The 144179-nt window shown below is 40.6% G+C and overlaps 2 protein-coding genes and 1 pseudogene across 3 annotated transcripts; 2 read left to right on the forward strand and 1 right to left on the reverse strand.

Moving 5' to 3' along the window:
* Positions 1–20080: 20080 nt before the first annotated feature.
* LOC112447907 (uncharacterized) lies at positions 20081–20175 on the forward strand (annotated as a pseudogene).
* A 13309-nt stretch (positions 20176–33484) lies between these two features.
* On the reverse strand, positions 33485–82563 carry LOC132345990 (protein FAM240B-like). Of its 2 annotated transcripts, XM_059889507.1 has the most exons (3): positions 81662–82563; positions 42251–42396; positions 33485–34233 (listed from the first exon to the last, which is right to left on the reverse strand). In XM_059889507.1, exons 1-3 carry the CDS (start codon positions 81797–81799, stop codon positions 34140–34142), a joined length of 378 nt encoding a protein of 125 aa, XP_059745490.1. In that variant the 5' UTR covers positions 81800–82563; the 3' UTR covers positions 33485–34139. The 2 variants fall into 2 exon arrangements, 1 of the variants encoding a protein (XP_059745490.1); XR_009495645.1 differs by lacking the exons at positions 42251–42396; positions 81662–82563 and adding an exon at positions 39987–40164 and having other exon boundaries at positions 34145–34233.
* A 4232-nt stretch (positions 82564–86795) lies between these two features.
* Positions 86796–91202, forward strand: LOC112447830 (spermatogenesis-associated protein 31A3-like). The gene is made up of 2 exons (XM_024996267.2): positions 86796–86862; positions 87100–91202. The coding sequence occupies exon 2, from the start codon at positions 87236–87238 to the stop codon at positions 91043–91045; it is 3810 nt and encodes a 1269-aa protein (XP_024852035.2). The 5' UTR covers positions 86796–86862; positions 87100–87235; the 3' UTR covers positions 91046–91202.
* Positions 91203–144179: the final 52977 nt, after the last annotated feature.

Below are 144179 nucleotides of genomic sequence, written 5' to 3' on the forward strand. Positions count from 1 at the left end.
AAGTATATTCCTTCTATGGGCTTCCCTGATGGCTCGGTGGTAAAGAATCTGCCTGCAGTGCAGGAGTCCCAGGTTCAATCTCTGGGTTGGGAAGACCCCCTAGAGGAGGGCATGACAATCCAGCCCAGTATCCTTGCCTGGAGAATCCCATGGACAGAGAAGCCTGACAGGCTATAGTTCATAGTGTTGCACAGAGTCGGACATGACTAAAGTGACTCAGCACACCACATCATCTTGCTTCTATGCCTACTCTTTGGAGAGTTTTCTTCTTTATCATAAATGGTGTTGAATTTTGTAAAAATCTTTATCTGCATCTATTCAGATGATTATATGATTTTTATCTTTCAATTTGGTAATATGATGTGTCACATTGATTGATTTGCATATTATGAAGGATCCATGTATCTCTGGGATAAAGCTCACTTGATCATAGTGTCTGATCTCTTTAATGTGTTCTTGGATTCTGTTTGCTAGAGTTGTGTTGATGATTTTTGCATCTATGTTCATCTGTGATATTTTCCTTTAATTTTCTTTGTTGGTGGTATTTTTGTCTGGTTTCGGTATCAGGATAATGGTGGCCTCTTAGAGTAAGTTTGGGAGTTTTCCTTCCCCTACAATTATCTAGAAGAATTTTGAGCAGGATAGGTGTTTGCTCTTCTCTAACCTTTTGGTAGAATTCACCTGTGAAGCCATCTGGCCCTGGGTTTTTTGGGTAGGGTGGGGGGAGATTTTTTTTTAATCAAAGTTTCAATTTCTGTGTATGTGATTGGTCTGTCCATATTTTCTGTTTCTTCCTGGTTCAGTTTTGAATGTTATACTTTTCAAAAAATATGTGTATTTTTTCCAGGTCCATTTTATTGGCATATGAGACTACTCATAGTAGTCTCTTATGAACCTTTGTTTCTGCATTGTCTGTTGTAACTTCTCCTTTTTCATTTCTAATTTTATTGATTTGAGTCTTTTTCCTTTTTTCTTGACGAGTCTGGCTAATGGTTTGTCAATTTTATCTTCTCAAAGAAGCAGATTTTAGTTTTATTGATCTTTGCTATTGTCTCCTTCATATCTTTTTCATTTATTTCTGCTCAAATATTTATGATTTCTTTCCTTCTACTAACTTTGGGGGTTTTTTGTTCTTCTTTTTCTGATTCCTTTATGTGTAAAGTTAGATTGTTTATTTAATGTCTCTCTGGTTCTTGAGGTAGGATTGATTGCCATAAACTTCCCTCTTAACATTGCTTTTACTGCCTCCCATAGAGTTTGAGCTTTCTTGTTTTCATTGTCATTTGTTTCTAGGTACTTTTGATTTCCTTTTTGATTTCTTCAGTGATCTGATGATTATTCAATAGTATGTTGTTTAGCCTCCATGTGTTTGAGTTTTTGATAGTTTTTTTTTTTTTCTTTCTTTCTGAAGTTGATGTCTAATCTTACAGTGTTGTGGTCAGAGAAGATGCTAGAAATGATTTCATTTTTTTTTTTAAGTTTACCAAGGCTTGATTTGTGGCCCAAGATATGATCTATCCTGGAGAATGTTCCAAGTGCAATTAAGAAAAAAACGGTCTTTTGTTTTTAGATGAAATGCCCTGTAGCTATAGTACATATCAATCAGGTACAAATGGTCCAATGTATCATTTGGTCTGGATGATCTGTTCATTGGTGTGAGTGGGTTATTAAATTCCCCCACTATTATTGTGTTACAGTCAACTTCCCCTTTAATTGATGTTAGCATTGGCCTTATGCATTGAGTTGTGCCTATGTTGAGTGCATATATATTAATAATTTTTATATCTTCTTCTTGGATTGATATCTTGGTCATTGTATACTGTCTTTCCTTGTCTCTTATAACAGTCTTTAATTTAAAGTCTATTGTATCTGATATATGTATTGCTTCTCCTGCTTTCTTTTGATTTCCAGTGTATGGGATATCTTTTTCCAGCCCCTCACTTGCAATGTGTGCATACCTAGGCCTGGAATTCATCTCTTATAGATAGTATATATAGGTGTCTCATTTTTGTATCCATTCAGCCAACCTTTGACTTTGGTTGGAGCATTTAGCCCATATACATTTAAGGTAATTATTGGTACGTATGACACTGCTACCATTTAATTTATTGTTTTGGGTTTGTTTTTATAGGCCTCTTCTTTTTGTGTTTCCTGTCTAGAAAAGTTCCTTTAGCATTTGTTGAAGAACTGACTTGGTGGTGCTGAATTCTCTTAGCTTTTGCTCATCTGTAAAGCTTTTGATTTCTCCTTTGAATCTGAATGATATTCTTGCTAGAATAATAATCTTCATTGTCGTTTTTTCCCTTTCATCACTTAAATATGTCATGCTAGTCCCTTCTGGCTTGTAGAGTTTCTGTTGAAAGATCAGTTGTTAGCCTTATGGAGATCCCCTTGAATCTTATTTGTTGCTTTTCCCTTGCAGCTTTTAATGTTTGTTCTTTGTGTTTAATTTTTGTTAGTTTGATTAATATGTGTCTTGATGTGTTTCTCCTTGAGTTTATCCTATATGGGACTCTCTGGGCTTCTTGGACTTAGGTGGCTATTTTCTTTCCCATTTTAGGGAAATTTTCTATTATAATCTCCTCAAATATTTCCTCATGCTCTTTCCTTTCATCTTCTTCTTCTGGGACTCCTATGGTTTAAATGTTGTTACATTTAAAGCCATTTCATTGGTCTCTGAGACTGTCCTTATACTTTTTATTCTATTTTTTCATGGTGTTCTGTTTCAGCTATTTCCTCCATTCTAATTTCTAGCTCACTTATCCATTCTTTTGTTTCAGTTTCTCTGCTGTTGGTTCCCTCCAGTGTATTTTTTAATCTCAGTTATTTTGTTGTTCATTGTTGATTGTTTATTCTTTAATTCTTCAAGAGCCTTATAAATATTTCTTGTGTCTTCTCAATCTGTGCCTCCAGTCTGTTTATTCTTGCCTCCATTTTATTTTAAAGATTTTGGATCATCTTTACTATCATTATGCTGAATTCTTTTCAAGTAGATTGCCTATTTCCTCTTCATTTGTTTAATCTTGTGGGTTTTTATTATGTTCCTTCATTTGTTGGATGTTTCTCTGTCTTTACATTTTGTTTTAAATTACTGTGTTTGGGTATCCTTTCTGCATGCTGGATGGTCATAGTTCCTCTGAACTGTGGAGTCTGCCTCCCCTTGGTGGTATTGGACCAATGTCTTATGAAATTTTCCTGGTTGGATTGATTTTTGATTGTGTTCTTTTTGATTTAGCTAGATCGTATCTCTCTGAAGGGCAATGTCATGTCTGGTGGTGTGTTTTGGGTTGTCTGTGGCTTCAATATGGCTTTGAGTAGCCTGTCTGCTAATGTGCAGGGTTGCACTCCTGTTTTGTTGAAGGATTGTCATGGGACATCCTGCACTGAAGCTTGCTGGCTTAAGTGGGGCTTGGTCTTAGTGTTGAGTTGGAGGCCTTTGGGAGGGCTCTTGTCTATTTGTGATCTATGGGATGAGGAGTTCTGTAGTGGTCCAAAGTCCTGGAGTGCAGTCTCTCACATCTGGAGTTCAGGCTCAACCCCTTACTACAGCAGGAAGATTTCACAGGCCACATAGTACAGAAGATGAAACCAATTGACTAATGGTGAAATAATTTTCAATAATCAAGATCATTAAGGGAGTGTGAAAAAAATATAAAATAGAACTAGAGTTTTGAAAAATGCCACAAAATGTGAATAGGGGTAAGCAATGTGAATTTCACTGGAAAGGACTTGAAAAAACACTCAGTAAGAGAGAGTATAGTGGGGTGGCCCTAAAATGGTGGAGGAATAGGACAGGGATACCACTTTCTCTCCCACAAATTCATCAAAAGATCATTTGAACGCTAAGCAAATCCCACAAAACAACTTCTGAACGCTGGTGGAGGACACCAGGCACCGAGAAAGGCAGCCCATTCTCTTTGAAAGGAGGTAGGGCAGAATATAAAAGATAAAAAGAGAGACAAAAGAGTTAGGGATGGAGACCCGTCCCTAAAGGAGTTGTAAAGAAGGAGAAGTTTCCAAACACCAGGAAACCCTCTCACCAGTGGGTCTGTGGGGAGTTTCAGAATCTCAGAGGGCAACATAAACAAGAGTTAAAGAAAAAAAAAAAAGAACCCACAGATTATGTGCCTAGCCACGACTCCCAGTGGAGAGGTAGCCCAGATGCTCATATCCGCCAGCAGCGAATAGGGGCTGAATAAGGAGGCATGGGCTGTATGCATAGGGTGGAGACCAGGCCTGAATGCCCTGAGGACAATCTGAGAGTGCTAACGTGAGATAGCAACCCAAACTGTGGGATAGCCAGAGAGAAAAAAAGAGAGAGAGAGAACTTTCCCACAAAAAACTCTGAGGCACAGCCTGGCCCGCTCACAGAACAAAGGATTGAGCAAATACCAGAGGAGAGCTAGCTGGCTGTGGACCAGCCCCTTCCCCTGCTGGAGGCAGAGAGGCAGACGGGTGACAGCCAGAGCCGAAAGACAAGGGGCAATCTCGGCCCCAGAAACAGCATCCTCTACCAAACTGTGAGCAGGCTTCCAGTTACTAACGAAGTCTTCCTGGGATCCTGGATGGTTGACAACTGCCAGGAGGGTCACAGTCAGAGATCAGTTCTCCAGAGGAGATACATGGCACACCTGAGATGGCACTCTTGTGGTGCACCCAGGAAACCAAAGGGCTGGGACTGAGGAGGTGATAAGACTCACCACCCAACTGGGAGAGTGCACTTGCTAAGCACCTGGTCACCTGAGCTGCTCAGATCTGGGAAGGGCACAAAACGCAGGCCCAACCGAGTCTGTGCCTTTGTGGAGTACCCGAGAACCTGAACCTGAGCAGCTTAGACCTGGGAAGTGCATGCAACCCAGGGCCTACATTAGACAGTTCCCCTGCAGAGCAACCTGGAGCCTGAGCAGTGTAGACCAGGAAAGCACATACACCATGAGCAGGGGCAAACCCAGTGTGGCCCAGACACTATGAGCACTCCCCCCACACACCAGTGATATTTGTTTGCAGTGTTCCTCCCTCCCCACAGCACAACTGAACAAGTCAGCCTAAATAAATGACTACCTTTGCCCCCTTGGAGATTACACACTGAAGAGACTTGCAAACAGGGGATGCCAAAATAAACAAAGAAGAGGGAATAGCTCTGGAAGTGACAGGTGCAACAGATTAAAACCCAGTAGTTAGCACTGACTACATTGGAAGGGGCCTATAGACCTTGAGAAGAAGTATAAGCTGGAACAAGGAACTATCTGAAATTGAACTGACCCCACACTGACCTCAACAGTTCCAGAAAAATTCCTAGATATATTTTACTATTATCATTTTGTAATGAAAAAATTTTAAGTTCTTTATTACTCCTTTAATTTTCATTTTTATAACCTACTATTACCTTGAAAAAAGACCATATTTTTAAAGCAAATTTCATATATATTTTTTAATAATTTTTGTGATTTTTTTAATATTGTATTTTTGAGAGTCTAACCTCTACTCTAGATTTTTAATGTTTGCTTTTTTTTTTTTTAATCAATTTTGTACCTTTAAGAATCCAATCTTCAGTACCCATTTTTACTTAGGAGTGTGATTACTGGCTTGATTGCTCTCTCCCACTTTTGACTCTCCTTTTTCTCCCCCAGGTCACCTCTATCTCCTCCCTTCCCCTTCTCTTCTCTACCAAACTCTGTGAATCTTTTTGGGTGTTCTGGGCTGTGGAGAACACTTAGGGAACTAATTACTGGCTAGATCTGTCTCTCTGCTTTTGACTTCCCCTCTTCTCCCCCAGGTCACCTCTATCTCCTCCCTTCCCCTTCTCTTCTCTACCAAACTCTGTGAATCTTTTTGGGTGTTCTGGGCTGTGGAGAACACTTAGGGAACTAATTACTGGCTAGATCTGTCTCTCTGCTTTTGACTTCCCCTCTTCTCCTCCTGGTCACCTCTATCTCCTTCCTCCCTCCTCTAGATCCTCTGTGTAACTCCGTGAACCTCTCTGAGCGTTCCAGACTGTGGAGAGCACATAGGGAATTGATTACTGGCTAGATTCCTCTCTCCCCTTTTGATTCCCCCTATTCTCCTCCTGGTCACCTCTATCTCCCTCCTCCCTCTTCTCTTCTCCATGTAACTCTGTGAACCTCTCTGGGTATCCCTCACTGTGGAGAATCTTTTCACCATTAATCTAGATGTTTTATCATTGGTGCTGTATGGATGGAGAAGTCTTGAGACCACTGTAAGAATAAGACTGAAAGCCAGAGTCAGGAGGCTTAAATCCAAAACCTGAGAATTCCAGAAAACTCCTGACTCCAGGGAACATTAATCAACAAGAGCTCATCCAAAAGTCTCCATACCTACACTGAAACGAAGCTCCACCCAAGAGCCAAGAAGTTTCACAGCAAGACATACCAAGCTAATTCTCCAACAACGAGGAACATAACCCTGAGCAGTAAAATACAGGTGGACAAAACTCACACCAAACCCATAGACACCTCAAAACTCACTACTGGACACTTCATTGCACTCCAGAGAGAGGAGATCCAGCTCCACCCACCAGAACACTGATGCAAGCTTCCCTAACAAGGAAACGTTGATAAGCCACTTGTCCAACCCCACCCACAGTGAGGAACCTCCACAATAAAGAGGAACCACAAACTACCAGCATACAGAAAGGCCACCCCAAACACAGCAATCTAAACAAGGTGGAAAGGCAGAGAAATATTTAGCAGGTAAAGGAACATGATAAATTCCCACCAAACCAAACAAAGAGGAGGAGATAGGGAGTCTATCTGATAAAGAATTCAGAATAATGATAGTAAAAATGATCCAAAATCTTGAAAACAAAATGGAGTTACAGACAAATAGTCTGGAGACAAGGATTGAGAAGATGCAAGAAATGTTTAACAAGGACCTAGAAAAATAAAAAAGAGTCAATCAATAATGAATAATGTAATAACTGAAATCAAAAGCACTCTGGAGGGTACCAACAGCAGAATAGCTGAGGCAGAAAATAGGATAAGTGAGGTGGAAGATAGAATGGTGGAAATAAATGAAGTAGAGAGGGAAAAATTAAAAAAAAAATTAAAAGAAATGAGGACAGCCTCAGAGACCTCTGGGACAATGTCAAATGCCCCAACATTCAAATCGTAGGAGTCTCAGAAAAAGAAGACAAAAAGAAAGGCCATGAGAAAATACTTGAGGAGATAATAGTTGAAAACTTCCCTAAAATGGGGAAGGAAATAGCCACCCAAGTCCAAGAAACCCAGAGAGTCCCAAACAGGATAAACCCAAGGCAAAACCCCCCAAGACACATATTAATCAAATTAATTAAGATCAAACACAAAGAACAAATAATAAATGCAGTAAGGGAAAAACAACAAATAACACACAAGAGGATTCCCATAAGGATAACAGCTGACCTTTCCATAGAAACTCTTCAGGCCAGAAGGGAATGGAAGGACATACTTGAAGTGATGAAAGAGGAAAAACCTACAACCCAGATTACTATAGCCAGAAAGGATCTCATTCAAATATGAAGGAGAAATCAAAAGCTTTATAGACAAGGAAAAGCTGAGAGAATTCAGCACCACCAAACCAGCTCTCCAACAAATGCTAAAGGATCTTCTCTAGACAAGAAATACAGAAAAGGTTTATAAACTCAAACTCAAAACAACAAAGTAAATGCAACAGGATCATACTTATCAATAATTACCTTAAATGTAAATGGGTTGAATGCCCCAACCAAAAGACAAAGACTGGCTGAATGGATACAAAAACAAGATCCCTATATATGCCGTCAACAAGAGACCCACCTCAAAACAAGGGACACATACAGACTGAAAGTGAAGGGCTGGAAAAAGATATTTCACGCAAATGGAGACCGAAAGAAAGCAGGAGTAGCAATACTCATATCAGATAAAATAGACTTTGAAATAAAGGCCGTGAAAAGAGACAAAAAAGGACACTACATAATGATCAAAGGATCAATCCAAGAAGAAGATGTAACAATTATAAATATATATGCACCCAACATAGGAGCACCACAATATGTAAGGCAAACGCTAACAAGTATGAAAGGGGAAATTAACAGTAACACAATAATAGTGGGAGACTTTAACACCCCACTGACACCTAGATCAACTAAACAGAAAATTAGCAAGGAAACACAAACTTTAAATGATACACTTGACCAGTTAGACCTAATTGATATCTATAGGACATTTCACCCCAAAACAATGAATCTCACCTTTTTCTCAAGTGCACATGGAACCTTCTCCAGGATAGATTGCATCCTGGGCCATAAATCTAGCCTTGGTAAATTCAAAAAAAAAATGAAATAATTCCAAGCATCTTTTCTGATCACAATGCAGTAAGATTAGATGTCAACTGCAGGGAAAAAAAAAAAAAAAACTATTAAAAAATACAAACATATGGAGGCTAAACAACATGCTTCTAAATAACCAACAAATCACAGAAGAAATCAAAAGAGAAATCAAAATATGCACAGACATGAATGAAAATGAAAATACAACAACCCAAAATCTATGGTATTCAGTAAAAGCAGCACTAAGGATCATAGCAATACAAGCTTACCTCAAGAAACAAGAGGAAAAACAAATAAATAATCTAACTCTACACCTAAAGCAACTAGAAAAAAAAGAACCTCAGGGTAAGTAGAAGGAAAAAAAAAAACATAAAAATTAGCACAGAGATAAATGAAAAAGAAACAAAGGAGACCATAGCAAAACTCAACAAAGCTAAAAGCTGGTTTTTTGAGAAGTAGACAAACCATTAGCCTGACTCATCAGGAAAAAAAGAGAGAAGAATCAAATCAACAAAATTAGAAATGAAAATGGAGAAATCACAACAGACAACACAGAAATAAAAAGGATCATAAGAGACTACTATCAGCAACTATATGCCAATAAAATGGACATCTTGGAAGAAATGGGCAAATTCTTAGAAAAGTTTAACTTTCCAAAACTGAACCAGGAAGAAATAGAAAATCTTAACAGACCCATCACAAGCACAGAAATCGAAACTGTAATCAGAAGTCTTCCAACAAACAAAAGCCCAGGACCAGACAGCTTCACAGCTGAATTCTACCAAAAATTTAGAGAAGAGCACCTATCCTACTCAAACTCTTCCAGAAAATTGCAGAGGAAGGTAAACTTACAAACTCATTCTATGAGGCCACCATCACCCTAATACCAAAACCAGAAAAAGATGCCACAACAAAAGAAAACTATACACCAATATCACTGGTGAACATAGATGCAAAAATCCTTAACAAAATTCTAGCAATCAGAATCCAACAACATATTAAAAAGATCATACGTCATGACCAAGTGGGCTTTATCCCAGGAATGCAAGGATTCTTCAACATTCACAAATCAATCAATGTAATACACCACATTAACAAATTGAAAGATAAAAACCATATGATTATCTCAATAGATGCAGAGGAAGCCTTTGACAAAATTCAACATCCATTTATGATTAACAAAACAAAACAAAAAAGAACTCTTCAGAAAGCAGGCATAGAAGAAACATACCTCAACATAATAAAAGCTATATATGATAAACCCACAGCAAATACTATCCTCAATGGTGAAAAATTGAAAGCATTCCCCCTAAAGTCAGGAACAAGACAAGGATGCCCACTCTCACCACTACTGTTCATCATAGTTTTGGAAGTTTCAGTAGCAGCAATCAGAGAAGAAAAAGAAATAAAAGAAATCCAGATTGGCAAAGAAGAAGTAAAACTCTCACTGTTTGCAGATAACATGATCCTCTACATACTGCTACTGCTACTGCTAAGTTGCTTCAGTCGTGTCCAACTCTGTGTGACCCCATAAACGGCAGCCCACTAGGCTCCTCTGTCCCTGGGATTCTCCAGGCAAGAATACTAGAATGGGTTGCCATTTCCTTCTCCAATGCATGAAAATGAAAAGTGAAAATGAAGTCACTCAGTCGTGCCCGACTCTTAGCGACTCCATGGACTAGAGCCTACCAGGCTCCTCCATCCATGGGATTTTCCAGGCAAGAGTACTGGAGTGGGGTGCCATTGCCTTCTCCAGTCCTCTACATAGAAAACCCTAAAGGCTCCACCAGAAAATTACTAGAGCTAATCAATGAATATAATAAAGTTGAAGGATATAAAATTAACACCCAGAAATCCCTTGCATTCCTGTACACTAACAATGAGAGAACAAAAAGAGAAATTAAGGAAACAATTCCATTCACCATTGCAATGAAAAGAATAAAATATTTAGGAATAAATCTACCTAAAGAAACAAAAGACCTATATATAGAAAACTATAAAACACTGATGAAAGAAATCAAAGATGACACAAATAGATGGAGAAATATACCACGTTCATGGATTGGAAGAATCAATATAGTGAAAATGAGTATATACCCAAAGCAATCTATAGATTCAATGCAATCCCTATCAAGCTACCAATGGTATTTTTCAGAGAACTAGAGCAAATAATTTCACAATTCGTATGGAAATACAAAAAACTTTGAGTAGCCAAAGCAATTTTGAGAAAGAAGAATGGAATCAACCTGCCTGACTTCAGACTATACTACAAAGCTACAGTCATCAAGAAAGTATGGTAATGGCACAAAGACAGAAGAATAGATCAATGGAACAAAATAGAAAGCCCAGAGATAAAGCCACGCACCTATGGACACCTTATCTTTGACAAAGGAGGCAAGAATATACAATGGAGAAAAGACAATCTCTTTAATAAGTGGTGCTGGGAAAACTGGTTAACCACTTGTAAAAGAATGAAACTAGAACACTTTCTAACACAATACACAAAAATAAACTCAAAATGGATTAAAGATCTAAATGTAAGACCAGAAACTATAAAACTCCTAGAAGAAAACATAGGCAAAACACTCTCCAACATAAATCACAGCAGGATCCTCTATGACCCACCTCCCAGAGTAATGGAAATAAAAGCAAAAATAATCAAATGATACCTAATTAAACTTAAAAGCTTTTGAATAACTAATGAAACTATAAGCAAGGTGAAAAGACAGCCTTCAGAATGGGAGAAAATAATAGCAAATGAAGCAACTGACAAAGAATTAATCTCCAAAATACACAAGCAGCTCCTGCAGCTCAATTCCAGAAAAATAAATGACCCAATCAAAAAGTGGGTCAAAGAACTAAACAGACATTTCTCCAAAGAAGACATACAGATGGCTAACAAACACATGAAAAGATGCTCAACATCACTCATTATCAGAGAAATGCAAATCAAAACCACAATGAGCTATCTTCTCATGCCGGTCAGAACGGCTGTTATCAAAAAGTCTACAAGCAATAAATGCTGGAGAGAGTATAGAGAAAAGGGAACCCTCTTACACTGTTGGTGGGAATGCAAACTAGTGCAGCCACTATAGAGAACAGTATGGATTTTCCTTAAAATACTGGAAATAGAACTGCCATATGACCCAGCAATCCCACTGCTGAGCATACACACCAAGGAAATCAGAATTGAAAGAGACATGTGTACCTCAATGTTCATCGCAGCACTGTTTACAATAGCTAGGACATGGAACAACCTAAATGTCCATCAGCAGATGAATGGATAAGAAAGCTGTGGTACATATACAATGGAATATTACTCAGCTATTAAAAAGAATGTATTTGAATCAGTTCTAATGAGGTGGATGAAACCGGAGTCTAATATACAGAGTGAAGTAAGTCAGAAAGAAAAACACCAATATGGTATATTAATGCATATATATGGAATTTAGACGGAGAAGGCAATGGCACCCCACTCCAGTACTTGTGCCTGGAAAATCCCATGGACGGAAGAGCCTGGTAGGCTGCAGTCCATGGGGTCACTAAGAGTCGGACACGACTGAACAACTTCACTTTCACTATTCACTTTCATGCATTGGAGAAGGAAATGGCAACCCACTCCAGTGTTCTTGCCTGGAGAATCCCAGGGACGGGGGAGCCTGGTGGGCTGCCATCTGTGGGGTCACATAGAGTCGGACACAACTGAAGCGAATTAGCAGCAGCAGCAGCAGCAGCATGGAATTTAGAAAGATGGGAACGATGACCCTATATGTGAGATAGCAAAAGAGACACAGATATAAAGAACAGACTTTTGGACTCTGTGGGAGAAGGCAAAGGTGGGATGATTTGAAAGCATAGCATTGAAACATGTATATTACCATATGTGAAATAGATCACCAGTCCAGGTTCAATGCATGAGACAGGGTGCTCAGGGCTGGTGCACTGGGATGACCCTGAGGGATGGGATGGGGAGGGAGGTGGGAGGGGTGTTCAGGATGGCGAACACATGTACACCCATGGCTGATTCATGTCAATGTATGGCAAAAACCATTGCAATATTGTAAAGTAATTAGACTCCAATTAAAATAAATAAATAAACAAAAATAAATGTTAAGAAAAGAGAGAGTATAAAACTAATTTCCTGTGATATTTTGTAGAGACTATGTTTAAAGGAAATAATAATTAGCTTAAGAAATCACCTATTAGGGAAGGATGACAGAACACCTTACTTTTCTCTGGTGACCTCCAGAAAAGACAGAGTTCTTGCCAGTGTCTATTCTCTGATTTTCCCAGTGAGGCTAGGGGTTCTTGCCATCCTTTTATCTGTGGGAAGTGATGTACTAATCTCATGGCAGCTGAGGAGAGGTCTGAAACCTAGATTGGCAGTCATCAAAGCCATGATAGACACTTTAAAATAAATGTCTAGAGGGGTGGTAATTTTAAAAAAAGATTTCATGCAACCAGAGCCCTCAAAAAGCCTTTGAAATCCTGCCTACCAACTGTTAATATCACTGGCTTTCTCCCTTAAGAGAACTTCAGAAAATTAAGGAGGTATAAGCCACACTAAAGTACTTTTGCAGCTTTACTTTCGGAAAAATCAATCTTGCTATAAACTTTCATGTTCCATGGGATGATCCAATCAATGATTTAATAACAACAGTAATAAAAACAGAGCAATAATCTCTTCTAGAATGTTCAGAATCCAAGGAGTAATGACATTCTGGCTTTGATGACTTCTCTTCTTGTTTACACAGCAAATGAGACTAGTATTAACAGCCTTTGGAAATATGCCCTTTCATATTTGACACTGATGTCATCTGGCTCAAATATTAAAAATAAAAAACTTTAAGAAAAGTGAGTCTGTCTTCCCTAGAGGCTGTCATTTATTCTTTAAACATTGAGATTCCCTTCATTGTCCTGCTGGATCTTTATGTCATAGTTACCCTGGCATATATCCAACCCAACTAGTTGCCCTTTTATCAGCCCTTTGGATGGATCCACATTTGCCTCACTTAGAAATGGGATCACCAGGCCTCTCTGTGCCCTGATGTCATTCCCCTCTGGTGCATTTGAATGTCCTTTGCTAAATGGGACTTTGGTAAATGGAGACCAGAGACATGCTTCACCTGCTCACCACTGCCTGTGTATCTGGTCTCAAAAGCATCCTTGCAGAACACCATATACTGTAAAAATCAACCTAACATCTAAAATGTGTACATTCTTCAGTGCCTTATATATGCGTTTTGTTTCTCCATCTGAAAAACAAATATGTTCTCAATATCTATTACATAAGGAGGTATTAGTAAATTGAGATTTGTTTGCTAATGACTTGAATGTCCAAGGCAGGGCCTTGCATATGGCAGTGGGAAACAGATGTGCTGATATGAATGAAATGATGATGCTGATCGATTTTCATCATTATTATTAGTCTTATGGTGGGTAACGTTTAGGATACTTGCCAAATTATAGAACTGTTTCCTTATCAGCTTTGTCCCAGTTTTATACCTTGTCACCTGAAACAGAATTCCTTTTTTTTAAAGACATGTCAAAATTTATTTGACAAGTGTTATATCAATAGATGTTTTGGAGCAGAATTTCTAAAATGTGAAAAAGGTACATACATGAAGGTGGATGAAGAAACAATTTGTTCAACCAAATGGCTAAACGCACTGTGATCAAGGCTCGGGATCTAAAAATAGTCATTTTTAGAGCAGTCGCTTCAATTTACATCAAAGTAACATCTAAAGTTACATTAAGCCCTTGGCAGCATTGCCATCTCTTTTGAGGGCCTGCCCTACAACCCTCACCCTTCCCCACCCCCAAGCTATTAGATGCCAATATCTGACCGTGGACTGGCAAGAAGTTTGGTGGCTGTGGGGCTGGGTATTGCAGCTCTTGGATTTGCAAGTTGTTATGTATTTCAGATCTGGAAACCTCTAGGACAAGTAATCACAGAAACTGCAAAGAAGATATCAACTCCTAGCTTTTCATCCTACTATAAAGGAGGATTTGAACAGAAAATGAGTAGGTGAGAAGTAAGTCTTATTTTGGGTTGCAAGCCTATCTGCCAGCAAGGCCAAGATTAGAGCAGTTCACAGGAGAAGCATGATTTTGAATCACCCAGATAAAGGTGGATCTCCTTACTTAGCAACCAAAATTAATGAAGCAAAGACTTACTAGAAGCAACCACCAAACACTGATTGATGCTCAAGGACCACTCTGAAGGAGAAAAAGGGGGACTTCATAAAAAATGTCTTTTAAGTTAATCTAAACCATGGCCTTCATAATTTTCATATATATATATATCTGACCACAATCATTTCTTCTACTACTAAAATATATAATAATAAAAGATGAACAATCTTTCTTTGATGAACAATCAAAAAAATTACATTAAGCATGACACACCTGTTGCAGGAATTAAGAGAACATACAAAAAATGGCAATCGATTGTCAACATGATGTAATGAAGTTTGCATGCCCTAAGTCTTGGATCAGGTCTTGGGTGCAAATGTTCTAGCCTGGGAGATCTTTGGCAAGTCACTAAATCTCAGTGCCCTCATCTGCTAACCTCGTAGGGCTGCTATGAAGAATAAATGTGACAATGAATTTGGAGACCCTTTGAGTCTGAGTGAACTCCGGGAGTTGGTGATGGACAGGGAGGCCTGGCGTGCTGCGATTATGGGGTCGCAGAGTCAGACACGACTGAGCGACTGATCTGATCTGATCTGTCAGTGCTATTCCAACATTCTTATTTTAAACTTTATTGCTTTTAGAGCTATATGTGCTGGGTGCTGAGACATTTAAAAATTCTTCACCACATATGGTGGGCTTCAGAGAGCCCTGATTCATGTGATGCTAGTTTGTAAATGGCAGCCACACCCAGCTTTGGGGTTGTGTGGTAGTCTGTGACAAGAACTGTCTTCCCCATGAGCTGTAGCTGCTGCTGCTGCTTTTCCTCTTCTTCCTTCCATTTCTCCCCAGAATTCCACCACCATCCCCCACCAGTAGCTGTGACAGTAACTTTGAGCACAAGGTAGATTAAATACACTTTTCTAGTTGGCTTATATAGTTAAGCGCCAAACATAATTAAGCTTCCATGTCAGAAAATCTTGCAATTTACAAAGGACTGACAAATACATTTTTGAAGACTGGTATATTTGGAAATTGAGGACTGCTCTGGCAATTTATTTTTTTTTTTTATGTGTAGACCTGGCATTATTTTTCTCTAAATTAAATAAGGGACATTTGCAGGTAAAGGCAATACTCTAGCTAATGTTTTACTTTTAGGATCAAGTAGTAAAGTCATGAGCTCTGATTTTTCTTTAAATGTCTATAGCCAAAACTTAACCAAATTAGGAATGGAGCTTCCTTAATCTGATCAAAATTATCTATAAACCACTTACAGGTAAATATGGTGAAATATTGGGCTTTCCAGGTGGCTCAGATGGTAAAGTATCTACCTGCAATGCAAGAGACCTGGGTTTGATCCCTGGAGAAGGGAATAGCTACCCATTCCAGTATTCTTGCCTGGAGAATCCCAGGGACAGAAGAGCCTGGTGGGCTACAGCCCATGGGATCACAGAGTCAGACATGACTGAGTGACTAACACTTTACTTTACCTATGGTGATATACTGAACATATTCTCCTAAGTTGAGAACAAGACAAGGATGTCCACCCACATCACATCTATTCAACTGGAGGTCCCAAATAGTAGGGAAAATCAAAAGTAAAGGCAAGCTACAAAGATGAGACACAAAGAGCTAGAGATGTCTTTGTTTGTACATGGTGATTGTGCACATAGAAAATTCAGTGTAATTCACATAATGAAACTTTCTAAGATGATGAAAATATTATATGTTATACACAACAAAAATCTATATTTTGATCTAGGTGGTGATTACCTAGGTATATACTCATGTAAAACTACTCAGCTGTACACTTAAGATTTATGAATTTTACTTTACATAAATTGTACCTCAAAATAAACTATAAAGCTTTAAAATAATTTGCATCTCTATATAACCATTGATGATTTTAAAACATGCCTGCAAATTATAACATCTATCCCTTCAAAATGTACAGCTTGATTCCCATCCCCTTGAATGCTGGCTGGACATAGTGACTTATTTCTAATGAATAGAAGTGATGTTATGTGACTGTTGAGACTGGGCCATAAATAGGATATAACCTCCACCTCTCTCATCACATTTGCTCTGTGGGAAGCCAGCCATCAATCATGTCATGGAGATATTCAATCAGCTTTGTGGAGAAGCCCATATGGTAGAGAACTAGGTACCAACTAGGTAGAGGCTAGGTACCAACAACCAGTACCTACTGCCAGCCACATGAATTGGCCAATATGCATGTTGGTTTTCCAGCTCATCAAGCTTATCAGATCCTGACAGCCCTCGCCTACTACAACCCTGTGAGAGACGGAGTGCCAAAACCACCCTAAGTTCTTTTACCTCAAATAAACTGTAAGAGATAATAGATATTTATTACCTAGTCAGTAAGTTTTGGAGTAATTACACAGCAATAGATAATATATGTGTTCAGGGCCAGTGATTATGTTTCAGTAGGATACTTCATGATTGTAAATGATTGAAATCTTTGAGATTCTTTATATCTTATATTCTAATATCTTATATTCTCTATATCTTATATTCTAAACCGTAAAACCAGTTTTAAGTGCTATATATAAGGTATTACTTAACATAAATATGACTTTTCATACTGTTGATGGGGTTCTTGAGGCAAGGATACTGGAGTGGTTTGCCATTCCATTCTCCAGCAGATCACATTTTGTCTTTTAGTAGAAAGTTGAGACCACTGAAGTAAGAGATGAAGGAACCCTGGAAATATTTCTTTTTTAAACAAAGGAGCTTTGGAATACCTAAGATGGAGATAGATAATAAAAGTTTGTGGAATGTGTGCATACATTGCTGAGTGAGTAAAGCTGAATTATTTACATTCTGCTCCAGTTAGACTTCATTTATTTATTTTTGGCTGTGCTGGCTCTTCATTGCTGTGTGTGGGCTTCCTGTAGTTGCAGCAAGCAGGGTCTACACTTAGCTTTCTCCCGTTGTGGAACACGGACTCCAGGGTGTGGGCTACAGTAGTTGTAGCACATGTGTTCCGTAGTTGTGGCTCCTGGGCTCGAGAGCACAGGCTCGGTAGTTGTGGCACACAGGCTTGGTTGCCATAAGGCGTGTGAGATCTTCCTCAATCAGGGATTGAACCTGCGTCTCCTGCATTGGCAGGTGGATTCTTTATACCACTAAGCACCAGAGAAGACCTCCAGTTAGATTTTTGACAGTTGATACTAAAAAAATGAGCTGTGGCCAAGGGGAGAGGAGGTAAGGGCCATAGGGAGCTGTGGGGAACATGTGGCAGAGGTGACAAAAGGCAGATTTATAGATATGAAAAAAGGAAAACCTAACTGGGAGATGGGAAATGCCAGACTGAGGGACATTTTTGGTCACTGGAAACTTTGGCTCAGTGGGGCCAAGTATGAACATGAGTGGTGGTGGCGAGGGGACAAGTGTCCGAAGGTTTTGGTCCATGACCTCATGACAGGCGCCTCTCTCCCTTTCAACACCTCCTCAGCCAAAAGCCAACAGGGTTATCTAAGCACCTGATCCTGCAGTGGGAGAATTATGCGTTTTGTTCTCACTTTGATCCAAGAGATTAGTGTGTTTTTCACCATGTTCTCTATGAAGAGGGTGGGAACAGGCAAGATTTAGAGGAAAACCAACAGACCCAGCCTATCCGAGGCTGTGCTTGGAGGCAGATGGCATTAAGTGAAACTTTGCCGAATGCCAGGACAGGAAACAGCTTCAAGCCTGTACACAGTGGAACCAGAGCCTGGGGATAACTCATGGACCCAGAATTTTTAGGGTTTTGTGTGTTAACAAGCAGTCTTGATCATCATGTGATACCTCTAGACTTTTGATCAGCCAGTGAATCAAACGCACTTATTGAATAACCACAAAATGTGCAATTACAGTGGTAAGTTAAGTGTTTGAGCACATTGTTGTTCAGTCACTAAGTCATTACTGACTCTTTGCTACCCCATGGACTGTAGCATGTCAGGCTTCTCTGTCCGTCACTATCTCTCAGAGTTTGCCCAAACTCATGTCCACTGAGTCAGTGATGCCATCCAATCATCCCATCCTCTGTCACTCCTTTCTCCTCTTGCCCTCAATCTTTCTGAGCATCACGGTCTTTTCCAATGAACTGGCTTCTCATTAAAGGGCCTTATAAGTACAGGCTGCATTTGTTTCTACTTTCTATGAATTCACCTATGGTGCAAAGTGGCCAGAGGAATTTATTTATACCATTTCTAGGATGCTGTTGGCATTGACCTTGCCTTTGAAAAAATGTGGTAGTTATTGACATATTGAGCAAAGTAGAGTTAATAAAGCAAGGGTTTAGGCATCAAAACTACACGCTAAATCTGACGTGGATACTGGCTGAGGGATGTTGGACTAGTTGCTTGACCTCTGAATGTTTTCCCCTCATCTTTAAACTGAGGATGCTGTTGTTGATGTTGCTCCCTAAGAGCTCCTGATGTTATGAACAACCCATAAAGTATGAAAGGTCATGTGCATGTCAGCTGTTCTTTCTATAATTCAGGGCTGTCATCCTTGGTCTCATGAAATCTTAAATCTATCCCAGTCTGGCCCATTGCAGGGCTTCTTGAAGTCAGGAATGACAAGTTCTCCATGAACTTGATGGGTGCAGACGTACCTCAGGTTCTAGGGAGAGCCATCTCCAGACCCCACTATGAGCCCCACTGAGTGGTGGGGACTTCTCTGCAGATGTGGTGGGGCAGCATCATGATGGGTATCTTTCAAGCTTTGGCAAAAAAAGCTATAGTTTACATTAGTTTTTGTAAATTACAAACTCCTTCAGAAGTCTGAGTGTAGATTCAATAAGTGTGAAACCTTGATGAATAGAATCAAAGGAAAACCTACTGTTAAAAGAATATCGTATAATATTGCTTATATGTGGACTCTTAAAAGAAATAGTGTAAATGAACTTATTTACAATATACACACTATTATATATAAAATAGATAACTAATAAGCACCTTCAATATAGCACAGGGAACTCTACTCAATACTCTATAATGACTTATATGGGAAAAAAATCTAAAAGAGTGGATATATGTATATGTATAACTGATTCACTGTGCTGTACAACAGAAATGAACACAGCATTGTAAGCCAACTCTACTCCAATAAAAATTTAAAAAAATAAAGATCTCATAGAAAATGGATACAATTATAAATATTCAATTAAATACAAATATTCAATTAATATAAAAAATAAAAACTATCAGGTATTTTCCTCTTTTATGAGAGATAAAGTCTGAATTAATAAGTCTTCTCTTTGAGAAAAGGGGAAAAAACACCCTTTATCAATGATTTTAGTTTTTCAAAAGTCAAGTTCTTTCTCTGGAATGGAGTTCAAGGCAGTGTTTTCTATAATGTCAAAGATGGTCTTCACTGAAGGTAGAATTGCATTTCTTTGTTTATTCATTTAACTAGGATACACTGAGCTTCCACTGTGTACCTAGCATTCGTTTAGACAATGAGAACTGCCTTCAAGGAGTTCATAGTTTAGTGAGAGAGAGCAGATGTCAATGGAACAAGCATAAAACTCACACTGGGTGTTGGGCAGTCAAGGGGATGTATGACTTGTGATGGCCTTGGTCTTGGAATGCTTCCCTGAATAAACGCAGGATGAATCAAACTTTACAGTCAAAAGGGAGAAAGTGCTCACTTCGGAAATCGGAACAATACAATTAGCATGGCCTCTGTTCAAGGATGATATACAAATTTGTGAAGTGTTCTATATGTTTGCATAACAATGTGAAACTCTTTAATGCTAATAAAGTATATACTTAAATTGGTTAAAATGGTAAATTTTGTGTTAGGTATATTTTGCCACAGTATAAAAAGGGGTATGGTGTTGGGATGGTTCCATTGCAGACAGAGAGAACAGCAGGTACCAATGTCTTGTGGGAAGAGAGAGCATGGATGAGAGGAAAGCCAGCAGGGCTGATATTGTAGGCAGACGCTTTACCGTCTGAGCCACAAGATTCCCCTTTCCATCCTAGTCCATGGCAACTTTTTAAAACATATTTCTGTTGCTGTCCTGTTGAAGGCTCAACAACAATCTCCCACTGATCTCAGGACAAATATCAATATCCAGATTTTCTATGGCCTTTTCTCTGCCTGTGACCTCAGCCTCATCTCAGGCCATAAAACATCCTCCAAATCTTGACAAACCAGCCCTGCTGGCTTTCCTCTCATCCATGCTCTGTCTTCCCACAGACATTGGTACCTGCTGTTCTCTCTGTCTGCAATGGAACCATCCCAACACCATACTCACTTTTTATACTGTGGCAAAATATACCTAACACAAAATTTACCGTTTTAACCAATTTAAGTATGTACTTTATTAGCATTAAACACTTTCACATTGTTATGCAAACATAGAGGATGGAAAGTGGGCAGAGTGGCAGTGGATGTGGTTGGTCAGCTGGGAAGTGTCCGGGTTCTTCAGAAGAGAGATGGAAGTCGCTTGAACTAGGGTGTTGAGGCTGAGGTGGAGAGAAGTGGATATTAATAAATCTGAGAAAAGTCAGAGGGCCAATGACTGAACTTGTTGAAAGGTTGCTATGTGGGATGAGGGGAGAAACCAATCAAGAAAGATCTCCATGCTTCTGGATGGATGGTGGTGCCAGTGCTTAAGTCAGGAACCTCAGATAGAAGGAGTTTGGAGGGGTGATCATACTTCTTGTTTTGGACTTGTTGAGTTTCTGAGTCTCAGGAAGTTTGCAGCCACCAGTGCAGGGGATTCTACACGTGGGGCATTGGTGCAGGGTCAGCCTAGGCTCACACTGATTTCTCGGAGGGTTTCTAGTGATACGATCTGGTTCACAGCATGACTTGTTCTCTGAGGCACATTTGTCATGGGACATGTGAGAACCCATGACCACTCCCAAGACAGAAAACAGGTATAACACCCAGTCCGCTCCACTTGGCAGCTGACAAAAATAACTTTTTCTTCTTCTGAAAGGCTGCTCTGTGAGAGAATCTTGACTAAACCATACATGGTATGGGTGGTAGATAAAATAGGATTAGGTGAATATAACTAGGAAAGCATTCATGTCTTCAACTCTAGTCTTTTAGACCCATGGATTACCAGTCTTTAGAGTGCTTCTGAAGCATCAAGCATAAAAGGCAGATGCTATGTGCTAATTCACTGAAGCTAAATGCCATGTTCAGTCACAGTCCTTGAGTCTCTGAACAGCTGCCTTTTCATTTACTGATTTTGGAAAATCAAAAACATACACATTTGAGATCCACCCAAGGCAGAAGTAGCATCATATTTTTGAGCTTCTCTCCTCACTGCTTTAAACTTCTCTGTAATGCCTGCCACCATCCCAGTCCCATCTGAGGTAACACCATTCTTTATTCATGCCCCACCAGTGAAAGACATGTAAAGGCTTCAAGTGAACAATAAAATGTCAAGAAAACATCATTTTAAAAGGTTCTGGCTTGTATAGCAGGTGATGGAATTCCAGTTGAGCTATTTCAAATCCTGAAAGATGATGCTGTGAAAGTGCTGCACTCAATATGCCAGCAAATTTGGAAAACTCAGCAGTGGCCACAGGACTGGAAAAGGTCAGTTTTCATTCCAATCCCAAAGACAGGCAATGCCAAACAATGCTCAAACTACTGCACAATTGCACTTATCTCACACGCTAGTAAAGTAATGCTCAAAATTCTCCAAGCCAGGCTTCAGCAATACATGAACCGTGAACTTCCAGATGTTCAAGCTGGTTTTAGAAAAGGCAGAGGAACCAGAGATCAAATTACCAACATCTACTGGATCATTGAAAAAGCAAGAGAGTTCCAGAAAAACATCTATTTCTGCTTTATTGACTATGCCAAAGCCTTTGACTGTGTGGATCACAATAAACTGTGGAAAATTCTGAAAGAGATGGGAATATCAGACCACCTGACCTGCCTCTTGAGAAACCTATATGCAGGACAGGAAGCAACAGTTAGAACTGGACATGGAACAACAGACTGGTTCCAAATAGGAAAAGGAGTACGTCAAGGCTGTATATTGTCACCCTGTTTATTTAACTTATATGCAGAGTACATCATGAAAAATGCTGGGCTGGAAGAAGCACAAGCTGGAATCAAGATGGCTGGGAGAAATATCAATAACCTCAGATATGCAGATAACACCACCCTTATGGCAAAAGTGAAGAGGAACTAAAAAGCCTCTTGATGAAAGTGAAAGAGGAGAGTGAAAAAGTTGGCTTAAAGCTCAACATTCAGAAAACGAAGATCATGGCATCCGGTCCCATCACTTCATGGGAAATAGATGGGGAAACAGTGGAAACAGTGTCAGACTTTATTTTTTTGTGCTCCAAAATCACTGCAGGTGGTGATTGCAGCCATGAAATTAAAAGACGCTTACTCATTGGAGGGAAAGTTATGACCAACCTAGATAGTGTATTCAAAAGCAGAGACATTACTTTGCCAACAAAGGTCCATCTAGTCAAGGCTATGGTTTTTCCAGTAGTCATATATGGATGTGAGAGTTGGACAGTGAAGAAAGCTGAGCGCTAAAGAATTGATGCTTTTGAACTGTGGCGTTGGAGAAGACTCTTGAGAGTCCCTTGGACTGCAAGGTGATCCAACCACCCCATTCTAAAGGAGATCAGTCCTGGATGTTCTTTGGAAGGAATGATGCTAAAGCTGAAACTCCAATACTTTGGCCACCTCATGCGAAGAGTTGACTCATTGGAAAAGACTCTGATGCTGGGAGGGATTGGGGGCAGGAGGAGAAGGGGACGACAGAGGATGAGATGGCTGGATGGCATCACTGACTCAATGGACGTGAATTTGAGTGAACTCTGGGAGTTGGTAATGGACAGGGAGGCCTGGCATGCTACAATTCATGGGGTCGCAAAGAGTTGGACACAACTGAGCGATGAATTGAACTGAACTTAGCTTGTATAAAGGCCAAATTCTAGGGTAAGTTCAAAAATTTATGGCCCTGGAATTGGCTAGTCATAGTCAACTTAAAAGTGGTTACAAGTATGAGGTAAACCTGTAGGTTTGATGGTAAATATATATTGAGGGAAACCTGTTAATCTTCAAAGGTCAACCTAGATGACCTTTGAAGTATCCTCAAGAAAATACAGTACAAATGTGAATGAGGCTACATGTAAACAAATATTACAAGTATATCTAAGGAAAGCATTCCATCATGAAAATAGAAGGGTAATAGTATACCTTGAGTGAAAGAAAAAGAGTCAAAAAATGAGAATGTAGGGCAGTTTGTCACTGTTCTGATTCCTTAGTCACCAAGCACCATTCTCTTGTTAATTTAGCCCTGAATGTTAGCTTTGGTCTGCAAGTGGAAGAAGGCACCAAAAAGTTGGTACAATGATTCGAATCACTTAATAAAAACATTCAAATTGCATATTTAAAATATTCTAGTTGCAAAATACTGTATTGTTATTCAAATTCATATCACTTATTTGATAACTTAGGTTGGTGCTAGTCTGTTTCATAGCCTCCAAACTGCTTTGGTCCCCCTCAGGAACACACAATCTGTGGGGTAGTCGGATGCTTTCGACTTGCCAGTAAACAGTGTGTGTGTGGTGGGGGGTGGGAGGGGCGGGAGTATGCACAGTCATGTTGGACTCTTTGTGACCCCATGGACTGTAACCCACCAGGCCCATCGGTCTGTGGGATTTCCCACACAACAATACTTGAGTGGGTTGCCATTCCCTGCTCAAAAGGACCAGGGATCAAACCCATGTCTCCTGTATCTCCTGTACTGGTGGGTGGATTCTTTACCACTGAGCCATATGGAAAGCCCCTGCCAGTAAACAGCATTTTGGTTTAAACAGAACATTTTGGATTTGATCATATGGTCTATTTAAAGTTCCATTGCATATCAGGACTGGTTTAAATAGTCTCTTATCTATGGCTTTTAAACAAAAGCTCAGTCTTTGGGATGTCACCATCCTGTTTTTCCCCTTGTTGTCCCAGAGTACGAAGCTCGTTCCTTATAATAAAGAGTTTGCCTGATCTTTGTCCCTGGGAAGGAGACTAAATCCTAGGAATTTCCTGAGTAATAAGAATATCTTTGTTGTTCATGAGCCTCTGGGATCATACCAGAGTTTCTTCTAACAAGATAACTCAGAATAGAGATTGGTCACCAGAAAGATGAACCATGTAATTAGAGGACTGAGGTTTTGAGCCAGTATGATCTCCTGGGAGGAGAGAGAAGCTGGAGATTAGGTTCAGTCACATGGCCAGTGACTCCACCAATCATGGCTACACAATAAAATCCCAATAAAATCTCTGGACATTGAAGCTTGGTTAAGCTTCCTGGCTGGGGAACAACACAGTAAAGTCTGAGGAAGGTGATGCACCCTGATTCCATGGGGAAGGACATGGAAACTTTGTGTTCATAACCGTTTCAGATGTCACCCTACGTATCTTTTCTTTTGTTTCATCTGATTTGAATTCTTTTTAATAAGATTGTATTTATAAGGATAGTGCTTTCTTAAGTTCTGTGAGTCATTCAAGTGAATTGTTGAAACTAAGCGGAGTTATGGGGGCCTCCTGGAGTTGTAACCATTTGGTCAAAAGAATAAGTGGCCTGGGAATCCCTGAACTTGCAGCTGGCATCTCAAAGGGGGATGGTCTTGTTGGGGACCTGTGAAGTCTGATGCTAACTCTAGGAGTTTGCATCAGAATTGAATTGCATTGCCAAGCACAAAGGTTGTACTCATGGCAGCAGAAGAGATATATCTGCTCTGTCCTGGTGTCCTTGGGATTCCTGCTGGGGCACATCCCCCAGGTAACTTTGCAGACCTGTGATTAGCTTCCATATCTGCCAACACCAAAATCTATACACTTAACCTCTTGAATCTACTAACAACTTTGTATTTGAGTCTTGGTCACAGTCTTAGCAAGCAACACTTGAAAGCTAGACTTGTAGATTTCTGTTCCCTCTGTTATTCACTCTCCCAACCACTATTCCATCCAAGAGAGTTGCCCATTAATAGTTGACTGCTAATTATTAAATATTTATTTTAAAATACTGTGAATTTAATAACAGGAAGAATCTTGGAAGAAAAGTATCATCAGGTCACACTTGGTAAAAAGTTCAGTTCAGTTCAGTTGCTCAGTCATGTCCAACTCCACGACCCCATGAACTGCAGCAACCAGGCCTCCCTGTCCACCACCAACTCCCAGAGTTTACCCAAACTCATGTCCATTGAGTCAGTGATACCATCCTACCATCTCATCCTCTGTCGTCCCCTTCTCCTCCTGCCTTCAATCTTTCCCAGTATCAGGGTCTTTTCCAATGAGTCAGCTCTTCGCATCAGGTGGCCAAAGTATTGGAGTTTCAGCTTCAACAGCAGTCCTTCCAATGAACACCCAGGACTGATCTCCTTTAGGATGGACTGGTTGGATCTCCTTGCAGTCCAAGGGACTCTCAAGAGTCTTCTCCAACACCACAGTTCAAAAGCATCAATTCTGCGCTCAGCTTTCTTTAAAAAGTTAGCCCCAGTTAAACACTCTTATTTTTTTAACCAAGTTTTAACACCCAAATTTTATTATTTGGCGTTGTCCTCCCACTCATAAGACCTGACAGGGAAAAGATAAAACATGATAATTCAAGTGGTGTCTTCTGGGACTCCTTCATGTCCACTTATCATCACAGGGTCCCCGCCCTGTGCTGTATTTGGGGGCACTTGGTTTACTGCGTGTGCTTTAGTTGGCAGGTAGGCAAAACAAGAATGATGCCAGATTTGTGTTGTTTCACCCTATGTTCAATATGTGTCAGACTAGGACAGCAGAAAATAGAGAACTAGAAAAAGAATACCTAGTAAATACCAACCAAGGAAAACTGGGGTAGCAATATTAATATTAGAATAAGCCTAAAGTCTGTGATTTATTTGTTGCACATTTCCAACCCACTGAGCAGCCACATTATTCAATCTTCTGTACTCATTTGGAGGATGAATTCTTGCATTCTATTTTTCGACTAGTCTTATAAGAAAACTTAAGGTTCTTCTTGGTTGTGATCTGGACATGTTCTTAGTGCAAGGTCGACAAGAAAAGTTCAACTTTGACCTGACCTCGAGGCATCATCATTGATTCTGAGGTCTTACACCAAGACTAATTCCTCTGAGACCTGGCTCTGTTTTCAGTTATGTTTATGACCAAATCTTCAGAGTCAGACTTGTGTTTTAAACTAACTTCTGGAAGGAGGAGGGGCACTTGTTGGTTGACCAGGAAACAGAGATAGATCAACATGAAGTTTCATCCACTGATAGTGCAGGGATCCAGGCAGTGCTGTGGGGCTTCACTCAGCTGGACCCTCCTGGAGACACCAGGTGCTGGTAAGGAAATGGATACTGCAGAAAAGTGCTAAGTATTTGGTCTTAAAAAGTTCAGCCTACTCTGCCTCCCTCTCTTATTTAAGCTAAAGAAAGAGGTGAAAAAGAGTAATTACAGAGGGACAAATAGTCAAGGGAACAAGGAAGGAAGGGAAAAAATCAGTGTTTAAAATGCTGATCTTTGGAGGACTTTTGATCAGTATCCAGGATTGGGCTTTCCCTGCTCTCACAGCTCACTCACCTTCCTGTGCTGTGGGAGCTTCTGAGGAAAAGCTCTGTGAGGGAACATTCCTCAGTATACTGTGAGCTTTTATCTTAACCATGGGTATAAGCTACTATTTTAATTTTTAATACAGTTGACATTTGAATAATGTTGGGGATATGGTCCAGACTCCCTGCGGTTGAAAGTCCACATATAACTTTACAGTTGGCCCTCTGTGGTTATGTGGTTATGCACGTAGGGATTCAACCAACTGCAGGTCATGTAGTGCTACAATACACATTTATTGAAAAAAATCTGAGTATAAGTGGGTCTGTACAGTTCAAACCTGTGTTGTTCAAGAATCAGCTGTACACTGAAATAAATGTACCCCTGCCAACACCTATTTAGAGCTCTGTAGTGACCGGGACTTTTCATAGACACGGATCAGATCAGAACAATAGAGATCTCCTGTCCTGGTTTTAAACTGGGGAAGGGTCCCAAACCTCCACTGTCCCAACATCATAGACACTGTTCTAACATATCTGTGTACCATCTGTCTTGTTATTTGTTTAATATTAAAAAAAAAAATGTGTTCACTTTCTTTTACTTAAATAAATATATATAAACGTTTATAAATCTCACCCAGTTTTTTTTTTTTTTACCAATATATACAAATACTTATGGGCTTCCCATGTGGCTCAGTGGTTAAAAAAAAAATCTAAAGATGCAGGAGATGTACCAGCACCATTTATTTTTTAAAAAAGAAAAAAACTATCCTTCCTCTCAGGTGGCTCAGTGGTAAAGAACCCTCCTGCCAATGCAGGAAGTGTGGGTTTGAACCCTGGGTTGGGAAGATCTCCTTGAGTAGGAAATGACAACTGACTTCAGCATTCTTGACTAGAAAATTCCATGGACAGAGGAACCTGGCAGGTTACAGTCCATGGGATCACAAAGAGCCAGACGTGACTGAATGACTGAACTGAGTGACTGAGCAGGTACACATGCACATAAATACTTATACACATCTATTAAGCATTTTTAAACTCCTTTTACCATCATTTGTCTATCACATAGCAGGAGATACTGGTTGTGAGAAAAGACTCATTACCAGTTGAGTGGTACCACCTCCCTGAGGACGGATGGACTTTTAAGGAGCCAGCCTGTATTTATTGCACTGGAGTGACACCCTGGGCATCGAGGAAGTATCTGAAGACAAGAGAATGTTCCATGTGGGAGGAACTATAACATATTTTAGTATCAATCCCAAATAAACAATGTTTAAAATATTGGCCTCATTCGTAATGTACCCTCTCCTGTCACACCAATGTACCCTGTTCTGTCATGGTCTTCCTTTGGGGAAGGCTTTGCTTCTCACCTGCACTTCAACTGTGCCTCAGTGCTCATGGTGTTTTGTGGGGAGGTGGCCCAGTGTTACAAACAATCCTTTGATTTATCGGAAGGTCACTGGGCTCATCTTATCTGAATGTGTAGGACAGTAAATCTTTTTAAGCAGTGTCCACTCCCCACTCCATTCCCATCCACCGTGTCTCCAGTAGCAAAGCCTATAAGTTCCATGTTGTCTACTGGCTGGACATGTATTTCAGCTAGTCTGCCCCAAAAAAGTCAGTCTGAGGGCTTCAGCACTGATCTGGATGTTGACAGCTCTTCACAATTTTACCACTTAATTGCTTTGTGAAAAGAGAGAACTTCTGCTTTCATTTCTTCTGTCACTGATACTGGATTGTTTGTCCAAAGACAAAAAGACCTTTTATAGCTACTTATCAATCATAAATTGAGCTGTGGTTTAAATTCAGTAAAGCCTTTTGAGTGGTGTTCATCTCTAATCTGGTGCAATTCAAGATTTTACCATTTTCAGTTTATGTTTCCACATAACACATCACATGACACAGGGTAATAAAAGGAAATGTGCTAATTAATTTTGAAATAAAAAGCTGTATGTTTAAAGGTGTTTAAGTCAAAGCCTAAGGGAAATTAGTCATGTTTTGGTCTCTATAGTTCATCACTTAAGACCACATTCTTATTTGTACTTTCACTCACCTTGAATGAAATGAAGATCTCATAAAGGGTACATTTTCCAAATTAAATTATTTGGATAAACATAGTTTTAATAAAGACAATCCCTAGCATCTGTAGAGTGCATTTTCCACACCATTGCCAGGATTGTTTTATCAGTCACTAAGACAAGTTCTTAGCAAGTTACTGCCCTGCTCAAAAACCTTTGATGAGTCTCCATTGCCATTGGAGACTCATCAACTTTGGAGACTCATCAGATCCTTAGCCAGCGTTTTAAGGGCCTCCTCATTTAACCCCAATGCATCTCTCCAGCTAAAATATCAGCTCATTCCTCAGGAATGCTGTTCCCCATCCTTGAAGGCCTGATCTTGACCTCTCTATGAGACCTCCATGCCTCTTTCAAGCTGGATCCTTATGCCTTTCCTATGGCCTTACCATGCTGACTCAGTTTCCATCCCTCTTTCCTGAAATAAAATTGACAAATTATATATATTTAAGATATACAACATAATGATTTGATACATATATATTTTGTGAAATGATTACCACAGCCAAGCTAATTAACATTTCCATCATCTCACTTAGTTACCTTATTTTGTATGTGTATGTATGCTGCTAACACTTAAAATCTACTCTTTTAGCAAATTTCAGATACACAATACACTGTTATTAACCACAGTGGTTGCCAGGGGCTGGAGCCTGGAAGAAATGGAAAGATGGTACAACGTTTCAGTTGTTCAGGATGACTAAGTTTTAGAGATCTAGTGTACACCTTGGTGACTGATTCAGTTTTGTTTGTCTTTCTCCATTCAATCCTGTCCCCTCAGGAGAAGCCATTCCCAAGTCTGGCTAAGCATCAGAATCTCCTGGGTAGCTCAAATGAAAATGCAATAATTCCTGAGCGCCATACTAGACCAACAGAATTAGAATCTCTGGGGGTGGAGTCCAGGGATCCATAAACTTTAATAAAAGTTTTCTAGATGATTCTGACTGAGGCAGAAGGTAGATGCACCCCCCAGTGTGAGCAATTGGAGTTCATTCCCTGTGGACAGGAACTCCAAAATATCAATAGCAGGACAAATCTAGAGAGGAGGCTGGGCCTGCCAAGATAAGAGATAAGAGTCCACGTATTTCTCATTCTCAAAGTCAGGGGGATCTTCTGACTAGAAAACTCCTTGGAAGTAAAAAGGGGAGCGATGCCAAGCTACCCGTAGTCCTCTTCCCTGGAATCCGTCCTGGCTGAGGATGTGAGTGCACACATAGGAGGATCCTGAGATATATCAAATGCAGACTCAGAACCAGTCTGCAGAATGACCAGCCAAAGGAAACCTGGAAGAAATGACTCGTATAAATGACAGACTATCACAAGGGCATGACTCTCTCTTTGAGTTTACCTATGTGTCTATCTACATGTACTGAACTCTTTTTTCCTCTTCCTGATGAGGAACAGAGTACATCATGAGAAATGCTGGGCTGGAAAAGCACAAGCTGGAATCAAGATTGCTGGGAGAAATATTAATAATCTCAGATATGCAGATGACACCACCCTTATGGCAGAAAGTGAAGAAGAACTAAAGAGCCTCTTGATGAAAGTGAAAGAGGAGAGTGAAAAGTTGGCTTAAAGCTCAACATTCAGAAAATGAAGATCATGGCATCTGGTTCCATCACTTCATGGGAAATAGATGGGGAAACAGTGGAAACAGTGTCAGACTTTATTTTTTTGGGCTCCAAAATCACTGCAGATGGTGATTGCAGCTATGAAATTAAAAGGCGCTTACTCCTTGGAAGGAAAGTTATGACCAACCTAGATAGCGTATTCAAAAGCAGAGACATTACTTTGCCAACAAAGGTCCGTCTAGTCAAGGCTATGGTTTTTCCAGTAGTCATGTATGGAGGTGAGAGTTGGACTATAAAGAAAGTTGAGTGCCAAAGAATTGATGTTTTTGAACTGTGGTGTTGGAGAAGACTCTTGAGAGTCCCTTGGACTGCAAGGAGATCCAACCAGTCCATCCTAAAGGAGATCAGTCCTGGGTGTTCATTGGTAGGACTGGTGTTGAAGCTGAAACTAACGTTGAAGCTGAAACTTTGGCCACCTGATGTGAAGAACTGACTCGTTTGAAAAGACCCTGATACTGGGAAAGATTGAGGGCAGAAGGAGAAGTGGATGAGAGAAGGATGAGATGCTTGGATGGTATCATGGACTCAATGGACATGGGTTTGGGTGAACTCTGGGAGTTGGTGATGGACAAGGAGGCCTGGCGTGCTGCAGTTCATAGGGTTGCAGAGTCGGACACGATTGAGCGACTGAACTGAACTGAACTGATGAGGAAATTAAACCAATAAACAAATGGAAAGAAATCCTCAACCACTAATGGTCAAAGAAGCAACATGATGTCACTCAACACTTCTCAGATTAGAAAAAAATTAAAAACAGCTATGATACATATTACTGGCAGCAATTTAGAAGGAGGGTACTCTTATAGACTGCTGGTTCACAGGGGAGTTTCACCAGCCTTTTTGGGATATATTCTAGTAACATTTTTAAAGTAGAAACTGCAGTAATGTTTGCTTTAATTTCCTATTCCTCAAAATCAACTTACTTTCCAGTTCAAAACCACTAGAATAAAGGAACTGTATTTACTGCTGCATTGTTCAAATGGCAAAAACCTGGATGTAGCATGACTGTTCCATCTCTAAAGCAACTGTTGACTTTATTATGGTGCATCTGCACCATAATATGATCCCATTAAAAAATGTATTTAATATTAAATATGTATTAAAATATATTTTGATATATCAGGAACAGTTGAGTAAGGAAATCAAGATGCAGAAAAATCTGATATCATCTTATTTTGTAAATTGTTACCACACAAATATATTCACACAAAGTCCTGTAGATGTAGAGTGTGTGTGAGTGTGTGTTTGTTGTGTATGTGAGTGTGTGTGTTTGTACATGGCTATGTGAATACAGGAAAAACTACAGGAAGCCTCATATTGGGTAATTAATATGGGAAAAGTGGTACAAGTGTTGCTGATGGTAGAGAGTGTAGAAAAAAGGGAGGGAGCAAGCCAAGACAGTAAAAACAAGATTAATAAAAATTAATAAAAACAGTAATAAAATCATATCAGCATGTATATTTATGCACTTCTATAAAATTATATACACATATATATGTATACACAAAATTTGAAAAAATTAAAAATACAAATCTAATCTGTTCATTTCACTACCTGTCAAGGGCTTCCTAATTCCCTGTGGATCAATACGGAATCTTTAGCTTGGGCTCCAGGGATCCCTGCTCACATCTCCACCCTCCTGTGAAATAGTTGCCCTCTTCATTCTGTGTCACAGACACTTATTTCCGGGTCCATCACTTCCCAGGACCCTCTCCTCTACCCTGCAGTCTTGCTGCTCCTCTTTAGTTCTTCTTTCATGCTGTTTCTTTTCTTCTGCATGACTCTTACTCATTTTTATAGGGCTCAGCTTAAACATCAGTGTCTCAAGGGGCTTTCTCTGACCCTCCGATGTGGTTAGGTATTCTGATGTTTATTCCCATGGTTCTCTGTCCTTACTAAATTTCCATTTTATTATTAGCCTCTTTCCCCAAACTTTGCTCAGTTTTTCCCAGCTATAATTTACTACTTATTAGTTGTATCTGGGCTTTCCTGATAGCTTGGTTGGTAAAGAATCTGCCTGCAATGTGGGAGATTCTGGGTTGGGAAGATCCACTGGAGAAGGGATAGGCTACCCATGCCAGTATTCTTGGGCTTCCCTTGTGGCTCAGCTGGTAAAGAATCTGCCTGCAATGCGGGAGACCTGGGTTCGATCCCTGGGTTGGAAAGATCCCCTTGAGAAGAGAAAGGCAACCCACTCTAGTATTCTGGCCTAGAGAATTCCATGGACTGTATAGTCCATGGGGCTGCAAAGAGTCAGACACAACTGAGCAACTTTCACTTCACTTAGTTGTATCTGAATTGGATAAGAGCCTATAGCAAAGATTTGAGCATTGTACTCTGTATCTCATAACTGAGGGATTGTGGAGTCACCTCTCTAGCCCTCTTGCCACCCCGTGACCCCCTCAGCCATAAGGATCTCTTTTAGTTTTACAGTGGAAGAAGTTTATGCCACCACATAGCATCTATGAGCATCTATGAGTGCTGTGATACTCTCCCCAATACTGTGTGTGTCATTCTCTGGGTCCCTCTGGCCATTTGGGCTCTTTGGCTGGCTGGGGCTTCTCACTCTGCTCCTGTCCACAGTGAGGCATCCCTGGGTAGAGGAGTGGAGGAGCCCTAGTTCCTGTGACTGACAGAATCCCTCCTGATCTGTGACCATGATCATGTCTGGGCCCAAGAGGAGGCTTCAGTGAAAGTGACTTTAAATTCCAAAATGTGTCTAAAGGCAGCTGGAGCTGACACTTGCTAGAGCGTCAGAGAACTAACCATGACAGGCACGAGGGAGTTAACACAGGGCACACACCATTAGGACACAACAACCAAGTTTATTAACATTCTCTTGCTTTCACTGCATGCTTTTAATTAAAAGTTTATAAAAATTTGTATGAGGAGAAAATAATTTAGTTCAGTTCATTTTCAAACCATAATGTTAAAAATTATTCTTTTTATAAGAATGATTTCTTTCTTTCTTTAGCTTTCTTTCTGTTAGCAGTAGCATTTCTGTCTTCATTTTAAAAAAGGCGATGGGGACAGGAAATAAGATCAAATGACTCTGTTTTTCCAGAATACTTAGGGAAGCCAGGTTTCCAAACAGTAATTGCCCCTGGTAAGCCTGAATAAAATATTCAGATTTCAAAATGAGAAGAAAATGTGGAAATAAATTACATTACGTGGATCTTTGAAACTTGGAAGTGCTAATTCCAAGAGATTTTTATATTAGATACCCCAAGCTTCGTATCCCATTGGCGGTCATCCTGTCCTCTGTGACAGAGAGGATTGAGATGGATAAAGAGTCCCATTAGCACTAGGGGAGGTTTCACATGTAAATCCCTTCACAAATGGGAGAGCAAATAAAGAGCGTCCTGCTTAGTAAGTCAACATAACTTGGGTGTTAGTTTTTTCTCCTAGAAAAGTGCCCTTGGTGGTTTGTCATCTTTGAAGGGGATGAGGCAGGAAGCACTCAGCCCACAGTGCTTGCCTGCTTCTCCTTCCCATCAGGATTGTCCAACATCCTCAGCCTTTTCTCCAGTCTCTGCTTCCATTCTTCTCTGAGCCTGAGGAGAAGAAACAATATTCGTGGTCATTGCATTTGTTTCCGCATCTGCTGGTCCGGTGAAGTTTATTTTCTTCTGAAGAATATTCTTAAGAGAAACAAATGGCTTTTACAAATTAATGAAGAAAATAATTAATAAGAGTAATGAACAGTCTATGAATGTGTAATTTTCTCCAAAATTCACTCCTTCTGAAATCCATATGCGGATTCAGTGTAATATCAATCAAAATCCCAGCAGGACTTTTCTGTAGCTGTCAACAAGCTGATTCTAAATTTTATATGGAAAGGCAAAAGAAGTTGATAAGCAAAACAATTTTAAAGTAGAAGAAAGTTGGAGGATATAGACTATGTGACTTTGGGACTTAATATAAAGCTACCATCATCAAGACAGTGTAGCATCAGTGAAGGAACAAACAGATCACAGAACAGAATAGAGTATAGATATAAATACACACACACACAGACAACTGATTTTTGATCAGGGACAAAGACAACTCAATGGAGGAAGGATGTGTGAGTGCTCAGTCGCTCAGTCGTGTCCACCTCTTTGTGACTCCATGGACTGTGGCCCACCAGGCTCCTCTGTCCATGGGATTTTCCCAGCAAGAATACTGGAGTGGGTTGTCATTTCCTCCTCCAAGGGATCTTCCCAACCCAGGGATCCAACTCACACCTCCTGCATTGGCAGGCAAGTTCTTTACCACTGAGCCACCTGGCACGAAGGATAGCTTTAAAAAAAAAATGGCACTGGAACATTATACATCCATATTAAAAAAAAAACATGGCCCTTGACCCACACTCCACATCTTATGCAAAATTAACTAAAAATGGATCATAGACTTGAAGGTAAGTAAGACTAAGGCTTCAACAAAAAAGCCAAAAAATAATATCTTCATGATCTTGGGATCAGGAAAAAATTCTTATATACAACACAAAAAAGCATGATTCATAAAAGAAGAGAAAATTTGGGACTTTATCAAAATTAAAACATTTACTCTGTGAAAGATACTGTGAAGAGAATAAAAGACAAGCCATTAACAATATTTGCATGTAACATGTCTGATAAGAGACTTGTTTCTAGAAAGTATAATATTTCAAACTCAATAATAAGAAAATAATATAATGGATAAAATATTTGAACAGCCATTTTTCTAAAGAAGTTATATGAGTGGCAAATAAACTCACAAGACATGCTCAACATAATTAGGATGAGTGGCAAATAAACAGATAAAAGATGCTCAATTAAATTCAGTTTGAAACAGTGAGATGCCATTTTCACCTGTTAGATTAAAAGTGATTAAGAGTTTGACAACACACAGTATGAGTAACAGTAAAATTTGGCATTCCCACACTTGAGTGGAAGTTTAAACTAAAACAACCTCTTTGCAAGACAAGAGGGCGATAGTTATCAATATTTTAAACATTCATCCTTGACATAACATCTTCATTTCTATGAACTTATCCCATAATATTATCCGTGTATGAAAAATGTATGTATAAGTATTCTTATTGCAACACTGATTGCAAAGTCCCCATATGAAAAACAACCTTAACGTCCTTCAAGGTGATTGGTTAAATTGTCACATCATTACAGTAGAAAACATTAAAGAACTGAAAATGTTAATATAGAAAAACTTCCAAGAGTAAGTTAAAAAAGGAAGTTGCAGAAGAGTGAAGATTGTATAGGTCCCATTTTGTATAGAAATATAGCACACATATTTATTTGCTTATTAAAACTAAAGTTTTGGGGAGACATATATGAGAAATTGTTGATGGCTATTTTCTCTGGAGAGCATGTCAAGGAGCCTAACTGAGGACACTGGTTTTCCAAGGTATATACTTGGTTAGTTTCTTAAGTTGGATAAATGCTTTTATTCATTTATGAGGGCAGCCATAAAAAAAATAATACAGACTGGTTGGCTTAAACAACAGACATTTATTGTCTCATAGTTTTAGAGGATGGGAGCTTGAGATGGAGGTGCCAGCAGGTTTGATTTCTCCCAAGGCCTCTTTCCTTTGTGTGCAGGTGGCCTCCTTAATCCATCCTTTTCTCTGTGTTTTTACCTTCTTGGTGTCCCTTTGTGTATCAAACCTCCTCTTCTAATCAGGACAACAGTTAGATTGGACTGAGACCTATCATAAAAGGTCTCATTTTAACTCTCATCTTTTCTAAAGGCACTATCTCCAAATACAGTCATGTTCTGAGGTAGGACTGGGGGTTAGGACTTCCACATACAAATTTTCAGGGTGGGAGGCACAACTCATAACAATGCTAAAGCAGCGCATGATTATTATGGATAAATTAGAATATATAATAAAGAATACAGAAAACTTGGATTCAGCTTTACTTTTCAGTCTTATAAGTAACCCTAAAATGAATACGATAATATGTAATACTCTTTCTATATACTAGTCTACTTTCATTGAAGAGATTCCCAGCGGTGAATAACGAGAGGGTGTAATTTTTTTTAATTTATTTTTATTTTCGACTGCACTGGGTCTTCATTGCTGCACTCAGGCTTTCTCTAGCTGTGTCTAGGAGGGGCTACTCTCTAGTCCCAGTGCATGGGCTTCTCACTGCAGTGGTCTCTCTTGTTGCAGAGCATGGACTCTAAGGTGTGCAGGCTTCCATAGTTGTAGGCTGTGGGCTCAGTAGTTGTGGCATATGGGCTTTAGTTGCCCTTAGGCATGTGAAATCTTCCCAGGCCAGGGATCGAACCCATGGTCCCCTGCATCGGCAGGGAGATTCTTAACCATTGGACCACCAGGGAAGTCTGAGGGTATAAATATTGTGAAAGCTCTAGGCATCTATTACCAAACTGTCTCCAGGAAACTTCTTACTTAAAAGTCTGCTCAATTATGGGCTCAAGAGAGAATGCAAAGAATTTGAAATGTTGGCCTGTTGTTTGGTGGTAGTTGTTGCTTAAGCACATTAGCAACCAAGGATGGAAAGTTGAAATATTGAGAGAATTGAATACTGTAAAGACATTGGTTATCATTCTCATTCTGCTTCAGCTTTAAATAGAATGAATGACACAAAGATATAATTTTCCAGTTTGAAAGGGGAGATAAAACTTGTAACTGATGCTTTTCCATTAGTGGGCACGTACTTTACACATGGACTTCCCTGGTAACTCAGTTGGTAAAGAATCCACCTGCAATGCAGGAGACCCCAGTTCGATTTCTGGATCAGGAAGATCCCCTGGAGAGGGTTGCCATTTGCTTATCAAAGGGATCTCCCCAACCCAGGGATTGAAACTGTGTCTCCGGCATCTTCTGCATTGGCAAGCAGATTCTTTACCACTGTGCCACCTGCGAAGCCCCAGTATCATGCAGGTTCATCATTAATTGAAGGGGCTTTAACTTTTCCTTTGTGTGGCGAGCGTGAAAATGTGTTGCTCAGAGATCCAGCTGGCCAACTGCCTGTTTTTGGCAAACTTTTATCAGAATATAGCCCTGCCCATTTGTTGACATACTGTCTGTGACTACTTTCACACAGTGGTAGAATAGGATAGTTGCAACACAAGAGCATATAACCCACAAAGCTGAAAATATTAAGCATTTATTGTTTGTCTGATTTCATCAAATCATAGCTGAATTGCAATCACAGGTGGACTATCGACACAAAGGTTAGCAAAAGCCAATAGAAAGATGCTATGAGAATCCATTGGCTATATGAAATGTGTAATAAAAAGCATTGTACATTTTCTTATGATTTGTAAAGATTTGTGTTACACATCTTTATATCAGTAAAATTTATAATAAACTTATGTACATATATGTGTATATATATCAGTTCAGTTCAGTTCAGTTCAGTCGCTCAGTCATGTCCAACTCTTTGTGACCCCATAACTGCAGCACGCCAGGCTTCCCTGTCCATTACCAACTCCTGAAGCTTACTCAAACTCATGTCCATTGAGTCAGTGATGCCATCGAACCATCTCATCCTCTGTTGTCCCCTTCTCCTCCTGCCTTCAATCATTCCCAGCATCAGGGTCTTTTCAAATGAGTCAGTTCTTCCCATCGGGTGGCCAAAGTATTGGAGTTTCAGCTTCAGCATCAGTTCTTCCAATGAATATTCAGGACTGATTTCCTTTAGGATGGACTGATTGGATCTCCTTGTTGTCCAAGGGACTCTCAAGAATCTTCTCCAACACCACGATTCAAAAGCATCAATTCTTCAGTGCTCACCTTTCTTCATAGTCTAACTCTCATATCCATACATGACTACTGGAAAAACCAAAGCTTTGACTAGATGGACCTTTGTTGGCAAAGTGATGTCTCTGCTTTTTAATATGCTGTCTAGGTTGGTCGTAACTTTTCTTCCAAGGAGCAAGTGTCTTTTAATTTCATGTCTGCAGTCACCATCTGCAGTGATTTTGGAGCCCCAAAAAATAAAGTCTGTCACTGTTTCCATTGTTTCCCCATCTATTTGCCATGAAGTGATGGGACCAGATGCCATGATCTTAGTTTTCTGAATGTTGAGTGTATATATATATATATATACTCCACAGAGAAGTAGTTGTTAAATATTTACCAGCACACCATAACTTGCTTCCCATTTTTCTTTCACAGGAGCTTCCCCCAATAAATCTCATACTCATCTAACTTCATCTTGCCCTCTGCTTCTTGGAGGACCCAAATGAACACATTTGGAATGATTAATTTATTATAGGAACAGAATTTAGGAATCTGGGGTTTATGACACTTTTATTCACTTTTTTATAATAGCTATATCACTGTATATTACCAGATGGATGATAGATGCCACTATCCACCTAAATCCCCATTAAATCCTGTTTTATGAGTATTTATACTGTTAACTGCCCCTTTCTGGTCACTATCTTTCATTACTGTGCTGCTTCTCTATCTTTGTGCTCTCAGTAATTTGGTGAATGGAAGTGTGTATATGGACCTTTTAGTCTGTAGTAAGAAAGGTCAATATGAAAAAGATAATACTTAAAAATTGGTATACAGAGTCAGATACAGTAGAAGAGTAGTAAAACAGACATTAAAGCTTGAAGAGAACTTTTTTTCCCTTAAGCCTAGAAATAGTGACCTCCCTTTTCAAATGGAGACCAAATAATACTTACTATTTATTGTTCTAGATTCATCTGATTTGTGGAGGAGTTGTAATTAATATCTGGGAATACAAATTCTGCTTGATTAGTATGGGTTTTGACTAGAAAGCAGGATTTGGTGAGGGGGGTGGTGAATCTTAAACCAGAATCCTAAGAATCAGAGATCAGTTGGGCACATAATTAGTGTTTTTCTATCACGTGCTTGCTAGGCCCAAATAAATGTGTCAGTTTGGGTCCTCCAAGAAGCATAATTGAAGGAATTACCTATGGAAAATAAAGCAGGGGCTGGGGGGTGGGGTGGGGAAGGAAGAAATGATTGGATAGGAAGAACAGAACACAGCAGAGTTGACATAACTGATAAGCAGGAATCAAAACTGAGGAAGGTGAATGGTCTTGGGGTGAGGACTAATAAACCCCTCTTGTCACACAAGTCAACCAGATTCAATGTATATTGACATTGTGAGTTCAGCTAAATTCTGAAGAAGAATTTTGAAGGTCATACTTATTGCATTAAAACATTATTTTTTTCATATAAGTATTATACAGTTACTCAAATATAGTTTCAGCCTGGTTATTTAGACTTAGATGTTCATGTAAGTTATCATCTAAATTGAGATTCTTTGGAAAATAAAAGGGAACATAATACATGATGCTAACAAAATGATATACATACACCTGGACTGTCCCAGCACACTAGGAGATTTGTTCATTATTCCCATAGTACGCTTGACTTCTCTCAGATTGTTCTCTCAACAGTTATTTCAAACCCGTTTTCTACTTCTCCAGGGGACTGACACCCGCTGTGTTGCTTCTTTCTAGCCAGACTCAGAGAGAGTAAGAGAATTTCTAGTTCTGAGACCACCCACTTTTTGCCTTGTGATCTCATCGCCAGGACCTCTTCAACTCACATGTGTTGCCAGGGTAATTGGATTTCTGCAGCTCTGGCTGCATTCCTCCCCATCAGTGAACCATAGGCGTGTGCTAATAAGCATGTCCATGGTAAAATGCCTGTTTCCACTCTACCCAGATTTGGTACAAGGTCTTGCTGGTTAGCTCAGCTGGGGAACAGAAGGCATTATTGGCTCTAGCATGGGTGAAAATTTGTGAGATTTTTTTTTTTTTTTAGATGTTTGTCTTCTACCGTTCATTTAGAACATTTCTTGATTGCACAGTGGCTTGAATTTGCCACTTTTTAAAATGGAGGGTAAAAATTTTTTTATAGTGTTAGTGTTATGTGTTTGTTTGTCACCTACATATGTGCATTTTGGAAAGTCATAACCCAGGGGGCTGAAATAGGAACCCAAGTGTTTATGCTATTCATTGGTCTGGTCAAGTGTACGCTGGAAAATAATTATTCTAGGACAAAGTTTCAAAATGTATGGTTACATTAGCAATATATAAACAAATATTCTGACATTTTGTTTTGATTTCTCTGGGTACTGGGAGCTGAAGAAGGGTTTTAAGAAGTTAATGTTGGTACAACACAATACATGTGAATTATATGTGTTTTTAGTTCAGTATACTCAGAAACATGGAGGCACATGCCTCGTTCTCCCTCAGAACACAGATGCCATCACACTTGTGAATAAGCATCTTAGCAAACAGACAGCTTGGCTGGGCTATTCCCATTTCAGTAATGGAGAACCCAGACAGTCCCTGAAAAGTTGAGCTGATTCGTCTGCTCCAAGGTACTACACACATGAGGGCAAGTGCTGGCCATTTTAGTCAGAGCAATGTTGACACATGTGACACGTCTTCTCACATAAATAAATGTTCCCCTCTCAGCAGACTCTTTTAGCTAGAACAAGTTCAACTGCCAGTGAAGGGAAGATCACATTATCCTCCCCATCCTTAATATGTAGATCTTAATATGTAGGATCTCAGAGGTGGGATCTTTCATACTTTTACACATCTGTTGATCTAACTCTGAAATTCAGTGTAACCTTGTGTTCTGGGGATTGCAACAGAGGCAGGGTGAGGAACAGATTTTTTTCAGTTCATTAAGATATAAATAACAGAAACTCAATTTTGTTTATACCAAAAAAAGCTTGTTCATATCTATATCATTTATTCTCAATCAGGGGCAACTCTGTCCTCCAGGGGACATTTGGCAGTGTTGGGAGATAATTTTGGTTGTCACCTGGGGGATGGGAATCCTACCAGCATCTAATGTTTTGAGGGATACTGCTACACTTCTTACAAAGCACAGGACAGCCACTCCACTAACAAAGAATTATAAGGCCCTAAATGTCAGTAGTGCTAAAAAGTTGAGAAATCCTGATATAGATGGTGGCATGAGTAGAAGAATAAATCATGTCTGTAATTTTTTATATTTTATGATATTTTGACATCTTAGAAAGCTTAATGGCCACAGAAAGGCTGCCTTTCCCAAGGCTAGCCCTTTCTTTTGCATGCCAACCAATCCTGAGTCTGTGGCCCCTACCACCTCCTTATCTCTCTATCATACATAAAGTCATTTTTCTTCTGCCCTATACCATCCCAGGGCCAGGACAAGCTCCAGACAACTAGAGACCACCCATAAATCCCAAAACCCCTGGGCATTATTCAAACTAGCCAATCCTAAGCTGTTTACTCTGCCTTGACTTGTCTTTTCCTTGGAAATGCCAATAAACGCTCTGGCTTAGACTTTCCCCTTGCTTTCATCTTCTGTCTCCTGGCCAAAACCTGGTGCTTCCCCTGTGGCACTGCATGGCATGCAGCGATACTCTCACTGAAAGCTGTGAATATAATAAAAACCTTCCTTCTAAGCCTTGTTCTCCTTTTGATTTCTGGCTGCACTGACCTAACAATATCGCTTCCAACATTTGCATAATTAGCACAGTGGGTAATGAAAATAATTCAGCTTCTCCATCTTCACATCTGGTATATTTCTGGGGAAATCTCCCTTGAAAAACAGTGAAGAAACAATTCACATACTTTCTCAGGGCACTCCTTCCTTGACGATCTTCCTCCAGTTCCCGGTAACAGGTCTGTTTGCTAATTTCCTTCTCCCAGAAGCTTTTGAGCTCATGACAGGTTTCACAGCAGAAGACTTCTCGACGAATGTATTGATTGTTCATCCTCTAAAAATAAAAAGAAAAACAAATCCAAGTACTTCAAATAAAGCCACTCTAATTTTGGAATGATGAAAGATGTTTGAATCCATACACTGCTATTTACAGATTTTGTGACCCCATGTACTATAGCCCTCCAGTCTCCTCTGCCCATGGAATTATCCAGGCAAGAATACTGGACTGGGTAGCCATTCCCTTCTCCAGGGGATCTTCCCAACCCAGGGATAGAACTCAGGTCTCCTGCACGGCAGGCAGATTCTTTACCATCTGGTCCACCAGCAAAGCCCTGGTTGCCTAAATATGTGGGGTTTTTTTAATTCCCCTTAAATCAGTTTTAGTATCTTACTAATTTTGTCATTAAATAAAGTAAAAAATTTGATACTAGTTCATCTTATATTTGTGAGAGTCATGATTTTAACTTAAAAAATTATCCTTTAACAGTTATTTCCCAACTCTCTGTGTGTGTGTATGTGTGTGTAGATTGAGATGGTATGTGCAAAGCTCTAGATGCAATGCATGGCAAATAGCAGGCACCCAACAAATGTTATGCTCTTTCCATCCTTCCTCACAGAAGAAAAATAACATCTACCATTTACAGATATCAAAGGAACACTTCATGCAAAGATGGTCACAATAAAGCACAGAATGGTAAGGACCTAACAGAAGCAGGAGAGATTAAGAAGAGTTGGCACGAAAACACAGAACTATACCAAAAAGGTTCTTAATGACCCAGATAATCACCATAGTGTAATCACTCACCTAGAGCCAGACATTGTGGGATGTGAAATCAAGTGGGCTTTAGGAAGCATTACCATGAACAAAGCTAGTAAAAGTGATGGAATTCCAGCTGAGCTATTTCAAATCCTAAAAGATGATGCTGTTAAAGTGCTGCACTCAACATGCCACAAATTTGGAAAACTCAGCAGTGGCCACCAGACTGGAAAAAGTCAGTTTTCATTCCAATCCCAAAGAAGGACAATACTAAATAATGTTCAAATTACCACAAAATTGTACTCATTTCACATACAATAGCAAGGTAGTGTTCAAAATTCTCCAAGCTAGATTTCAATAGTATACAAACTGAGAACTTTCAGTTCAAGCTGTATTTAGAAAAGACAAGGGAACCCAGAGATCAAATTGCCAACATCTGTTGGATCATAGAAAAAGCAAGAGAATTTCAGGAAAACACCTACTTCCGCTTCATTAACTATGCTAAAGCCTTTGACTGTGTGGATCACAACGAACTGTGAAAAATTCTTAAAGAGATCAGAATACCAGACCACCTTATCTGCCTCCTGTGAAACCTGTATGCAAGTCAAGAAGCAAAAGTTAGAATCAGACATGGAACAACAGATTGGTTCAAAATTGGGAAAGGAGTACGTCAAGGCATATATTGTCACCCTGCGTATTTAACATATATGCAGAGCACATCATGTGAAATGCTGGGCTGGATGAAGCACAAGCTGAAATCAAGATTGCTGGGAGAAATATTAATAACCACAGATATGCAGATGATACCACCCTTATGGCAGAAATTGAAGAGGAACTAAAGAGCCTCTTGATGAAGGTGAAAGAGGAGAGTGAAAAAGCTGGTTTAAAGCTCAACATTAAAAAAACTAAGATCATGGCATCCGGTCCCATCACTTCATGGCAAAGAGATGGAAAAACAATGGAAACAGTGACCGACTTTATTTTCTTGGGTTCTAAAATCACTGCTCATGGTGACTGCAACCATGAAATTAAAAGACGTATGCTCCTTGGAAGAAAACCTATGACCAACCTAAACAGCACAGACATTAATTAAAAATATTAAAAAGCAGATATTAAAGATATTAAAAAGCAGAGACATTACTTTGCCAACAAAGGTCCATATAGTCAAAGCTATGGGTTTTTCAGTAATCATGTATGAGAGTACAACCATGAAGAAGGCTGAGTGCCAAAGAATTGATGCTTTTGAACTGTGGTGTTGGAGAAGACTCTTGAGAGTCCCTTGGACTGCAAGATCAAACCAGTCAGTCCTAAAGGAAATCAACACTGAATATTCATTGGAAGGACTAATGCTGAAGCTGAAGCTTCAATACTTTGGCCAACTGATGCGAAGAGCCAACTCATTTAGAAAAGACCCTGATACTGGGAAAGATTGAAGGCGGGAGGAGAAGGGGACAACAGAGGATGAGATGGTGAATGGCATCACTGACTCAATGGACATGAGTTTGAGCAAGATCTGGGAGATGGTGAAAGACAGGGAATCCTGGCATGCTGCAGTCCATGGGGTCGCAAAAAGTTGGACAGGACTGAGCGACTGAACAACTACCATTTATTGAGCATATCGTATATAATAGGCATTTCTTAAACATTGTCTTATTTGATCCTCACAACAGTTCAGCAGAGGGATGTATAAAAGTCTTAAACTCTCTAAGTTTTTCCTTCTGAACCATGAGTTCAGAATCAATTCTGAACTCATGGTTCAGATGGAGAAGCTGAGAGACAGAATTTGCCTATAGCCTCATAACTGAACATAACTGAAAGAGCAGAAATTTAGATCTTGGTCTGTCCATCTTAAAAGTGTATACCCTCTATTTCTATTAATCCTCATCACAAGAAATGTTGACTATTTTGGATCTGAGCATATCCAGAGCAAGTTCATGTAGCATATGTGTGTGTGTCCCATGAAAGTATACATGTTTAATACTAAAAAACATTTACTTTTTACCTAAACATTGCTCATTTTTCATCTTAGTGGGTTTTGGGGGCAAGTAGATGCAAAGACTGTAAAACAAATCCTTTTCTACTTACTGGTGAGTGCCTACTCAGAAAAGCTGTGTCTCCAGCTGGAGATTAGAAAGGACCTTGACCTTCACTCCCTCACTACAGAGTGCCAGTGATCCCATGCAAGCTGAATTGCCTAGGTGGGCAGCCCAGAGGATTGAGAGTGAGAGAGAAGTTTAGAAAAAGTTTCAGGGAATAAGTAATCCATTTATTATATAGCATTTATCAGTTCAGTTCAGTTCAGTTGAGTTCAGTTGCTCAGTCGTGTCCGATTGTTTGTGACCCCATGAATCGCAGCACACCAGGCTCCCTGTCCATCACCAACTCCCGGAGTTCACTCAGACTCATGTCCATCGAGTCAGTGATGCCATCCAGCCATCTCATCCTGTCGTCCCCTTCTCCTCCTGCCCCCAAATCCTCCCAGCATCAGAGTATTTTCCAATGAGTCAACTCTTCGCATGAGGTGGCCAAAGTACTGGAGTTTCAGCTTTAGCATCATTCCTTCCAAAGAACTCCCAGGGCTGATCTCCTTCAGAATGGACTGGTTGGATCTCCTTGCAGTCCAAGGGACTCTCAAGAGTCTTCTCCAACACCACAGTTCAAAAGCATCAATTCTTCGGCGCTCAGCCTTCTTCACAGTCCAACTCTTACATCCATACATGACCACAGGAAAAACCATAGCCTTGACTAGATGGACCTTTGTTGACAAAGTAATGTCTCTGCTTTTGAATATGCTATCTAGGTTGGACATAACTTTCCTTCCAAGGAGTAAGTGTCTTTTAATTTCATGGCTGCAGTCACCATCTGCAGTGATTTTGGAGCCCCCAGAAAAATAAAGTCTGACACTGTTTCCAACTGTTTCCCCATCTATTTCCCATGAAGTGATGGGACTGGATGCCATGATCTTCGTTTTCTGAATGTTGAGCTTTAAGCCAACTTTTTCACTCTCCACTTTCACTTTCATCAAGAGGCTTTTTAGTTCCTCTTCACTTTCTGCCATAAGGGTGGTGTCAACAGCATATCTGAGGTTATTGATATTTCTCCCGGCAATCTTGATTCCAGCTTGTGCTTCTTCCAGTCCAGCGTTTCTCATGATGTACTCTGCATAGAAGTTAAATAAGCAGGGTGACAATATACAGCCTTGACGTACTCCTTTTCCTATTTGGAACCAGTCTGTTGTTCCATGTCCAGTTCTAACTGTTGCTTCCTGACCTGCATACAGATTTCTCAAGAGGCAGGTCAGGTGGTCTTGTATTCCCATCTCTTTCAGAATTTCCCACAGTTTATTGTGATCCACACAGTCAAAGGCTTTGGCATAGTCAATAAAGCAGAAATAGATGTTTTCCTGGAACTCTCTTGCTTTTTCCATGATCCAGTGGATGTTGACAATTTGATCTCTGGTTCCTCTGCCTTTTCTAAAACCAGCTTGAACATCAGGAAGTTCACGGTTCACATATTGCTGAAGCCTGGCTTGGAGAATTTTGAGCATTACTTTACTAGCATGTCAGATGAGTGCAATAATATAGAATAATTATAATTTTATAATATAGACTTATATAATTATAATATTTAATATTATAGAATATGCAATTTATTAATAAAACATAATATTTAAATACAGAATAATTAAGAATATTTTATTTATATTTATAATAATAGACTGACACCTGTCCCAGTCAGAGGCTCCCCTGGTGACTCAGAGGGTAAAGAATCTGCCTGCAATGCAGCAGACCTGGGTTTGATCCCTGGGTCAGGAAGATCCCCTGGAGAAGAGAATGGCAACCCACTCCAGTATTCTTGCCTGGAGAATCCCATGGACAGAAGAGCTTGGCAGGCTTCAGTCCATGGGGTCACACAGAGTCAGACACGACTGAGTGACTAACACTCTCACTGTACCAGAGAGGTGGCAAGACCTTCCCACTTAGAGGGATGTATAAATGTCTTAAAGTAGAAAGAAGCTTGATTTTTCTGGAACTGAAGGCAGCTTTAAGTATTCCATAAAGTTTTTTTCCAAATCCACTCCTATTTTTTCTCCTAGACCCATCTTCTAGTCATCTGGTCATGTCTGTAGTCACAAATGACTCAGACAAAACTGTGCCAGGAGCATGAGGGAAGGTACTATACCCTAGAGTCTCTCCAGATTCTCTCTGACCCTGAGTCTTAAGAGTAGAGCAAGGCCCATCCTGCAGCCTGATGGGAGCATGTTCTGTTTTATAAGGGTGTATTTCCCATTTGTTTTCTGTCCTTGGCTATAGGATTTAATGCACATATTTCTGATAAATTCCTGGTCATTTGACATTAAAAGAGTTGTTAATAAAAGTATATATCAGATTTTAACAAGTATATATCATATCAAATTTTCATTCATAGAATTAGAGTATAGAATGTGTGCAATTAGGTTTCCTATGAATTTAGTTCATACTATCTAAGGCCTCTCACTTTCTTGATGTGATTTCTGCCTCTATAAACACAGATAAGAAAATACCACTTGCTTTTACCTGGGAGGAAAGTGTTAATGCAGACTTGCAACTAAAGTTGACAAAAAGTAATGCAAGATTTATCCACACATTCTTTTATTACAAAATGTCCCCCAAAATTTCAAGTTTATATTAGGTATCTGGTATTCACAAAAAGGATAGTTTGTTCACTAACTTCTTTTCTTGATATTTAGAATATTTTTTTCTAAAGAGATTTTTATTTTTTAAAAAGAGGCCTATGCAGGAACATAGACTGCTCACATCATCATGTCATTTCACATTCATTCCATTCAGAAAAAAAGGCGCAGTTTGGTGCAAAAAAGGTGCAATTTGAAGATTTATTTCAAAAAACATTTCAGTTGTGTAATTAAGAGTTAGGTTAAGAGAAACAGCTGAAAGCAGGGTGATAGCTACACATCCAAGGAATAAATTAAGTCAGGGTGAGCCTTTGGGAATTCAAGCAGCAGGCTCTGAAGACTCTGATGCATGCTAGCACTGCTTCCTGTTCCCTTTGTTTCAGAAAGCACTTCTGAGGCTGTGACATTTGGGAGGACTTGAAAAAGGGTCAAACTCAGATATTCTCAGGGGTCAAGCCAGGCTCCCTTTACTCCTAGGGGAGTGAAGCCACTAGACTTGAGCAACAGGAAGCAGGAAAGACACGGCCATTTGCAGAGCACATGCTCTGCTTCAAGACATCACATTCAAGATGGAGGTGAACACTGTGCTTGCTGAAGAAATGAGGGTTTTCAACTGCGTGCTGTCTGACGGCTCCCTAGTTGTTTCTCTTAAGGGATGTATTCTCTATCTAAGACTTTAGCTTTACATCTCTCTTCCTTTTCTCAAAACCCCCTCCACAGCCTCTCTCTGCAGGGCATCCTGTACTATTTCATTTTGTCTCCCTTCTTCCTGCCAGTCTCTCTGAGCAGCCACTTTCCTGCCTCCAAATCTGAATGTGCAAACACCATCCTCATTGGCCAGAGTGGCTCTTGCTGTCATCCCAGCAGCAACGGGGTTGAAACTTCCCACCAACCCTCACCTCACTTACTAGATAACATACAGGTACAGTGGCCTACCAAACACAAATTTGGTTCTGGCCCCATTCACCACACCTAGAGGATGGCCAAGGAGCTAAAAGGAGGACAGAGAGCTGTTGTTACTGCTGTAACTTTGGGCAATAACTCCTTCGGCTGCTCTGAGCCAGTTTCATTATCCACAAACTAGAGATTAGTTGTGGTAATGTAGAGGAAATCACCTAATACACTGCCATTCATTCCCCAAACATTCATCTACCAACACAACACGTGCCTGCCCTCAGGGAGCTCACAGTCTATTGTCTCATCCCTGGTAAAAGATCAAAAAATGTTAATGAATTTGAACCATCACCTAAATAAGCTCTTATCATCTTCACTTTAGGGATTCCCAGGCGGCTCTGTGGTAAAGAATCCTCCTGCCAATGCAGGAGACACAAGTTCAATCCCTGAGTCAGGAAGAACCCCTGGAGTCGGAAATGGCAACCCACTCCAGTATTCTTGCCTGGGGGAAACGCCATGGACAGAGGAGTTCTGGCAGCCTCAGTCCATGGGGTTGCAAAGAGTTGTACACGGCTGAGTGACTGAGCACCTTTTACTTTATAAATGGTATTAAATGTTTTACTCTTTCTTGGCTCGGATTATTTAAGGTTTATTTATCTCTGTTGATGAGCTGTCAGAACTGGAAAGCCTCATACTTAAGGGATAAGATGCTTCCGTGTTTGTTCAAGGCCCAGAGCTGGACAATGTACAGAGAACACTTAAGCAAAAGTTCTTGGTTATGTTTCACCTTCACATCATGTAGGATACTATATTTGGGGATCCCTGTGGTCAGATTTTGTAATCCCATTCACTAAATAATGTCCAATATGTTTAAGAAGTGATTGTCTTACTAAAGCTGACAGTTGCTACGCTGCCAAAGTTTGGACTCAATCCTCCCGTATTACTTCATAATCTGCTTGTTTTGCTAGAAACTGCTGGAAAATGTGAACTTCAGCATTTAGGATCATGATAGCATGTAAGAATATACATTCAAGGAAATATATTTTATTTTAGATGAACTATGCCACTTGTACTCCTTTATTTTTACTTGTTTTACATCTATTGCATCATATACTGTGCTATAAGCAGCATGGTAGTAGCTCTTTTCATTTTTAGCCTCAAGAAACAGAATTAACGGTAACTCTAGGAAAACATTTTTTAGGAAAATATCAAAATGAGTCAGGGGACATAAAATTAAAGGTGTCCAGCTTTCCCTAGGAGTGCTAATGGGAAACCTAAGCACTGATAGTTACTTTCTCTACATCCTCACATGTCTCATCAACTACATCTGTAGTGCTGCCCCTGTAGGGGCTCCAATGAGACTGAAAAAGCATTACTTTCCTAAGTTGTTCTTTGAGTGGAGTCAGGAAGAAGGGAAAACCACTGTAGTCTACTATGGGACAGATCAGTGTTGCTTATATAGTTACAGGGATAAAAAATGCTAAGCAATGTCCAGACACATAAACTCATCAGGTAGCTGAAAACTCCTGAGTCATTTTGAAAGATCTTTGAGATTAAGATCTTATCTTTTACTGAGAAAATTTTCAAACTCAGTTGTTTCCATTATGTTCTTGTGAAATTGATTTTTTTTTAATAAACCCAAGTTTAGGTCTTTACCCTCATCCCTTTTATATTTCAACTTGCTACTTTCATCCTGTGGTGTACGCAGATTAGAGAGGAATAGACCCTTTAGATGAATCTATGTGTGTGCTCTTAAAGTCTTTTAAAATTCCCAGTATTAGGGTTTCCCTGGTGGCTCAGTGGTAAAGAATCTGCCTGCTAATGCAGGAGACGTGGGTTTGATCCCTGGGTTGGGAAGACTCACCGGATAAGAAAATGGCAACTCATTTCAATATTCTTGCCTGGGAAATTCCAAGGACAGAGCCTGGCAGGGTACAGTTTATGGAGTCACAAAACACTCAGATAGAACCTAGTAATAAAACAACAACAATCCTGAGATTCTCTAAGGATATAAGACAATTACTTTTTCTTGACACCTAGAGGACTTCCCTGGTGGCTCAGACGGTTAAGCGTCTGTCTACAATGTGGGAGACCTGGGTTTGATCCCTGGGTCGGAAAGATCCCCTGGAGAAGGAAATGGCAATCCACTCCAGTACTATTGCCTGGAAAATCCCATGGACAGAGGAGAATATAAGACAATTACTTTTTCTTGACACCTAGATAGCTATGTTTCCCCCCACCCCCAATGGCTCGAAAATCAGGAGCAGCAAATATAAATAGCTATCATGGCCATGTTGTGCTGTGCTCAGCCATATCTGACGCTGTGACCCCATGGACTGCAGCCCCCCTGGGCTCCTCTGTCTATAAGAGGGGTTGCTATTTCCTCCTCCAGGGAATCTTCCTGATCCAGGGATTGAACTCTCATCTCCTGTATTGCAGGCAGATTCTTTACCCACTGAGCTAACTGGAAATGTTCACATAAGAGTTATTTTTTTTATAAGAAACTCTTAGGAATAAGTGATTCCCAACCTTTAAAAATATATATCAGGTTTACTGTATTGATCTTTTCATTTTCCAAGTGTTGATAAAAACATGGATAAAGAGAAATAATTCTCCTCTTTAACATAAACAATAGAATAAAATGCATTGGTATTGGAAATTAAAAAGCAAGAGAGTTCCAGAAAAACATCTACTTTTGTTTTATTGACTATGCCAAAGCCTCTGACTGTGTGAATCATAATAAACTGTGGAAAATTCTGAAAGAGATGGGAATACCAGACCACCTGACCTGCCTCTTGAGAAATCTGTGTGCAGGTCAGGAAGCAACAGTTGGAACTGGACGTGAAACAACAGACTGGTTCCAAATAGAGAAAGGAGTACACCAAGGCTTTATATTGTCACCCTGCTTATTTGACTTATATGCAGAGTACATCATGGGTGAAGCACAAGCTGGAATCAAGATTGCCAGGAGAAATATAAATAACCTCAGATATGCAGATGACACCACCCTTATGGTAGAAAGTGGAGAAGAACTAAAGAGCCTCTTGAAAGTGAAAGAGGAGAGTGAAAAAGTTGGCTTAAAACTCAACATTCCGAAAGCTAAGATCATGGCATGTGGTCCCATCACTTCATGGCAAATAGATGGGGAAACAGTGGAAACAGTGGCTGACTTTATTTTTCTGGGCTCCAAAATCACTGCAGGTGGTGACTTCAGCCATGAAATTAAAAGACACTTGCTCCTTGGGAAAAAAGTTATGACCAACCTAGATAGCGTATTAAAAAGTAGAGACATTACTTTGCCAACAAAGGTCCGTCTAGTCAAGGCTATGGTTTTTCCAGTAGTCATGTATGGATGTGAGAGTTGGACTACAAAGAAAGCTGAGCACTGAAGAATTGATGCTTTTGAACTGTGGTGTTGGAGAAGACCCTTGAGAGTCCCTTGGACTGCAAGGAGATCCAACCAGTCCATCCTAAAGGAGATCAGTCCTGAATATTCATTGAAAGGACTGATGCTGAAGCTGAATTCCAATACTTTGGCCACCTGATGCAAAGAGCTGACTCATTTGAAAAGACCCTGATGTTGGGAAAGATTGAAGGTGGGAGGAGAAGGGGACGACAGAGGATGAGATGGTTGGATGGCATCACTGACTCGATGGAGTTGGTGATGGACAGAGAGGCCTAGTGTGCTGCAGTCCATGGGGTCGCAAAGAGTCAAACACAACTGAGCAGCTGAGCTGAACTGATGATATTTGGGTCTTAAGAATAGGCATAGGTGAAATAAAAGGCTGCCTGGGACGGTACAAGTGAATTCTGAGATAGCTAACGATTTTAAGTAAGAGAAGACTAATAAGAAAATAACACTTGTATTGAATGTGCTCATAAAAAGTCGGTCCTCTTGTTTCCTCCTGGACTTATCTGAATTAATTGGAATGACAGTAAGTCATGCAGGAGGAATACCAATAATTATTAGGCAAGTAGTTCATTAAATACAGAAGTGGCCTTGAGTCCATATAACCCTGGGAAATTTCTACAACCGTTCTAAAACTTAAAGTTCTCATACCAAAAAAGATTGTTCTGAGAATTAAATGAGATTAGATCTAAAATACTTAACATAATAACTGGCTCATGGGAAAACATACTCATCATTTTCACCTATATTCAGATTATCCATCTGCATCAAGTACAGTACCAAATGTTGTCTCATTTAACCCCCAAAATATTGTGGTAGGTTTTATTATTTCTGTATTTGTGGATAAGAAAGTAAGTCTAAGAAGTTTAGTGACTTACCCCCAGCCACAGAGTTAACAATGGGGAAAGTCATGAATCTACCCCTGACCTGTGGATTTCATGGTCCCTGGTCTGTTCATTCATCAGATTTTGACATCACACAGAAGTAGCAGCAGGTGATGAATCATGCGTTGCAGTTGCTAATGAGATCTGGAAAATTATCTCATTTAATTATATAAATAGCCCTAGGAAGTAGATCTTATTTCCTGTTATCAGGCAAAAAAACAGGTTCAGAAGGTTTAAGTTTTTGTTCAAATCACAGAACCAGTAAACACTGGTGCTGAGCATTGAACCTATGCTGTCTGATCCAAAAGTCCTCTCATCACCTCCCACAATTTGAACCACTTTCCTCACTCATTTAGGGAAAAGTTCACCTACCATAGAAAAAATAAAGACTACTTAGTTTCTGTCATCAGAGAATATAATTATTCTCTGCAAGGGCATTGGTTGGACTCACCTAGGTCCAACCTATGCTCTCAATCCTGAGAATTCCTGTGTCTCTGTGGGCTTAGACTGGGAGGCTTGGTAACTAGATCAAAACTATTCTTGTAACATTTCACAATCTTGACTTTTTTTTTCCAAATAAGATGTTAAAAAACTAAAAATTACTGTTCTCTTTCTTTCAAGAGAAAAATTGCCACTGGGGTCTCAAAGAGTCGGACACGACTGAGCGACTTTCACTTACTCACCTTGCTTCTCTCACATTTACCACACTGCCTTGCCAACTTCGTATGCAGAGCACTGACCTCTGGCAAATAAACCTTGGACACATGTTACCTATTAAAATCCCTGCTATTGAGCATTTTGTAATGCCAAAAAGTAAGAAAAGTCTTTTAAAAAGTGAAGGGAATTGCAGAAAGATGGGAGACCAACTTGAAAGAGCTCCCAATATCCAAAACTGGGAACAATTTGAGCAACAAAATAAATAACATGATATTAGTTATAACCCAAAGGATGAACCTCATATAAATTAGTGAAATAAACAAATGGGATATAAGGGAAAATCATCCCTTTTAGAAGAATTCCAATGAATAAATGTAGAAGGAATGAGGGGAATTGAAATATCACCGTAAGAATACCACATAGCTGCCTCAGGTGGAATCCTTTGATGAATGATAAAATTAGTGGAGGAAACTCTAAGAAGAAACAGGGTATTTGTATAGCCTCAAAAAACCTCTCCAAAAATTTAGTAATTATTGTGGTAATTTTAACTTATGACCATAAATTGTTGATTACTCACTCCCAACCCGAGATTGAAGCTGAATTCCACTACTCTTGAGTTTCGGATGACTTGGTGACTGAGGAGAAAATAGTAAATTTACAGTAGAGAAATAAATAGCACCCTTAACCATATGAACAAGGTTCACATCCCTAGTAATAAGCAGTGTTGATATCACTTGTCCTCTTATATAAAGACAGAGGGGCACATCATCTCTGTGGTATACTTTCCTTAACTCCAGAAAGTTCTGCCTGTCTAGTTACAAGAAAACTGCAGACAAATCAAATTCAGGAACACTCTACAAAATACCTGAGCACTTCCCATTAAAAATGTTAAGGTCACAAAAGACAAGAAAAGACTGAAAAACTGTCACAGACTGGAGGAAACTAAGGATATGTATTTACACACACACACATATATACATATATCTCATCTAAATTACATGAATACAATGTAGTGTTTTGGATTGGATCCTGAAACAGGAAAAAAAACATTAGTGGAAAAATTGGAGGAATCAAAACAAAATCTGCAGTTAATTTTATTGTACCAATTTTTATTATATAGTTTTGGTAACTGTACCTGATTATGTAAGATGTTAATATTAGAGAAAACTGGGTGACAGATTCACAACTTTGTCTAAATCTAAAATGGTTTCAAAATAAAAATCTAAAAAGGGCTTTATATTAAGCAGATGAACTTTCCTGACACTATTGACAGTTGTGAATTATGGGTCATTCTCTCTCAGAGGAGCATTTTCAATGAGTTTAGAATTAACCCCTTCAAGAGCACAGCCTAACCTGTCATGGAAAGAACCCTGAACTACGAATTAGGACATCTCTACATTCCACTTGGGCAAGTTACTTGAACCAAGTCTGTTTTTTCATCTGTAAAATGGAACAATATATACTTTTGCAAGATTAGTAAGTTTACCATTGAAAAAACTGCTGTGATAAGCATTCAGCACCCGACTACAGTGGTGCTTGATAAAATCCTGGGTTGTCTATTTATATTTGTAATACTGATTGTGAATGAGGGAAAAGACCCTGATGCTGGGGAAACTGAAGGCAAAAGGAGAAGAGGGCAGCAGAGGAAGAGATGGTTAGATAGCATCACTGACTCAACAGACATGAATTTGAGCAAATTCTGGGAGATAGTGGAGGACAGAGGAGCCTGGCGTGCTGCAGTCCATGGGGGCTGCAAAGAGTTGAATGTAACTTAGTGACTAAACAACAACAACAGCAAATGCTGATTGCCTACAAATCAAGGGCTACAGACTCAGAAGCCTGCAGGTCCCAGTTTGTTTAGACAGCTCTGTAACAAATTCTAGAATACATGGCCCATTTAAAGGAGATACTGTCACTTAGCTCTAACTGACTTTTGCCAGCAGTGCCTGGTCCCAGTGCTGCCAAAAGCTTTTCAAGTGAAGCTGAAAACTCTAAGTTTTAAAAATATGTAATCTCCTTATTTTAAAATGTTGATAGTCAATTTAAGACATTTTAAGCATTGTGTAAATATCTGAACATGTCTGTTGGCCAGATTTGGCTCTTCAGTCACCAGTTTTTGAGTTCTACATGGTCTAATGGGAAAAACCATGGAGTTCTCCATGGGCTATGTAGCTATGCCTTAGTGTTTGAGTCACTTAGCTGTATCTGACTCTTTGCAACCCCATGGACTATAGACCCCAGGCATCTCTGTCCACGGAATTCTCAAGGCAAGAATACTAGAGTGGGTTGCCGTTCCCTTCTCTAGGGAGAAATGTACACTCAGCACATGTAGAGTTAAAATTAAAAACTGCAAAGCGAAAGCAAACAATTTGGCCTCCTGCACCTTTGTGATCATTGATAACCACAGTAGGTTTACATTGGCCACATCTAGACTGCTGTTCCATTGATGTCTAGTCATCTAATTGGGGTTGAAAGGGAACTGGGGAGCTATAAAGCCCATCGTGCCCATCACAGAGAAACCCTGGGTCTGCATTTGCCCAACTCCACTGAAGCACAGAGAACCTCTTATGCCTGGCTGAGTTGGGACCAAGAGCCAGGTCCCACCTCCATTCCCTTGTCCCATTAACTGTACTCTAAACGCTGTAGGCCAAGTACCTTGCTTAATACAGCACGCTTCACTCAGTGCATCATAAACTTACCTGTCCAATGGGCAGAATGCCTGTGATTTCCTCATGATGATATCACTCATCTGGTAAGCCAAAATTCTCCAATGAATTTTGAGTTAAAAGTGATAGCTCCTCTAGCAAATTTTATATTCTTTGAAAAAGCTTTAAAGGTAAGTTGTAAGATAGCTAAAATATAAAATCTGACTAAAATATTGTTCTCCCCCATCGTCGCCAACCCCACCCCAGCAAATTCTAGCCCATTGGCTATTTGACTGTCAGTAATCAATGTTACTTTGTTCTGAACAGAATATGAACTGTGCATCTTCTTTAAAAGAGTGGGCATTAGAGTCTGATCTCAACCAGAGTCTGAGTTCTCAATGTAGTTGTGTCCAGAAACATTTTTTTCCTTTTAGAAAATGGAATATCTGGAACAAACCTCCTTAATCATCTTTATGGCTCTGTTGAGGGAGAATAAAAATCATGATGGTTGTTAACTCACATTTTTGCACCATAGATGATGGTTTCTAAATAAACTGGATCATTGTGATTAATAAAACATAATTCATTCGAAAATCAAGAGATGTAAGAGAGGCAGCTGTGTCTAAACAGAAAAAGTCAGGAAGATTGGAGTGTGAGGAGAAAACAATGAGCAGGGATGACGAGGAGAATAAACACATTTGGCACACTTAGTGGTGATATTGATGGAGATAACACACTTGAAACCAAAATATGGAGACTTAAGGAAACATTTGCTCTCCTTTTTCTCTCTGAGTATTGTAGGTCTGTTTAAATTTTTTTCCCTTTCTTCTGACCATCCATATATTTGGGGATACATATGAAAAGTATGGCATGCCATAATTTATTCAGTATTTCTTGTCAGAAAATCCCCCAAATACTTAGATCAACAAGTTTCGAAATTTTGCAGTATTAGCAAAGATGCTCCTTGAAGAATATGAAAATATGGTAGTACACAGCAAACCATTTCAAAAGGCACTAAAAGGATATAATACTGAAAGTCTTCTCTTTCCTTGCTGCTGCCAGATATACTTTTCAAAGATATCCACTGTGAATGATGTCTAATGTATATTTCCATTTTTATGAAACCACATGTGTGCATGTTTTTTCACAGGTAGAACTGTACTAAATACACTGTCCTCCATTTTTCATTTTTCACTCTAAAAATTATTTCCTTTCCAGCCTGTACTGTTTTTATAGTCAGCATTTTTAATGGATTTGCTATAATTTATTTAAGCATGCTTATATGGATGGACTGGAGAAGGCAATGGCAACCCACTCCAGTACTCTTAGTGACTTAGCAGCAGCAGCAGCAGCAGCAGCATATGGATGGACATTAAGTTAATTCCTATTTGGATCTATTACAAAAAAATTGTAGAATGAATTATTCATTTTGTTCACAAGTTTATATATGGAGCATAAACTCCTAGAAGTATAATTACAGGTCAAAGGCTATGAATTATTAAATGCAGAAAGTATAATTCCATATTGTTCTGCAGTTATGTGAGTGTTGGAATGTTTATATACTTAGAAAAAGCCAGTATGTATTTCAAATCAATTGTGTTCAAACATAAAAAGAGCTCATCATTTAAACAAACATAAATTTCAACAAGTTTAATTGCATTCTTGTGCTAATCAGAAAGATACATATTTTGAGATAATTTTAAAAAATGTTCAGAGTTCTCACAGTAGGTAGATAATCTAAATGGCCAATTATTGCTTTCTATTTTTCCTATTTTCTTTTGATGATATGCGGTCTCTAGTTATCCCAACTGTATTATGATTAACATATTCATTTCTTAAATACATATTTAAATGCTTTTTATTTGTGAGTTTCATTCACTTTGCTTACAGAATCTCCTTTTAGATTTTGGCAAGGACATTTTACTTCAGTCACCTCATCTGTGAATTGAGCTATTTGGTTTAGACATTCACCAAGCTTCCCCTCTAGCTCTAATAGTCAGGGAAATCCATTAGTATTAAGTTCAAGGGAATAATCTGTACTTTCAGCATCATATGAGCTTTGTATTTCAGTTTATATCTTCCAAATGAGGATATCTGTTTGCTTTGCACATATGTGAAGGGAAAATATCAATGATTAGACAAAAAGGCACTATAGCAAAAGGGGACTATTCTTTGCCAAATAAGCAGTTCTGTTCCTCTTCCTCTCCACAGCAAAGTACTTTTTACTAAAGTTTATATCTATTAAAATAATTAGTTTTATTTGCAGCAACTCAATACCAATTTGGGAAAGTCACAGTTCCTTTGGAAACTGGTAAATTTGCTAAATAACTTATACTGAAAGAGTACTGGAACTTCCTTTAAATAAACATCAGTTTAATCAAATAACATTTATTGAACTTTGATTTTGTTTGAGGCTCAAGCACTTATGTCATCTAATGAGAGGCAAGGCAGTGGTGAATTATATAAACTAAAACAAAAAAAACTTCTACAGTTTAATTACCCAAGTTCCAGGTAATTTAGTCAAGTGAAAAAGCCAACTAAAGATTAATTCTCCTGACCTTCAGCTTTCTGAGAAGCCTCTGTGCTTCTGGCACTCACAATCAATGTTTCATTGGGACTAAGTTATCCATTAATCAACATGAGATGTATTCTGTATTTTATTTAATCTTAAGAAAGCCTTGCTCAGTCAGATAAAAAGCTAATTTTTGCTTTCTCACACTCTTTAACTTGAAATTCATGCATAACTGACACGTAGAAATCAGAGACAGAAAAACTCTGTTGGCCTAATTCTGTTTCCAAACTGGTACAGAAGAGGGTGAAAAAAATGAGTCCAAGAGGCCAAAAAAGAACACATGTATAAGAATTGGGACTCAACTCCCAGCTCCAGAGGGAAGCTGTTCCCACACCTGACAACACAGAGCTGAACACACTGTACCTTAAAGATGAATTTGCAGGTGAACTGATATCCTGCTGAGTTACAACAGAGGGCAAGTCTCCCAGTCCCACTCCTGGATCCTTAGCTCTGATTTGTGAAGGCCTCAGGTGCTGCCCTGAAATCTCATTGTTACAGCCCTTTATATATGAGGAGTTATACAGAAATCCCTCAGTTTTTCAAGGTCATCAGAACCAAATTAGTAGCAGAATCAGACAGTATCTTTCCAGGGACATTGTAGCCTTCCCTAGTGGTGAGAGATGGCTCTAAACAAATTCCATCTCTTGCTACCCCACCCACCCCAGGGCAGGGGAGCTTCTGTTTTGGCAGATCCCACAAGTGCCATGACTTGGCCTGAACCAAATGAGATGATTTAGAACATGAACCGGATTATTCATGTGCCCTGTTTCTCTGAGACTTGTAAAAAGCCATCCTCTGCCACTCAACGTGCAAAGGGGACTGGAATGGTGGGACAAGTCACTACTGGGTGTAACATTACAGGAAGACTTAGAGAGGCATCTTGCTCTTTGGAGCCATTAATCCTTGAATGGAATCTGGTGATGACATATCACGGTCTGCTCAGTTCTCTACCAGTTGAAACAGGAACTGACCCTTGCTGAGTGTCTTCCAAAAAAACGCATCCAAGTGAGATGACTTCTCATTTTAGAGTGGCTCTTATCCCATTTTGGAAGCGCACACTTTGTCCTTAGGGAAAAACATTCAGAATACTCACTCATCTGATAACAAAAATAGCTCTGGTTTTCAGCAAATCCTTCTACTATGCTATTAATTGCATGCCCATTCATTCAGTGGGTTATAATTGTTCAAACTTACATTACACGTGACAACCTTATCTAACATTGATGTTAAAATTTTATCTTATTAAAGTGTAATATTTAATATTGAGTCTATGAAAGTACTTTCAGTTCAGATGCTTATTCGTGTCTGACTCTTTCGGACCCCATGAACTGCAGCACGCCAGGCTTCCCTGTCCATCACCAACTTCCAGAGCTTGTTCAAACTCATATCCATCAAGTCAGTAATGCCCTCCAATGGTCTCATCCTCTGTCGTTCCCTTCTCCTCCTGCCTTCAATCTTTCCCAGCATCAGGATCTTTTCCAGTGAGTCAGTTCTTCACATTAGGTGGCCAAAGTACTGGAGCTTCAGCTTCAGCATCAGTTCTCCCAATGAATATTCAGGACTGATTTCCAGGATTGACTGGCTTGATCTCCTTGCTGTCCAAGGACTCTCAAGAGTCTTCTCTAACACCACAGTTCAAAAATATCAATGAAAATACTTTAATAAGTCCATTTACTTTCAACTAAATGCCTACTTTAATAGTGGAACCAAATTTTACAGGAGAAAAATTTTTTCATAGGGAAAGAGAGGAATTAATTCTGAAACCATATTGTAGGTTACCACCCATACAAAAACAACAATTTAAAGTAAGAAAAACTCAGCAAAAATGTTTCCAATGAGCACATTGAAACCTCAGGAAAAAATACAGTGAAGCTGAATAACTAGCAGATGACAGATTACTTGATGACAGTTTCTTTCTCTCCCTCTTGATGAAATAAAATTCATATTTTATGGCAAGATATGAAAGTTTTATACATAAGATTTTTCTTTGACCGTTTGGGCTTCCTCCCTCCCCTTTAGTGCCTGTTGTGCATTTGTATTAACCAGACCTCCTTAGGAGATAACGTTCCTTCTTAAGCTCATCCAGGGTCACAACTACTTAGGAGGTAATCTTTTGTCTTCATCTCGTAAGGGGCTATGATGACCCATGACCTACCACTTGCTTTTTACATGTAGATCTGGAACAGTTTACGTGTAAACTGTTAACAGTGCATCATTTGACATATAAGTCTTTATCTCAAACTTATTTAACTGTGCTTTGACCTCTAATGGGTAGGATCAGTCCTCAGAGCTTTCTGAAAGATTGTCCCCTGGGTTGTAATCTTCAGGGCGGTTTGAATAAAATTTTCCTCTTTTTTCTTAGGCCTTTTGATTTTTTTTTTTTCCAAAATTCATAATGTAGCCAGTAGGATATCAGAGATACCCACCAGAGGGCACCTAGGGTTTCCCCAAACTAGTGCTTAGAGCAAAGCAGGGGCCCATTGAGCCCCACTGACTTCTCAGTACTCCTCAGGAGTTCTTGTGAGTTATCCTGGTATCCAACTTTCATTGTTTCAGCAGTGATCCTGAAAGTTTTATTCAAGCTGTTTTTACTTAAGAAAGACTTGGAATCTTTTTTTTTTTTTTTTAAACTTTACAATATTGTATTGATTTTGCCAAATATCGAAATGAATCCACCACAAGTATACATGTGTTCCCCATCCTGAACCCTCCTCCCTCCCCATACCATCCCCCTGGGTCGTCCCAGTGCACCAGCCCCCAGCATTCAGCACCGTGCATGGAACCTGGACTGGTGACTCGTTTCATATATGATATTATACGTATTTCAATGCCATTCTCCCAAATCATCCCACTCTCTCCCTCTCCCACAGAGTCCAAAAGACTGTTCTATACATCAGTGACTCTTTTGCTGTCTCATATACAGGGTTATCTTTACCATCTTTCTAAATTCCATATATATGTGTTAGTATACTGTATTGGTGTTTTTCTTTCTGGCTTACTTCACTCTGTATAATAGGCTCCAGTTTCATCGACCTCATTAGCACTGATTCAAATGTATTCTTTTTAATGGCTGAGTAATACTCCATTGTGTATATGTACCACTGCTTTCTTATCCATTCATCTGCTGATGGACATCTAGGTTGCTTCCATATCATCCATAAACAGTGCTGCGATGAACATTGGGGTACACGTGTCTCTTTCAATTCTGGTTTCCTCAGTGGGTATGCCCAGCAGTGGGATTGCTGGGTCATAAGGCAGTTCTATTTCCAGTTTTTTAAGTATTCTCCACACTGTTCTCCATAGTGGCTGTACTAGTTTGCATTACCACCAACAGTGTAAGAGGGCTCCCTTTTCTCCACACCTTCTCCAGCATTTATTGCTTGTAGACTTTTGGATTGCAGCCATTCTGACTGGCATGAAATGGTACCTCATAGTGGTTTTGATTTGCATTTCTCTGATAATGAGTGATGTTGAGCATCTTTTCATGTGTTTGTTAGCCATCTGTATGTCTTCTTTGGAGAAATGTCTATTTAGTTCTTTGGCCCATTTTTTGATTGGGTCATTTATTTTTCTGGAGTTGAGCTGTAGGAGTTGCCTGTATATTTCTGAGATTAGTTGTTTGTCAGTTGCTTCATTTGCTATTATTATCTCCCATTCTGAAGACTGTCTTTTCACCTTGCTTATAGTTTCCTTTGTTGTGCAGAAGCTTTTAAGTTTAATTAGGTCCCATTTGTTTATTTTTGCTTTTATTTCCAATATTCTGGGAGGTGGGTCATAGAGGATCCTGCTGTGATGTATGTCGGAGAGTGTTTGCCTATGTTTCCCTCTAGGAGTTTTATAGTTTCTGGTCTTACGTTTAGATCTTTAATCCATTTTGAGTTTGTTTTTGTGTATGGTGTTAGAAAGTGTTCTAGTTTCATTCTTTTACAAGTGGTTGACCAGATTTCCCAGCACCACTTGTTAAAGAGATTGTCTTTAATCCATTGTATATTCTTGCCTCCTTTGTCAAAGATAAGGTGTCCATATGTGCGTGGATTTATCTCCGGGCTTTCTATTTTATTCCATTGATCTATATATCTGTCTTTGTGCCAGTACCATACTGTCTTGATGACTGTGGCTTTGTAGTAGAGCCTGAAGTTAGGTAGGTTGATTCCTCCAGTTCCATTCTTCTTTCTCAAGATCGCTTTGGCTATTCGAGGTTTTTTGTATTTCCATACAAATTGTGAAATTATTTGTTCTAGCTCTGTGAAGAATACCATTGGTAGCTTGATAGGGATTGCATTGAATCTATAAATTGCTTTGGGTAGTATACTCATTTTCACTATATTGATTCTTCCAATCCATGAACATGGTATATTTCTCCATCTATTAGTGTCCTCTTTGATTTCTTTCACCAGTGTTTTATAGTTTTCTATATATAGGTCTTTAGTTTCCTAAGGTAGATATATTCCTAAGTATTTTATTCTTTCCGTTGCAATGGTGAATGGAATTGTTTCCTTAATTTCTCTTTCAGTTTTCTCATTATTAGTGTATAGGAATGCAAGGGATTTCTGTGTGTTGATTTTATATCCTTCAACTTTACTATAGTCATTGATTAGTTCTAGTAATTTTCTGGTGGAGTCTTTAGGGTTTTCTATGTAGAGGATCATGTCATCTTCAAACAGTGAGAGTTTTACTTCTTCTTTTCCAATTTGGATTCCTTTTATTTCTTTTTCTGCTCTGATTTCTGTGGCCAAAACTTCCAAAACTATATTGAATAGTAATGGTGAAAGTGGGCACCCTTGTCTTGTTCCTGACTTTAGAGGAAATGCTTTCAATTTTTCACCATTGAGGATACTGTTTACTGTGGGTTTGTCATATATAGCTTTTATTATGTTGAAGTATGTTCCTTCTATTCCTGCTTTCTGGAGAGTTTTTATCATAAACGGATGTTGAATTTTGTCAAAGGTTTTCTCTGCATCTACTGAGATAATCATATGGTTTTTATTTTTCAATTTGTTAATGTGGTGTATTACATTGATTGATTTGTGGATATTGAAGAATCCTTGCATCCCTAGGATAAAGCCCACTTAGTCATGGTGTATGATCTTTTTAATGTGTTGTTGGATTCTGATTGCTAGACTTTTATTAAGGATTTTTGCATCTATGTTCATCAGTGATATTGGCCTGTAGTTTTCTTTTTTTGTGGCATCTTTGTCAGGTTTTGGTATTAGGGTGATGGTGGCCTCATAGAATGAGTTTGTAAGTTTACCTTCCTCTGCAATTTTCTGGAAGAATTTGAGCAGGATAGGTGTTAGCTCTTCTCTAAATTTTTGGTAGAATTCAGCTGTGAAGCCATCTGGACCTGGGCTTTTGTTTGCTGGAAGATTTTTTATTACAGTTTCAATTTCCGTGCTTGTGATGGGTCTGTTAAGATTTTCTATTTCTTCCTGGTCGAGTTTTGGAAAGTTGTACTTTTCTAAGAATTTGTCCATTTCTTCCACATTGTCCATTTTATTGGCATATAATTGTTGATAGTAGTCTCTTATGATCCTTTGTATTTCTGTGTTGTCTGTTTTGATCTCCCCATTTTCATTTCTAATTTTATTGATTTGATTTTTCTTCCTTTGTTTCTTGATGAGTCGGGCTAATGGTTTGTCAATTTTATTTATCCTTTCAAAGAACCAGCTTTTGGCTTTGTTGATTTTTGGTATGGTCACTTTTATTTCTTTTGCATTTATTTCTTCCCTAATTTTTAAGATTTTTCCTTCTACTAACCCTGGGGTTCTTCATTTCTTCCTTTTCTAGTTGCTTTAGATGTAGAGTTAGGTTATTTATTTGACTTTTTTCTTGTTTCTTGAGGTATGCCTGTATTGCTATGAACTTTCCCCTTAGGACTGCTTTTAAAGTGTCCCACAGGTTTTGGGTTGTTGTGTTTTCATTTTCATTAGTTTCTATGCAAATTTTGATTTCTTTTTTGATTTCTTCTGTGATTTATTGATTATTCTGCAGCGTGTTGTTCAGCCTCCATATGTTGGAATTTTTAATAGTTTTTCTCCTGTAATTGAGATCTAATCTTACTGCATTGTGGTCAGAAAAGATGCTTGGAATGATTTCAATTTTTTTGAATTTACCAAGGCTAGATTTATGGTCCAGGATGTGATCTATCCTGGAGAAGGTTCCATGTGCGCTTGAGAAAAAGGTGAAATTCATTGTTTTGGGATGAAATGTCCTATAGATATCAATTAGGTCTAACTGGTCTATTGTATCGTTCAAAGTTTGTGTTTCCTTCTTAATTTTCTGTTTAGTTGATCTATCCATAGGTAGGACTTGGAATCTTAAGGGACATTTCCTAGACAGGGTCTTAGGAGGATGTGAGCAGAAGGCTGAGGAAAACAGGTGGGTGGGTTTTTGTTAAATTTGGCTTTGAAAAAAACCCAACAGCTTGAAACCTAAATGTTCATTGATGAGTGAATGGATAAAGAAGAAGTGTTTTATATATATATATATATATATATATATATATATATATGAAACTAAAGAGCCTCTTGATGAAAGTGAAGAGGACAGGGAAAAGTTGGCTTAAAGCTCAACATTCAGAAAACAAAGATCATGGCATCTGGTCCCATCACTTCATGGGAAATAGATGGGGAAACAGTGGAAACAGTGGCTGACTTTATTTTGGGGGCTCCAAAATCACTGCAGATGGTGACTGTAGCCATGAAATTAAAAGATGCATCACTACAAACAAAGCTAGTGGAGGTGATGGAATCCCAGTTGAACTATTTCAAATCCTGAAAGATGATGCTGTGAAAGTGTGGGACTCAATATGTCAGCAAATTTAGAAAACTCAGCAGTGGCCACAGGACTGGAAAAGGTCAGTTTTCATTCCAATCCCAAAGAAAGGCAATGCCAAAGAATGCTCAAAGTACCGCACAATTGCACTCATCTCACATGCTAGTGATGCTTAAAATTCTCCAAGCCAGGCTTCAGCAATACGTGAACTGTGAACTTCCTGATGTTTAAGCTGGTTTTAGAAAAGGCAGAGGAACCAGAGATCAAATTGCCATCTGGTGGATCATCGAAAGCAAGAGAGTTCCAGAAAAACATCTATTTCTGCTTTATTGACTATGCCTTTGACTGTGTGGATCACAATAAACTGTGGAAAATTCTGAAAGAGATGGGAATACCAGATCACCTCACCTGCCTCTTGAGAAGTTTGTATGCAGGTCAGGAAGCAACAGTTAGAACTGGACATGGAAGAACAGCCTGGTTTCATGTAGCAAAAGGAGTACGTCAAGGCTGTATATTGTCACCCTGATTATTTAACTTATATGCATCATGAGAAACGCTGGGCTGGAAGAAGCACAAGCTGGAAACAAGACTGCCAGAAGAAATATCAATAACCTCAGATGTGCAGAGGACACCACCTTTATGGCAGAAAGTGAAAAAGAACTAAAAAGCCTCTTGATGAAAGTGAAAGAGGAGAGTGAAAAGGTTAGCTTAAAGCTCAACATTCAGAAAACTAAGATCAAGGCATCTGGTCCCATCACTTCATGGGAAATAGATGGGGAAACAGTGGAAACAGTGGCTGATTTTATTTTGGGGGGGGGGGCCTCCAAAATCACTGCAGATGGTGATTGCAGTCATGAAATTAAAAGATGTTTACTCCTTGGAAGGAAAGTTATGACCAACCTAGACAGCATATTAAAAAACAGAGACATTACTTTGCCAACAAAGGTCCATCTAATCAAGGCTATGGTTTTTCCAGTAGTCATGTATGGATGTGAGAGTTGGACTATAAAGAAAGCTGAGCACAGAATAATTGATGTTTTTGAACTGTGGTGTTGGAGAAGACTCTTGAGAGTCCCTTGAACTGCAAGGAGATCCAACCAGTTCATCCTAAAAGAGACCAGTCCTGAATATTCACTGGAAGGACTGATGTTGAAGCTGAAACTCCAATACTTTGGCCACCTGATTCGAAGAGCTGACTCATTTGAAAGGACCTTGATGCTGGGAAAGATTGGGGGCAGGAGGAGAAGTGGACGACAGAGGATGAGATGGTTGGATGGCATCACTGACTCAATGGATGTGGGTTTGAGTGGACTCTTGAAGTTGTTGAAGGACAGGGAGGCCTGCAATGCTGTGGTTCTTGGGGTCACAAAACGTCAAACATGACTGAGCAACTGAACTGAGTGCAACACTTTTACAGCATCGTCTTTTAGGATTTGAAACAGCTCAACTGGAATTCCATCACCTCCACTAGCTTTGTTCATAGTGATGCTTCCTAAGGCCCACCTGACTTTACATTCCAGGATGTCTGGCTCTAGGTGAGTGATCACACCATCATGATTATCTGGATCATGAAGATCTTTTTTTGTATAGGTTTTCTGTGTATTCTTGCCACCTCTTCTTAATTTCTTCTGCTTCTGTTGGTCCACACCATTTCTGTCCTTTATTGTGCCCATCTTTGCATGAAATGTTCCCTTGGTATCTCTAATTTTCTTGAAGAGATCTCTAGTCTTTCCCATTCTGTTGTTTTCCTCTATTTCTTTGCACTGATCGCTGAGGAAGGCTTTCTTATCTCTCCTTGCTATTCTTTGGAACTCTGCATTCAGACACTTGTATCTTTCCTTTCTCCTTTTGTTTTCACTTCCCTTTTTTCCACAGCTATTTGTAAGGCCTCTTCAGACAGCCGTTTTGCTTTTTTGCATTTCTTTTCCATGGGGATGGTCTTGATTCCTGTCTCCTGTACAATGTCATGAACCTCCATCCATCGTTCATCAAGCACTCTGTCTATCAGATCTAATCCCTTGAATCTATTTCTCACTTCCACTGTATAATCATAAGGGATACGATTTAGGTCATACCTGAGTGGTCTAGTAGTTTTCCCTACTTTCTTCAATTTCAGTATGAATTTGGCAATAACGTGTTCATGATCTGAGCCACACTCAGCTCCCAGTCTTGTTTTTGCTGACTGTATAGAGCTTCTCCATCTTTGGCTGCAAAGAATATAATCAATCTGATTTTGGTGTTGGCTATCTGGTGATGTCCATGTGTAGTCTTCTCTTGTGTTGTTGGAAGAGGGTGTTTGCTATAACCAGTGTGTTCTCTGGGCAAAACTCTATTAACCTTTGCCTTCTTCTTTCTGTACTCCAAGACCAAATTTGCCTGTTACTCCAGGTGTTTCTTGACTTCCTACTTTTGCATTCCAGTCCCCTATAATGAAAAGGACAGCTTTTTTGAATGTTAGTTCTAGAAGGTCTTATAGGTCTTCATAGAACCATTCAACTTCAGCTTCTTTAGCATTACTAGTCGGGGCATAGACTTAGATTACCGTGATATTGAATGGTTTGCCTCGGAAATGAACAGAGATCATTTTGTCTTTTTTGAGATTGCATCCAATTACTGCATTTCGGAATCTTTTGTTGACTATGATGGCTACTCCATTTCTTCTAAGGGATTCTTCCCACAGTACTAGATACAATGGTGTCTTCAGAAGCAATCAAAAGCCCATCAATCATTTTACCACTCCCAAAACCTCCTCTATTTATCTTAAGAGGCTGTTAAGTGTTAAAAATTTTTTTCTGGCCCTAAGAGAACTAAGACTTCCCCGGAGGGACTTGCCTTTTTCCTCCTATGCATTTGATATGCAAACATTCTAACTCGTCTCCTCCAGAAGACGAGTTTCTTCTCCAGAAACTCTTATGTTTAAAATACAAATTTCAAAAAGGTAAAACAAAGAAGGAGAGATAATTAGGAACTTGACTTGTCAAGGACAGAAAGCGATCTTAAGTGTCTTCTCCACAAGTATTAGTAAAAAGGATGTAGCCATCTGGACAGGTAACCTTGATTTGTTTCATCTGCCAGAAATCCAATTTGAATTCATCCTCTTTAGTAATTGATGAACCCATCAGTTTATATTATTGTAACCAATTCATGGATGTAATTTTGTGATGGTAACTATCGGGTGTCTGTTTGTGTTTTTATATACGTGTATTGTAGATGTATGGTATTCTCAAAGTTAATTTGTAAAAGAGCTCTATTTAATTGGTTTATAGGAAATTAAGCATTTATATAAATACTCAGAAATATAAAAGAAACTGGTCAGCATGAGTTTTTGAGTTCACATAATCTGGGAAATATTTAGTACTGTGTTAAAATCTGGTATTAAAGATATTGTTTTGTTGGCTTAATTATTAAGACATGTCTTTAGAGTTATCAACATTGTCAACTACAAATTGGCACTTGCCATCTACCTTTACAGGGATTAAACTATGTGATGTTGCAACTGGTGATTTTCAACACTCCCTGAAAGGAGTTCAAGGTAGAGAGCAGAAGTGAGGCACTCTGTCCTTGGGAAAAATCTGTCAGGACAGGACTTCAGATATTTAGGTATATTCAGGATCTGATTTTATGAGCCCAATTCTTGTATTTCCTCATGTCTAGAAATGCACTGAAATCCTTCATGGTGATAATTGTTTCTCATGACTAGCAGAAATCTGGAAAAATATGTGCTTGATTGCATGTATTTCCCCATCACCAGAATCACATATACACTGACCTTCCCCTTGGCCTCTTTAGAGCAGTTTCTCAGAGCTATTTGAGGCATTGTCTCCCAGGCTGCAGTCCTTATTTTGCCCCAAATGAAACTGACCTGACAGCTCTCACGTTGTACATTTTTTCTAAGTCAACATTAAATATAATACTTTTATCATACCTAGGTTTATTAGAAATCAAATAAGATATTATTCCTGTTAAAAATTTTGTCAGCAAGAAAAATAACTTGGTATGATGAAATTTTTAAGTAAAAGAAGAAAGGTAAATGAGATAAAATGTGTTAGATAACTCTTCAGGAATGATTACATTTTGGGAGTAACCTTTTAAAAATAGTCTCTCCAGATTTTGGTAAGTTGAGTTTTGTTGAAGTAAAATGATGGGACTCCATTAAAAATCCAGGTCATTTCCAAATAAGATATTGGAACACTAATTGCTAAACACTGACTTCCTTTTACAGAGAAACTAAAGATCTTTATGAATATTAATAAATATGTTTGGTGCCACATTAAGAAAATTTCTATTTAAAGAGCATATATTTTCTAGAAACTGTAAGTAGTATTTACGTTTGCTAAATCTATTTAATGCTAGACAGTTGATAATTGAAAAGTAAAAGACATTGAAGCAGTAAAAGACAGTTCATACTTGCTTACTTAGCTTTTTAAAGAAACCAGGTTTTAAGATGAAGAATTAAAATATATGTTAAAAAAAACTACTAAAATAGTATGGGAAACATTTCAGTATGTAAGGAAAATAGGAGGTGTGTTTTTAGTAATAGAAGATGTGAGAAATGGAAATGAGCTCTATTTAATTGGCTTATATGAAATTAAGGGAAAAGAAACCCTGAAGGAAAAATTTTGCGCATAATAAATATTGGTTAATATTATATTGACTGATTAAGTAAATTTTTATATTAAAGGTAAAGTGATACAAAATCTGACTCTGGTTTTCTGTTAAAAGGATAAATATTTCTTAAAATACTGATCTGCTTTTGATAGCAGATTGCAAAGTTTCTCTGCCTTTAACTGGCAATCTATTATGACTTTCTGTATTTTCTTTCAAGATCTTTTATTGTCACTTTCGTTAAGTGAATAAGCATTGTTCCATAGTAACCTATTTGACCAAGTGTTTTGAAACCTTTTGACATTTTTTTTCCAAGAAGTTTTTCTGTTTGTTTTAAAATATTTATGTATTTATCTGTCTTCTCTGAGTCTTACTTGCAGCTCTCGGGATCTTTGATTTTCATTGCAGCACACAGGGCATTTAGTTGCTATGTGTGAACTCTTAGTTGTGGCATGTGGGATCTAGTTCCCTGACCAGGGATCAAACCCAGGTCCCCTACATTGGGAGCATGGAGTCTTAGCCACTGGACCACCAGGGAATTTCCAAACCTTTTGATATTTTTGACAAACTTCCCAATACCAAATTCTAGTAATGTTTTGACCTCTAACCTTGGGATGTTTAACTCTTTTTCTCAGAGAGAGAAATATTAAGCTAATTAGGCTTATTTGGTATGTTAAATTACATGGGAAACATTGTCAAATGAGTAGTGATAAACAGGTTACATTTTATGGGTAAATGTTACTAATATAGATTTCTAGAAATAATGCGGAAATCAAAAAAATCTGGTATGTCCTGGTAGAATCTTGCTGTTGTTGATATTCAGTTGCTAAGCCGTGTCCAGCTCTTTGCAACCCCATGGACTAGAGCACACCAGGTTTCCCTGTTCTTCACTATCTCCTGGAGTTTTCTTAAGCTCATGTCCACTGAGTCAGTGATGTTATCTAACAATCTTATCCTCTGGCCGCCCCCTTCTCCTCTTGCCCTCAATCTTTCTGGACCTCAGGGTTTTCCCAGGAGTCAGCTTTTCCCATCAGGTGGCCAAAGTATTGGAGCTTCAGCTTCAGCATCAGTCCTTCCAATGAATATTCAGAACTGATTTCCTTTAGGACTGACTGGTTTGATCTTCTTGCTGTACAAGGGACTCTTCTCCAGCATCACATCAAAAGCATCAATTCTTGGGCACTCAGCCTTCTTTATGGTCCAACTCTCACATCCACTTGACTAACATAGCTTTGACTATACAGAACTATACAGACTATACAAAATGATGTCTCTGTTTTTTTAATATGCTGTCTAGATTGGTCATAACTTTTCTTCCAAGGAGCAAGTGTCTTTTCATTTCATGGCTGCTGTCACCATCTGCAGTGATTTTGGAGCCCCAAAAAATAAAGTCTGTCACTGTTTCCGTTGTTTCCCCATCTATTTGCCATAAAGTGATGGGACCAGATGCCATGATCTTAAGTTTTCTGAATGTTGAGTTTTAAGTCTGCTTTTCCACTCTCCTCTTTCACCCTCCTCAAGAGGCTCTTCAGTTCCTCTTTGCTTTCTGCCATTAGAGTCGTTTCTCTGCATATCTGAGGTTGTTAATATTTCTCCCAGAAATCTTGATTCCAGCAATCTTGATTCCACCTATACTTCAGCCAGTCTGGCATTTCACATGATGCACACTTCATGTAAGTTAAATAAGCAGGCTGACAATATAAAGCCTTTACATACTCCTTTTCCAATTTTGAATCAATCCATTGTTCCATGTCTAGTTCTAACTGTTACTTTTCGACCTGCATACAGGTTTCTCAGGAGGTAGGTAAGGTGGTCAGGTATTCCCATTTCTTTAAGAATTTTCCACAGTTTGTTGTGATCCACACAATCAAATGCTTTAACATAGTCAATGAAGCAGAAGTAGATGTTTTCTTGGAATTCCCTTTCTTTTTCTATGCTCCAAAAATGTTGGCAATTTGGTCTCTTGTTTCCTCTGCCTTTTCTAAATACAGCTTGTACAACTGGAACTTCTTGGTTTACGCACTGCTGAAGCCTAGCATGAAGGATTTTGAGCATTATCTTGCTAGCATGTGAAATGAGCACAACTGAACAGTAGTTTGACCATTCCTTGGCATTTCCCTTGTTTGGGATTGAAATGAAAACTGGCCTTTTCCAGTGCTGGGGCCACTGCTGAGTTTTCCAAATTTGCTGGCATATTGAGTACAATACTTTCACAGCATCATCTTTTAGGATTTAAATAGCTCAGCTGGAATTCCATCATCTCCACTAGCTTTGTTGTTAGCAATGGGCTATTGTTAGCAATGCCCATTTGACTTCACACTCCAGGATGTCTAGCTCCAGGTGAGTGACCACACCATCAAGGTTATCTGGATCATTAAGACCTTTTTTGTATAGTTCTTCTGTGTATTCCTGCCACCTCTTCTTAATCTCTCTGCTTCTGTTGGGTCCATACCATTCCTGTCCTTTATTGTGCCCATTTTTGCATGAACTATTCCCTTGATAGCTCCAATTTTCTCGAAGAGATCTTTAGTCTTTCCCATTCTATTGTTTTCCTCTATCCCTTTGCATTGTTCACTTAAGACCTTTTTATCTCTCCTTGCTATTCTTTGGAACTCTGCATTCAGATGGGTATATCTTTCCCTTACTCCTCTGCCTTTTGCGTCTCTTCTTTTCGCAGCTATTTGTAAGGCTTCCTCAGACAACCATTTTGCTGTGCTGCATTTCTTTTTCTTGGGGATGGTTTTTGGTCACCACCTCCTGTACAATGTTACAAACCTCTGTCCACAGTTCTTCAGGCACTCTATCAAATTTAATCATTTGAATCTGTGTCAGTTCCACTGTATAATTATAAGGGATTTTATTTTGGTCATACTCGAATGACCTAGTGGTTTTCTCTACTTTCTTCAATTTAAGTCTGAATTTTGCAATAAGGAGCTGATGATCTGAGCCACAGTCAGCTCCTGGTCTTGGTTTTGCTGACTGTGTATAACTTCTTCATCTTCAGCTGTAAAGAATACAATCAATCAGTATTGACCATCTGGTTCAGTATTGACCATCTGATGATGTCCATGTTTAGAGTTGCTCTTGTGTTTGCTATAACCAGTGTGTTCTCTTGGCAAAACTCTGTTAGCCTTTGTGCTGCTTCATTTTGCACTTCAATGTACAAAATGAAGCTTATTTTGTACATTGTACAATGTAGCTCAGCTCAGGTCATTCAGAGACCCGATCACTTCTGATGCGCTATCTGTGTAAGCACAAGTAATGGCTGTGCCAGCATTGTACGGATGCTTTTTCCTCAGCTTCAGCAGCTCTTCGTCTGGTGTGGAGCTGTGTTGTTAAGGGAGTGGGACTAGCATAGTTGTTTTCCTCAGGCTGGGGTGTGTGCCAGAGTGGTCAGGGGAAACTGGCCAGTAACCAGTACAGTTCTAGTCACCTCTCTCTGTCCTGTTTTGGGAGTAAACAAGCAGCCACCTGCTTCCCTCAGCTGAGTCCAGGCTTCCCACATCCCTTCTATTAGTTGCTCCAACCAACCAAGCAGACTGGTTTTCCTGATGTTGGATCCCAGAACGGGGGCACCCAAAATGTGACTTGAACCACTCACTCCCCAGTGAGGATCTCTGCCCACGTTATCTTCCTCCTCTCCCTCCTACCAAGGGCACAGGTCCCAACCTTATCACTTCTAGTCCCTTCCTGCCCAATTGCATGTGATCTTTCTCACTGAATTGGTTATAAAGAAATCTTTCTGCTAGTCTTCAGTTACTATTAAGTGAGAACAGTTCCATAAGTATATATATTGTGATGTGTTCATGAGGGAAGCAGAGTTCCATGTCCTCCTACTCCATCATCTTTATCTCCTCCTCTTTCTTCATTTTTTTCTTTCTATCCCTAACACTTAATATCCAATTGTCCTATCTTCAGGTTGGCTAATTCTTTAAACTTCTGCCTGCTTAAATCTGCTCGGAGAAGGCAATGGCACCCCACTCCTGTACTCTTGCCTGGAAAATCCCATGGACAGAGGAGCCTGGTGGGCTGCAGTCCATGGGGTCGCTAAGAGTTGGACACGACTGAGTGACTTCACTTTCACTTTTCACTTGTATGCATTGGAGAAGGAAATGGCAACCCACTCCAGTGTTCTTGCCTGGAGAGTCCCAGGGATGGGGGAGCCTGGTGGGCTGCCATCTATGGGGTCGCACAGAGTCGGACACGACTGAAGTGACTTAGCAGCAGTAGCAGCTTAAATCTGCTAGTACATTCCTCCTGGGAATTTTTCAATTCATTTCTTGTACTTTTCAGCCCCAGAATTTGTTTGGTTCTTTTTAAAAAATAATTTGTATTTTTTGTTGGTATTCTCATTTCCATATAATTTTCTTGATTTCTGTTAATTCTTTTTCCTTATTGTCCTTTAGTCTTTCAAATACATGTAAAGCAATGGTTTTAAAATATTTCTTCTGCAAATCTGATGTTTGAGCTTCCTCAGAGATGATTTCTGTCAATTATTCTGTTCCTTTGAAGGGTCATGTTTTTCTGTTAATTTGGATGCCTGTGATTCTTTTGTTGAAAGCTGGGCTTTGCAGCAACTATGGAAATCGAATTCACCCATTCCCCAAAGTTTTTTTTTTTATTTTTGAAGGCTGTAATAGTCGGTTTTGTTTTGAGAATTTTCAAAAGTATTTTTTAAAGGCTGTTACTTTTTGTTTCTTATTACCGAAGTCTCTCTTACATTAGCTCATGTTCAGCTGAAGTCTGGACAGATGTACTTGAATGGCAGGGCCCCTCTGAATTTCATGTATTAGCTCTGTTCTGGAGCAATCCTTCAACACTTAGCTCTGAGCCTAGGCTAGCTTTCAGCCCAAAGTGAAAGCCTGAAGTCTTCTCAGGTTTTTTCTGAGCATGTATCTTGCCTGGGCTTGTGCATAGTTTCAAAATTCTCCAGTATAAACCACTGATTTTGAATGTCCTAATTTCCCAAACTGTCTCACCCTAATTCCTCCTTCCTCCTATGGTCTTTGGTATGTTTTCATCTGGAACCTCTTGCTCAAGTCACTATGGGTCTGTATAAGCAGTGCCTATCATTTTTGTACCTGAGTTCTCAGTTAAGCAAAAAAGAGATGAGCATCTTGTATCAGCCACTGAGATATCCCCTAGATAGGTTAGAATAGATGTACACAATAATATGCAACAAATTTAGCTTCCTGTGGTTGACAGGGAATAACTGGGAACTGTGATGCTACCGTGTAGACACAGGAACTGCCACTGTGTCAGAGGGCATTGGCACAAGGGCGAGTAAAAATGCCACATAGTTTTCCTTACATTTTGAAGATGATTTTTCTTAATTGGGCATTTTCTTTGTTATTATAAATCTTTCACTGTTTTCCAGAGCTCTGACAAAGTTGTTTCAGTTTCTGCTTTAAAAAACAAAAAGTTTCTATGAGACAATGAGAGCTTAGAGCTTTTGAGTCTGCCATTTTGCTGCCATCCCCTTTGAAAACAAAGTTTTAAACAAAACAGTATATTGCATGAGGAATCAGGGCAAGAAGGTAGGAAGTGTGGAATCTGAATTTTATTCATGAAAGAGTGGCTTGATAAATTATTTTAGGTGTTGAGAAAAAAACAGAGTAAAATGAAATTCTTAGTTTAAAATGGGAGAAATGAAGTTTTATTTAAAAGGGATTGAAATAAAAAGATTTGCTTTCAATTTTGACATTATAGTTTTCTTTCAGCCTTCTCACAAGTGTTATTAGGTCATTAAATTATTGAAATTGGTCAAATGCCCTTCTCCAAGAAGAGAGATGAATGAGACCCTCATCATCACTAGAGAAGCTGCTGACAACACTCTCTTGTTAGCATTAATCTCATAGTAATCAAAATTAAATAAGTTGCCCTGATAGAGACAGGCCAGTTACATATGCTGTAAATGGTAGGTAGACATAAACTTGAGGTTGACATACACTTTGGAAGAATAAAACCCAATTTATGTAAAGAGGAGTTCATGAAGAAATTCTTTAAGTAACATTCAGTTTGATAAGCACTCCCAACCCATGGATCAAACCTGGGTCTCCTGCATTATTTACCATCTGGGCCATCAGGGAAACCAAGATTTGTTGTGATGCTTAGAAAGATAATGTATTTGTTACTTTTGAAAATTTAAACAGATGGGCTAACCCAGGTCTAAAGCAGTGATTTTTAATGCTGACTGAACTTTGGAATCATCTGAGGAAACTCAAAATTATGGCTGACCAGAGTGATCAGAGGCTTTCCTGATGGCTGAATTGGTAAAGAATCTGCCTGCAATACAGGAGACCTGGGTTCAATTCCTGAGTTGGGAAGATCCCTTGGAAGAGGGCATGGCAACCTATTCCAGTATTTTTGCCAAAGAATTCCATGGACAGAGGAGCGTAGTGGACTGCAATTCATGGGGTCTCAAAGAGTCAGAGATGACTGAGCAACTAACATTTTCAGAGTGAACCACAGACTAAGTCAGAATCTCTGGAGATTTTTTCAAACATATTTATTGAGGTATAGTTTACATAACATAAAGTTAACCTATTTAAAGTCTACAGCATAATGATTTTTAGAAGTAAATTTATAAAGATGTATAATTATGGTGGCTCAGATGGTAAAGTGTCTACCCACAATGTGGGAGATCCGGGTTCGATCCCTGGGTTGGGAAGATCCCCTGGAGAAGGAAATGGCAACCCACTTCAGTACTCTTGCCTAGAAAATTCCACGGATGGAGGAGCCTGGTGGGCTACAGTCGATGGTGTTGCAAAGAGTCAGCTATGACTGAGCGACTTCACTTTCACTTTCATAATTATTAGCATGATCCAATTTCAGAACATTTCCATCATTTCAAATAGATTTATCTTGCTGGTTTGCTGTTAATCACCACCTTTTTTTGGACCTTTCATAAAAATGGAATCATACAATATGTGGTATTTTACATCTTAGTTCTCTCTTCTTACGTTATACATACATTCATGTATGTTGTTCACCTTTTCACATTAGATTGCTTAGCATATATATTGCAGTTGCTTTAAATTCCTGGTCTGATAATTCCAACATCTCTGCTACATATGAGCCTGATTCTGATTCTTCTTCTGTCTCTTGACATTGTGTGTTTTCTTTTAGTATGTGTATAATTTTTTTTTTTTTTTTTCCGAAAATGAAACAGGCTGTTAGAGTGAGGTTTCAGTTATCTGGCTAGGAGTTAGGCTGAGTTTAGTGTTTGCTGTAGCTGTAGGTGTCAGGAGCTAAAATTTTCCTCTGGTGTCCTTGTTTTTGTCCTTCTTACTACCTTTAGGTTTTCCTAGAGACTTCTGATGGAGAAGGCGATGGCACCCCACTCAAGTACTCTTGCCTGGAAAATCCCATGGATGGAAGAGCCTGGTGGGCTGCACTCCATGGGGTCGCGAAGAGTCAGACACGACTGAGTAACTTCACTTTTACTTTTCACTTTCCTGCATTGGAGAAGGAAATGGCAACCCACTCCAGTGTTCTTGCCTGGAGAATCCCAGGGATGGGGGAGCCTGGTGGGCTGACGTCTGTGGGCTCGCACAGAGTCAGACACGACTGAAACAACTTAGCAGCAGCAGCAGCAGAGACTTCTGAAATGAGGTTTGAGACATGCAGTTTTTTCGGTTTGGACCTCTTGTTACTTAACAGGAGCCTTATTGATGTGGAAGTAAATTATGAGGGTGAAGGGGGAAGTAGTCTATAGGCTTATGCTCAAGTCTCAGTCTTTTAGTGATCCTGTGACCATGGGCTGTGACCTTCACAAGTGCTTCTCAGTTTTTTCTTTAGGTGGCAAAGGTATACTAGAGAGCCTGAAGTTGGATATTTTCCTTCTCCCACGTTGAAGGCTAGTTGGAGCTGGAGTTGGGTACTTTTCTTACCCTGTTCAATTAAGCCCAGTCAGTTAAGGTTTTGCAGAGTAGTTTCTCTTGATAAAGCATCTTATTGAAAATACAATGTTTTGCATGCATTACAAAATTACTCCTTTCCCCCCTCTTCTTCCCAGAAGCATAAGGAGACTTTTCTCAGATATTCACTGTGAGAGCCCGGTTGGCCTCTTAGAAGTAAAACACAGAAGTTGTGGGGCCTCCATTAAGACTGGTTTGCCCTGGCTTTTTTTTTTTTTTTTTTTTGCCCTGGCATTTTTAACCTACCAAATTTGTCCACAGTGAGCCTCCAACAACTTGTCAATTACATTTTAATTTTTTGGTACAGTATAGTCAAAGCTATAGTTTTCCAGAAGTCATGTACAGGTGTGAGAGTTGGACCATAAAGAAGCCTAAGCAACCAAAGAATTGATGCTTTTAAACTGTAGTGCTGGAGAAGACTCTTGGGAGTCCCTTGGACATCAAGGAGATCAAATCAGTGAATCCTAATGGAAATCAATCCTGGATATTCATTGGGAGGACTGATACTGAAGCTAAAAGTCCAATACTTTGGCCACCTGATGCAATGAGCTGACTCATTGGAAAAGACCCTGATGAGGGCAGGAGGAGAAGAGGGTAACAGAGGATGAGATGGTTGGATGGCGTCATTGACTCAATGGACATGAGTTTGCGCAAACTCCGGGAGATAGTGAAGAACAGGGAAGCCTGGCATGCTGCAGTCCATGGGCTCCCAAAGTCAGACACGCCTGAGCAACTAAACATGATATGAAACCATTTCAATATTAAAAGTTCCAAAATTTCAAACAAAGTAAGTACCCTTGACCTGTAAAATGAAAGTTTCCAAAGAAGGAAGAAAATAAGCAATAAGGAAAATATAAAATATAAAGCATAAAATAAGATGACAGAAATAGATCACATTAGAACAATAATTAAATAAATCAAAATTAAAATTGTCATATGATTTTTAAATCTCAAAAGAAATAAAATAATATTGAAAATAAATAATAGAGAAAACTTAGTAAATGTGAATGCAAATTTAGACCTAAGTCTAAATTCTGATAGAAGGTTGAATTCATGATAAGAATATTATAAAGAAGGAAAAGACTGTTGACTATAGGAGCAACAATTGAAGTATACATTCATTGCAATATAGCTAAATAAACCCACAGGCCCATGTTCCCACTAAAGCTATATGAAAACATTATAACCCACAAATAGAGAAATACACATTATTTAAAACCTCCATGGAGCATTAAGACAAATCTACCATGTGAATCCCTCATTGGATCCTGTGTTACTAAGGGTTAGAGAATTGCAACATAAGGGAATTTTGTGTAAGACTCAAAGCTCCTTCTCTATATAGTTCGGGCTAGACTTAAAGCTTCAGGAGGATGCGGTGAGGGGAATGGTAAAGCACATTCAGAAAACAGAGTATGTACGTAACATTCTAGGCCTGTCTGAAGAGGCTGCTTAAAAACAGACTCAGCCCCAAGGGTTTGACCCCTAGTCTTACACTTCACCCTACTACCGTTCAAGGTCAGTACCTTAGCTCACCCTACCTCATTCCTGGCTTCTGGGTATGGCACAAGTGCACATGTCTGAATGTTCATGATCCCTAAAAATTTAAATGGTGAAATCCTAACTCCTAAAGCTGGGAGGTGAGGACATAGGAATGTGCTTATGAGCTTTCATGAATGGGATTAGTGCCTTATAAAAGAGCTTCCTCCCATCATGTAATAATACAGAGAGAAGACTCTGGCTTTGAACCAGGAAGAGAGGTCTCACTAAGGTGACCGTGCTGGGTGGGAATTTGACCCTGGATTTCCTAGCCTCCAGAACTGTGATAAATAAATTTCTATTGTTTTTAATCACCCCAGTCTAAGATATATTGTTATAGCAGCCCTAACAGATTAAAACAACGTGTTCCAAAACTTATGTAGAGAGTAGGGACTGTCTTATTGTTACCGACTAAGAAGTTGTGCACAAGGAAATGGCAACCCACCCTAGTAGTCTTGCTGGGAAACCCCATTGACAGAGGAGCCTGTTTTGCTACACAGTCCATGGGGTTGCAAAGAATTGGACATGATTACTAAACAGCACTAAACAGCAGCAGCAAGAAGTTGAGTAGAGACAACATGTGAAAGGTTTTAAAACAAAAATTATGGGTTATTAGATTTGAAAGTACTGGATTGATTAAGGAAAGATGAGTGTATGTGTATATAAGTGTGTTTGTAGTATATCCCAAAGCTCTCTGTGCAGTGTAAAGCTTTACTAACTCCGGAATTATAAATGCTTCAAACTTACAAAAATATCATCTTAAGGTTTAACTGTTACCAGATGGCAAGCATGTGTGTGCCCATTTTAAGCAATATTGAAACGTCAGAGTTTGGAGCAGAGAAAGGTTTGTAGCAGGGCCATGCAAAGACACAGGTGGCTCATGCCCAAGAAAAACCCTTGAAGCCTTTTAGAAAACCTTTTTAAAGGCAAGGTGAGGGAGGGGGACGGTTAGATGTTGCAAACTACTGTGTTGGATCCTTTGTTCTAGCAGCTGTCCAGGTAGGTCAAGTCACAGTCATGTCATATTCCTGTAAACCTCCAACAAAGCAAATGTTATTTTCTGTTCTGCAACTTTTTATCTCCATATGAATGAGCTTTTAAAAGTCAATGCCATGAGAATAGGCTATCCTGTATGTTTCAGGCTATAGACAACATTCTTCTACACAAAGCACAAAGCCAGCATGACTAAACACAGTTTACATCCGTTTACAAAAGATGCAGAGCCATTCTGCAGTTCAGGGAATGGGTGACGTCAGCCTGGAGTCACAGGAATGGGCAGAGTCAGCATGAATAAACAAAAGCAACGAAGCACAAAGATTAAAGTAAAAAGGAACAGATCTAATGTGGAGTCAGATATGTTCTTCCTTATTACATAACTACTTATACTCTTTCATGTTTATGAATTTTAAAAAATAAATTAATTTTACATTTGCATGTGGGTCTGATAGAAAATGGGATAAAACATATACTAGTCAAAATTCACAAAACTAAACAAGTCTCTAGGTTTACATAAGACACAAACATGTGGGGAAGTTGGAGTTGAGGATAAAAGAATTTCTGAGTGCAAAAATTGCGGGCAAATAGCCAAACTTTCAGGGTCAACTTCAGATTTTTAAGAGTTCTAAAACTGGTAGGCCTTGGCTCCGGATCTCTAACAGATGAAGGAACCCAGTAATATCTGTATTCCACATGGAATGAATAGAAAATTGGCTAAGGTCTCTCTGAGTGGATGAGACTAGTGGGAAGGAGGGATCTAGAAGCCTCAGGAGGGGGCAGGGATCTGTGCTTCTCGTTGAGAGGGAGCCATGAGTGAGCCTACTCCTCTTCCTGCCCCTCCCCCACCCTTAGGACCTCCCCCTTTGTGACAAGGCCGTAGCTCTGTGATGCAGGTCTGAGGTTCCGACCTCAAGTGAACTCCCAGTACTCTGTTGCCTAAAGGCAACAGTGCAATTCAGAAAATGGAGAGTTTCTTTTCTTTGAAAAGCATTATTGCTACCTTGCTGAGATCCAGCTCAACTTCCTGGTTGACTGATATCATTCTTGCGTTCTTCTGTGGACTGGGGCTCTTCCTTCTGTTACTCCCATGCTTGCAGAGTAATCCATACTTACCACCATCTAGAAAACATAGAAACATCAGGAAGGTAAGAAACCTTTGCCTCAATCCCAAAAGAGATTATCTCTTTTTTTCTTATTCTTATATCCACTTTTTATTTATTTATTTTTCAAGTCAAAGAAACTTTTTTTTTCTCGTTTCATATATGATATTATACGTGTTTCAATGCCATTCTCCCAAATCATCCCACCCTCTCCCTCTCCCACAGAGTCCAAAACACTGTTCTATACATCAGTGTCCCTTTTACTGTCTCGTATACAGAGTTATTGTTACCATCTTTCTAAATTCCATATATATGCGTTCAGTTCAGTTCAGTTGCTCAGTCGTGTCTGACTCTTTGCAACCCCATGAATAGCAGCATGCCAGGCCTCCCTGTCCATCACCAACTCCCGGGGTTCACCCAGACTCACACCCATCGAGTCAGTGATGCCATCCAGCCATCTCATCCTCTGTCGTCCCCTTCTCCTCCTGCCCCCAATCCCTCCCAGCATCAGAGTCTTTTCCAGTGAGTCAGCTCTTCGCACGAGGTGGCCAAAGTCCTGGAGTTTCAGCTTTAGCATCATTCCTTCCAAAGAAATCCCAGGGCTGATCTCCTTCAGAATGGACTGCTTGGATCTCCTTGTAGTCCAAGGGACTCTCAAGAGTCTTCTCCAACACCACAGTTCAAAAGCATCAATTCTTCAGCGCTCAGCGTTCTTCACAGTCCAACTCTCACATCCATACATGACCCCAGGAAAAACCATAGCCTTGACTAGATGAACCTTTGTTGGCAAGGTAATGTCTCTGCTTTTGAATATGCTATCTAGGTTGGACATAACTTTCCTTCCAAGGAGTAAGCGTCTTTTAATTTCATGGCTGCAGTCACCATCTGCAGTGATTTTGGAGCCCAAAATAATAAAGTCTGACACTGTTTCCACTGTTTCCCCATCTATTTCCCATGAAGTGATGGGACCGGATGCCATGATCTTCGTTTTCTGAATGTTGAGCTTTAAGCCAACTTTTTCACTCTCCACTTTCACTTTCATCAAGAGGCTTTTTAGTTCCTCTTCACTTTCTGCCATAAGGGTGGTGTCATCTGCATATCTGAGGTTATTGATATTTCTCCCGGCAATCTTGATTCCAGCTTGTGCTTCTTCCAGTCCAGCGTTTCTCATGATGTACTCTGCATAGAAGTTAAATAAGCAGGGTGACAATATACAGCCTTGACATACTCCTTTTCCTATTTGGAACCAGTCTGTTGTTCCATGTCCAGTTCTAACTGTTGCTTCCTGACCTGCATACAGATTTTTTAGGAGGCAGGTCAGGTGGTCTGGTATTCCCATCTCTTCAGAATTTCCCACAGTTTATTGTGATCCACACAGTCAAAGGCTTTGGTATAGTCAATAAAGCAGAAATAGATGTTTTTCTGGAACTCTCTTGCTTTTTCCATGACCCAGTGGATGTTGACAATTTGATCTCTGGTTCCTCTGCCTTTTCTAAAACCAGCTTGAACATCAGGAAGTTCACGGTTCACATATTGCTGAAGCCTGGCTTGGAGAATTTTAAGCATCAATTTACTAGCGTGTGAGATGAGTGCAGTTGTGTGGTAGTTTGAGCATTCTTTGGCATTGCCTTTCTTTGGGATTGGAATGAAAACTGACCTTTTCCAGTCCTGTGGCCACTGCTGAGTTTTCCAAATTTTCTGACATATTGAGTGCAGCACTTTCACAGCATCATCTTTCAGGATTTGAAAGAGCTCAACTGGAATTCCATTACCTCCACTAGCTTTGTTCGTAATGATGCTTTCTAAGGCCCCCTTGACTTCACATTCCAGGATGTCTGGCTCTAGGTCAGTGATCACACCATCATGATTATCTGGGTCGTGAAGATCTTTTTTGTACAGTTCTTTTGTGTATTCTTGCTACCTCTTCTTAATATCTTCTGCTTCTGTTAGGTCCGTACCATTTCTGTCCTTTATCGAGCCCATCTTTGCATAAAATATTCCCTTGGTATCTCTAATTATCTTGAAGAGATCTCTAGTCTTTCCCATTCTGTTGTTTTCCTCTATTTCTTTGCATTGATCGCTGAAGAAGGCTTTCTTATCTCTTCTTGCTATTCGTTGGAACTCTGCATTCAGATGCTTATATCTTTACTTTCCTCCTTTGCTTTTCGCTTCTCTTCTTTTCACAGCTATTTGTAAGGCCTCCCCAGACAGCCATTTTGCTTTTTTGCATTTCTTTTCCATGGGGATGGTCTTGATCCCTGTCTCCTGTACAGTGTCACGAACCTCATTCCATAGTTCATCAGGCACTCTATCTATCAGATCTAGGCCTTTAAATCTATTTCTCACTTCCACTGTATAATCATAAGGGATTTGATTTAGGTCATACCTGAATGGTCTAGTGGTTTTCCCTACTTTCTTCAATTTCAATCTGAATTTGGCAATAAGGAGTTCATGATCTGAGCCACAGTCAGCTCCTGGTCTTGTATATGCGTTAGTATACTGTATTGGTGTTTTTCTTTCTGGCTTACTTCACTCTGTATAATAGGCTCCAGTTTCATCCACCTCATTAGCACTGATTCAAATGTATTCTTTTTAATGGCTGAGTAATACTCCATTGTGTATATATACCACTGCTTTCTTATCCATTTATCTGCTGATGGACATCTAGGTTGCTTCCATGTCCTGGCTATTATAAACAGTGCTGCGATGAACACTGGGGTACACGTGTCTCTTTCAATTCTGGTTTCCTCAGTGGGTATGCCCAGCAGTGGGATTGCTGGGTCATAAGGCAGTTCTATTTCCAGTTTTTTAAGGATTCTCCACACTGTTCTCCATAGTGGCTGTACTAGTTTGCATTACCACCAACAGTGTAAGAGGGCTCCCTTTTCTCCACACCCTCTCCAGCATTTATTGCTTGTAGACTTTTGGATTGCAGCCATTCTGACTGGCATGAAATGGTACCTCATAGTGGTTTTGATTTGCATTTCTCTGATAATGAGTGATGTTGAGCATCTTTTCATGTGTTTGTTAGCCATCTGTATGTCTTCTTTGGAGAAATGTCTATTTAGTTCTTTGGCCCATTTTTTGATTGGGTCATTTATTTTTCTGGAATTGAGCTGTAGGAGTTGCTTGAATATTTTTGAGATTAGTTGTTTGTCAGTTGCTTCATTTGCTATTATTTTCTCCCATTCTGAACGCTGTCTTTTCACCTTGCTTATAGTTTCCTTTGTTGTGCAGAAGCTTTTAAGTTTAATTAGGTCCCATTTGTTTATTTTTGCTTTTATTTCCAATATTCTGGGAGGTGGGTCACAGAGGATCCTGCTGTGATGTATGTCGGAGAGTGTTTTGCCTATGTTCTCCTCTAGGAGTATTATAGTTTCTGGTCTTATGTTTAGATCTTTAATCCATTTTGAGTTTGTTTTTGTGTATGGTGTTAGAAAGTGTTCTAGTTTCATTCTTTTACAAGTGGTTGACCAGTTTTCCCAGCACCACTTGTTAAAGAGATTGTCTTTAATCCATTGTATATTCTTGCCTCCTTTGTCAAAGATAAGGTGTCCATATGTGCGTGGATTTATCTCTGGGCTTTCTATTTTGTTCCATTGATCATGGAACATGATAATGTTCCATGAAAACATAGAAACATCAGGAAGGTAAGAAACCTTTGCCTCAATCCCAACAGAGATTGTCTCTTTTTTTCTTATTCTTATATCCACTTTTTAAAATCACTCAGAGAGATTACTGAGATGGGAACTCTCAGGAAAGCTAGAACATCATCCTTCTATGGACAAGCCAGGTCAGATAATGATTAGAGTGGGCATAAGGATTTATAGCCCAAGATCTCAGGCCAGGAGTCCAGGTATGGTGGAGAGCTCTAGGCAAGTCCCAATGCAGTGACTAATGGCCAAGGACTGAATTACTAAGAGTTTAGTCTCTGTAGGAAGACTGACCCCTGAGCACTGGTTCACTAGCCACCTTCCCATAGCAGGTGTTGAGTGAGACTTTCCCTTGTGTTGGGACTGATCCTTATAAGTGCAATGTTGAGTCCATGAGAGCCTCAGAGCAGAGGCTAGAGTGGAGATATGGCCTTGGGAAGCAGAATCCTATCTGACCAAGCTCACATGGGAAATTAGTTTCACACAACTGAGAATGTGTGTGTTTCTTGATCCGAGGAACAATGACAGAAGAAATCTATGGTGAATATCACTTACAAAATCCGTCTTTGCACTCTTCAAAGAAAAAACTGAAAATATTGTTATCCATTTTAAAAATAAGTAAACAAGGAAAAAAACCACAGAGGCCCATTAGTTAAATATAGAAAATCATACTGTTCATGAACACTAAGCATCTGTAGCTCACCTGGAGAGAGGAGACGGTTGGGTGATAGTCTCTCTATTTTTTCTTATCTCTCAGCATCAAGTGGAGGTGAAGGGGAGGAGCCAGAGTAGGAAGAAACGTGGATCTTTGAAAGGTAAGCCTTTGCCATTCAGTCCTGCATGCCCTGAGAGTTAGCTTCCATCTCTTCTGTCCCTGAGGGCCCAGCTCCGTGGTCTCTGAGGATGCCAGTGGCAACGCCTATTCTTCAGGAAACAGAGCATTAGGGAGGCTCCTGGGAAGGAAATCAGAGTCCAGATACTTTCCAGAAATGTGTGCTTAGAATGAAGCCATGAAGAACCTGGAAATGGGGTATGTGGATTGTGGTGGAACAATTGTGCCTGTGTTGGGAGGTGGGACCTCCAAGTCTAACTGTGGACAAGTTGTTAAACTTTGCTCAGATTCTTCTGTGAGATGATGCTGACCTTTCTCCTACAGGGCAGTTGTAAGGGCCATAGGGAGTAATGAATGTGGAAGTACTTTGCAAAAGACAAACCCTTGTCAAGTGAGCCTTGCCGTCACTGTCAGGGACATATGCCTTGGACACTGATGCTTGGGCTCTAGAGCTTAATCCCCCAAAGATTTTCTTTAAAGAGCCTTGCACTTAGCCTCCTGAAGCACTCTTAGGCCTCTGCCTTCACCACCATGACACAATCTCCTGATTTCCAGCTTGCAGAGATTGCCTGGAAGAACTGGAGGAGACTCACCACTTGGTTTCACTTCTTCAAAGGTAATGAATCTTCCCCCTTCCCTCCTGGGTCCTCCTTCCTCCTGGAGCCAATAATGTGACCCCAGCCCTGGGAAGGGTGGCAAAAGCCCTAGGGTGAGGGACAGCAGGAGCATTATGAAGTCAGTGTAGGGGCAGAGGAGGGATCCTGGGCTGCAAGTGTCCACCCTTGCCTGGCCTGCCCAGCCCTCCTGGGCCCATCTGCTCCTGGTTGCAGCTTCTGTCTCCTGCCTCCTGCAGCCACCTGGGGAGGCTCCCTGACAAGAGCAGCTTTCATCAGATCTCCTGTCAAGACCTCCTTGATGAGGTATGCAAAGCAGTGCCTGCTGGAGCCCACCCGCCATGCGGGGAACCTGTGGAAGACACCGCTCCTGCCATGCCCCTCTTGGCTCCTCTGACCAAGCATCATCTGCCTCTGGCCTCCATCATTTCACCAGGCCCGACGACTTCCTCAGTTTCTGTCCATTCACACACATCCCTGAGTACCTCTCAGCCTTTTATTTCCCCAGACATCCTTTCATCCCCGCAAGTTGCTCTTTCCTCACCCCCACCATATCCGCCTGATTCAGAGGCCTGTCCTCTGACAGCCTCCTCTGCCCCACCACTGCTAGACTCCATTTTGACTCTTACTCAGCGTGACTCCTCGATGGCACTACCACTGGGACCTGCCCCACAGAGCTTGTTTCCACATCCTCCTTGGTCAGCTTCTCTTATCCCAGCTATCTCAGGCCTTGGTCACTCACATTGTCCCGTTTCAGCCCTGTCCTGGTGGCAGGCAGCTGCAAAAGCCTTATATCTCTCAACCTCATCAGAGTACAAGTCCCAGAAAAAGCACCTTTCCCACAACCCAGAAGGGGCCTCATTCTGGATAGGCCCCACAGACAGACAAGTAGAGGCTAGTAGCCCTTCTTTGCTCAGCTCTCATGAACAGAAGCTCCTAGATATACAAGTGACAAAGAGAGTTGAGATCAAGATTTGGAAGGAAAAAGAAAAAGATGAATCACATCTAAAACAAATGAGCCAAGACTGTCACCTGAATTCTTTGAGGAATATGTTGGAATCTCTGCATGCTGAACAGGACACCACAACCCCCCAGCCTTTCTGGAGCACAAAAGACAAACCAGGGCAGCTGCCTGGTCCTCAGCAGTTCTCATATCCCAAGGTCCTGGGGAACAAGCTACAGCAGAAATATAACCAGCTTTTCTGGGGTCTCCCTTCTCTGCACAGTGAATCTTTGGTGGCTACTGTTTCAATCCCTGAGACCTCTTCTGTACCACAGTCTCCTTTCTTATTCAACAAAATTTCTCATGCCTGCCCAGTTCAAATGCAAGCTAAAATACCTCCACTGCTTTCCCAGTTCCAGCCCTTGTCCCACCTAGAATTCCAGTCTCGACCCTTTATTCCAACAATACCTCAATTCCAGCCCCCACCTCTGGCTCGGATCCAAACCCAAGCACATCTAAAACCCTCTCTCCCAATCCTACCATCTTCTTCTTCAGCCCAGATTAGGGCCTCTGGACTGTCTTGCCCTACATCCCAGAATAAGCCACAGTCTCTTACCCCAACTGAGATTCAACATTCAGAATGGTCTTTGTTGCAGAAGCAACTAGAAAATAGGAGGACTTTATCTTCTGTAGTCAAACAATCTGAGGAAGTCTTTAATGTCTTCCCTTCCAACCTTCCTGAAGACAGCTGGGTGGTCTCCATTCTTCCTGAGAATTTTCCAATCAGTCCAGAGCTCAGGAAGCAGCTGGAAATACATCTCCAAAATTGGCTCATCCAACATCGGTGGGAGCTGCCCCAAAGGATCCAAGAGTCTTTAGAGATAAGGCAGCTTCAGGAAGAATTACCAGGCACATGCCAGACAAAGGGCAACGATAGACCCTCACAACCATCTTCATTTACAGGTGAAAGCAGCAAGGTTGCACAGAAGGTGAGGTTCCAGCTAAGCCAGGGTGTGGGCAAGGGCCTAGGGCATATTCTGGGGAAGGTTCCAAAAGATCTGTCTAGGAACTCAGAAAGCTCTGTAGTGAAGTTTCAGGAGGTGAACTCTGAGGAGTCAGAAAATGACCTAAGGCTCTTGAGGAGTGACTCAGAAATTGATTTACTAAGGAGCTTAGATAAGAATCTAGACAACATTCTGAAAGGCCATTTGGGCAGGAAGTTGGGGCAGAACAGCAAGGGTTTTGTTCCTGTGAATGTACATCAGTCTAGCCTTGATGTCAAGCATCCTTCTTCTAAGTCTGATACTCACGCGGAAACCAGCAGTCTAGGCATCTTGAAGGGTTGGGAACCCTGTGTGAACACCTGTTATAGGGTTTCCTTCCTTGATCCAGACACTCAAGAGGAACTGGAAGCACATATTACAAGGTTTTGGGTAAAGCATAGGTGGGGCCTACCTCTCAAGGTCCTCAAGCCCATAAATCTCTTTAAATTGAAAAAGCCTCAACCCTCCCCCATGCAGTTTGTCTCCTCCCCCTCAGCCACCTATGTATCTGAGTCCCACTCAACAGTAAAATTTGCTGAGTTCCTCGGAAAACCTCCTCAGGCCCGTTCAGGAGAGAAGGTGAAAAAAGAAGAATCAGTTCCCACCCTGATAAGGCCTCTCCTTACCCCCTCACCTGTGTATAAGGAAAATCAGAGGGTGCTGGCCAGTAGCCCATGTGATGACTACCATGAACCCTCAGAGGCTTCTCTGACTGCACTGGAGGACAGGTCACCTTCTCAGCCCTTCAAACTCAGCATTGTGGGAAGAACCTGGAAGACCGAGACTGTGAAATGGACCAAGAGGGACAGCCTGAAGTCACATCCAGGCTCTACAATGGCCAGGAACGAGCCAAGAGAAGAGAGTGGTGGTCAGGCCGTGCAAGACCCCTGCCAAAGGGTAAAAATGATGGAGGCGAACTTAGGACCCCAATCTTTGAGAAGTAAAGAGGCCAGGGAAGCAGCAGAGGCCAAGGAGTCTCCTGCTTTTCATCAACAGTCTAGAGTTACATTGGAAACCAAAGTGTTAACAAAACCCCAAACCACAAGTGTACACAGGAGGAATTTAGAGGCCCCAGGGGCCAGTAAACATTCCCCACTCACTAGAATGTCTGTTTTCCAACATCCAGGTGAGCCATGCCTTAACACGGACGTTGCTAGTAAGTTTAAATCCAAAGTAAAGGCACGGTCAAACATCCAGTTTCAACACTGTCCCAAACACACATGCCTTGCTGTAAACAACTTGACTTCTCCAGTGCCTCCTTGCCATCCCCAGAGATTACCCACCAGAGACAGATTAGCTTCCCAGACACTGTGTGTCTTTAAGGCAGCCCAAAGGAGAAGCCTAGGGCAGCAGGAGCCCAAAACTTCAAAACTTCAGGATTCATGGAAGAGCCAGAGCAAGATGAGAGCTCCTACTTATAAAAGAGAGGACTGTAGGAGGCATAAACCAGGAGAGCATAAGGAAAGCTTCAAAGAATTAGGGACCTCTCAAGCTGGAAGTATGAGACGCCCTGCCCAGGTCTGGGAAATAGTAGAGTCTGTTCGAAACAAATGTCTCCAAGTCATGCCAGAGAAGAAACGCGGTTCTCAAGAAAGCCTCTTCAAAAAAAAGATAAGGCTACTTTTAAAGTGGATTTTCCCCAGTAGAAAAGTTAAAAGTGGCGATGCCCTGCAAAAATGCAAGCCCATATCGGCCACTGCCCAAAGCGAAGGACCAGTCGAAAGTAGATCAATCATGAACAGTGAGAACGCTGAGGCTCAGGCACTTATGACAGCTGTTGGACAGATCCTAGAAGAAAAAATGGCAATTCACCATGGACTTCATGCCACAAAGGTAAAAGAACCCAAACAGGAACTCCAAGCCCTGGTGTGTAGGGGTTTCTGCTACCATAGGCTTCCCTCCTACCCACAGCAAGGGAAAAATATGGGTCATACAGCCTGTAGTCATCAAGCCACCTCCAAGGGCCAGAGTTGTTCTATCAGAGAAAGGGAAGTCAGACATCAACAGAGCTCAAAAAGTGTAAGATTCGATGATGAGCAGCTGAGCCCAAGGTGCCTCCCAACCTCATCCCCCAAGAAGACTCTGACTCTGGTCTGTCCCTGTCAGTATGGACCAAGGATTCCAGGTGCCCCCGTCCACCATCAACACTGTCCAAGGCACTGTCATCTTTGGGGAGGTGTCTTGCCTGCTCAACCATAAAGTACTTCTCTAGTCTTTCCTTTAAAGGAAAAACATGTCTCCAAGAAAAAATTCAGTCCATGTAAAGAAAGTTTTTCTCAGCATATCCAAGATATTTAATGTTCCCCAATACATATGTTTGGTTTTTTTTTCTAATAAGAGTATATAGTGTAATGGATGCTGTCTGTGCTGTGCATTTTGTTTTCTAGATGGCAGGGGCATGGAGGGAGGAATATAGAGAAAGTTTTTCTCAACATATCCAAGATATTTAATGTTCCCCGATACATACGTTTTTTTCTCATAAGAGTATTAGTGTAACGACTGCTGTCTATGCTGTACACTTTGTTTTCTAGAAGGGAGAGGCGTGGAGGGGCATAGAGGGAGGAAGGAGAGTAGCATTGTAAGCTTGCTCCTTGTCTTGAGTCTCTTCATTGCCCCTTATAATACTGTTATTACACAAACAAAAACTATGAGGTGGGAAAAAGCTATGAAGCCCACACAAAGGATTTGGTTCAACCGGTCTTTCTCCTGCTTCTACTCTACTTTGAACTTTATTCAGCTATAGTGGATAGGTTTACAGAGGCAAGATAGAGCTAGACATTCCAACTGAGGCTCCAGGAAATGTCAGAAGCAAGTGGATGGAAGTTTGGAGGGAATTAGGGTACTGGGCTCTGAGTTTAGAAGAAGGAGAAATCTGCCCCTGGATCTCTTGTTAGGCAATATACAATACCTACCCTTGAGAGCTCCTTCTCTCTATGATGAAGGCTGGGATTGACATATGCCCTATTAACCCCTTTGAGTTTAGCATTAATAGAGTGTACAGCATTACTCTCCACCTCCTCTGCTTTTCCTACACTTTAGAACAGACCAAGGATCTGCTCTGTGTGTGTTAGTGGGGGAGGATTAGGGAGGCTGCTGAAGGCTGTGTTGACCCCTGTCCCATATAAATGAATAGCTATGTTCATGGTCACCTATCTTCCCCTCTATGTTAACCCCAGAGAAGAAGTTTTAGATGAATAGAACAGGGCTGTGACTATGTGTACTGACTATCTGATAGTCATACACTGTGAATCTAGTGTAAGATGCAGATGAAGATAAAAAGTTTTATCCAGGGAAGAAGGCAAAGTGGTATCAGGTGCCCATAACTGTGCAGTGAATCTCCTGACATACAGCCATCTAAAGGCCTAGAAGGGAGGAAAAGTTGAGTCCAGCAGCTCATCATGGCCCCACCCCAGGGTTTCTACCCTATTCCAACTCTAAGATCACAGACCTACAGAAAACACCTTAAGGTAAAAACAGAAGGTCAAACTTGTAGAAGTAAAGCAAATCAAGGAAGGTTAACACTATTCAAAAGCAGAGACATTACTTTGCCAACAAAGGTTCGTCTAGTCAAGGCTATGGTTTTTCCTGTGGTCATGTATGGATGTGAGAGTTGGACTGGGAAGAAGGCTGAGCACCGAAGAATTGATGCTTTTGAACTGTGGTGTTGGAGAAGACTCTTGGGAGTCCCTTGGACTGCAAGGAGATCCAAGCAGTCCATTCTGAAGGAGATCAGCCCTGGGATTTCTTTGGAAGGAATGATGCTAAAGCTGAAACTCCAGTACTTTGGCCACCTCATGTGAAGAGTTGACTCATTGGAAAAGACTCTGATGCTGGGAGGGATTGGGAGCAGGAGGAGAAGGGGACGATAGAGGATGAGATGGCTGGATGGCATCGCTGACTCGATGGACATGAGTCTCAGTGAACTCCGGGAGTTGGTGATGGACAGGGAGGCCTGGCGTGCTGCGATTCATGGGGTCACAAAGAGTCGGACACGACTGAGCGACTGATCTGATCTGATCTGATAACAAGCTTATACATCACTTCTTGAGTTCTCAAAAGGAAGATTTGACAAGAAGTGCTGTACTTAGTCACTCAGTCACGTCCGACTCTTTGTGACCCCATGGATTGTAGCACGCCAGGCTCCTCTGTCCATGCGGATTCTCCAGGCAAGACTACTGGTGTGGGTTGCCATGCCCGCCTCCTGGGGATCTTCCCAACCCAGGATTGAACCCAGGTCTCCCACATTGCAGGCTAATTCTTTACTGTCTGAGCCACCAGGGGAGTGACCTGTCCAAAATGGGGGGTGGGGTGCAGTCCAGGAGTGTTCCACTGCTCTGCTTCTAGCACAGCATTTCTTGTCGCCTGGCCCCCATTCATATGGGAAAGCAGGGAAATGAGGAAGAATTTCTCTAGAGTGATTAGGAGCATTCTGCCATGTGCAGGGTACACAGTGGACCCAGCTCCCGGGGGTGTATTTCCCATTGTGGAGAGTTTTGCTCCAGCATATGCCCCTAATCCAGATGGCAACAGAAATGGACCCCATCCCCCATACCTGTCAGACTTCTCAACATGTGGAACTGAGACCTGAGGTGGTAAGGTAGAGTAGACACAGGACTGCTCACAACCCTGCCTTCTCCCTGGAGCCAGTTCCTGCCTCTGGGGTCTAATTTCCAAAGCAGTCTGGAGGATGGGCAGAGCAATGAGAATGGAGCCAGGACTTGTGGGAGGAGTCGGGACTCGGCTGGAACCTGAGCCTGGCTGTTAGTGGATCCTCTCCAGGGCATCCTGAAGTGAGCTCTGGGAATGTGGGGAACCTGAACACAGACCCCTATGGCTCCTGCTGGGAGGAGACAGGTGATGCTGATAGAACAGCAAGAAAACAGAAAGAAGCAAGTCCCTTTGCCCTTCTTTCACGGCTCAGTCTTCTATAAGGTACAGTAAGATCAGAAATGGAGAGAAACAGAGACAATACACAGACTTTACAGAGACACCTCTCAAGAGAAACTTCTTGCACAGATATCTTCCACAGAGAGTCCATATAGAAGCCTCACTCAGGGACCTCACGTTGCCTCATAGGCCCTCAGACAGAAACCTAGCACAGGTTTAACAGACTTCCCAGAGATACTTTCCAAAGGGACCTCATACAGAGACTTCACCCAGAGACCTCATGTGGCCTCACCAGAGACTTCACATGGAAACCTCACAGAGAGTTCATTTAGAGACAATGCAGGAGATCTCTTGTGCCCTAAAGAGACTTCTTACTGAAACCTTATACAGATAACCCACAGAGACTTGACACAAAGGCCTCACAGAGACCTCACATCTTTTCTTTAGGATCCATTAACAAATCTTCCTCAGTGAATATGAAACCACTAGCAAATTGGCAGCATAAAAAGAATATTATCTGTTGTGCTCCCTTGAGATCCACCATTACTCTAAGTGGGGAAATGCTTGGGAAGTTTTGTTCTTTTGTAATGTCATTGTCTCTGAACCAAAGAATTATACATTCCACATGTAGATTTGCAAAGTTAATTCTTAGGTATGCATTAGCTTGAGAACCACAAATTCTACTGGGACGACCCAGAAGGATGGTATGGGGAGGGAGGAGGGAGGAGGGTTCAGGATGGGGAACACATGAGAAATAAAGGAATAAAAAAAGGAATAAAAAAAAAAAAATATTTTTTAATTTTTATTAGAAAAAAGAAGAAAATGTTTATTTCTTAAAAACACACAAGTACTTGATTTACTTATTTTTTAAAAATATTGGAGTTCAGTTAATTTACAATGCTGTGTTAATTTCAGATGTACAGCAAAGTGAATTAGTTATACATATGTCCACTTTTTTTTAAAGAATCTTTTTGCATATAGGCCATTACAGAGTATTGAGTAGAGTTCCTTATGCTCTACAGTAAGTTCTTATTATCTATTTTATATATAGTAGTATGTATACTTCAACCTCAATATCCCAGTTTATCCCTCCCCTGCCCCTTATCCCCTAGTAACCATAAGTTTGTTTTCTACATCTGTGATTTGACTTCTGTTTTGTAAATAAGTTCATTTTTACCCTTTTTTGAAGGAGAATCACAAGTTTTAAGCACAACACTTTCAGTCTCCAATGAGAGAAAATATTTGTCCAGTTTTAATTATCATCCAGTCATACAGTATCTTTCACATTTTTTACTTTATTGGAGGTAAAACCTGAATTTGAGATGGCTTACTTATTTCCTTCGGAAACATAAGAAAAACCTGCAACAAATGGACTTTAGGGATGAAATACATCAATAAAGAAGCATCAGGACTCACATTCACTTCCCAGAGGACTTTGTAACTAGCACATTATTTTGCACGTAACAGCTTGCAATATGTTTGTGGAGTCTTGTATCCTTCATTTTTTAACAGGCCAGTAATCATGTGAGGATTTTTCACAAGTCAAATTCTTGGCTATTAATATTCTATTATATTTTATCTGGCAAAATTATGTTCCTTAACATTAGTTTATTTCTTAAAATGTAGTAATGCCCTAAAATGGTATTAGACAATCCTAACACTCTGCTAACAAACCTACAAGGATGGTCTATTAAGGAATCATTCTTAAGTAATTCTATAAAATGCACATTTTAGAAAATATCAGTTGGGATCTATTTTATATTTATTATAGGGTTAAAAACATATTGCTTTAAAATTTTTTGAAGTATTATAAAATATATCACAGCCTATGCTTGAGATTATACATGTGGCCTAATAAAATTACTGAGGGAGGAATATCTTAATATCTGAATTGAAGGTAGTGTACATTTAATCGGCATTTTGTTTATAACAATAAATAGTGAAAAACTTTCCTTTGTTATCCCACACTTTCCAAAAGGATACACTTATAATGGACTATTTATTTCTTATTGCTAATAAGCAACCTATTGTTCATGCCTTGGTAAAATCTATTGGGTTGGCCAAAAGGTTCATTCTGTTTTTTCTGTAAGATGGCTCTAGTAGTGCTTACTTGTCTTTGACTTCATTTGAAACAATTTTGTTAGATTGTTTTATGACAGCTGTCATATCAAAGTGCATTTAACAAAAATACCATCAAAATGGGTGAATTTTTATGTAGCCATTTTAATACTGAAGATGGAAAGAAAAAAGCAACATTTTTGGTACCCTAAAACGAACACACACTCTAAAATCTCCATAAAAAAAAAGAAAAAGAAGAAGCTGCCTTACCTGATGGCAGAAAGGGTGACTGAAGGATCAGCAGCAGAAAGAGCAGCAGCAGAATGCAACAAATCAGGCTTTGCAACAAAGGTCTGAGATTTCCAGTGTGTGACTTCCAGACCTGTAATGAAGGTATCACCTGGGAACTTATTGAAAGAGGGACTCTTCGATTTCTCCATCTTTGGGAGGTGCTTTTTGCCCAGATCCCAAAGTGGGAGCTACTTCTCGGAGGCAGCCCTGAGATAGCACTGTGGTGTTGAGACCATCTGGACAGTACACAGGACTGAACACAGTCTAAAAAAAAAAAGCAACATTTTTGGAATATTATGCTTTATTATTTCAAGAAAGGTAAAAATGCAACTGAAATGTAAAAAGACTTCTGCAATGTATAGAGAGTGAAAAAGCTGACAAAACTCAACATTCATAAAATGAAGACCATAGCATCTGGTCCCATCACTTCATGGCAAATAGATAGGGGGAAATGTGGAAACAGTGATAGATTTCATTTTCTTGGGCTCCCAAAGTGGACAATGACAATAGCCACAAAAAAGACACTTGCTCCTTGGAAGAAAAGCTATGACAAACCTAGACAGTGTACTAAAAATCAGAGACGACATTTTGCTGACAAAGATCCACTTAGTCAAAGCTATGATTTTTCCAGTAGTCATGTACAGATGTGAGAGTTGGACCATAAAGAAGGCTGAGGTTGAAGAATTGATGCTTTTGAACTCTGTCGCTGGAGAAGATTTTTGAGAGTCCCTTGGACAGCAAGATCAAACCAGTCAATCCTAAAGGAAATCAACTCTGAATATTCATTGGAAGGACTGATGCTGAAGTTGATGCTCCAATACTGGCCACCTGATTCAAAGAGCTGATGTTGGAAAATACCCTAACGCAGGAAAAAATTGAAGGCAGAAGGAGAAGGGAGTTGAGGTAGTTGGGTGGCATCACCAACTCAGTGGACATGAGTTTGAGCAAACTCCAAGAGATAGTGAAAGGATAGGAAAATCTGGCATGCTGCAGACCATGGGGTCGCAGAGTCGGATACAACTTAGCAAATGAACAAGTGTATGGAGAAAGTGCTGTGACTGATTTAATGTGATCTGCGAAGTTTTGTGCTGGAATATTCTCACCAGTGGATGCTTCACTGTCAGGTAGACCAGTTGAAGTTGATAGCAGTCAAATCAAGACATTAATAGAGAGCAATGTTAATATCATGTGAGAGATAGCCAACATATTCAAAATACCCCCATTGGTGTTGGAAATTATTTGCACCAGCTTGATTATGTTAGTTGCTTTGATATTAAGAGTTCCACATATGTGGAAAAAGCAAAAAAAAAAAACCTTCTTGGCCATATTTCTGCTTGTTCTAATTAAAATGTTTCAATTAGACCAACTGAAGGCAGCACTTGACAAAAAGTGCCTGGAATTAGGTCAACAGAAAATGCATAATCCTCCATCAGGATAATGCAAGACCAAATGTTTCTTTGATGACCAGGCAAAAACTATTACAACTTGGGAAGTTCTGATTCATCAGTCATATTTATCAGATTTTGCATCTTCAGTTGTCTATTTATTTCAGTCTTTACAAAATTCTGTTAATGGAAAAAATTTCAATTCCTTGGAAGACTATAAACACCTGGAAGAGTTCTTTGCTCAAAAAGATAAACAGTTTTGGGAAGATGGAATTATGAAGTTGCCTGAAAAATGGCAGAAGATAGTGGAACAAAACAGTGAATATGTTGTTCAATAAAGTTCTTGGTGAAGATGAAAAATATGTCTTTTACTTTCACTTAAAAATTGAAGGAAATCTTTGTTCAACCCAATAGTCTCTCAGAATATCCACTGATATTACAGCACCACAATTCTTTCTCTAAGAGAAGCAGGGTTGACACAGGACTCTTTTTTATTTCAATAAGAAATTTAGTTTGTCTATTTTCCTAATTAGAAATATATAATTATTAATTTTCCTACTTTACTCCCTTATGATCTCATTGAATCAGAAAACAATGGACTATGATCATATGTCATCTAATTACCCTATCAGATAAGTTTTTTTAATAGTACAGCTTATACAGGTAAGTTTATTGAGAATAAAATGGAATCAATTAGGAAAAAGTTCACACAGGAAAATATCCTTCAAGTTGACTATTTTAACACAGTTATAACTAATGATTATTCTTTAATCATTTGAGTTAAAGCTGCTCAGCATGGCCAAGAAAGCCTGGAAACATGAAAAATATCCATAAAAGCAGTTTACGGCTATAATATGCTGGATTTGTTGTTCTTCATTATTCATAATTCATTCAATTGTGCAAAATTACAATGAACAATGTACATTAAAGTAAAATTCTCATCAATCATGTCCATCAGTCATACATTGTGTCAGATGATTTGTGTGTCTAATTTTCATGGGAAAACTTGTACATTTACCCCAGAAATCAAGGGGGGAGTCAATCTATTAAAAAGATATTAATATTCCCAGCCTCTGTGGCCATCTGTATTTTATTTTTAATAAGATTCATCTAGTGCAAATATTATAAATATTTTTACCATTTTATATGCCCAGACAAAATGGATACAAAAATTAGGTAAAAGAGAAAATAACAAAAATAGATCCTCTTTGTTTTAAAAAATTTCACATCAAAACATTTTGCTGAAAATGGAGTGATTTTTAGTCTACAGTTAAAAGACATTCTATAATTATATTAAAAGAATATATTACAAATTTGGATTTTTACAAATAGATTTTTCTTTAAAACCAGTCTCTCACTGATTTTAATAAACCAGGCACTCTAGAACAAAATGTGGAGATATGGCAATTATGAGGTGACTTCTTAATACACCAAGGGATAAAGACTTTTTCCAAAGTAGTCTGTCTGCAGTGTTAACCCTTAAGAGCTGCTGCCCTGATAGGTTTCAATATTATTCACTGTTTCATACACTTTTATTTTATAACTAACTCCCACAGGAGGACATGTTCCCAGATACATACAGCCACACTTTGTCATGTGATGGAAATGATTGATGGGAATTTTGCTTTAATGTATATTGTTCATTGTAATTTTGCACAGTTTAATGAATTGTGAATTAATAATGAAGAACACATTCAGCATATTATAGCAGTAACACATCATGGACACAGTAGGGAACATCCAGATCCTGATGATCCAGGAGCTTCTTTGAGGTCAGAATCATAATCATTCCCAAAACAAGGTCAGTCCTTTAAAATTGTGCCTCTAGACATGCAGATGGTTACATTTCCCAAACAGAGGTAAGTTGTCTTCCCTACTCAGGTTTGCAGGGACACTACTCACTGTGGAAACCAGAGGAACCCATTCCACCACCCCTCTCCCCCAACCAGGGACCCACAATCTGTACTCTCCAGGCACGTTGTACTACAGATATCTAAGTGGTGCTGATGAAACTTCCAGAAAGTTGCAAAGTAGTGCATGCCAGGCAGAGTAGATGAGAATTCAGAAAATGCTAACATCTTTTGTAGAAATAGAGATGACATACCATTATGGCTCTAAGCATTTTTGCACATTTGCTGGCTGCCTGGATCTGGGAAAATGCACCCAATTTTAAAGTTTCTCAGCCTCATTCTCTGCAGTGAAATCTACAGCTCTTCCTTCTTTTTCTGAGTCTGGAAGCTGGAATTCAGACAATCTTTTCTCTATGATTTCACAGTCTCTACCATCTGTTTCCAATGACCACTTCAACTCAGATATCTCTCAGTTCAGGGATCACTCTTAAACTTCAAGACCTTAAAAAGGGTCTCTGCCTTTTCTATTCCCACCACAATTTTATGCTACTAACGTTTTACAATGTCAGTTAACCTATTTTGTAGAATGTGGCCCCTGGACTCCACCTACTAAATGTTATTTAGGCAAGTCATTTGTTACCTAGCTATACAAATTTTATAAAATCATTTTATAAAATTGTATTTCATAAAATATTATTTTATACAAATGGTAAATCTAGGTATTTAGGCTAAAATTATTGCTTTTAAAAATGTTGCTTCTTATCCAAAATATTTGCCAATTTTCTTTTCTTTTTGCATATAGTGGAAAATATATTAAGAATTCAACTGTGAAGATATCGCTATTTTACTGATTTTTTTCACTTTGTGTACTTGTATAACAAACCTTTATTATTGTACAGGAGATAAGAAAGTTTGTTTCTTGGAAAATATCAGCCTTAAAAACTTACTAGGTTAAAGCTTAGCATGTTAGATATGAGGGCAAACATCATTTTTTACATTTTTTTTTGAGATGGCAAAAAAAAAAGGCCTTAAGAACTTAGCAACAGAAGCAAATTGAAAATTGAAATCCAAATCATTGAAATGAAATTTGTTGGAACAGTTTCTGTGTGGAGAGGCTGACTTCTAGGCACTGTAGAGAAATGAGGAGGACACAATTGAGACTAGCCAGCATCTTGCAGGGCTTCACTCAGAGATGTATTAATGCAAAGAATTGACTAGATTTCACAGAGAGACCAGGCGGAGGGTGCAGAGATCACTAAATCACATTCAAGTACCTGTTTATTTGGGTGGTAAATTCCTTGATATGGTGGATCAGATGCTGTTGAGGGGGACAGTGGTGCAGGGGAGGTATTGGGGAGATTTTCTGAGCGATTTTGCAATTGCAAATTCATCAAATCGAGATGTTAAAAAAGTTTTGCTCCTAGTAGGGAGTGTCCAATATGATATTTGGGGACAAAAATGTGTATTTGGAAGAACTTTCCAGAAAAAAAGCAATAATGGGAGGGAAAAATTCATCTGGGCCTGGCTAGTAATATTCTTCCTTCACAATTTTGTTGTGGGTTCCTGAGGCCTGGTGTCACTGCTTGGAGACCTGGTCCCTAGAACTGCCCCCCACTTTGTTATACTCAGGACAACCTGGGAACCAGTAAGTTGCTTGTCTGAAAGCAGACAAGGTTCTCCCTTCTACACCTATCCTCTTGCTCTCTAGATGGACACATATCATTTACAGCTGAGAGATATGTGTTAACCAGTTTTGTTTCATAGGACACAATTCATATACTCTGAGTAATGTTTATCTCTGTCTTTTAAAAACTCAGGGTAAGAATCAGTGCTAAAATTATTCTACTGGAGTAATAAAATACATGATTTTCTTTCCCAAATAGTGATTATATTAGTTTGCTAGGGCTGCTTTAACAAGGTGGCTTAAACAACAGTGGGTGGTAAATTCCTTGATATTGTGGACCCAGCAATGCCAAAGAATGTTCCAACTACCACACAATTGCACTCATTTCACATGCTAGCAAAGTAAGGCTCAAAATTCTCCAAGACAGTCTTCAACAGTATGTGAACTGAGAACTTCCAGATGTTCAAGCTGGATTTAGAAGAGGCAGAAGAACCAGAGATCAAATTGCCAACATCTGTGAGATCACAGAAATAGCAAGAGAATTCCAGAAAAACATCTACTTCTGCTTCATTTGGGATTCCCTGGTGACTCAGATGGTAAAGCATTTGCCCCCAGTGTGGGAGACCCGGGTTTGATCCCTGAGTTGGGAAGATCCCCTGGAAAAGGAAACGGCAACCCACTCCAGGACTGTTGCCTAGAAAATTCCATGGATGGAGGAGCCTGGTGGGCTACAGTCCATAGGGTCTCAAAGAGTCAGACACAACTGAGCGACTTCACTTTCACTTTCTGCTTCATTGATTACACTAAAGCCTTTGACTGTGTGGATCACAACAAACTATGGAAAATTCTTCAAGAGATGGCAATACCAGACCACCTTACCTGCCTCCTGTGAAACCTGTATGCAGGTCAAGAAGCAACAGTTAGAACAGAACATGGAACCATGGATTGGTTGCAAATTGGGAAAGGAGTACATCAAGATTATATATTGTCACCCTGCTTATTTAACTTCTCTGCAGAATACATCATGTGAAATGCCAGGTTGGATGAAGCACAAGCTGAAATCAAGTTTGCTGGGAGAAATATCAATGACCTCAATGCAGATGACACCACCCTCATGGCAGAAAGCAAAGAGGAACTTAAGAGCCTCTTGATGAAGGTGAAAGAAGAGTGTGAAAAAGCTGGCTTAGAACTCAACATTCAAAAAGCTAATATCATAGCATCTGGTCCCATCACTTTGCAGCAAAGAGATGGGAAAACAATGGAAACAGTGACAGATTTTCTTTTGGGGGGCTCCAAAATCACTGCAGATGGTGACTGCAGCCATGAAATTAAAAGATGATTCCTCCTTGGAAGAAAAGCTATGACAAACCTAGACAGCATATTAAAAAGCAGAGACATTACAACAAAGATCCATCTAGTTAAAGCTACGGTTTTTCCAGTAGTCATGTATGGATGTGACAGTTGGACCATAAAGAAGGCTGAGTGCCAAAGAATTGATGCTTTTGAATTATGGTGTTAGAGAAGACTCTTGAGAGTCACTTGGACTGCAAGGAGATCAAACCAGTCAATCCTAAAGGAAAACAATCATGAATATTCATTAAAAGGACTGATGCTGAAACTGAAGCTCCAATACTTTAGCCACTTGATAGGAAGAGCTGACTCACTGGAAAAGACCCTGATGCTGGGAAAGATTGAAGGCAGGAGTAGAAGGGGATGACAGAGGACAAGACGACTGGATGGCATCACTGACTCAATGGACATGAGTTTGAGGAGGCTCTGGAAGATGGTGAAGGATAGGGAAGTCTGGCGTGCTGTAGTCCAGGGGGTCCCAAAGAATTTGACATGACTGAGTGACTAAGCAACAACAATCTTCCCAGAAGGAAAAAGGGCCTGACTTCCTTGTCTCTACCCAATTCTGGGGATCCCAGAGCCTTTTATATAAAAGTAGGTAAAAGAGGGAACAAAAAGAGAAAGGCTTCTAAACTTCCCCTTAAAAACCAAAGCTTGTACATTTAAAGAAACTGACAAAAATGACTTTCAGTTTCATGTGAACTGGGAAATATTCAATATTAAGTTGATACTAATATTGTTTAAGTTTGTTGATCTAATTAATATAGGCATGCCATTAAGAGTCAAAGTTCATTTACATGACACTGAATTTACTAATAAATATGATTTCTAACTTCATGACCTTAGAAAATATACTAGCTTGAATCTTTGTTTTTCAGGAAAACCTTTCCTCTTATGCTGTGACCTACAACAAGGTGTTAAAATGTTCCCCTGTAAACAGAGATAAAACATCTTTGTTTTCTCTGTACCTGATTCTGCTAGAGTTTAGCTTCTTCAACTGGCTCCCATAGACTTCATGATTTACTGCAACTGGATTACAACTATTTATACTAATCATTGCTTAATTTCTCCTTTGTTTCCCAATTTTTTGTGCATTTGTCTCCCTGTTATGCTGTGACTTTGTCAGTGTTATCAGCTTCATTACTTATATCTTGTCTATAAGATTGTCTCTTACTGTACCCAGGGTGTAACCAGTCCTCCCAGCAACAATAATGATGGAAATAGATGGGGAAACAGTGGAAACAGTGTCAGACTTTATTTTGGGGGGCTCCAAAATCACTGCAGATGGTGACTGCAGCCATGAAATTAAAAGATGCTTACTCCTTGGAAGGAAAGTTATGACCAACCTAGATAGCATATTCAAAAGCAGAGACATTACTTTGCCAAGAAAGGTTCATCTAGTCAAGGCTATGGTTTTTCCAGTGGTCATGTATGGATGTGAGAGATGGATGTGAAGAAGGCTGAGGGCCAAAGAATTGATGCTTTTGAACTGTGGTGTTGGAGAAGACTCTTGAGAGTCCCTTGGACTGCAAGGAGATCCAACCAGTCCATTCTGAAGGAGATCAGCCCTGGGATCTCTTTGGAAGGAATGATGCTAAAGCTGAAACTCCAGTACTTTGGCCACCTCATGCGAAGAGTTGACTCATTGGAAAAGACTCTGATGCTGGGAGGGATTGGGGGCAGGAGGAGAAGGGGACGACAGAGGATGAGATGGCTGGATGGCATCATTGACTCGATGGATGTGAGTCTGAGTGAGCTCCGTCACTCAGTTGGTGTTGGACAGGATTGATGATGGTGATGGACAGGGAGGCCTGGCGTGCTGCGATTCATGGGGTCGCAAAGAGTCGGACACGACTGAGCGACTGAACTGAACTGAAGGTGACTTAAAGCAGTTGATCAGAAATGCAGTTCCATATAAGATCAATGATTATAATGGTATAATTCTAGATAGGGGAAGAAACAACAAAAGGCAATATTTTTCTGGACCACAAGAGACTAGTAACTACAGGTAGTCCAGAAAATTCTGAATACTGTTTTATGGCCTAGGCCAGTAAACAGCACATTGAGTGACCTGTTAAAGAAATCTCCACAAGACCTGGGAATGACCATTTCTAGCACTGAGGAAAAAAATGGTCATGTAATGCCCCTAAACCATGGTTATATTCATGAAAAGTGCCGGGGACCAGCCCCAGCTGATCCAGGGTATTCGAAGGAGAGACGGCGTAGGCGAAGATCAGGAAACAACTGCTTAATTAAACGTTAATTAAGGATATAAAGAGTAGTAGAATGAGGATAGCTCAGTGAGGAAATTCAGTGGAGAAAAGAGGCTGAATAATTCAGCCAGAAGGTAAGAGAAAGAATGACATGGTGAGACCAAGTTTCGGTGAACAAGGCCCGCACTTTATTTTCCAAAGTAGTTTTTATACCTTAAGTTATGCATAGAGGATAATGGGGGAAGGGGTAGAGTCTTGCAGCAAGCCAGGCTTTCTTCCTGCAAACTTATCATATGCAAAAGCTTAGGTGATTTGCATCATCTTCTGGCCCGGAGGCCTGTTAACATTTTAAGACCTTTTCTTCAGAAAACTTATTTTTCTCTAAAGGTGATTGGTCAGGAGCCACCCTCCAAAAGCATTAGATAAAGTGCATTCCTACAGCGCAAAGGTGTGGTGGGCTATAACAAGAAAAAGAATTAACTCAAGGGTCCCAGGTTACAAACATTAAAGCTACTACTTACACCAATTATATTAATCAATACACTGCCAGGGACACAGCAGGTAAGGGATATGGAAACTTAGCAGCAAACATTGGCCCAACAAGTGAAAATCCCTCCACCAATACAATTTCTAATCAATCTTTTAACTACTCAAAAGAATCTGTGTTTAGACAGTTTAGAACATCTCCTGCCTCTCACAGTTGGGAGGCTCTGAACAATCACATGTGGCCGGAAAAACCTATTCAGGCAGGCTAGAGGATTTCCAAAGGAGTTTGTAGGTTAAACACTGTCACACCCAGGAATTATTAACTGGAACTGTAAGCTAATTCTTTTTTCAGAGAGGTAGTGGGGGACAGCCCCCCGTAAAGTCAGAGGTGTAGGTGAAAGCAGAAAGTAGGCAGACTCTGGTTTTGGGGGTAGATGCTCGAGAATTTCCAGGGGGACTCCTGAAGCTCGATCCCGCCTTTGCGTATGCCGAGCCTCCTTCCTCATGACCTTTGTCATGGGCGGAGTTCCTCACGCTGGCTCCCGGCAGTGATAGAATTCCAGTTGAGCTATTCCAGATCCTGAAAGATGATGCTGTGAAAAGTGCTGCACTCAATATGCAATATGCACTCAATATGCAATATGCCGGCTCCCGGCAGAAAAGAAAAGCTATGACCAACCTAGAAAGCATATTAAAAAGCAGACATTACTTTGCCAAAAAAGGTCCATCTAGTAAGCTATGGTTTTTCCAGTAGTCATGTATGGATGTGAAAGTTGGACTATAAAGAAAGCTGAGCGCCAAAGAATTGATGCTTTTGAACTGTGGTGGTGAAGACTCTTGAGTGTCTCTTGGACTGCAGGGAGATCCAACCAGTCCATCCTAAAGGAAATCAGTCCTGAATATTCATTGGAAGGACTGATGCTGAAGCTGAAAATTCAATACTTTGGCCATCTGATGCAAAGAACTGACTCATTTGAAAAGACCCTGATGCTGGGAAAGATTGAAGGCAGGAGGAGAAGGGGATGACAGAGAATGAGATGGTTGGATGGCATCACCAACTCAATGGACATGAGTCTGAGTAAACTCCAGGAGTTGGTGATGAACACCAACTGAGCAACTGAACTGAACTGATAAAGCAAAAGTCAAATTAAATTTTTTTGACAGAAAAATTAGTTTAGGAAGCTTCATTGTGGCCTTCCCCTCAATGGGCCTTACAGATAATAATAAGAACAACTAAGAATATCAACAAAAAACTTGGGGGGGAAAGTCTGGCTATTATTTCAATGAGGTCAAATAAAATTTTTTAAGGAGTTACTTAAAATGAATAAAAAATTGTTTGGATGGTTATTTAGAATGGGATAAATAAAATCCCCTACAGTATGGGATGGGCTTCCCTGGTGGCTCAGCTGGTAAAGAATCAGCTTGCATTGCGGGAGACCTGGGTTGGGAAGATCCCCTGGAGAAGGGAATGGCTACCCACTCCAGTATTCTGGCCTGGAAAATCCCATAGACTGTATAGTCCATGGGGTTGCAAGAGTTGGACACAACCGAGTGACTTTCACTTCACTTTACTTCACTTCACACACTACTGGCAAAGGTCAGTTCTCATTCCAATCCCAAAGAAAGTGATAGTCACTCAGTCGTGTCCAGCTCTTTTTAAGCTATGGACTGTAGCCTGCCAGACTACTCTGTCCATAGAATTATCCAGGCAAGATACTAGAGTACATTGCCATTTCCTTCTCCAGGGGATCTTCCCCACCCGGGGATTGAACCCAGGTGTCCTGCATTTCAGGCAGAGTCTTTACCATCTTAGCTACCAGGGAAGCCCAATTCCAAAAAGCCCAATCCCAATGCCAAAGAATGTTCAAACTACCACACTATTGCACTCATTTCACATATAATAGCAAGGTACTACTCAAAATCCTTAGAGCTAGGCTTCAACAGTACATGAACCCAGAACTTCCAGATGGACAAGCTGGATTTAGAAAAGACAGAGGAACCAGAGCTCAAACTGCCAACATCTGCTGGATCATAGAAAAAGCAAGGGTAGTCTAGAAAAACATCTACTTCTGCTTCATTGACTACACTAAAACCTTCGACTGTGGATCACAACAAACTGTGGAAAATTCTTCAAGAGATGGGAATACCAGACCACCTTACCTGCTCCTGCAAAACATTTATTCAGGTCAAGAAGTAACAGTTAGAACTGGACATGAAAAAACATACTGGTTCCAAATTGGGAAAGGAGTACATCAAGGCATATATTGTCATCCTGCATATTCAACTTATTTGCAGAGTACAGCATGCAAAATGCTGGGCTAGATAAAGCTCAAGCTGGAATCGAGATTGCTGGGAGAAATATCAATAACCTCAGATATGCAGATAATACCACCCTAATGGCACAAATCAAAGAGGAATTAAAGAGCCTCTTGAAGAAAGTGAGAGAGTGAAAAAGCTGGTTTAAAACTCAACATTCAAAAAATTAAGATCATGGCATTGGGTCCCATCACTTCATTGCAAATAGATGGAGAAACAGTGACAGACTTTATTTTCTTGGGCTCCAAAATCACAGCAGACGGTGACTTGAGCCATGAAATTAAAAGACACTTGCTCCTTGGAAGAAAAGCTATGACAAATCTAGACAGCATATTAAAAAGTAGACACAGCACTTTGCTGACAAAGATCTGTTTAGTCAAAACTATGGTTTTTCCAGTAGTCATATATGTATGTGAGAGTTGAACCATAAAGAAGGCCGAGCACTGAAAAACTGATGCTTTTGAACTGTGGTATTGGAGAAGACTCAAGAGTCCCTTAGACTGTAAGGAGATCAAGCCAGTCAATCCTAAAGGAAATCAACCCTGAACACTCATTGGAAGGACTGATGCTAAAGCTGAAGCTCCAGTACTTTGGCCACCTGATGCCAGGACCCAACTTTAGGTAGGAGATAGAGTGGCTCTGAGTGAGTGAGTGAGTAAAGTAGCTCAGTCGTGTCCGACTCTTTGCGACCCCATGGACTCTAGCCTACCAAGTTCCTCCGTCCATGGGATTCTCCAGGCAAGAATACTGGAGTGGGTTGCCATTTCCTTCTCCAGGTTGGACATTTGCAATCATCCAGCCTCCTCTTTGCATTTCCTGAAGCAAGAGATAGGTGGGGTCCAGTTGAAGAATTTATAAGCAGCCTCCTGTGTGTTCTCCAAGATGGAAGTAACAGCAGAATCAGGGTAAATAACCTGTCTTTGTCTCTTGTAAACATCTCAAGGAAATAATCATGGCAAGGACAAAGAGAGGCAAAACCCTGTCTGAGTAAAAGATTACAGGATCTCTGCTTCCCCCTTTTTAGGATAAGGGAGACACTACACAAGTACAGAAAGGCTCCTTGGAGTCAAGGATAATGCCAGGTCATAATGAGTCTTGCTACTCCCAGAAGCCTTCACTTCAAGATCCACCTTGGCTAAGGTGTGTGTGCACACCCTAGGGGAAGGTCCTGAGACAAATTAACTAGGGGCTGGAGGGAGACAAAGCAAGATGATTGGCCTGAGGGAAGACAAAGACCCGGAAACTGCCCCCTAATAAAGGATTTAAACTTCCCAAAGGTGAGACTCTCTCTGAGCTCATCCTTGCAGCTCTCTGCATGTAATTTTCTTTACTCTCTACCTTCTGCCTCCTTGCCTGAATTCCTTCTTGACTGGACAGACAAGACTAGGGACCTTAACCCTAACTGCTGCCTTCTATGGTCCAGTGGTTAGGACTCCCAGTCTGGGAAACAAGGACCTTGCTTCCAGCTACTTACTGCTCACTGCTGCTTACTTGCATCACACATCCTGAACCAGATTCACTGGAAAAGACCTGGATGCTGGGAAAGATTGAGGGTAGGAGGAGAAGGGGGTGACAAAGGATGAGATGGTTGGATGGCATCACCCACACAATAGATATGAGTTTGAGCAAACTCTGGGAGATAGTGAAGGACAGGGAAGCCTGGCATGCTGTAATCCATGAGATCACAAGGAGTCACTCAGGACTGAGCCACTGAACAACAAAGTAAATGAACCATGAGGGACCCCTACTGGCCTCTAACATTAAAAGCTAAACAAGTCTATTCTATTTACCCCAGTTTTAAGTTATCTATTTAAGGGGCTACTAAACTTTACACTGAGGTATCTGACCAATAATTTGGGGACAGTTAGGCCCAAGGAGACTGACTTCTGGGCTTTACCTGACTCTGGAGATAGGAGAGCCTTTTATATAAAAGTTAGTAAAATAGGAAACCAAAAAAAAAAAAAAAAAAAGGCCTTCTAAACTCTTAAGATCAAAGCTTGTTGATCGGATGCTTATGAAAACTAAAGTTGAAGGTATAGAGTTGGTGGAATTTAGATAAATGTATACAAATTGCTATATTTAAATGAACTTTATATAAGGTGGTTACAGCTCTTATTTAATTATATTGTGGGAAAGACAAGGCATATAGATTGCCACTAAGGAAATATCAACTAAACATGCTGAGGATACCAACAGTTACCTGAGTTATACAGAATAAGTAAACTGGGAATTAACGTGCAAAGGTTAATTTTTTTTAAAAAAGTAGTGCTTTTGCTTGGGTTTAATTTATAAACTTAGAAATGTCTTTGCTAAATGCCTTATACAAACCTTTGAAGACATGATAAAATTATAAAACATAGAACTTTGTAAATTAAAATTCAGTTTTATTAAAAATCTTGCCACTGATTTTGGTAACTTTAGGTGACAGAACTGTTCTTTGAAAAACTAAACAATTGCCTTTGTCTTGCAAGTATGTAAACCAGAATATGAATACAAGCCTCTAGGAGCTGAGGCTAAGCCTAATTAAGCAGGCAAGTCTCTGAGCTTCCCTCTTACCCTCTAGAAAATGTGATAAATTGTGTCTGTGTCATAGATAAGAAATTTGAAAGGGAGAACTACACAGAGAACACACTGTGATGTCTGAAGAGAGTAGACGTTCACTAGTGATACTCCAGCTCAGTGCTTCAGGTCACAGGCAGGCTCCTACGGGCCAGCAGGTGACACCTGGAACGAGCTCTGATTCTCAGCAGGGCGGGTACAGGGGTCATTGGTGCCTAGAAGATACACAGTCAGGCAGATGCCATGGCTCAAGGAGCCCCAAGAAATGGCCGGCACCCGACTCCTGTGTGTAGCTACATCCCTCTTTCTGTTCCCGTGGCCTGAAGGTCTCTGCTGGCAAGAAGCAGGGCATCTGCAGCAACCCCCCTCCTATAAGAGGCACACCTCAGAATTGGGGAATCAACAACTTCACCTTGTCATCTGGGACCCACTAGGAAGATCGGGGTAGGGGGAAGGAGATGAGGGGTTAGCGAGGACCTGGTCTGGGCTCTGGGAATTCTGGGGGAGGGGAGGGGAAAGAGAGGGAAGGGAGGACCCGGTCTGGGCTCTGGGAATTCTGGGGGAGGGGGAGGGGAAGGAGGGGGAAGGGAGGACCCAGTCTGGGCTCTGGGAATTCTGTGCCGAGTGGTCTCAGCAGTGGAGAAGAGGGAGGAGCATGCAGTGGACCGAGAAGCTTCCAGTTCCCCTCCCATTCCTGGAGCTGGGCCCCCACGCCCCCACCCACCCACCAGGATGCTTCCTTTGCTCAAGTTCATTCCCACCCCCTCAGGGAAGATCCTAACCCTGATGGATCCATTGAGCTGTTACCCCCACCCCTGAACGCTGCCGCTCCCTCTCAGCAGGACGCTGACTCACAGTGTGTTTAGAACTGCAGAAACGAGGTGACCTCCCAGTGTCCACTCCCATCCACACTAGAAGGATGTGAACACCTTTCTGGGGACGAGGAGTGCCCGCTCCTGCCCAAGGCCACCTGGGCTACTTTGTAATCTCTGCTGCCACAACCCGAAGATCCGCCTCCCCGACTTCCAAACCCTCCCCAGGGTGCCTGCAGGCAGGCCCACCCCTGCTCCTGGGACCCTTCCCTCGAATTCTGCCCAGGGTCTATGTTTACAGAACTCCACCTGAGATGCCCACAGTTCCACTTTCCAGCCCCCTGCCTGCAGCCCCACCTCCCACCTGGCTGTGGTCACACAGCTGTGACCCAGGGAACAGAAGTGTGTCTGCTTCAGGGCCCAGCCCAGAATCCCTCAATCCCATGGGGTTTCCTGGGTGCTGAGCATGCCTGTTCCTGGATGGCTTCAGGACAGGGGCTCTGTCACCAAAATTACTGAGCCAGGATTACAGGCTTAGAACTTCCAGCTCTACCCACCTCCCAGGGGGAGGACAGAGGCTGGAGACTGAGTTCATGATGGATACTGACTGTGCCTACATGATGAAGCCTCCATCAAAACTCACAAACTATTGGGTTCAGAGAGCTTCCAGGAGCATGGGCACAGTCGCAGTTCCACACAGCAGAAACTCCTGTCCCCCAGACACTCCCAGACCTCGCCCTCTGTGCCTCATCATCTGACTGTTAGTGTGTATCCTTTAACTTCATCCTTTCCTGTATTAGGTAACAAATCAGTAAACATAAGTAGTGTTCCCTGAGTTCTGTGAGCAAATTACTGAACCCAGGGAAGGGAGCCCAGGTAGGTCAAAAGTGGGAGAGGCTTGGAGTGGTGTGTGGAACTGGGTGCCTGTTGGACCCAGTCTTTAATTGCAGTGACCCTCTCTTCATCCTGCATGTAATCCTCCAAAAATGACCCTGGTCTTTATTTCAAAGGAGATGGTTGCTCATGAGAATAAGATGGAGAATTCTGACAACACCAAGTGCTGGCAAGGCTGGGAGGGGGCAGTGACTGGAATTCTTGTGTTGATTTTTAGGGTGCAGATAGAACATTTTATCAGGAACACCATCTGCAGTCTCATAAATTAAGCGTGTAAATACCATCTGATCCAGCAATACCACTAGATATTTATCCCAACTACATAATCCATGAGACTTGTACAAGGAGTGTTCCTGGCTGCTGCTGCTAATTCGCTTCAGTCGTGTCCGACTCTGTGCGACCCCACAGACAGCAGCCCACTAGGCTCCCCCATCCTTGGGATTCTCCAGGCAAGAACACTGGAGTGGGTTGCCATTTATGAGACTTGTACAAGGAGTGTTCTTGGCAGCTTTATTCAAAACAGCACCTGTGAAAAAACAACCCAACAGTAGGTGACTAGATAAATCCTGTTACATCTCATGAGATGGAATGCTACTCAGATTAAAAAAAAAAAAAAATGTTGATAAATCTGAAAGAAATCGGACACCTAGACTGTCTATTTCCATCTGTGTGAAGTTCTTGAACAGGCAAAAATAACCTAAACAAAGCCTAGGACAAGATGCAAGGCCTGGGAGGCGCCCTGAGATCATTTGGCTGGCGGAGGTATTGGCCGGTATTGACGGCAACACAAGTATATGTGTTTTTCTAAACTCATCACACTGTACATTTAAAATGGGCCCATTCGTTTGATAGTATGTAAATTGTCCCTCAAGGGAGTTCTTTTTTTTTTTTCAAACGAGTTGGATATCAAGGTAAAGAAGAGGCAGAATTCGAAGTGAGTTTTAACGTGCTCAAGAAACACTATGAATGTTAAGTCCATCATCCCTGTGGGTTCATTCAGTCCCAAGGCCCTCCTTCTATCTACTTTAATTAAACCTACTTCCTATTTCATCTCCACTGAAACTAGCCTCCAGTCCACTTCCCCAGTCTGCTCCCTTCTCCTTCCATGAAGCCTCGGTTTCTAGAACGTGGTCCAGTCCTTCTCCCTAAACCCACACTAATGGATTCTCTCCCCTATACAAGGTTCATCACTATCCTCCTCCTTGCCTAGTCGCACCTGTGCACAAGAACCGCTGCTGCTGCTGCTAAGTCGCTTTAGTCGTGTCCGACTCCGTGCGACCCCAGAGACGGCAGCCCACCAGGCTCCCCGTCCCTGGGATTCTCCAGGCAAGAACACTGGGGTGGGTCGCCATTTCCTTCTCCAAGGCATGAAAGTGAAAAGTGAAAAGTGAAAGTGAAGTCGCTCAGTCGTGTCCGACTCTTCGCGACCCCAAGGACTGCATGCAGCCTACCAGGCTCCTCCGTCCATGGGATTTTCCAGGAAAGAGTACTGGAGTGGGTTGCCATTGCCTTCTCCGACAAGAACCGCTAGGTACCTATTTATAGTCAAGATTCCGGCCCTCCCCCAGCTGCCTATGCTCCCCTGGTTCACCCCCATGTTTCCTTCACTCCGCGTCCTCGCGTCCATACCCTCCACGCCCTGCGTCCCCACGTCCACGCAGCCCGGGTCAGTCGTCCACCGCTTCTTTCCCGTCAGTCCTTGGACTTTGCTGAGGCGTTTTTAAAGATTGTCGTACTCTCTTGTCCTCTCTCTGTGAGTAACCGCTCTCCGTGCTTCACCTCTGTTTTGCGTGGAACAGAACCAACTGGGTGACGAATTTGGTGATGAATTTGGAAGCGGTCCGGTAAGGAGAGAGTACAGGGGACATTGGCCTGAGGACTTGGCCCCTCATGGAGACCGAGAGGCCCAGCCTGAGCCTCGGGTCCATCTGCTCCAGAGCCGCCCCCCAGGTCCCCACAGGACACCCTGACCTCCTGTGCTCAGTTTGGTTTTGTGGCAGAAAAGAGGTATGAGGGTTCAGGTAGAAAGACGTCTTCTGGATGTGTAGCCTCGTTAAGAGACCCTCCTGTGCTGGGCCGTCGGATGGTCCTGACTGGACGGAGCTGGAGGCTGGCTGGAGGGGTCTGGAGACAATTAGGGAAAGTCCGGCAGCTGAGGGGCTTCCTGGGTGGCTCAGTGGTAAAGAACCCGTCTGCCAATGCAGGAGAGTCAAGAGAGGCAAGTTAGATCCCTGGGTCCGGAAGCTCCCCTGGAGAAGGAAATGGCAACCCACTGCAGTATACGCTGGAGAATCCCGTAGACAGAGGAACCTGGCGGGCTACAGTCAATGGGGTTGTTAAGAGCGGAACAAGACTGAGCGCGCGCACGGCACCAGCTGGGGCTGGAGACCCGGGCTCTGGCGTTCACGTCGGTCTATATGACTATCTTAACTGTTGAGAACTGGCTGCTGGGTTATTGGTGATAAAAGAATGGCCCCAGATCTTGGTTCTGTTCAAGAAACAGTTATCCAAAATGGTAATAAACTGCAAATGCCACTCAATTCTGAAAGAGTTAAAGCTTAGGCAGGCAGTCCAAGGCGCTTTAAGGAGGAGGTGAACATTCTCGCTCATGCTTTCCTTAAGCCTTGTGCAACAATGTCTCTTGCGGGAGAACCGGCCTTTCTTTATGAGCTAATGATCACACAGCACAATCTCTTACTCATGGAAATGCTTTTCTTAGGCTCTGTATTAATAATTATAATAGTAACAAATCTTGCCTGGGAACCCGTTTCTCAAGACTTGTACCCATGATTATGTATCATCATTATATCTCGCCCAGAGACATTGCTCAGAACCAGTTCTTCCTGGCTAATGTTGTGCCAAAGTTATCTCAGGATGTATACCTTGGGAAAGGGTCTGGTGGAACTCTTACAACCCTGAGGTATTCTTTTTATCTGTTTGCAGCAGCCAGTTGAGAAGTATATAATGCCCTGCTTAACTAGTGAGGGTGGGTGCTCTCCTGCTCCCTTTTGATGTCTATGTCAGAAACTTTTTCTATTACTTTCACTTTAAATAAAAATCTGAACAAAGCTCTGAGTGACTGAAATGCATCTTTGGTCCCAGAGTTAAATCTTCTCCTTCGGAGACCACAAATCCAGCAGTACTGAACACCTTAAGCTATCAACTCTGAGAAAATTATACAAATTAAGAAAATACACTTCAATCTGCATGAGGTTGTGTAGAGTACAGAAGTGTGTGGATGAAGCAGCTGATGTGAAGAACTTCTTTCATTAATCTTTGTATTTGTGGATAATTGTTGAAATTGGACAGTTGAAATAATACAGAGATTCTGTATGCCCTTTACCCAATTTTCCTCATAATAAAACGGTAGTTAAATATAGTAAAATATATATTTAAATATATGTAAAACTGTAGTTAAACATAGTAACTAGCATATTGACCCTGATACAGTCACATACTAAGTCGCTTCAGTCATGTCTGACCCTGCGACCCTATGGACTGCAGCCCTCCAGGCTTCTCTGTCCATGGGATTCTCCAGGTAAGGATATTGAAATGGGTTGCCTTGCACTTCTCCAGCCCATCTTCCCAACACAGGGATCGAACCTGTGTCTCCTATGTCTCCTGCATTGGCACCATGCAGTCACATACAGAACATTTCAGTGCCCACAAAGACCTTGTTCCTTGCCTGCCTTTTAACAGCTATACCTGCTTTCCTCCTGTCCCTCCTGCTACCTCATTCATCCTTATCTCCATTTCTGTAATTTCCTCACTTCACAGATGCTGTTTAAATGCAAACCACAGGGTATGTAACCTTTGGCTTCTTTCACTTGGAATAATTCTTTGGCAATTTATACAGATTGAGGACTTCAATGATCTTTTCATTTTCATTGCCAAGTACTGTATCATTGTATGGATGCATTACAGTTTATTATCTGATGAATGACATCTGCATTGTTTCCTGTTTTGTGTTATAGTAAGTAAAACTTCTGTAAGAAAAACAAGATCTGGCTTTTGGGGACTAAGCTTCTTGGTGACTACAGAAAGGACCCTTACATTTCATTGCTGTGACCCCTGGAAGCAAAGCCGCTTCAGAACGGGAGATGCTAATTGCAAGGTTCCACCTTGTGATTCCCTTTACGCTGTGGTCTCCAAAGTTGGGTGACCTTGACTTATGAATCCATGCACAAGGAAGAGGTGGTTTTCTTTCTGCCTGTTCTCCTATACCTCCACCCTGACACACACCCACCGACACCCACCCACCCACCTACCCACCCACCTACTCCATAGCCACAACATCCTGTAGACTCCAGAGGAAAACAGCCTGGAAATGGATTCTTAAGTTACAATACAACTTTTCAAGATTTACGTTGTAACTGGGAAGGTGAAATGCTTTTTTACAGTCTCCTATGTTACATCAGAATAAACCTATGCCAAGAAGATATAAAGTGCCACAGGGAAGGCAAGAAACCTGTTTTGCTTGTTCCTAATGAAAAGGAGGATGACTTGCTGTCAATCAAACCTACCTGGGCACCTGATTGGGCCAGAAAGCTAGCCAAACTCCAGTGGGGCAACTTGTTAAAGCAAGTTCCCCTTGGGGATGCGAATGTGAGGTGGGTGGAATGGATCTGGGTCCACTCTTCTTCTGAAACTTTGAATTTATTTGAAAGAATAATATGCCAACTTACACAAATGACCCCAAGGGGATAGAAAATATTTTTTCTATCTTTTGTTTTCCCTCTTGCAATCTGCAGCCTGACCTGTGCAGATGTTCAAAGTGTATTAAACACGCTTCTCACTTCAGAAGAATGTAGAATAGTGCAGGATAAAGCTCAGAAGGAGGCAGATGGGCTTCATACAGAAACCCTAGCGACCCAGCTCGGGCTGCAGCAAGTGTAGCTGTATGAACAGCAGATCCTGGTTGGGACGTGAGTGCTGGGGACAGGAAGAAAAAGGAGCATTGAGATTGCATTCTTGTAGAACTGTGAAGAGGGGGCCAAAGCAAAGAAGCCTTAATAAAGTACAGAAGGTAAAACAGAAACTGAATGAGGAGCCTTCAGAATTTCTAGGCAGGATCTGTAAAGCCTACTGGCAGCACAGATACAGACCATGAGGACCCAGAAACTTTAAAATGGTCCCTACGATTCTCATTAGTCAGAACAACTCTGACAAACAGAAGAAGCTGCGAAAGATGGGAGGGGCTTTAAGGATGCCAGTGTCTCAACTTGTTGGAATGGCCTTAAGTTTGTAATGACCCTTGCAGGAACCAGTTTCAGGAGAAAAGGAAACAATGGAGAATGAAACAGGCCTGAATGAAACAGGCTGGCAGCTGCCTGAACCCAGGGAACCAAATTGATGCCCACATGAGGAACTCGGCAAAAGGTAGGAGGCCTCAAACCTCCACTCGAATGGGGCACCTGATAGTGTGACCACACTAATGTGCATCCTGCAGCAGGAGGAAGCCTGGAACAGTGTCCCAGGCTGAGACTCCTAAGGAAGGTAAGCAGGTGGCACATCCAGTGCCCCAGGTGACTGACAATGAGAGTGACCAAGGGTGATGCTGCCAAGTCATCACTGCCTCCCATATGGAGCCCTGGAGGGACTTGACTTTATAGAGGGAAATCACTACAATGTTGGGAGTCCAGGAACTTGATTTTAAGTATCTGGCTTTCTAAACTTTCTTTGGAGACTGTTAGTAGCAAGGGGTGCTAGAGAAACCTAGAGAGAAGCTTTTCTCCAGCAGGGGAAGAGCCCTTGATGGCTTTCTGTCTATGCCTGACAGTCTCACTCCCACTCTGGGGTGAGATTGACTGAACTGAGTGCCAGGGTAGCCTCCGCACATGGAGGCTGGGTGGACCTTAAAGCACCACCAGAGCAGATCTGCAAGTTGCAGGCTCTACTGTGGCGGTTCTGAGAGAGAAACCCCAGAGAGCAAGACTGGGGGACGGGTGGATGGGGGTGCTATGAAGAGGGGAAACGGCCACTGCAATATGAGTCAGGCTCTGCAGGGAGCAGGCATCCAGACTTTATGCAGTGTCCATAAAAAGGAGGAAGCAAAGCTTGGGGTGGACTCCTAACAGCCTTCCTCCAGTATGACCAGTATGATCCTGCTGGTCACTTTGTGATTGGCTACTCCACAGCTGAGTTTTAAAGAGCACTCAATAGGTTGTAGGAATCCATTGCTCTCCCTGACCCATACACTGCTCATGACTTTGTCCAGGGACTGTTTGGACCATTTTGCACTTGAAGGAGGCCTTTTCTGCACACCCTTGAGTTTTGAGTCCCAAGTCCGCTTTTGAGTGGGAAGATGGAGATAAAGGAGTGAGACTACAGTACTGTTGGACAGCGCTTCCTTGGGGACTTACAAGTTCACAATACTTGGAGAAGTCCTGCCCAGACTTGGAGGACCTTGAACTAAACAGAGGAGGCCCTGCTCCAGAATGCAGACGATATTCTGATCACCAGTGAAACAGAGGACACCTGAGACCAGCATATGTATTTGACTTCAAACTTCTTGGCTGAATGAGGCTGTAAGGTGTCCAGGAAGAAGGCAGATTCTCAGTCCTCTGTTAAATATTTGGGGTTTTCAACTCAAGGACGAGAGCTGCCCACTGATGAGAGTGAGGAAGCTCTAACCAGGATTGCAGTTGCCACCAGGAGACACCGTGGGGGTCCTGGGAGTGACCAGGTTCTGCCATATCTGGACCCCCAATTTTAGACTCACAGCAAAACCTTTCCAGTGACGCTTTTGAAGGAGGAGACAGGGTTCCACTAGGCTGGAATCTTGGAAGATGAACATCCAGAAGACTAGCTCCATCCCTACTGGTCAGGCCCTCGGGAGAACTGCAATGGGCAATGGAAACCATGCTGAAGAAGGAGAACCTCGACCAAGGTTGTCCACACCTGGCTGGCTCCAGCTGCAACCCCGACACTGGCTGCTCCCAGGGACAGAGCAACCCTGACACATCTCAAGTTGCTTTTCAGAAGCTGCAAGGAAAAAAAAGCCTGCAAGAAAGAAACCAAGGTGAGTGGGTTTCCTGCAGTGGTAGCTTTATTCAAGTCAGGCCCTTTGGAAGGCAACGTAATGACTTGCTAGGTTATGGGGAGAATGTGTTCTTTTGGGGGTCCTTTGTTTCTAACCTCCCAGGCTTGGAAGGACTTTCATGCTTTGGTAGAAATAGGTAATGATGAGGACTTCTGCTACTTTGGTAGAAGAGGGTAATCTCTCTGATGATGGTTCTGTCTTCTAAAACCTGTTTCTGTACCAGATCATGCTGAGCCCTCTGTAGCGCTGGTCAACTTTCTGACCACAACTAACTTCACTGACTTCAGATGTACACTGACAACATCCTCTATAACAGATAGTCTCCGCATGCCAGGAAAAAAACTACTGAAAGAGCATAACCTTGAATCTGAACTCATATGTTCATAAAGGAAATATAGAAAACTTTTTCACATGTGGAAATATGCACCCATATTTCAAACAGAAAATATAAAACTTTTATTTTCTTATATGGAAATATATACCCAAATTTTCATACACGGAAACATAGAAAATTTGATTTTCATATATGGAAATATTCACCCATAGTTCATATAGGAAATATAGAAAATTCAATTTTATTGTATGGAAATATGAACCAATGTTTTCACATATGACATATAGAAAATTTGATTTTCGTATATGGATATATGCACCCATGTGTTCTTATATATAGAAAATCCTATTTTCATATATGGAAATATCCACCCATATTTCATACATGAAATATAGAAAAGACTTTCAGACACATAATCCCAAAGGTTATCAAAATGAAGTAAGTCAGAAACACAAAGACAAATACCATATGATATCACTTATATGTGGAAATTAAAATATGATATTATCTGTGAAGGAGAAACAGATTCACAGATATAGAGAACTAATAGGGAAAGTAGAAGTGGGAGAGGCAAGATAGGGGTAGGGGATTAAGAGATACAAACCACTATGAATAACAGTAAATAAGGTACAAGGATATAGTGTACAGCAGAGGGAAATACACCCATTGTTTGGTAACAACTTTCAATGGAGTAGGGTTCCTAAAAACATTGAATCAGTAGGTTGTACACTCAAGGCAAATACAGTAATGTAAATTAACTGTACTTCATTTTTAAAAAAATAGTTAATGGCTAGCTACAAACAGAACAATCAACAGGAAAAAATAAGCAAAATAAAAATAGGAAAATTTTAAAAATAGAAGATTTAATAAAAAACTAATTATTACATGATTTTTTAAAATCACATAAAGTAAATTTACTCTTTTTATTTTTGTTTCACAAAGAACGAATTAGTCAAATCAAGCAATTACTCTAACTACAGGATACATATAGGTTTTTAACTTGCTTTTGTCTACGTTCTCTGAGAAAACGTTTTACTTAATGTTATTTTTGATGCTTACATTTTGATTTCAGTTCAGAATGCCCTAATGAAGAAGTCATTTAGAAATCTTCTTGTTTCAAATGAAGACTCTTATGCCTGTTAAGATGTAAGACAGTATTCTTGGGTTAGAAGAGTTATCTTAAGTAAAAAGCCATAATGATTTTCATTATGGTTCCTGGACTGGTTTGTGCAACTCTATTAAATCAGAGCCTCTGGTCCTGCAGTCTGACAATGTGAGTTATTAAGCTGTTGACTAAAAAATGTAGTCACAACCTAAAAGCAGAGAGTTATTTTATTTGGTGGGAAAGTTTAGGACTCCGAGCCCAGGAGACAGCATCTTGGTATCTCTGAGAAAACTGCTCCAAGGAGGCAGGGGGAAGTCAGGCTATATACAAGTTTGTAACACAGGGAACAGGCAGTCTGAACATCAAAGATCAGGTATCAAGTTAAGGAATTTACCTTTCTGTGTGTGAGAAGACGCAAGCCTCTGGGCTCACTGAATTCATCCCTTCCATATGCACCTCAGCTGTATGGGGACGGTCCATCTCCTCGTTCACCTTGCTTCCTGCACTCCCCCAGCTCCTCAGCAATCTCCGTGGGGGGAGGTGGCAGCACCCCCTGGATTGCAGTTTGGGGAGCTCTTATTCACATTTGGAGGCCAGAAATCACTGATGGCTGTGACATTTTTTGTTTATGAATATGGCAGGAGATATTCTCATTTCACACCCCAAAGCTGTCCAGGTGATTCTGAAGCGCATTGAAGTTTGAGAGCCATTGCGCTTACAAGTCCATGTGAAACTCACAGTTTCCCAATACTGAGTTGTAAGAATTAGTGTCATTATAAGTTATAGCAAAATATTGGTTCTTCTCTTTAAAGAACAATAGCAAAGAAGTTCACTCTACAAATGTATATGTCCCTATTTTCATATAAGAAATAAAGGAAATTTGACATTCATGTATGGAAATATGCCCCCATATTTCCATACATGAAATATAAAAAATTCTTTCATGTATGAAATGTGTCCCCATATTTTAATACATAAAATATAGGGATTCTGCTTTCATAAATGAAATATATCCCCATATTTTCATACATGAAAGAAAAGTCCACATATGAAATACTCACCTATATTATCATACATGAAATATAGAAAATTCTATTTTCATATATGAAATATGTACCTGACTTGGGCCTCTGTTCTATCCCTGGAGCCTGGGCAGTTGTGGTTTTCATGGCTGGACTGTGGTGGGGTTGAAATGACCAGACAGGGTGCCCTTAATTAAGTGACCTATTAAACCTCTACTGTCTGCTTTGACCTGGCTGGGACCAGTTCCTAGTGCACCCACAGGATGATGTCCTGATCCTCTGGCTTTGAGGACCTTGGAAAAGTCACCTAGCCTCCAGGTCTTCTGGTGCTGGGGTTCCCAGCTCAAGCCTTCTTACTGAGAGTGCAGCCTCCTAGGCACTTTAGCACCCTCAGCTGGATGCTGTGATCCTGGTTGGGGTTATTCTGGGGCTTGGGGTGTGAAGCTTTACGGGGAAGAAGTAGTGAGACACAAGCTGGTAAGTGTTTGCTCAGGCACATTCCACTTTAATTCACAATCCCAGAAGCCCACTTTCCCTAAAGCTCTGGTTGCCCCAGGAAGCAGAGCTGGGCATGAAAATGTGTTGCCACCTTATGGACATTTTCTGTAACTACAACTTGACCACCAGGGCTTACTGGCACTTCTAATTCATAAGACCTGCTGCTGCTGCTGCTGCTGCTAAGTCGAGTCAGTCAGTCGTGTCTGACTCTGCGACCCCATAGACGGCAGCCCACCAGGCTCCCCCGTCCCTGGGATTCTCCAGGCAAGAACACTGGAGTGAGTTGCCATTTCCTTCTCCAATGCATGAAAGTGAAAAGTGAAAGTGAAGTCGCTCAGTCGTGTCCGACTCTTAGCGATCCCATGGACTGTAGCCTTCCAGGCTCCTCTGTCCATGGGATTTTCCAGGCAAGAGTACCAAAGTGGGGTGCCATTGCCTTCTCCGTCATAAGACCTGAGGTTCTGTTAATGACAGCTCCCCTCAGGAAAGGGCATTGCAGAAACAAATTCCAAACACAACCAACATTCAAGTCAGTTTCAATTATATTTCAACATATATATTTTAAATCTGTAGCTGTAATAGATAATCCAAAAGGATGACCTCCTTCCTTTCTTCCTTCCTTCTATGTATACACAGAAATCTGTATCTCTAATAGATGCTCAAGAACTTGATGTCCAGGTTGTGGAACTTTGCTCAATCTTCTGCAATAACCTCTATGGCAAAAGAATCCAAAAAAGAGTAGATATGCTGTATGCATATGTCATAACTGAATCAGTCGATTGTACCCTGACAGCACGCACAAAACTGCAAATCAACTAAACTCCAACATAGCGTGAGATTAAAGAAAAGGAAAAAAAGCAGTGCCTAGTTTATTCCCTTCAAGCTCCCTGATTAGGCTGCTATCCCATCCCTGGAGCTTGAACCGGCGTGTGCCTCATGTCTGGACTGGGGTGAGGTTGAGTCAACCAAAATTTTAAAAGAGGCAGATAACCCTGTGATTTCAGCCCCAGTACATACAATAGCCAAGACAGGGAACCTGGTTAATTGTACAAGCACAGATGAATGTATGCAGACAATAGGGTGCATATACACAATGCAATATTTCTCAACCATAAAGAAGTAGGAAATAATGCCAAGCAGAGCCACGGGAAAGAAACTAGAGACGATCATTCTGAGAAAAGTAAGGGAAACAGAGAGAGACAAGTGTCATATCACTTCTAGGTGTCAGCTAAAAATGGATAAAAATGAACTTCTTGCCTGGAGATACAGCCTCACAGACTTAGAAAATAAGCTTTCAGCCACTAAGATATAAAGATGAGGGGCGTAGAGAAATGAGCTGCTTCAGACTATTACAGGCACACTGCTGTTTATAAAATAAATGACCAGGACCCTCTGTGTGACACAAGGAAACTTACTCCACACTCTGTAATAATCTATATGGAAAAAACCAAATATATATATATATATATACACACATCTATGTATTAAGAAAAGTGATACAAGCAGTGGCAGAAGGAAAAGAAATTTTAAAAAACCCACAAGATTGTAATTCACCTATATGCATGCTAAGTTGCTCAGTCGTGTCTAACTCTTAGGCACCCTATGGTCTGTAGCCCTCCAGCCTCCTCTGTCCATGGGATTCTCCAGGCAAGAATACTGGGGTGGGACTTCCTTTTCCAGGGCATCTTCCCAACCATATCACTTACATCTCCTGCACTGGCAGGCGGATTCTTTACCACAAGGGCCACCTGACTCCAATTCAAATGCTGGGATAAAAACAGGAAAAAAAGAAAGAAAGAAATGCTGACTCTACATCTCTCAGGACATAATGACCTGGGCTGGTGTCACATACCTGGAACCTGATTGGCTTGGGTCCCAAGTCTGGAATGTCCTGGGGCTGAGGGAGATAGGAGCATGGGGCAAGCAGTGTGCCTCCAAAATGGACCTGGAGTGCCTGTTGTCCTCAGCAGAATGCCAAACCTCCAAATACAGGTGGAATAAATTAAGAGATTGGAATTAACATATATATGTTAATATATAACAGAACGATCAAGTGTGTATAACAGAATGATCAAAGAGTATCTACTGAATAGCATAGGGAAGATTATAAACATGCAGTAATCACCTATATGCAAAAAATAACTCAAAAGAGAATAAACATCTATGCATTAATATAACTGAATTGGGTTCCTGTAAACCTGAAACAAACACATCAGAATTCAACTATATTCCATTAGAAAATAACAAGGAAATTGCAGGGAGAAAAAAGCAGTGCGGCAGGAAGAAGTGCTGCCGCCTTGTGGCCATTTTCTGTAACACCATGAAGAGCTGAGGTGCTGGGCATTTAATATTCAGGAGGATTCAGGTTTTTGCAGTCATTCATTGGCTAAGTCGTGTCCAACTCTTTGAGACTCCATGGAATGCAGGATGCGAGGCTTCCCTCTCCTTCACTCTCTCTGGGAATTTGCTCAAACTTATGTTCGTTGAATGGGTGATGCCATCCGACCATTGCATCGTCTTCTGCCCCCTTCTCCTCCTGCCCTCAATCTTTCCCAGCATCAGGGTCTTTTGCAATGAGTTGGCTCTTCGCATCAGGTGGCCAAAGTATTGGAGCTTCAGCTTCAGTCCTTCCAATGAATATTCAGGGTTCGTTCCACAAGGAATTTTGCTCCAACACATACAAACCACTAGTAGAGTTCAATTTAAAAAAAACCAACTCAATAAAAAATCAGCCAACGATCTAAATGCATATTTCTCTTAAGATGTCATGTTGCTTCAGTCGTGTCAGACTCTGTACGACCCCATAGACGGCAGCCCACCAGGCTTACCCATCCCTGGGATTCTCCAGGCAAGAACACTGGAGTGGGTTGCCATTTCCTTCTCCAATGCATGAAAGTGAAAAGTGAAAGTGAAGTCGCTCAGTCGAGTCCGACTCCTAGCGACCCCATGGACTGCAGCCTACCAGGCTCCTCCTTCCATTGGATTTTCCAGGAAAGAGTACTGGAGAGGGTTGCCATTGCCTTAGAGATAGTCATAAAGCACATGAAAATATACTCTGCAGCACTAGCTCTTTGAGAAAGGCAAATCAAATGTACAATGAGGTATCAGTTCAGTTCAGGCGCTCAGTCATGTCTGACCCTTTGCAACCCTATGGACTGCAGCACGCCAGGCCTCCCTGTCCATCATCACCTCACATTGATTAGAATGTCCACATCAAAAACCTACAACAATAAATTCTGCAGGGGGTGGGGAGAGAAAGGAGCCCTCCTACCCTGTTGGTGGGAATGTAAATTGGTACACCCACTAGAGAGGACATTATGGAGGTTCTTTTAAAAACTAAACATAGAAGTACTCAGTGACCCAGCAATCCCATACCTAGGCATAGATCCAGAAAAAAACAAAATTTGAAAAGACAACTGCACCCCAAAGATCATGGCAGCACAAGGTACAATAGCCAAGATAGGAAAGCAACTTATTTGCTTTTATTTGTACAATAACAGATGAATAGACACAGAAAATAGGGTAGATATATACAATTCAATATTGTTCAGACATAAAGAAGGATGAAATGATGCCATTTCCAGTTACAGGGAAAATGGTAGAGGTGATCATACTAAGTGAAGTAAGTGAAACAGGGAAAGACAGATAATGTAATATCACTTCTGGTAGAATCTAAAAATGGATACAAATGAACTTCACTACAAAAGACAAACAGGTTCACAGACTTAGAATTACCAAAATGAAAAGGTTGGGGCGGGCAGGGAGTAATTAGCTGGTACAGATCAGTATTTATATGTTAAAACAGGTGCTGCTGCTGTTCTTTAGTCGCTCAGTCATGTCTGACTCTTTGGGATCCCATGGACTGTAGCCTGCCCGGCTCCTCTGTCTATGGGACTCTCCAGGCAAGAATACTGGAGTAAGTTGCCATTTCCTCCTCCAATGGATCTTCCCAACCCAGGGATCAAACCCAAGTCTTCTGAAAATCTCCTGAACTGCAGGTGGATTCTTTCCCACTGAGCCAGCAGGGAAACCATAAAACAGGTGCTGATGGGCTCTTAATAGTCACAAAATTGACAGGGCTTTAAATGACACCTGCCCTCAAGAAATGTCTTGGGATAAATCATCAGAAAAGAATACCAAACAGGGCCAAGTTTCAAGAAGACAGTGTCAAGAGGTAAATTGTACTCACAAGGTATAAAATAATAAAAGTACATGGAAAGACACTCCACACCAATAATTATTAAATCAATGTGAATCAAAACTATAATAAGGTATCACCTCACACGGGTCACAATGGCCATCACTGAAAAGATATACAAAGAATAAAGATAAAATAAATAAATAAAAACCTGCACAGAATGTATGGAAAATGAAATCCTACAATCTGGGTCGGAATGTAAATAGTGAAGCCACTACGGAAAACAGCACGGAGGCTCCAAGAAACACAAGACATGGAGGTATCATATGATCCTGCAATCCCATCCATGGGCTTAGGTCTAGAGAAAATCACCATTCACAATGACACATGTGTAACAGAAATAAAAACAGAAGTAAACAAGTGGGACCTGATTAGACTTAAAAGCTTTTGCACAGCAAAGGAAGTTATAAGCAAGGTGAAAAGACAACCCCTAGAATGGGAGAAAATAACAGCAAATGAAACAACTGACAAAGGATTAATTTCCAAAATATACAAGCAGCTCGTACAACTCAATGTCAGAAAAACAAACAATCCAATCAAATAGTGGGAAAAAGACCTAAACAGACATTTCTCCAAAGAAGACATATAGATGGCTAACAAACACATGAAAAGATGCTCAACATTGCTCATTATTAGAAAAATGCAAATCAAAACTACAGTGAGATATCACCTCACACCAGTCAGAATGGCCCTCATCAAAAGTCTACAAACAATAAATGCTGGAAAGGGTGTGGAGAAAAGGGAATGCTTTTGCACTGTTTGTGGAAATGTAAATTGATACCACCACTTATAGAAGATGGTATGGAGATTCATTAAAAAACTAGGAATAAAAGTACCATATGACCCAGCAATCCCACTCCGAGGCATATACCCTGAGGAAACCAAAATTGAAAACGACATATGTAACCCATTGTTCATTGCAGCACTATTTACAACAGCTAGAACATGGAAGCAACCTAAATGTCCATTGACAGATGAATGGATAAAGAAGTTGTGGTACATACACACAATGGAATATTACTTGGCCATAAAAAGGAATGCATTTGAGTCAGGTCTAATGAGGTGGATGAACCTAGAACCTATTATACACAGTGAAGTAAGTCAAAAAGAGAAAGATAAATATTGTATTCTAACGCATATATACAGAATCTAGGAAAATTTTGCTGAAGAATTTATTTACAGGGCAGTAATGGAGAAACAGACATAGAGAATAGACTTATGGACATGGGGGTGGGGGGAAGAGGGTGAGATAAATGGAGAGAGTAACATGGAAACTTACACTACTATATGTAAAATAGATAGCCAATGGGAATTTGCTGGCTCCAGAAACTCAAACAGCGGCTCTGTATCAACCTAGAGGGGTCGGGTGGGGAGGGAGATGGGAGGGAGGTTCAAAAGGGAGGAGATATATGTATACCTATGACTGATTCATGTTGAGGTTTGACAGAAAACAACAAAATTATGTAAAGCAATTATCCTTCAATTAAAAAAAAATGACACACGCACCTTGATTGTCAGGGCAGCACTGTCTATAATAAGCAAGACATAGAATCCACCAAAATGTCCAGACAGAAAAATGAGGACGAGGTAGTGCATCTATACACTGGAATACCACTCAGCTGTAAAGCAGAGCAAAATAAGAACACTGTCAGCAGCACGGATGGACTAAGAAATTATACTAAATGAAGTAAGTCAGAGAGAAAAAGACAAATATCATGACTTATCACGTGCAGGTGGAATCTATAAATACATACCAATGACCTAACGTACAAAACAGATTTGCAGTCCGAGAAAATCAAATTATGATGATCAAAAGAAAGTTAGAAAGGAAGGATAAATTAAGAGTTTAGGATTTAAATATGCAATATCTATCAAATTGATAATCAAATAGGACCTCGTGAACAGACCAGGGAACTCTACTGAAACAAACTGTAATAATCTATATGAGGAAAAAAACAAAAATAATAGATATACCTCTGTGTAAAGTCAAATCAAGCTCCTGTACAATTAAAACTAGCAGAACAATGGAAATCAACTTGACTCCAATATAAAATAAAAATTAAATGACAAATGACCTGAGGTCCGTCTGGGGACATCAGACAGTGGTGACCCTACAGATTAGATATGTGATATGCTATGACATTAATATGACACTACCAAAGGTTTTCACTTAGCAGAACACAGAGCAACAACACACTCAAGGTGCCTGACCTCATGTGAGTGCACTAGGTGAACAGAAGAAAAAGGACCGCAGGTTCATCAGAGCAATACCCTCAATTCTGATGTTGGAAATCTCCAGGGGGACAAGACATGCCGAGCAGATACAGGGTCCCCAGGTACAGGATCCTGACCCATGTGCATGGGGTGAGACCCACACAGTCTCCAGACCCTGCACCTCGGGTCACATGACCCTTGGTTAGGACCCCCATTTCTGCTGGTTGGGCCCCTCAGGAGTGGGTCCCTGCAACCACCTGGGATGGTCGGAAGAAGTGTAAGGTTGGTCTCCTCTCCCCACTTGCCCCAGAGAAGTCCTCATCTCTTCCCTTTGGTTCTATGTGATTTTAATTGTTTTTACAGGTGTCATGATAATGCTGGACACACTACCTTGGTTCTGGCAGGCTTGGTCCTTTCTTACCCCACTGAGGTGTTAAGAAAACACACCAGACGCAGGGCTGGAAGAAGAGGGCCAGGTCTGTTCTCTGCTGAGCAGGGACAGCTGATCATAGCAGCAACCTCACCTGCTGCCCTTTGGCCTTTTGTCTGACCCGTGTGCCCTGCAATCAGTTTTCCAGGTAAACCTGCTCCCTTCCCGCCATGCTTGTCCTGGTGAATTAAAGTGAGTACGAGGTAGCCCACCTGAAATGGAGAAGGCAATGGCACCCCACTCCAGTACTCTTGCCTGGAAACTTCCATGGACGGAGGAGCCTCGTGGGCTGCAGTCCATGGGGTCGCTAAGAGTAAGACACGACTGAGCGACTTCACTTTTACTTTTCACTTTCGTGCATTGGAGAAGGAAATGGCAACCCACTCCAGTGTTCTTGCCTGGAGAATCCCAGGGACGGGGGAGCCTGGTGGGCTGCCATCTATGGGGTCTCACAGAGTCGGACACAACTGACATGACTTAGCAGCAGCAGCCCACCTGAGAAGTCTCCAGGAGCCCCAGGGAGGGTGAACCTTGAAGGGGTAAAGATGCAAACAGGCACATGTCTGTATAAAGTGAATACCATAAGGTATTAATTCCTAAACACAAATGCAGTTCACATGTATTCATCCCTTTTTCTTAGCTTTGTGTGTGAGGCCTCCCTGTACACATGATCCTCACCTACACAGATGGGGTGAGATTCACACAGTCCCCAGACCCCCAAACCTGGGGTCAACACATCCCCTCGGTTAGGACACCAAGGCTATGGTCAGCGGGCTCCCAATGTGAAAGCAAGCCAGGCCCCTGCGACCTCCTGAGACCCTAGAAAGAAGTGTAGGGTCTGTCTCCTCTGCTCACAATGGTCACTGAGAAGTCAGGCCTCTCCTGTTGTCACTTTAGGTCTGTGACTTTTTGCTGGTTTGAGAGTTCATGCTAGAGTTGAACATACTACCTTGGTTGTGGCAGGCTGTGTCTTTCTTGTCCCGCTGAGATGTTGAGAAAACAGAAAAGCTGGGCTAAAAGACGAGGGGCAGCTCAGTTGTCTTCAGAGGACAGCAAACTCACCCGCTGCCCATTGGCCATTGGCCTAATCCCTGTACCCTGGAACCAATGCCTCAGGTGCACATGCCTCCCTACTCAAACTGAATGTACTGGTAAGTTGGAATAATGACCTAGAAGCCCACCTGAGACGTCTCCATGAGGCCCAGGGAAGGTGAACCTGGCAAGAAGAAAGACTATGAGCCCTACTGCAGCACTGACCCCTGGGAGGGCCATGGAACCCCACTCAGAGGACAGCACGCTTACCCAGAGAAGCCCACCTCAGCTCCAGACCCCAGACATCTGAGCACTGACGTTCAGAGGCAGGCACGGAGTTTTCCAGGACAGAGGCCCAGCCAGGTCTCTACCCAGGTCTCCATGTCCCAGTGTACAGAGAACACCGTCAGGTGTAAATGTTCTCATCTTAGAAAGCATGCAGTCTCATCTAAACATAATCAGTGTAGACAGGACTTTGAAAAGTGAAAGTGTTAGTTGTTCAATCAAGTCCAATTGTTTGTGACCCCATGGACTGTAACCCTTCAGGCTCCTCTGTCCATGAGATTTCCCAGGCAAGAATACTGAAGTGGGTTGCAATTTCTTTCTCCAGGGGATCTTCCTGACCCAGGGATTGAATCCAGGTCTCCTCACTGCAATGGCACCCCACTCCAGTACTCTTGCCTGGAAAATCCCATGGACGGAGGAGCCTGGTAGACTGCAGTCCATGTGGTCGCTAGCAGTTGGACACAACTGAGCGACTTCACTTTTACTTTTCACTTTCACACAATGGAGAAGGCAATGGCAACCCACTCCAGTGTTCTTGCCTGGAGAATCCCAGGGACGGCAGAGCCTGGTGGGTTGCCGTCTATGGGGTCGCACAGAGTCGGACACGACTGAAGCGACTTAGCAGCAGCAGTAGCAGTTCATGCTTTGGAGAAGGAAATGGCAACCCACTCCTGTGTTCTTGCCTGGAGAATCCCAGGGATGGGGGAGCCCGATGGGCTGCCGTCTATGGGGTCGCACAGAGTCTGACACGACTGAAGCGACTTAGCAGCAGCAGCAGCAGCTCCTCACTGCAGGCAGATTCTTTACTATCTGAGCCACCAGGGAAGCCAGTAGACAGGACTTAAAGTGGTCTGAACCTACCTTGTATGATAGAAGTTGGTCAGGTTTAAACTGGCTTAAAGCTGCTCTCCCAGGAGGCACAGGTCACACGCATGCAGGGTCTCTCATCGTTGGACAGGCAGCTCACCCTCATGTGGGAACTACAATGTACATTTCTTAAAGAAGAAATCATCACTGGGCTCCATACGTCACCCACATCAGGCAACTGAAAGAACCTTTGTCATTAAACACTTCAACAGGCAAAGCAAAACTGTTACCAATATCTGGCCACATGATGTTCAGGATCCAGGGAAGAGCCAGGGAGTTCTCGAGTTCAGCCCCGTGTTCTGTAAAGACAGACAGGAAGTGCCCTGATCCCATCATCCCAGGCTTCCGGCAGGAGGCAGACACATTGGAAGCCTGCTCGAAAAGGATATTCTTTATCGGAATAAAAATGTATTGTTGAAATTGCAAGCACACTAGTTATTATTTGCCAACCTCAAATATTCTTAAAAGCTTAGTCCCCTGATCTTTGTGGATCATTGGCTCCTTTGTGTTCAGATATTTGGGTAGAAACAAGCCATCATTTCAAATTAGTTTCTTATAATTCTGTTATTTGCTGTTATATGAATGAAAGGTCACACTTGAAAAAATACATAAGAAAATCCCTGCAAAAGTCAGAGCCAAAGAAGCCACAAGCTGCATGCATTTTGCCTTCTAACAGTTTCAGCTTTCTCCCTGAAGAAACCTGATAAAATAGGCACCCTGATTTTTTCACTTCTCTGTTCAAACTGTGCTAAAATGAAATGATTTTCATATCAACAAGTAAGAATTTCTGAGTTTTGAGATGTCACACCAGGGTAACAGGTGCTGGAGAAAACAGAACATTCCTATGCTGCTGCTGCTGCTGCTGCTAAGTCACTTCAGTCGTGTCTGACTCTGTGCAACCCCATAGATGGCAGCCCACCAGGCTCCCCCGTCCCTGGGATTCTCCAGGCAAGAACACTGGAGTGGGTTGCCATTTCCTTCTCCAAAGCATGAAAGTGAAAAGTGAAAGTGAAGTTGTTCAGTCGTGTCCGACCCTCAGCCACCCCATGGACTGCAGCCTTCCAGGCTCCTCCATCCATGGGATTTTCCAGGCAAGAGTACTGGAGTGGGGTGCCATTGCCTTCTCCACTCCTATGCTACTGGTAGGCAAACCACATCTTTAAAATAAGCTTAGTTTCAAAGTGGATTTAATTATGACACTACATGATTATATGAAGTATGAAGCAAGAGTCTAAAGATCTCAGGCAATATGTAATGACAAATTTGATACCACATTTGTGAGAGTAAAAGCTACTGGTTTTTCCAGTATTCATGTACGGATGTGAGAGTTGGACCATAAAGAAGGTTGAGCACCAAATAATTGATGCTTTCAAACTGTGGTGCTAAAGAAGACTCTTGAGAGGCCCTTGGACTCCTAGGAGATCAAACCAGTCATTCCTAAAGGAAATCAACCCTGAATATTCATTGGAAGAACTGATGCTGAACCTGAAGCTCCAATACATTGGCCACCTGATGCAAAGAGCCAACTTATTGGAAAAAAAAACCCTGATGCTGAGAAAGATTGAAGGCAAAAGGAAAAGTGGGTGACAGAGGAAGAGATGTTTAGATGGCATCACCAACTCAATGAGCAAGAGTTTGAGCAAACTCCAGGAGATAGTGAAGGACAGGGAATCCTGGAGCACTGCCGTCCATGGGGTCACAAAGGGTCAGACACAACATAGCAACTGAACAACAATGTAAGAGCAAGTGTTTCTTGTTAGATCTGCAGCTGGTATGCACAAATTGTCGTAGAATACTCTCCAACAGAGAGTAAGTTGATTTAAGTAAGTAGGGCTTAACTAAGCCGGTTAAGTGTGTCACAAGTACATGCGTCAAAAGGTGATGTATTCGTTCCAGGAAGGAACAGAATGTTACTTTGAACAGTCTGTAAAACTTATAGGTAATCCACTCAAGATTTAAAATAATAAAACATTTATCTGAAATTTACAGCCTTTTGGAAAGTTGTGTTCTATCTATGAAAACATTTCCTCTCTGCCTTTCTATTAATTGAGGCTTCCCTAGTGGCTCAAATGGTAAAGAATCTGCCTGTGATGCAAAAGACCCAGGTTCAATCCTCGGGTTGGGAAAGTCCCCTGTAGAAGAGAATGGCAACCCACTCCAGTATTCTTGCCTGGAGAACTCCATGGATAGAGGAACCTGGCAGGCTACAATCCATGGGTTCACAAAGATTTGGACACAACTGAGCAACTTTCACTTTCTGTTAATAATTTTTCACATATTTAACACTTTAACTCCTCAGTTGCAGATGTTATTACCAAAATAAACTTGTCTTCATGGTTGAGGGAGGTGGAGTTGATTCATTGTGATTGCTGTATGGTCAAATGACTCTCCCAGTTTCTAATCATGTTTCTACATTCAAAATATTTCTTTTTATATCCATCAAAGTCTACTTCTCACATTTTCATGTACACCAAATACATGAAGATAAGAAATAAGAAATATCTGGTGAGTTCAGATTATATTAAACACTCTTTCCATAGCTTTTCCCATGTCAGTTGAGTCAGAACAGGGTGAAGTAGGGAGAAGTGTTGAAATTTTAAATGATTTATAAGGCCCCTAAAAAAATATACATTAGACAGAAATCCTAGCCTTCCCTGGTCTATACAAATGAATTACAATGTCTCTTTCTTATGACATTGCAAGACATGACTAATGAGAGTTGCAACAAATTGGAGTTATGCTTGGAATGATTTGAGCTGAAACAGTTTGGATGAGGGCATATGAAGATGTGTGGGATGACACATACTTAAGGAGGTATCAACAATTATGTATCATTAAGTTGATAAGGTATATTTTGTAAACAAAGATGAAACATTTAACTTTTTTTCACTACCTGACCTTTCCAGAATTTGCCATCACCACCTGAATCTCCTGGGACTTGATGGTTTATTTACATGAGTCCTGGTTAGATTTGTTTTCTTTGCTTTGAAATTCTTTATGTTTCCCTCTCATAATATGATTTTCTAAATGCCACTATCTGTATCACTTATTTTATCTACCTATAAGGTTGTCTCTCACACTGTCCACTGTGTAACCATCTTCTGTGTATATGGATATTTATATGTCTGTGTATATATATATTGGAGAAGGCAGTGGCACCCCACTCCGGTACTCTTGCCTGGAAAATCCCATGGATAGAGGAGCCTGGTGGGCTGCAGTCCATGGGGTCGCGAAGAGTCGGACACGACTGAGCGACTTCACTTTCACTTTTCACTTTCATGCATTGGAGAAGGAAATGGCAACCCACTCCAGTGTTCTTGCCTGGAGAGTCCCAGGGATGGGGGAGCCTGGTGGGCTGCCGTCTATGGGGTCACACAGAGTCGAACATGACTGAAGCAACTTAGCAGCAGTAGCAGCAGCAGTATATATATATCTACATCTATATGTATGTATAATAGATATTCACATCTGTATGTACATAGATATTTATGTCTATATGTACATAGATATTTATATTTCTCTTTATGTAGATATTTATGTCTATATGTACATAGATATTTATATTTCTCTTTATGTAGATATTTATGCCTCTATGTACCCTGGCATTTATATCTCTATGTATATAGACATTTATATATCTATGTACCTAGAATTTACATTTCTGTGTACCTAGATATTTATATATCGATGTTCCTAGACATTTATATATCTATGAACCTAGAGTTTACATTTCAATGTAATCTAAACATTTATACATCTAAGTACATGGATATTTATGTCTTTATGTACCTAGAATTTATACCTATGTACACATATGTATAAGCACATAGATGTCTTACAAGTGTAACAGGGCCTGGAGAAAAGGGAACGCTCCAACAAATATAGTCAGATATGACGACTAAACAATAACAAAATAGAAAATATATTCGGTTCACCTGCCACCAATAACACATTGTATATCAGTATTACTACAATATGAAATAAAGGTTAATTTAAACAAGAATGCACAGGGGTACTTCCCTGCAGTCCAGTGGTTAAGATTCTGTGCTTTCCTGGATGGAATATGGAAAAAATTCTGATTAAAATTATATTCAGTTCAGTTCAGTGACTCATTCGCATCCAACTCTTTGTGACCCCATGAATCGAAGCACGCAGGCCTCCCTGTCCATCACCAGCTCCCGGAGTTCACTCAGACTCATGTGCGTCGAGTCAGCAATGCCATCCAGCCATCTCATCCTCTGTCGTCCCCTTCTCCTCCTGCCCCCAGTCCCTCCCAGCATCAGGGTCTTTTCCAATGAGTCAACACTTCGCATGAGGTGGCCAAAGTACTGGAGTTTCAGCTTCAGCATCAGTCCTTCCAATGAACACCCAGGGCTGATCTCCTTCAGAATGGACTGGTTGAATCCCCTTGCAGTCCAAGGGATTCTCAAGAGTCTTCTCCAACACCACAGTTCAAAAGCATCAATTCTTCGGCGCTCAGCCTTCTTCACAGTCCAACTCTCACATCCATACATGACCACTGGAAAAACCATAGCCTTGACTAGACAGACCTTTGTTGGCAAAGTAATGTCTCTGTTTTTGAATATGCTATCTAGGTTGGTCATAACTTTCCTTCCAAGGAGTAAGCATCTTTTAATTTCATGGCTGCAATCACCATCTGTAGTGATTTTGGAGCCCCCAAAAATAAAGTCTGACACTGCTTCCACTGTTTCCCCATCTACTTCCCATGAAGTGATGAAATTATATTATTCCTGAAAATTATACTATTTTCAGGAAAATGTATTTACATATTCTCATCTAAGGCAAGCTTGTCAGAAAACCACAGAAAACTGCCACAGGAAATCACACTTAAGTTCAATGTAAAATATGACACAAATGAACTCATTTATGAAACAGAAGGAGATTCACAAATCCAGAAACGAACGGATCCTGTGGGGATTTGGTTGTGGGTGCTGCCAGATGCGGGTAGAGGTTAAGAGAGAAAAATCACTATGTATAATGTATGGAAAATAATAGGATATAGTATGCAGCAGAGAGAAATAAAGACATGATTTTGTAATATCTTTAAATGGCATATATTCTATTAAAATACTGAATCACTATGTTGTATCTCAAAGCAAATATATAATGTGAATCAACTGTACCTCAGTTGAAAAAGAAACAGTGGATGGGTAGCTACAAACACAAGAAATAATCAAGGATGAAGGTTAGCAAAATAAAAATGGGAAAATTTTAGGAATAGAAATTCCTATCAAGAAATTAATTCAGATGAAATTACTAAAAATGCTCATTGGTTCACCCACTAGATGGAACAATATGAGGATCTTCAAAAAATATAACACAGAAGTGCCTTAGGAAGCAGTAATCACATGCCTTGATACAGTCAGGGAAAAGCAACATGTTCAAAGACAAGGGTACCCTTGCCATCCCTGCCAGACCAGTTTCCATAGCAAGGACACTGGTGCAACCTAAGTGTACAAGGACACAGAAATGAATAAAACAAATGGGTTCTATACACACAATGGTATATTAATCAGTCATAAGGAACAATGAAACAATGCCACGTTCAGGCACAGACAAGAAGGTAGAGATGATCATAGCAAGTGAAGTAAGAGAGACAGGGAGTGATGAATAAAATATGATGTAACTTCTAGGTGGAATCTAAAAATGGATACATATGAGCTCTTTGAGCCAAGATAAACAGTTCACAGACTTAGAAAAAACTCTTCTCACTTACTGTTAGCAGAGAAGAAAGGTTTTGGAGTGAGCTACTTGACTAACATGTGCACACTGCTATTGAGAAAATAAGCCCCAAGGACCTACTGGATAACACTAGGAATGATACTTCACTTTCTGTCATAATCTATACAGGAACAGTGTCTGAAATACAGCATGTACACATCAATGTGTGAGTGAATCAAGTGACTATGAATTAAAAAAAAAAAAACACTGCCTTGTAATTCACCTATATACTCAAGTTCAAATAACTGGATAAACACAATAAATATATAAACATATGCTGACTCTATTCCCTTCATCCCATGGTTACGTTGGTTGGAATCACATCTCTGAAGACTGGGCAGGCTTGGGTCCCAAGGCTGGATTGTTGTGGGGCTCAGGGTCCTGGGAGGATGTGGCAGGCAGTGTGACCCCACAATGTTGCTGGAGTGCCTCTTGCCCTGTGCAGAAGCCCTCCATCTCTAGATACAGGTGAAGTAAATTAAGAGATTTGAATTAATGTAGACACACAAATAAATCCAATAGATTGTGCGAGGGTTATTAAAACTAAGAAAATGAGAATGAGGTTAGAACACTCTCTAACACCATCAGTTCAGTTCAGTTCAGTCACTCAGTCGTGTCCTACTCTTTGCAACCCCATGAACTGCAGCACGCCAGGCCTCCCTGTCCATCACCAACTCCCGGAGTTCACTCAAATTCACGTCCATGGAGTCAGTGATGCCATCTAGCCATCTCATCCTCTGTCGTCCCCTTCTCCTCCTGCCCCTAATCCCTCCCAGCATCAGATCTTTTCCAATGAGTCAACTCTTCACATGAGGTGGCCAAAGAATTGGAGTTTCAGCTTTAGCATCATTCCTTCCAAAGAACACCCAGGGCTGATCTCCTTCAGAATGGACTGGTTGGATCTCCTTGCAGTCCAAGGGACTCTCAAGAGTCTTCTCCAACACCACAGTTCAAAAACATCAATTCTTCAGCGTTCAGCTTTCTTCATAGTCTAACTCTCACATCCATACATGACCACTGGAAAAACCATAGTCTTGACTAGACGGACCTTTGTTGGCAAAGTTATGTCTCTGCTTTTCAATATGCTATCTAGGTTGGTCATAACTTTCCTTCCAAGGAGTAAGTGTCTTTTAATTTCATGGCAGCAGTCACCATCTGCAGTGATTTTGGAGCCCCAAAAATCAAAGTCTGACACTGTTTCCACTCTTTCCCCATCTATTTCCCATGAAGTGATGGAACCAGATGCCATGATCTTCGTTTTCTGAATGTTGAGCTTTAAGCTAACTTTTTCACTCTCCTCTTTCACTTTCATCAAGAGGCTTTTTAGTTCCTCTTCACTTTCTGCCATAAGGGTGGTGTCATCTGCATATCTGAGGTTACTGATATTTCTCCCGGCAATCTTGATTCCAGCTTGTGCTTCTTCCAGCCCAGCATTTCTCACGATGTACCATACACAAAATTAACTCCAAATAATAAAGATCTCAAGGTCAGGAGGGAGTCTATGAAATTCTTAAGGAAAACATAGTCAGGACACTGGATTATATAAACTACAAGGTCTTTGGGGGTTTGGATGACAACATTACAAGGTCTTTTGGAATCCATTTCCTAGAGCCATGAGAAATAAACCAAAAACAGCAAAGCATGACCTACTTCAATTTCAAAGCAGGTGCCCAGGAAAGGAAACCTTAAGGAATGAAGAAGGCAACCCAGAATATGAAGAAATATTTGCAAACCAAGATATCCACAAGGAATTCATCTCTGAAACCAGCAAGCAACTCACAATTTGGTCATATTTAAATAAAATTTATTCTGTAAAAATATTGAATAATTATGTTGTATTGCAACACAAATATTGTCATGTTAATATACTATACAATTACAAAAAATATTTGATGTAGAGCTACAAACACAAAAGAAAAACAAGAAGAAAAAAGAAACAAAATGAAAATGGAAAACTTTATACAACAGAAAAACCAATTGAGAAATTACTTTGGATGAGATTATTATAAATCACATAAACTAGATTTACTGCTTTAATCTTTGCTTCAAAAAGAACTAGTCAGAAGAGGCCAAAGAATCTACCAACAAGATAAATATGGACAAGGAAGTGATGCAAAAGTCACATTTTACCAAGCCTATGTTCTGATAATGAGTACCATCATAAGATGCATAAAAATTTTGATGATTTTTTCAAAAACAATTCAAAAGGTGTTAACTCTGAAGATGTATTTCCCATATTTTTATCTAAGCCCCAATTTTTCTAGATGAAATGTGTAGAATTTCCTATTTCAGGCAGGAAAATCTGCACCCTAGCATTCCTGGATGAAATATGGAGAATTTCACATTTCAGGCAGGAAATTCTGCACCCCAGTTTTCCTGAATTACATATGGGGAGTTTCACACTTTAGGCAGGAAAATCTGTGCCTCAATTTTCCTGCATGAAGTATGGAGAATTTGACATTTCTTGCAGGAAAATCTGCACCCCAGTTTTCCCAGATGACGTATGGAGAATTTCATATTTCAGGCAGGAAAATCTGCACCCCAAGTTTCCAGGCTGAAATATGGAAAATTTCATATTTCAAGCAGAAAACTCTACACTCCAAGTTTCTGGGCTGAAATATAGAAAATTTCATATTTCAGGCAGTAAACTCTGCACCACAGGTTTGGGGCTAAAATGTGGAAAATTTAGTACTTCAGGCAGGAAACTCTGTGCCCCCAGTTTCTGGGCTGAAATATGGAGAAATTCACAGTGTACCATTCCATGAGAAAAGAGGTCAGGGGAGAGTGTTCTGTGAGTGTTGACTGCCATACCTGTCGTTACCCTGATAAGTGAATCTGTCCTGTCAGAGGACGTCCCAGGAAGAAGTGGCAAGCAGCCTGTTTCTTTCAGAAAATAGAAAACTAGACCAAAGCTGTTGTTATAATGAAGAGAGAAGTGAACCAGTGTGATTTTCTGGCAGGACTGAGGCTGCAACTGTTGAGCTCTCACAGTTGGAAAATAATTCTTTAGCCATTAGACCCCAGGTCCCAGGTTTAAAAAAAAAAACAAACATATTTTCCTGCATTTTAGAGCTTTGTAAAACACATGTAGGAAACACTGTACCACCTCATGAGAAAAGAGTTCAGGGAAGAATGTTCTGTGTTCTTTGAGTGTCAACTGCCATAGCTGTTGTCACGCTGATTAGGTGAAACTACCATCAGGTGACTTTCCAGCAAGAGGTGGCAAGCAGCCTGTTTCATTAAACTCAAAAACTTTTCCAAAACTGTTTGTGAATGAAGAGAAAAATGAACCAGTGTGGTTTTCAGGCAGGTTGAGGCTGCAATTATAGTGCTTCCACAGGTGGAAAATATTGCTTTTATCATAAGGGCACAATTCCCAGGTTCACAAAGGCATGTTTTCTGGCTGTTTCAGAGTTGTGTAAAGACACAGGTAGGACTCAGTGTACCATTCCAAATGAGATAAGATGTCAGGGTAGAGTGTTCTTTAAGTGTTGACTGCCAAACCTGTTGTTACCCTGATCAGAGAATCTGTCCTGTCAGAAGACTTCCCAGCAAGAAGTGGCAAACAGTCTGTTTCTTTCAGAAAACTCAAAAACCAGACCAAAGTTGTTGTTATAATGAAGAGAGACATGAACCAGTGTGTTTTTCTGGCCAAACCGAGGCTGCCACTATTCAGTTTTCACAATGAGAAAACACTGTTGCCATCAGGTTCACAGAAACATGTTTCCCTGCATTTTCAGAGTTCTGTAAAGACACTCCTATGAAACGATGTACCATTCCTTGAGAAAAGACGTCAGGGGACAGTGTTCTATGGGTGTTGACCGCCATACCTGTTGTTACTCTGATTAGGTGAAATTTTATGGTCAGATGACTTCCCAGCAAAAAGTTGGAGGCATGCTTTTTATTTCAGAAAACTCAACATGGTGAACAAAGCAGTTGTAATGAAAAGAAAAATGAAGAAGTATGTTTTTCTTGCAAGTTTAAGGCTGCAACTATGCAGCTTATACTGGGGGAAATACTTCTTTTGCCATAAGTTCCCAGTTCCCAGGTTTACAAAATCATGCTTTCCTGTAATTTCAGAACTGTGTAAAGACCTCATAGGATACACTGTACCATTCCATGAGAAAACAGGTCAGAGGAGAGTGTTCTGTGAGTGTTGACTGCCATACCTGCTTTTACCCTGATTAGGTACTGCTGTTACTCTGAAATGGTGCTGTTATGTGACTTCCCAGCAAGACGTGACAAGCAGCCTGTTGTTTGTTTGTTTGTTTGTTTTTTCAAAAAACTCCAAAATTTGACAGAAGCTGTTGTATTGAAGAGAAGAATGAACCAGTGTGTTTTTCTGGCAGGTCTGAGGCTGGAATTATCCAGCTTCCAAAGGTGAAAAATACAACTTTTACCATAAGGGCCCAATTCCCAGGTTCACAACAGCATGTTTCCTGGCTGTTTCAGAGTTGTGTAAAGACACACCTATGACACACTGGACCATTCCATGAAAAAGGTTGTCAGGGCAGTGTTCTGTGAGTGTTGACTGCCATATCTGTTGTTACCCTGATTAGGGCATTCTGTACAGTCAGATAGCCTCCCAACAAGAAGTGGCAAGCAGAGTGTTTCTTTTGGAAAACTCAAAAACTTAACCAAAACTGTTGCTGTCATGAAGAGAAAAATGAACCCGTGTGTTTTTCTGGCAGGTTTGAGGCTGGAATTATCCAGCTTATAAATGTGGAAAATACATGTTTTACCATAAGGGCCCAATTCCCAGGTTCACAAAAGCATGTTTCCTGGCAGCTTCAGAGTTGTGTACAGACACACCCAGGACACACTGTACCATTCCATGAGAAAAGATGTCAGGGGAGACTGTTCTCTGAGAGTTGATTTCCATTCCTGTTGTTATTCTCAGTGGGTGAAACCATACTGTCAGGTGACTTCCCTGCCTGAAGTCGGAAGGAGCCTGTTGCTTTCACAAAACTCCAAAACTTAACCAAAGCTATTGCTTTAATGAGAAAAATGAAACAGTGTGTTTTTCTGGCAGCTTTGAGGTTGAAACCATCCAGCTTTCACAGTGGGAAAATACTTCTTTTGCCATCAGGCCCCAATTCCCAGGTTCACAAAATCATGTTTCCCTGCACTTTCAGAACTGTGTAAAGACACTCCTAGGACACACTGTACCTTTCCGTGAGAAAGGTACAGTGTCAGAGGAAAGTGTTGAGTGCTGACTGCCATACCTGCTATGACACTGATTAAGTGAAACAGTAGTCATGGGACTTCCCAGCAAGAAGTGGCAAACAGCCCATTTCTTTCAGAAAAATAAAACACTCAACCAAAGCTGTTGCAATGAAAGGAAAGATGAACCAGTGGGTTTTTCTGGCAGGATGAGGCCACATATTTCCAGTTTCCTAAGGTGAAAAATACAGGTTTTAGCATCTGGGCCCAATTCCCAGGTTTACAAAAGCATGATTCCTGGACATATTGTACCATTCCGTGGGTAAAGATGTCAGGGGAAAGTGTTCTTTGAACAAATTGACTTACAAACAATGCTCAGAATGGAACTTATTCATAAGTAGGGGACTTAAATGTAATATATAAAGCTTAACTAGGACTAGAACTTCAGAAACTATGAAAGAAGAGACGGGCATATTTAAACATGTAAAAAAAATTACTTATGAATGAGAACTATCATATACAAAGTCAAGAGACAATAAGTTTTTTTTTTAAGTTACTACATTTAGTATATAAAGAGCTGTAACATACTGACAAGACAATCCAAAAAGCAAAATTTATGAACAGTTTATAAAGACAACCTGCAAATTAGCAAAGTGGTAAAGGAACTTTTAAACAGGTATATCAATATATCCATTAAAATAAAACTAGTTATCACTTTGAAATCATAAAATTCCTCAAGGTTAAAGAATAATAGCTACTTTTAATAGAGGGGAAGGGCACATTTTTATACTATTAGAATTATGAAATATTAGTCTTATTCAAGAGAAATCTGGCAACCTCTGTTAATATAGTTGAAGTGAAGTCACTTAGTCATGTCCGACTCTTTATGACCCCATGGACTGCAGCCTACCAGGCTCCTCTGTCCATGGGATTTTCCAGGCAAGAGTACTGGAGTGGGTTGCCATTTCCTTCTCCAGGGATTTTCCCGACCCAGGGATCAAACTCAGGTCTCCTGCATTGCAGGCACACTTTACCCTCTGAGCCACCAGGGAAGCTCTCCTGTTAATATAAGAAAATACAATTCAATCCATCAATCTCATTTTAACAAGGGAAAAGAAGGCTCTGGTAGGTAAGAGCATGATTATACTGTCCTCTAACCTGTTTTCTGTGCCACCTCTTGAGGATGGTGGATCAGTTTTCCTCGTGGCAAAACTGTCAATAAACAGTGGCAAGAGGTTGAAAAAAATATGGCATGTCCACACCATGGGCTCGTCAGCTGGTTAAAAGTACTACTGAGTGCAAAAGATGCAAAAATGCATGTAATGCATGTATAATTCTATATTAAGATAATGAAAACACACATATGTGTGCACAAATAACATATTAGTGTGTCCATATGTGATCATGTGTAAAAAGAAAAATATAAGAAGCTCATCAACATTGCTTATCTGTTGACAGACTGTTGATGGCTGGAGTTACTGAGAATTGAGAAAGTATAAAATTCAAGAGACAAAATATGTCACACTTAATAAAGTTTTGCATGTATGCACATGTGTGTGTGTTTTTAATTAAAAGAGAGGCAATTTTTGGACTGGCCTATTTATCCTCACTTGTTCTACAGACATGAGCATGAAAGCTAAGAAATAAACAAGATGAAAAATTGCTTCTAGAGGAAGACTTCTTCCACTGTATCAAATATATAGTTTCTTCCTAAGTATTAATTTTGTGGCATTTTAAGAAAATGATATATTCTTAGAAGATTTACTTTTCTTAGTTATTTATCTGTTGTCAGTAAGGTGTAACTCATGGGCAGAGACATATACAAATTAAAATAATCATAGGGCCTTTCTATTGTGTATGCTTAGTCACTCAGTTATGTCCAACTCTTTGCATCCCCATGGAGTAGCCCACCAGGCTCCTCTGTCCATGGTGATTCTCCAGGCAAGAATACTGGAGTGGGTTGCCATGCTCTCCTCCATGGGATCTTCCCAACCCAGGTCTCCTGCATTGCAGGTGGATTCTTAACTATCTGAGCCACCAGGGAAGCCTTTTTGAAAATATAAATTACATAAATTATAAATGAATAATTTATAATACTGACTTGTGTAAGAAAACTTTCTCACTTTTAAGAAATACTTCTGTATAAGTACAGAATACTGAAAACTGATTTATGAAAGAAAATATTCCATTTAGTGCATTAATCTTGCTCTAACAGAAATTTTCTGATAACTTCCAACTGTGGAGTTCTCTAGTTATTGCTTTTACAGGGTTTTCCCTCCAAAATGAGTTTCTCTAAAGAAGTATAATTTGTGAATGCACTTGTACTCAAATTTAATCATACAAAGAACTCTCCCCTATGAATTATCTGATGCATAAATATTGGTTTGGGTGAAAGCTTTCTCATACTGAATTCACAGAACAAGATTCTTTTTTGAAAAATTAACATAAACTGCACTTTAACTTAAAATTTTACATTTTAAGCTGTCTTAAAATAGTTTTGCTGTAAATACAAATGAATTGTATTATAGTACTGTCATAAAAAGATATGGCTAACTCACACTACTTTCCCTAGTCAAGTCTGTACCCTACACTTCCTTCAATCAGTTTATACTAACCTTGGGATTTACCTACTTAAGATTTAGTTCTCATATTCCACTGATAATTTTCCATCATCCA

The sequence above is a fragment of the Bos taurus genome, chromosome 8, assembly GCF_002263795.3.
Source record: "Bos taurus isolate L1 Dominette 01449 registration number 42190680 breed Hereford chromosome 8, ARS-UCD2.0, whole genome shotgun sequence".
Taxonomy (NCBI): Eukaryota; Metazoa; Chordata; class Mammalia; order Artiodactyla; family Bovidae; genus Bos; species Bos taurus.

Excerpts from the sequence above, each read along its gene's own strand:
- LOC112447830 (XM_024996267.2), top strand. The coding sequence starts at position 87,236 with ATGCCCCTCTTGGCTCCTCTGACCAAGCATCATCTGCCTCTGGCCTCC.
- LOC132345990 (XM_059889507.1), bottom strand. The coding sequence starts at position 81,799 with ATGTTTCTATGTTTTCTAGATGGTGGTAAGTATGGATTACTCTGCAAG. Across the intron at positions 42,397-81,661 it reads TTGAGCTGGATCTCAGCAAG|AGGATGAACAATCAATACAT; the intron begins GTAGCAATAATG and ends TTTTATTTTTAG. Across the intron at positions 34,234-42,250 it reads GGAAGGAGTGCCCTGAGAAA|GCTCAGAGAAGAATGGAAGC; the intron begins GTATGTGAATTG and ends TCTTCTCCTCAG.